We start from the raw sequence: 123,858 nt of genomic DNA on the forward strand, positions 1-123,858 counted from the left end.
TCATTCATGTTCATTTATGTACAGATGAAAAGTTCTGGGATGATGGTGAGTGCAGGTCTACTCAGCCATAGCACAGACAGATGGAAATCACCATAAATGCAGACACCTAAATGCTATTGCATTTAGGTGTGGACGAGTAAAACAGATTTACTCACGCAACGTCAAAGGTGTGCGCTGTTTTTGACGTTGCGCTTTGTGCCATGTTATTGTTTACATGAGATGAATTTCTACAATTGGCAGATACAGACAAAATACTGTTTCTGTTAATCTTACTATCTGCAGTTTTTACACACTTACATATACACATGCAGTTACTATCCCTCCATTTAGTTTTAGGGACATTGGAGAAAAAAAACATGAAGATGAACTTTTGCGACTTAGGCCGTATCATCCTTCGGAGGCCGCATTTGAAGGCCAATTATGTCACAGCCAGGCAACGAAGGCTGTCCCAATTCGAAGGCTGCTCCAAATGCATCTTTCATTTTCCCAAATTTGACTGATGCGTCGGGTATATCCTTCGTGGCCCAAGCTATCCTAGAATTCATAGCACGGTCAAGCCAATTCCAGTTTCCAACAATGTCGGCAGCTACTTAGTTTTAATATTACTCTTTCTGGGTCACAAAATAAATGTTTAAAATATTTTCAGGCGAGAATGTAGCTGTGAAAACTTCAAATATCTGCTTGGTTTATCAAGACATCACATATTTGCAAAAGTCCTCAGACATTTTTGGAGACATCTGTTAGCCACCATCAAGGCTGGACTGGGACAAAAAATCGGCCCGGGCATTTTGACTAGAGACCGGCCCACCAGGATAAAGATTGAAAATGTGACGTCATTCAGGGGTAAAACCGCAAAGGGTTCTGGGAACTTGTGGCAAGAGGTACTAGCGCACGCAGGCTTTCAATTGAACTCAGTTACACAGCGATAAAAAGAAACCCAAAAAATGGCAAGAAGCTGTTGTATTATTAACTTCAATAGCCGGTCACATGGCAGCCACGGGTAAAGAGATCGTTTTCTTTTTTTATCGGATTACGTCGTTGAAGAGAAATTTTTTAAGCCATGTTTCCGAAGTAAGAGCCGACGGATGGTCTGAATATACCAAATATAACGTCTCAGAACACTCCAGCTCACATGTTAGTCTGCTCCAAGCATTCCCACAAAGGTCAGAGTTTTGTAGTAGTTAATACGTCATTTTTCTTAACATAATTGGTGAAATAGGTTACAAGCAAGTCTGGCACTGAACAGAAATTGTTGCGCTATGCTCCTTTGTTTATTGTGCATAAATAGTGAATTGTCCTGACACAATATTGCGTTTCGCTTCTGTTATTATGGTACATTGACAAAAACATATACTTTTATTCACAGGATAAAACAGTTGTTTTGTATCACTAATTGTCCAGTGCGATTACAACATACAATATTATTGTCACTGCTACATTTCTGTAATGCTACCAGAAATTATTTCCACTACTAATTAATTACCGTTGAGCTCAAAGGTTATATTAATAAACGGTTAACGAATGTGTATTTATGACGACGATTTGTGAGACTGGTAAACTTACCTTTGTTCGTACGATGGTCTTTCGTTCTACAGACATTTCAAGGTCCTGTACCCATCCGTCGGTAAACTGTACCTGGGCTTGTTGCAGTGACCTGAAGTTACTAAACTTCATGAGTGTATGCACTCACTCCAAGAACCGTATAATTATAAATCTGAGCGTGGTGAAAGTTGGGCAGCACGCTAACGTCTTTTGTCCCTCTGTGTGCTCGTAAGGGTCTAACCCTTTCACACCTTTGATTTTTTCCTCGTATCTTTTCTTTGTCTTTTCGTCGCGTCTGTCTTTGTACGGACCGGCATTGTTCTCCTCTTGTTTTGTACATTCCTTTTTTGTGCGGCAAAGAAAAAACAAGAAGGTATTGCAACCGGAGAATGAACGTTTTGCGGTGCTGCAAATGCTTGCATTTGATGCGGTACTTGGATTGTTTTGCCACTAGTTCCCGGCATGCAACGCGCGAAAATCACGTGATTGCTAAAAAAAGGGGGAGGGTGCATCCGGCCTCCTCGGCTGTAATTGGTCCAGCCCAGAGTCGATCATGACCAATTGGCCAATCCAACACCTTTCATTATATATACCCTTCCAATCCATCGGCCCATAAAAACAAAAAATCGCCAGCGGCCCACCGGGCAAAGGCCCGGTATGCCCGATGGCCAGTCCAGCTATGGCCACCATCCTTTGGAGGCTGCCAGGTCGAAGCTGATCAGGAGGTCGAGGCCCACTAGAGCCGGCGAGAACACTGCACTCCCAGAACATCGTGCCTTGACCTCCCGGTCAGCTTCGACCTGGCAGCCTCCAAAGGAAAGGATCTCGCAAAAGTAACTCGGGATCTCGCAAAAGTTCATCTTCATTTTTTTTCTCCAGTGTCCCTTGCGGGGCTCCGTACATTACAGTTGTGAGGCTACACCAACCAAAATACTGTCTTTAGTTATACATTTGACATGCAAAGGGAAAGGGACAAATTATCAACTTGGAGTCAAACTCTTTTACATTTAGGCATTCCCTGAAAATTCATCATATTTTGAACATGTATAAGACAGAGATGGCACGATACCACTGTTTTATGTCCGATACTGATATCACAAATTTGGATATCTGCCGATACCGATATGAATCCGATAGTGTATTTTATAATGAATAAAACAGTTTTTTTTAAATATCTTGCTGCATTTTGTAGAAGTTCATACTCAGGTTTTAAAAAACAAAACACTAAAGCTATTCTGTTAAACCTTTATCCAAAAAATACACTGCACCCAAAATATTCCATAGTTCATCAATACTGATCAATCTAATAAACTTAAAACTACACCATCCTCCCTATTTTGGTATTTTCAAGAGTACTTAACAGAAACATTAAACAGCCTTACTAACAGGGTTGCAAACTCCCAGCAAAAACAACAACAACAACAACAAAACAGGGAACCACCCCCCACCCTCCGCCTCATGATGCTTAATCAATGTAACTGACTTTAATTTCATGCATGTGTAAAACAAATTCACAGAAATCAATTATTTTTCTACAATAATTAAATAGATTCAACATCTTTCTTCAACAGAATTGCAGACTGCACAGATGGTAGCTTCCCAAAGGAAAAAGTACTGTAGCTTACTAGGGTATATATTAGACTTAATAGTTACTATATACGATAATGTACTTCTAGGGCTGGGCGATATAAACGATATATGATAGAAACGATATAAATTTGGCAAACGATAGATAGCACATGTTGATGATGTCATCAAGCTGCGCCTGTTTTGGTCGAAAGCATAGCTGCGGCTACAACCATTATCATCTGCAAATTATGTCGGGTGACAGTCATAGCAAAGAGATGAAGCACTTTTGAAATATGGGGAAAGCGAAAAACTGCACTTCCTCCACTTCCGTAACGTTGATTCATTAATGTTGAATTCTCTTGCAGCTGCTCTGTTCCCATGTTGTTGCAGTATATTAATAACTAACCTCGTATTGTGGATGAATAATCTCAGTTGTTCTCCTGACTGAAGTTTGGCCCGTGTATAGCATCCTGCTATGCGATTGCATTTGTCCCTGACCACCAGAATCCCCCACGTTAACTTTCGAGTGGAAAAAAAGTTGGCGTTCATCCTCCAGCTTCACTGTGCTAATGTTATGCTAACATAGCTGTGTAGCAATCACGTAGCACAACATTATATACCAGGTAGTCCAACTTCAATAACCCTGCAAACGGCACTGCTGTTTAGTTTTCTGTCTTCATTTCATTGTAGCAGAGCTGTACATTTGAATTAGTTTCAAAAATCTCAGTCAGAACATGGTATGTCATGTTTAGGTGGAAACTAGCGAGCTAACTTCCTGTTAACTTCTAACTCCGTTAAATTTAATAAATTCTGTTTTCATGGATGCATGGATGTTAAACTTAATTGTTACACCCGATAAAGCAGCAACGCTGATGATTTTGTTAAAGATGAAAGAATTTAGACCGTTTTTAACTCTCTGTGTTCGTTTGACTTTGGGACCTGAAACGGACGGAGTTTTGGACCCAGATTACTCTGCGAAGCTCCTCACTACGGCAGCTGTAATGCTCTGGCAATCCATCAAGCAGTGCGGCTTACCAAAGTTGTACTAAAACATTTTTTAACAGATTTCTGCACGCCCAAATCGGTTCGAGGTCCTTAAGCACAACCAGAATTCATACATAAGGCACACTCTCGTTTTTTGAGAAAATTAAAGGATTTTAAGTGTGCCTTATAGTGTGGAAAATACATTATACAGAAGAAAATAATATATCGTGATATATATCGTTACCGCACGTGCTTCAAATTATACCGCGATATGGATTTTAGGCCATATCGCCCAGCCCTATGTACTTCTATACATTTTACATCAGATGAAAACTTTGGTTGTAAGATTCAGATAATTATTTATTAAAAGCTAGACATTTTAAATGATAATAAGAAAGAAAATTATTTCTTTATGCCCACCTTTCCCTGTTAATGCCCTATCGGCCCCCCTGGCTAAACTTTGCTAGACCCGCCCCTGCACAGTTACCAGCCGTCAGCTACGTAGAAAAGGTGTAGATGTAGAAAGTAATAATAAATAAATTATAACAACAGCTTATCAAGATTAAACGTGCCATTATTGTTTATCTGCTGGTTTTCTGGTGCAAAGTGGGCAATAAACAAAAAAGAGATGGGACTCACGACAGAAAAGCCGATCAGCTGATCATTGATCAGTTTCATGATTGAAATAGTAACAGGTGAGGGAGGGGGAGAGAAGAAGAGACAGTCGGTCCATATATCGGTTGGTAAGCTTAACGTGGGAAGGCTTTACAAACATTCAGAGATAAACTTACACACTTGCTTTACTTCTCTGGGATACCTTTCTCTGAGATGAAATGGTGGTTTGGTAGCAAGGCTCCAAATGCTCAACCAGACCGCCGACAGGTCTCGCACGCCACAGCCGCTCTATCACATGACGCATACTCCTCCAACGTGCTAAGGTCATAAGCTGGGTTACACTATGTTGCAAGTTTTGTGATTTGCTTTTCTGATAGTTAATGGATCGGATTACATTTTTTATTTCTCTCCAGTATTCGATCTATCTATTTTTTCTGCTGATAAAACAGGAAAGTCAAACTGTAACGTGCAGGCTAGTCAGACAGTTTTATTTTTAGATTGGAAACTGAACAGGCTTACAATGAAAGTAGAAAACTGGAAACCAGGAAGACAAAATAATGATTCAGCAATGTACAAAGCTGAGAACTAATACATTTATAACTGTTTTCTAAAGGATCATTTAATGCCATTACAGGCTAGCTAAAGTCTAGCTATCGCTTCATCATTCTAACAGCAAAAGTAAAAATCACAATGAGCCCTGGATGCTCATTAAACTTGTAACCATAGACAATAATGTGTGAATGTCTCTGAGCAGTTTGTAAATTCATCTTTTGGGTAACTGCTGTTCAGTGATTCCATAATTTAAAACAGTTTAAAACATTAACTGACTGAATCCATGAATCTGAAAACGTGTTTCTGAGTGAAAGAGACAGACATGTACAGACTATCTGTTCAACAGTCAGAGCGTTTCTCTAACAGGAGGAACCTCTTTACACTCAACTCAGCACAGAGTAACTGAGGAACCAGGAAACCAGACTGTAAATCCAGGATAAAGAGGTTCAGTGAATGTGGTGTTGAAGGTGTGGAGGTGGATCAGAGTGTCAGAGGAGACTCTGTAGAAGGACAGAGTGCCAGCAGGATAATCCACATACACTGCTACTCTGTTAGAGACAGAGGAGGAGGAGGATGGGGGGTACAGATATGTTTCTCTGTTACCGTGAACGACAGAGTAACCCTTAACATTAGAGGAGAACAGACTCCAGGACTGATCATTCCTTCCAAACACACAGTCTTTACTGTCTCCTTTTCTTCGGATTGTTCCATAGCTCACCGATATTTGAACCTCTACTTTCCACTCGACCTCCCAGTAACAGCGACCAGTCAGACCATCTCTACACAGCAGTTGAGGATACTGGTAATCAAATCTGTCTGGATGATCAGGATATGAATGAACCTCCTCAACATGTGTCACCTTCCTGTTGTTGTCAGACAATTTGAGATTTCTGTGTACTGTGTTTTTGTCGATTGTGAGTTGACAGGAATCTGATGGAGAGAACAAACACAATCCAGCTGCAGTTATTGATCCATCATCTGTTCATTGATTGACACTTTGATGATGACTCCTGACATAAGAGATGTGAATTAGTGATGTGACAGTTTGAAGATGGTTGAATGTTTTTAATGAATCACATTAAAAACACACTTACACTTCCTCAGACCTGGTCTCAACCATCGGACTCCAGCAGGCTCCACCCTGAAAGGAGGAGGGGGATCAGACCAGCAGAGTCTCTTTCAGCATGCACACATGGACATTACATTGCTCTCATACACATTGTTAAGTTTTTATTTTTTCATTTTTAAATTGCATTATTTAGTTCATTTAAATCAAACTGAGGTTCATTTTCTACGTTGGAACAGTCAAACATTTTGACACATTTAAAGAAAATGTCTCTAAAGTCCCTTCCTGTGGTTGTCATGTAAGTATCTTCAATCAGACCGTTATGTTTTTTTGCTTTTATTACTTCTCTTAAATATAACCTGGTCAAATAAGTTTAGATATTACATAAGTAATCAGATTTTCAATCTGACATTTTGGTATATTTTATTACTGATTAAATGAATCAAGTGGATTAAATTACTGTTGATTTCAACTGTTCCTGGATAGAAATACACATCGATACAGAAATGATTTAATGCCACGCTGAAGAAAGACTACTAGTTACAGCAGCAATTAGAGATATATTAGAAAAGTAAAATCAGAAAAAGGTAAATAATGGGGCTCTATGGGTGTAGGTGACTGGGCAGGACAAAGCTGGCCCTCTTTACCAGTCTACCAGTTTGTGGTTTCGAAACAGTCCCTCAGCATCTCATTGGGTTCTGTCAGGTCACACATTTTAACAATTTTGCTGAATTTCTTCAGGGTGAAATGATGTGGATTCAGGCTTTTAGAAATCCACCACATCCCCTCCGACCCGATCTACAGAGCTCACTGCTGATGGTGTTTTATTCACCTTGGGGATGTAGTCTGAAGCAAATGTTGGAAGCTGTGATCTGAAAAGCTGAGTGGGGATGAGGGGTGGCATGGGAATCGATGCATGGAGTTGCTTATTATCAAGTCAGTCTGATTGACATTTCTAGATTAAATAACTCTGTGAGTTAGTGTAATGTTCATCTGAACTGAAATTAGTCTGTGGAATTGGAAGGTTTCTTTGTAATGATGTAATTAATTCATAATTCATTAATATTAAGTTGAAATTCATGGGACCACAGGGCCCAGCCTTTGCTCCACATGTGCATCAGTGAGCCTTGGTCACTCATAACCCTGTCACTGATTTACCACTGTTCCCTGGACCACTTTTTATAGATACTGACCACTGCAGACTGGGAACTCATAATAAGAGCTGCAGGTTTGAAAATGCTCTGATCCAGTCATCCAGCCATCACAATTTGGCCATTGTCAAACTCACTCAAATCTTTAAATTTGCCCATTTTTCCTGCTTCTAAGTCAATGTTGAGGACAAGGTATTCACTTGCTCCCTAATGTATCCCACCAACTAACAGGTTAGTGTTATTCACTTTAGCTGTTAGTGGTTATGATGTTGTGCCTGATCTGTGTATAAACACAGTATGCAAAATAGACTGTTCAATGTGAGTGAAGTTAACACTTTGATTTTCTGTCATTGTTTTCTGAATTACTGTGGACACATGGCACTGTGCATCAACATGATGCACACCAGTCTTCAACTGAACAGGGCAGAATATTGACCTCAGAACCTCTGCCCTCAAAGAATAGGTATGTTGAATGACACCCTTTTAAGCAAGGGATTTCACAAGCTGGAATACTGTATTCTCCTCTGAACTATTCAACATGTTTTGAGCAGAGAGACTGTCACAGAAAGCAGAGCACAGACTTTTACAGAAGGCATCAAAGGCACAGGTGTTCATGTAACAGTGCTGTCCTTTGCCAAGCTTGACTGGCTGTTGATTATTTCCATTTTTACTTCTTTCTTTTTTTACTGGATCTGAGTGGAGCCATTCAGGACCAAGGGAGAAGTATGAAGTCAATTTCCTCTTCTTTGGTGGGACTGCAAGACCTCTCCAGTTTGTGGAGGCCTGGTGTGGATTCTGAAGCTTTACCATCCTGTCCAGCAACTTCTGCTTCTTTTCACAGCAAAGGTCACACACTGGACCTTGTTTTTTTTACTTTGGGTTTAAATAATGATTTTATTTGCTCTGAGGACATTTTTATTTCTGATCACTATGTTATTATTTTTAACTTTTCTTTTAATGAGCCTTTGTCCCCCGTTATACGGATGGTTAGCTCTCGCATCTTAAACTCCTCCTCAGCAGAGAAATTTGTGGATGCTTTTAACTTACAGCTATCTCCTCAAAATGGTATTGATTTCTCAACCAGTCTTTTTAATAATTATTGCCTTTCTATTTTAGATGAAATTTGTCCGGTTAAGACGAGGAGTGTTTCTGCCTCCAAATCTCCTCCTTGGCTAAATGACAGTATTCGTTGTCTAAAATGTGATTGTCGTAAAGCGGAGCGCAGGTGGAGGAAAACTCATCTAAATGTTCACCTCCTCTATCTTAAGGACCTTTTAGCTTCTTTTAATAATGCGATCGGAGATGCGAGGGCTGCCCATTTCTCACACTTGGTTACAAAGAGCAGAGGCAATCTTAAGGTGCTATTCAACACCATAAGTGACATTCTGTTCTGCCTGCAGCCCCTATTTTTTCTAACGAGGACTGTGAAAATTTTCTCTCTTTTCTGCTTGCAAAAATTCATAACGTGAGAATCAATTTTACACACTCAGCACCTGTTATCTCGATCTCTACCCCATCTCGGCCCATTATCTTGGATACTTTCTCTCCTGTTTCACTACCTGAGCTAGTGAAATTAGTGAATTCTGTGAAAGCATCCTCCTGTTCACTTGACATTGTACCTGCATCATTATTCAAAAATGTCTTCCAGTCTATTGGCCCATGTGTGCTGACTTTAATCAACTCTTCACTGGCATCTGGTATAGTTCCGGTTCATTTTAAAAACGCTGCTATTCTCCCACTTTTATCTTGATGAATAATGATGCAGGAAAATGCTCTGTTCTACTCATGTTGGACCTCACATCAGCTTTCGACACAGTTGACCATCACATCCTCATTGAAAGGCTGAAAAATTGGGTTGGTGAATCTGGAACTGCATTAGAGGGGTTCTCCTCTTATCTCCATCACCAATCCTTTTCTGTGGCAGTCTCCGATTTTAGGTCATCCTCTACCTCCCTTACTTATGGTGTCCCTCAAGGGTCAGTTTTGGGGCCTTTATTGTTTTTAATATAGCATATAATGGGCTCTTTTGAGGACATTTCTTATCACTGTTATGCTGATGATATTCAGTTGTACGTTTCTTTTATGCCCGAGGATTTATCTAAGCTTCAGCATCTGAATGATTGCTTAGATTTGATCAAACGTTGTGTTTAATTTAACAAAAGTGTAAAGAGCTATTGGCGTCATCTTTTCACCAAGTTCTTTGCACAGATTTTGCCATATTTCAACACTTGGAGTTGAAATGTTTCATTTTTTTTGACTGCTTCTTTTGAAGCACCAAGGACTTCCAACACTGCAGTTTTGTTTACCACTGATTTCTTTGGCATCTGTTAAGCAAAATTAAAAAATATATTATATTACTGCTTTAATTTGGTTATAACTGTAGTTCAAATAATCAAGTGAAAATAAAATTACTTACTTTGATGCACTGCATTGAAATAGTGAACTGAAGTGTTGATGATTGCTGTTGATCACGATATCTAGCTTAAAATGGCTTCTGTGCCAATTTTAAATTCCTGTTTTGTTCAGTTCAGCTGTTTATTTCATTTAATTTAACTTTTTATTTTTGTGTTGCTTTAAATAACATTATTCTATGTTGTGCACTAATTTAGAAAAACACTGCCGTTTGTTCATAAAAAGTGCTATGAATAAAAACTTTTTTTTTTAAATTCTGCAAGCTTGCATGCTCTAAAATGTACAGAAAAAATGCCTGGTGCTTGTCAGGTTCTACCACAGTTTTAATTATAAACCTTTTCTAATGATTTATTTTTGATCAAGCCAGGCTGAAGGTTTCCCCTGCGTACAGTCTTTCTGCTAGGATAAACAGGCCGTAAACCTGTCTCTATACAAAGAATACAGAAATACTGAAAATGAGTTAATAGTTAAACCTACAGAGATCAAAATGATGAATAAATGGCGCCCACCTACATAAATACCTCTTGTTATTGTTCAGTTAGACTGGTGTTTTTGTTGTAAGCAAAGGAAAGATTGTTCTCAGTGTGTTATTGTTCATGTCACATCTACATGAAACAAACAAGAGCTAAGTGAAGTACACAGAAAATGTTTCCAGCTCTTTCTCCTCTATCAGATATTCTTTCCATACCTGAGAGTGTCCAGGCTCAAGTGTAGATCCTTTAGCAGCTTCATTCCTGAGTCTCCAGGATGATTGTAGCTCAGGTCCAGCTCTCTCAGATTTGAGGGGTTGGAGCTCAGAGCTGAAGCTATAGAAGTACAGCCTTCCTCTGTGATCAGACAGCCTGAAAGACTGCAGACACACAAAAATAACAATCCATCTGTGAACACTTTATTTTAAATGTTTTTTAGTTTTTCTAAAAAACACATCCATATTCATTTTCATCCATTAAATCAATGTATCTTTATTTATAGTGACCACATGCAACAGACAACAGCTGTTTCAAGTTGTTAAATTGTGTAAGGCGTTTATTCTAGCATGGCTAAAATGTGGTTCAGTCACCTGATCCAGTCCTAACTGTAAACTATAAGTATGAAGGGCGTCTTTTTTCTGAACTTCTGGTTCCATAGAAGAGAGATCTCTATCCTAGTTATACAAATTCTAACAGCCATAAGTAAGTCTGCAGTCTTAGTGTCAAGTGCTCTATTTGAATGGATAAAGTAAGTACCGAACACAGCACCAATTTTCTAAGTAAAGTTATTTCTAAAGGTGCTATTGGCATGAAATTCTCAAAAGATATGTGTAATAACCCATCCAATCCACACTTGCAAAGAAATTAAACCATAGATGTCCTTAAATCAAGTTTTGTGTAATAAACTTAATTTAAGGACACAGGAAAAATGTTTTCTAGTGTTGAAAATTTTAGTAAGAGTTCTTCTTCTTTTTTTCTTTTTTTTCTTTTTTTTTTGTCTAAAAGCTTTTGTTGGCGGTGACAACTTCAAGATGCCTCCTGTATGGAGAAATTAGTCACATGCATCGTTCAGGTGTGGTTCTTCATCAAAAATAATCTTCAAATCTGGAAGGCTCCAATCTACGAACTCTGACCTTTAGATCTTGCTATAGATTTTCAGTTGGATTCAGTTTGGGTGATTGGCTGGGCCAATCTTTACTTTCTTTCTCTGAAAACAATTGAGAGTTTCCTTGACTGAAACATCCACACTCATTTCATTTTCATCATCCTGGTAGATGGCAACAGATTTTTATCAAGAATGTCTCGTTGCATTTTTCCAAACATCCTTCCTTCAAGTATATGAAGCATGCAAGTGCCCTGTGCTGAAAAATACCAATACACTATGATGTTCCCACATCCAAACGTCACTGCTGGTGTTTTGGGGGTGAAATACAGTGAAATACTATGGCATCCAAAGATTTTAATTTAGGTCCAATCTGAACAGACTATATTCTCCTAGTATTTCACAGGCTTGTCTAAATATTTTTCAGCAAACTTTAAATCATGGTGTTTCTTCAGTAATGGATTCTTGCACGATCAGAGTGCTAATAGGCCATGGTGGTTGAGTGAATTACTTTTCTTAGCAACAATTATACCTGCTGTTTCCAGGTCTTTCAGTATCTCCTCACAAGTGGTTCTTGGATCTTGGATAATTCTTTTCACTTGTCTGTCTGGCATTTGTGGGGAGCACCTTGTCATTGTCAGTTTCAGTTTTTTGAAATTATGTTCTTTCTACTTCTGGATTATGACGCCAACAGAGCTCACTGGAACCTTCTGTAGTTCAGAAATTCTTCCTTAGCCTATACCATCAGTATGCTTTGCAGCAATTGTGAAGGTCTTGAGAGATCTCATCAGTTATACACATAGTGATATTTTTCTTGTGTGACACCTTGGTTATGAGACACATAGGCCATCAGTTGTGACCCTGACAAATCATATTAACTTGCATTGAGTGGAAAGATTGCTTTCTAATTACCATGATGTTCCATGCCTTTTTACACCTCCTTTGCTTCATGTATTCAATACTTTTTTCCCTGTATCATTTCTCATTGTCACACATAATTAATGGCCATCTATGGTTTGATTTCTTTGTTTGTTGCTGACATCTGGTGATAATTTCATGTCAACAGCACCAAATAGAAATATATTTACTTAGAAAGTTGGTGATGTGTTAATGTTTATTTTTGCTGTTGTAAATGAGAAGAAGTTGTTGCTCTGGATATAGCAGGAAGCCACTGATGAAAAGCCAATATGGATAAAATTTGATCTCTCTCTTTCTAGTCACTCTCAGTACTCCCACTGGAAGGTTTTGCTTAAGCTAAAGACTCTTCAGGGAGCTTTTAAAGCAGTTTAACCTCAAAGCAATAAATGCTACCCATCAGCACTACTCTGAGACTTTGTTTCTAATTATAGAAACATTAAATAGAGCAATTCCAGTTATTTGTTAAATGTGCACATCAAAGAACATATCATTAAAAAAGTGTATTCAAGTTTCATGACAATGTTACCAGAAGCTGAGGTAATGCCATCTAGAATAAGTATAAATTAAAAACCAAAAATTAATACATTCTTAAACATCAAGCTAAAGGTAGTCACCCTCGTACTAAATACTCATTCAATTTCAGATTTTTATTTTTTGGTTGTAACTTCAGTAACGATTTCAAACTATTCCAAAGGCAATAAGTTCAATTCAATTCAATTTTATTTATATAGCACCAAATCACAACAAAAGTCGCCTCAAGGCGCTTATAAGTTAAACCCTTGTGAGCTAAGAAAACAATTGATGATTATTTGATTTAAAATGATATCGGAACAGGCCTTGCATTACCATAAAAGGGCTGACTGGATATATTACTTTGATTTGTAGACTGTGGCAAACTTGCGACAAAAATAAATAGGCCCAGAGAACAGTTAATATTTGATGTGTTTGTGATGTTCATTTTATATTTAAGGTAAAGGGGTTGCAATTATAGGGAACAACTCGGAGTTAGCATTAGTGTAGGATGTGTTGGCTGCAATGGATTGTGAAAGTCAAGAATAAATATACTTATAGGACTAAGGAATAAGAAGGAAACTTTGAAATGAATTAGTCTTCGTTTATTAATATGGGTTCTGCTCAGTGTTTAACTCAGTCTAATCCTCATGTGTTATCCATCCATGAAGTTTCAATACTATTAACAAGACAATCTACCTGTGTGAAAGTAAAGTTTAGGTAGCGTCTATAAATTGTGGTGACACATGGCATCGAAGAAAAACAAAGTCAAATCACTTCCATCTAATTGAGATTTGCAGGGTGTGAAGTATATCACAGTCAACATTAATTGCTGTGACATTAAATTCCCAATACTCTCATTTTGAGAAATCAACCTTTGAAAGTCCATCTATCCATTTGCGTCTGCTTATTCTTTTCAGGGTCGTGGGGGGTGGATGGAGCCTATCCCAGCTGTCTTAGGGCGAGAGGCGGGGTACACCCTGGACAGGTCACCAGTCTATGACCTGACCATAGACATAGACAACCATTTGCACTCACATTCACTCCCACATTCACACCTATGAGCAATTTTCAAATTAACCTATCCCCACAAAGTGAATGTCTATGGACTATAGGAGGAAGCTGGAGGACCCAGGGAGAACATGCAAACTCCACACAGAAAGACTTTGAAAATATATATTTTAAAATTCCAGAATATTTCATTGCAAAGAGTGAAAAGAGTAAAAAATAGAAATACACCTGGACATGTAATTCTCTGGGTTTAAACTAGCCTGGTAACTGGTGTATGTTCAAACCAGTGTCATGCATATCAGTAATTGTTACCAGTTCAAAAACAAAAGAATTTGAAGAAGAAAAACCTTTTCAGACAATATTCCAACCAAATTTAATTCAAAGTGACTAAAGAATTCTGTACAGGTAGTGGCTTATGCACTAATATGGTTCAGATTTTAAGTGGTAATCAGTGTAAAAGTCTGAAACCTGACCTGAGAGTTTCCAGTTTCCAGTATGGACTCTTGAGGCCAACAGACAAAAGCTTCACTACTGAATCCCGCAAGTTGTTGTTACTCAGGTCCAGCTCTCTCAGACTAATGGGCGGGGAACTGAGAAGTGAGGACAGAGCATCACAGCTTCTCTCTGAGAGGTCACAGCCACTAAGTCTGAAAAACAATGATAATAGTGGTTAAATTAAATCACTTAATATTGAACGTATTAAAGGAAAACAGAGTGTGTACTACAGTTGTTGGTTATTTAAAATAAATTAAATTTGCCCAGTAAAAACACAACTATGCCTATATAATTAAATCTAAACCAGTGAGGAGCTGGTAGATTTAGTCATACTTGTGTAGTACCCACTGACACAGGCACACTAGGCACAGTCTGTGTTTTGTTTTCTTTTTTTGTTGTTCTGTTTTGTTCAGGTAAGTAGAATAAACATTTTAAACAGACACAGATGAGTCCATTTTACTTACAGAGCTTTGCTGGAGGCTTTGACCACGGGCAGCAGCCTTAGAAGAGCTTCCTCTGAAGCAGAGTATTTCTTCAGGTCAAACACATTCATATCTTTTTCTGATGACAATAAGATGAAGACCAGAGCTGACCACTGAGCAGGAGACAGTTTATCTGCAGAGAGATCTCCCGATCTCAGGGACTGTTGGATCTCCTCAACTAGAGAACAATCATTCAGTTCATTTAAACAGTGGAACAGATTGATATTTTTCTCTGCAGACAGATTCTCACTGAGCTTCTTCTTGATATACTGAACTGTTCCCTGATTGGTCTGTGAGCCACTTTCTGTCTGTGTCAGCAGGCCTTGTAGGAGAGTCTGATTGGTCTGAATTGAAAGACCCATGAGGAAACGGAGGAACAAGTCCAAGTGTCCATTTGGACTCTGTAAGGCCTTGTCCACAGCAGTCTCATAGAAGTATTCATCTGTTTCACACTGATGCGATGATTTTTGTTGCTCGTCCAGCAGATTAACTCCAGAGTTAATAAATGTCAGGTGGACATGAAGAGCAGCCAGAAACTCCTGAACACTCAGATGAACAAAGCAGAACACCCTGTCCTGGTACAGTCCTCTCTCCTCTATAAAGATCTGTGTGAACACTCCTGAGTACACTGAGGCTGCTCTGATATCGATGCCACACTCTGTCAGGTCTGATTCATAGAAGATCAGGTTTCCTTTCTTCAGCTGCTCAAAAGCCAGTTTTCCCAGAGACTCAATCATCTTCCTGCTCTCTGGACTCCAGTGTGGATCTGTCTCAGATCCTCCATCATACTTGACTTTTTTCACTTTGACCTGAACCACCAGGAAGTGGATGTACATCTGAGTCAGGGTCTTGGGCAGTTGTCCTCCCTCTATGGTTTTCAGCACATCCTCCAGAACTGTAGCAGTGATCCAGCAGAAGACTGGGATGTGACACATGATGTGGACACTTCTTGATGTCTTGATGTGGGAGAATATCCTGCTGGCTTGCTGTTCATCTCTGAATCTTTTCCTGAAGTACTCCTCCTTCTGTGAGTCATTGAACCCCCTGATCTCTGTTACAATGTCAACACATTCAGGAGGGATCTGATTGGCTGCTGCAGGTCGTGTGGTTATCCAGAGGCGAGCAGAGGGAAGAAGATTCCCCCTAATGAGGTTAATCAACAGCACATCCACCGTGGTGGACTTTCTAGGGTCAGTTAGGATTGTAGCTTTGTGGAAGTCCAGAGGAAGTCGACACTCATCCAGACTATCTAAGATAAAAACAACCTGGAAGTCTTCAAAGCTGCAGATTCCTGCTTGTTTGGTTTCAGTAAAGAAGTGATGAACAAGTTCCACCAAGCTGAACTTTTCCTCTTTAAGCACATTCAGCTCTCTGAAAGTGAATGGAAATATGAGCTGGATGTCCTGGTTGGCTTTGCCTTCAGCCCAGTCAAGACTGAACTTCTGTGTTAGGACTGTTTTCCCAATGCCAGCCACTCCCTTTGTCAACACTGTCCTGACTGGTTGTTCTCTTCCAAGTGAGGCTTTAAAGATGTCTTCTTGTTTAATTGTTGTTTCTGGTCTGTCTGGTTTCCTAGATGCTGTTTCAATCTGTCTGACCTCATGTTCTTCATTGACCTCTGTAGTCTCTCCCTCTGTGATGTAGAGCTCTGTGTAGATCTGATTCAGAAGGGTTGGGTTTCCTGTTCTAGCAACCCCCTCAAACACACACTGGAACTTATTCTTCAGAGAAGATTTGAGTTCATGTCGAAAATCTGGAGCAAATATTTCTGAACACACAAAATAAATACATTTAATTATGGAATTATTATTTAGTAAATACGCTTACATTTTTCTTGCCTAAAGAATAGGTTTTTGAATCTATGTTGGTCCATTTCTTGAGACATTCCTAAATTTCCCATTTATGCAGCAGCTTAAATCTTTAAAGACATCCTCTTACTGCTCTGCAGACAGTCAGCCAGTTCCTCCTGCTTCAGTTTCCTTAGGAAGTGCAGTGTGATTTTCAAAAATGCTTCTGTGCTGTTTCTGTTCTCCTCTTTATCTTCACCCTCCAAGACCTCCTCATCCTCTTTCTGGCTCCCTAAGGATTCTGGGTAATCTGAACTTAGAATTTTCTGGATCTCCTTCAGCTCATTCTTCACAAAAGTGATGATGTTGTCCTCCAGTAGCTGGAACAGAAGATGATATGAATAATCCAGCCAGACTGAAATTGACCAAAACCTCAGACGATGGAAACATTAACAATTCAGTGGTCTATAAAGTCCAGAATGGAGTAAACAGAACAGATGTAAGAGCTGTTTTTCTGCATGTACAAACCATAAATACAGAGTCCAAATGTGTCTGATGGTGTTTGGCAGGTTGATCAATGGGAACCTTTGAACTCTTCTGGTCCACTCTATAAAGAGTCATAAAGAATTAGTTCACACTTTCCACACAGAGATAAATACAAGCTAAAGGACACAACAGATGCTTTGCTGTTTGTCTTGGTGTCAAATTGAGAATCTTCTCTCTGACATTTGAGAAGATCAGATCAGGTGACAAGTATGAAGAGTTTTGTTTTGGATTTTGTTTATTTTCATTTTTATGTTTCGGACTAGTCAGGTCTTAAATTTTAAAGCCAAATTAATAAATTTATCTGAACCCCTCTATGAAGTACATCCCATGAGATCAAGAACTTTGTGAAAATTCTTCACAGAGCTTGTCATCCATCTTCATTATTGTCCTTTTTGATAGGTTTTTGTGGCTGATGTTAACTCAGAGTTAGAAATCATGGCTGTTATGCTTGTCTTAAAGAAAGAAATAATTAATTAATCTACTTGACATTTTTATGACTTAAAAACGGGTTACCCTCCCAAAATAAACCATATATCTCACTAATTAGGAATTTCTTTAGTATCAAACAATTTGCACTATCAAAAGAGCCATAACTAATCATAATCACCAGGTGAACCTCTTTTAAAATAAAAACTATAAAAACGAAAACTTTCTAAACTAACCATTAGTACTAATTAGCTTGCAAAACAAACACTCTTCTTTAACAGGTGTTCATATAGTAGTATAACATATGATATAAATGTACTTAAAACGTGTAAATAGGTCAGCACAAATCCAGTACATAGGTACAAACATCTAGCATAATAATTCCCACTCCAACTTCATGGCCTTCCAGTGTATTTAGGTCAATTGTGTTAATACAATATGTAAAAAGTACACTCACTATAGAAACATATCCTACAAATACTCATTCTTCAATCTTTGACTGCTGTATTTATGAAAAGAAAAACTCCCAAAACACACAGCTTTACATACGAACATACAAATGTGTGTGAAAAGAGCTGAGCTGGCATTAAACATAATGTAAACATTTTAAGAAACAGCATTTAGTGACACATTACCTCTCTGCAGCAGAAGAATTTTCTTTGAAATCAATATTAAAGTTCTTTGACTCATCACTTTTTAAGGACACACAGCTGGGTTCAGGTTGATGTTTACGTTTAGTTCCTCGTTTCTTCCTGTGAATAATGATGGAGCAGTGATGTGAGTGCTGAGCTGTGACATGGAGAAGAGTCATGGACCGTTAGAGATTGTCATCTCACCTTTGAGCTGTGGTCTGGCTCTCTCTGGCTCTTTTAGAGGGAGGGACTCCCTCCTCTCTGTCCTCACACTGATCCATGCTGCTAAATACACATACACATCAGCTTACACACACTTTCTACCTTCACCTGCAGAGGAAACACAAATCATTCATGTGCACATCAACTGAAATCTTCTTTTCCATCATGTGTGCTGTCCAAATGTCAGCTGCTTCTTTTGTCCTTCCTCTCAGTGTCAGCTGAATGCAGTCAGACAGCAGTGTGAGGCAGAGGAAGCTGCCATCAGCTGCTCTACTTCTACTATCAGTCCACTAGATGGAGCCATAAAGCACACATGATGCATTCACTGACACACACTAATTCACTGTGACTGGAAGTTTGACCAATTTACAACTTAAAACACTCATAAATATTGTGTTTTACATCTGATTACCCACTGAATGACCACTGAACGACCCACTGAACTGAATTTGGTGGTGAAAAATGTTTGTTATGCTAATTTAAGAGCTGTTGAAATAGACCAGTCAACACTAAAGTAAGGGGTGGGAGGTGAACACGACAGGAGGGCTAGATGCAGGAAACTCAGTCGCTTCCTTTGGCAGATCTAAATCTCAGACTAACCAATTTCACTCTGGCTTAGTGAACAACTGTGGACAGAAGAGATACTAGATGATGGATCTTCAAATTCCTTATCACTAGAATGTTGTGCATCTGGAGAAAATGAAAAAAAGTGATGTCATAGAGCAAACTGCATTTAATTTTTGAAAGTGCTGAAGAAGAATCTCCACCCCACACATGGACTGACACACAGGTGAGCTACTTCCTGGAAGGAGTCAAGACTCCACCTGAAGCAGGACAGGAAGGAGATGCTCAGCAGGAGCAGCAGACTTTAACATCAAAAGTAAAGGTTCCTTCTTTTCTTCTTTTTCCATTTCCTCACTTTAAACATCTCTGATTTTCCTGTAAGTATCACTCTCCCAGGTGACACAGGAACATCTCTCTCCTTTCCTTCCTGTTGGCATTAGATTAAATCTGCCCTTTGATTTCCCTCCCATCAACATGTTCAGGAAGCAGGCACAGCATAACTTCACAAAACCTCATTTGATCTCATGAATAAGATCAAATCAAAGTTTTTCTGTGTCTCTACACAAACAGAAAGCATTAAAGTTCAAAGCTCCATTCTTACTGAGGATGAGCCATTTTTAAATACAGATCATGTTGGGACACAATAAGTAGCTGTGAGCCAGGAAATGACTGGAACTGAATTGGATACAGGCGTGATCAAATTTAAATTCGCGCTGCCGCCGCTTTCCACGCAGCCAGCCCCTTGAACTTTGAATTGTGGACTTTTATGCCGTCTACCTCTGGGTCAACCCACTGAAGTGTTTGGCCTGTAGGGAAAGTAACACGCCTTCTAAAGAGCACAGATAGCCACATAAGAACAGTAGAAGTCGCAGTGCGGGATAAAACATATACAAAAACCTGTAGCATGTCTCATCCCCCTGCCTTCACTTCCTGAAAAGGACTTTTGACTATGGTAATTTAAACATATTTCCAACTAGAAATATGGGGGCGGCTGTTGTAAAGATTCTTGTTTTTCTTACCATTTTTTCCCCACTCTCCTTCAGCTCACCAGATTGGCCTTGTTTCCTTTTCTCACCATTGATTGGCTCTGGACTTTGTCCCTTAATTGCACTCATCTGGCACACGTTATATAAGGACTGCACTCACTTACAGCTCACTCATTTCACTCTCACATAGGGTGGGAGCTGAGGTGAGTTTGATTTGGTCTCTTGAGTTTAAACCTTTATTCGTAAGTTAGGTTAGTGACTTGTAGTCCAACCTTGTTTTCTCATTTAGAGTTTACCAGTCCATGTGTGTCTTCCTTTAAGTTGAGTTACCACTGATTACAATTCAATCAACTGAAATATACTTCAACAGATTGATGGCTGTTTTTTTCACATTCTGACCAGTTGGTGATAACAACCTCAAACTTCCTTTGAACCTCTTCATTAGCACAATAATGAACTCTTCCATAAAACAATCTGGCCATCAAAATCAAACTGGAATCCGTCACGTGCACCAGTGTCTCATATCACATCTCCAGTTTTATAGTTTGACTATGAGCCCAGAGCTTCAGGGTCAAAGTGAAAACTGAGTCCTAATAAACATGTCATCATACTCAAACTTCACTGTTAAAGAGGACCAGACAGTTCTAGATGTGATGTAAAGTGGATGGTGAGAAACATTTCATGATGTTGAAGCTAACCTGCAGTCTTCTGATTAAGACACTCAGACAGTTATTCTGATGTGAGGAGAATACATCTCTACCTACAGACTCTACAAATATCAGCTCACAGACTTTTACAGTTTATTGTTGGAGGAACTTTGTGGTTTGATTGCCAAGACATTAAAGATGAAATAAATCTGTTCTCTACATAAACACGCTAACAAAACCTCAGAGAATCAATTAATCAAAGTTCTGTTCTGAAACTCCACTTTCACAACAAAAGCTGCAGCTGCAGATGTTACTGAGGTTTTATCAGAGACACAGCGATCAAAAATAATCCTGAATTAACATCTATGGAAGATTTCTATGAAAATAAATAAATAATGGTGGTAGAGATATAGCCTCCAGGGAAGAATAAAAATCACATTGTGGCAGTACGCAGAGTTTTTAAATGGTTTTGAAAAAATCAATTATTTATTTATTTAATGCAAATTGCTCATGATTCTATACATGCACATGTTGTGATTATTGAAACAGAAGTTTATTTAGATGAGGATAATAAATTAGTTTTCATTAACAGAACATAACAATGGCATCTTTCTAGTTTTATCATTATCCCTATTACCGCACATTATCAGCAATGAGTGAGACAGGCTATTTAATTTTACCTTTTATTTATTACTGATTTTCTGTCTATCTATCCACACCTTACATGTCACATATCGTTAGCTTCATAGCATAAGTGCCTAAGTCATTGACTTAGTCAAATGACTTAGGCAATTATGCTATGAAGCTAACGATATGTGATCGTTCACACTACCTGGTCTCCCTTACAATCTGTTGGTATTTTGTGTCTTGTTTGTAGGCACTATAGAACTGGTGTAGCTCGTATCAGTGGAACTGCAACTGATTATGTAGCTGTGAGGGACCAACTACAGCAGAACTGCAGTGAATCCCTCAAAGCCTCCATAAACCCATCCTGCAGTATCACTGTAGACTGACAAGCAGCACTCAGGGGGAACCAGCAGGGGGCGCTCACTGATTCCTGTTAAATATTATCCACGAATTATAGAGAATATTTAACAAATGAACATGAACCTTGATGCCCATAAAACAACTTGAGTATCAGTCAGACTGGAGTCCAGCATTTGAACCATCTGAACTCAAATCAGAGCTCGTTTTATAGTTTATAGTTTGATTTGTGAGCCTCTATCTAATCTAATCTGTTCAGAGTTCACAAGAAAACTGAATCTTACTAAATATCACATTACAGTCTGATCTCCTCTGTTAAAGAGGCTCAAACAGTGGCAGATGTGATATGAAATGCAGAATGAGAAACATTTAATGAAGCTGGTAAAAACCTGCAGCCACCTGAAGACACTGACACAGACTGTTTGCCTGAAGAGAAGAGAGTAAACCAAATATCTACTTGTAGATTTTGTCAAGTTTATATTCAAGGCACATTATGGTTTTGAGTCTTTATCCAATGTATCACAGTCCTCATCAGTTTTCTGCATAAACACACTAACAAAGAGCAGCAGCTGATTTGTGATGAAGACAAAACCTCAGAGACTCTAATGAATCCAAGTTTCACTTACTCAGCTTCTTCCAATGAACTTCTTCACTCTTTGGCTCTCCACTGTGTGGACCACGTCTGTTTAGAAAAACAGAAAATCCTCTGCTTCTTCTCTGTGATCTGGCTGCTGCCACATTGAACACTTTAAATCATAAAAGAGTTTTAAGATGCATCTCAGAGCTCAAAGATCAGCTGCTCTACCTTTACCTAATGTCTTTGAACTTATCAATGATTACAACAACAGCAACAACTTCCTGCTGTGACTCTGATGCTGTAAAACAAACAGACACAGCCACACCCAGCCTGCTTGCTTTATTTGAAATATGAACATTTGTACTGCAAAGGTTGAAATATTAACAAATCTGTTTACAGACTACTTCTTCCAGTTAGTACAGATACCAGCATTACTTCAGACATCTGGAAGGAATCATGTTGGATAAATATAAGTAATAAATAATGGATGAATCTGATTATTTGTGAAAGAAAAGTGTTCCTGCAAACAACAACAACAAAAAACAACAACAACAACAAAACCCTAGATACTGGGCAGTGAAATGTGCTGCCCAGTATCAGAAAGCTTTGTCTCAGTCACAGGTCACAGATCCTCCAAAAGGATGATGAACCAAAACAGGGCTAAAAACTGAAACATGATTGTGCTGAACCACAATTAGTACATTTTCAGTAAATTTTTAACTATTTCGAGATTTGTCAGTTTTAAGGCAGCATAGTGGCTCACTGTTGCCTCACAGTGTGAACATCCTGAGTTTGACTCCACCACCAGTTCAGGGCCTTTCTGTGAGGAGTTTGCATTTTTTTTCCTCCCACAGTCCAAAGACATGCAGCTAGTGGGGTTAGGTTAACTGATGATTCTAAACGCCCATAGATGTGAGTGTGAATGACTGTCTGTCTGTTTGTGTTAGTCATATGACAGACTGGCAACCTGTTATAAGTTGCTCAGAACAAAAACCATAATCTGAGCAAAAAAACAAAACATATATATATATATATATATATATATATATATATATATATATATATATATATATATATATATAATGGGCATTATGATGGTGTATATGGAACGCCAGGACTGCCATAATGAATTAATTAAATACACCATTAAATAATTAATTAAATGTGTCAATAATTAATTAAAATTGGAATTAATTAATTAAATAAATAGTTACGACACATTTAATTAATTAATTATTGACACATTTAATTAATTATTTATGTATTTCACATTTTAATTAATTATTGACACATTTAATTAATTATTGACACATTTAATTAATTATTTAATGATATATTTATTTATTTCATTTTGGCAGTCCTGACGCCTGGCTCTCGTCATGAAATAATTTTATCTGTCAGCCTCACCCATCAAACTCAGGGGGCGGGGTTAACGCTGCCCATGCAGCTTCTCTAACATTTGATTGGTTGCCGTGCAAAGTAAGTCAAAACAGGTCGATCCTAGATAATCGATTGCTTGTGTAGACTTGGGGCAGCCAGTTATCCCAGAATGCAGATCAAATCACAGGCAGCAATGGTGGTGGTGTAGTTTTAAAATACCCCGTTTTTCTGTCACCAGCTACACTTTTAACAGTGTTTTAGCCGCGAATGTCGCGCCGTATGTCTGGTCAGGTTGTCAACATAGAACATGCTTGCAAAAGTGCTCAGATGTTTTCAGAGATTTCACTAGCTCTGCTAACAATTAGCATGCAGAGTGCACCCAGGGGGTTACGTTAACCGGTTTGTTTACATATTTCACTCTCCGTGTTCCACATGTTGCATTCGCAGATTCTCATTTTCACCGAACGATCGTCTCTTTCCGCCTGGTCTTGTGTCTCTGTGCTTCTGTAACATAAAGAACGAGCTGACATTTTTCTCACGAAACCAGCGATCAGCTCAGCAGACCCTCAGTTTACCTGCATGCATCCTCCTCCTCATCTGTCAGCTGTTTAACACCTGCTGCTAATTCAAGAAACACGCCTAGTTACCTGGTGATAGTCACAGTTTAACTGGGCAGCCGGTGCTCGATATAACGCAATGTCAGCGCATTTTTCTGCACAAGATAAGTAAATATAGTGTTTTCCCCGAGCGCAGAGCTGCTGGAGCTTGTTTCCTTACAGAGCACTTTATAGGCGAGCCAGCTTTATCAGCGGCTGATGTCCAATCACCAGCACACAGCTTTGAAACCTCAGCTGAGTTTTAGCTCTCAGTGGTTAAACGCTGGACTTCATTCACTCAGGTTCTGTCTGTCGGGTCACGTTTACTTCGCTGTTTTATTTACAACTGAGCAAATCGGTTTGGCTGAGGTTAAAGTTACGTTTCATAACTGCATAGTTTCACAGACGTTTAATGGTTCACTGGCACATGTGTTAGACTGAACTATCATCTAAATATCATCTGTTTTTTAATAGTTATTCAACTGTATTCTAAGCACCAGCTGTCTGTTAGAATGTGATTTTTTCTCTCTCTCTGTTGGCAGAGGTATAAAAATGCGCAGGAAAATCTGACATGCATGGCGAACTTCACCGACGATATTTAGGGAGGAATAAACACACATCAAACATAAATGAACCATTTGCCTGTCTCCATAATTGAGAGCATTTTCTCTTCTTATGTCAACTCTCTCTCTCTCTCTCTCTCTCTCTCTCTCTCTTTTTTTTTTTTTTTTTTTTTGCTTTTTCGGTCATGTTATGTTTACCTGTCAAAGGCTTGTTACAAACTATGAAACACATTGTGCAGACTTCTGGATGTTAGAAGAAAACTAATACTGCTCATGAATGAGACTAAAGGCAGGAAGGTGTCCTTTAAAACTAAACATGTTAATAGGACCTCCCTATTTATATCATAGTTTATGATATAGCACGTGTATTTCAGTAATAGCCTGCTGAGGCCACTATACGTGCTGGCCTCATATCAAATGTGAAGGCAGACTGAGTCTATGTTTGACGTTTTTTATATCTAATCTTCCTTTTCAAACATTTAAACAGCAGCGAGTCTGCAGCTGAGGGAATACAAACTCAAATTGTCGGAACAGGTTTGCTGGTTTCTTGGATTCATTTGGTGATTTATTAAATGTATAACTGTTATTCTAATCTGCTGCTGAGTCTCTTACACTTTTCTTTATGCTGTATATTTTCACGTCTCTGGAATAGTTGGCAGTTAGATAGTCAGCTGGGAAACTTTGTGTTAACTCATGGAGCTGAGGATATCGTGGATATGCTGACCTCGCTGCGTGGTGTACAGAGCGAGGTCAGCATGATTAATATTCACAATAAAAATATTAGCCGAACATCATGAAGTCTGTATGTGTTTCATAGTGTCGAACAACCTTTGTACAGTTAAAGCCAGCAGTTACTACATGACGGAAACACCAACGTTATCTCTTTTATGTGTTTATACACAGGTCACGCTGATTACTGAACAAAAACCCAAAGATCAGATGTTAAACAGATTTATTTGCTCTCTCTCCTCCTTAAACATGTTTTTAATGTTAGTTATAATTCAGAATTGGCGACTGAAACACGTAGGACACATAAGAAAATCAGGAAATAAAACATCGATAAATATAACCTCAGTAAAAGAAGTCAGCGGGGGTTACTACAGCTGTGTACCGGGGCCTGCGCTTTGTCGGTGGGATTGCTTGCGAGGCGAGCGGGTCTATCCCACGCTTTGCCGTGAGACTGGGACGACATCTCCGAAATCATCGAAACACTTTTGCAAAGAGGCTGTATCTTGACAAACCGACCAGACACATGAAGATTAAACCACTACATTCTCGGCTAAAAAAATATTAAAACGGTATTTGGTAACACACAAACAGGGTTTTTCAAAGCTCAGTTCTGTTAGCTTCCACATGCCGGTTGTTGTGTGCTAGAAACAATGGCCACCAGGCCAAAGCAATGGTTTTGACTCGATCAGCGTTAACCCCGCCCCCTGAGTTTGATGGGTGAGGCTGACAGATAAAATTATTTCATGATGAGAGCCAGGCGCCAAGACTGCCAAAATGAAATAAATAAATATATCATTAAATAATTAATTAAATGTGTCAATAATTAATTAAAATGTGAAATACATAAATAATTAATTAAATATGTCAATAATTAATTAATTAAATGTGTCAATAATTAATTAAAACGTGAAATACATAAATAATTAATTAAATATGTCAATAAATAATTAATTAAATGTGTCAATAATTAATTAATTACATATATCATAACTATTTATTTAATTAATTAATTCCAATTTTAATTAATTATTGCCACATTTAATTAATTATTTAATGGTGTATTTAATTAATTCATTATGGCAGTCCTGGCGTTCCATAGGTGTAGACATGAGGAGTCAGAGAAGAGTGTAGTCGTGACAGAGCTGCTGACTTTACAAAGTAAGGTAAACCTATATTATAGGAAGTATGTGAAGAGATTAAACTGATAATGCAAGCTAAAAATAAAACACACGTATGACTGTGTGTGACAGGAAAAGTAGTGAACAGAAGTTTACAATTAAAAGTGCGGCATGTTTGAAAAAGTTTGGTCCGTGACACTGAAAAATAGCTGCATAAGTTACCATTGGGAACATACCCCTGTAAGAACCCTGACATTACCTTGATAAGATCAAATCCTGCTTCGTAGTACAGACCTCAGTAACAGGACGTGTTCCAGTTGGATTCTTATATGTTGTGAGTAGAAGGACTAAGAAGGACTGGTGTTTCCCAGTCTGCAGTCTGCCTGCAGAAAACGAACCAATGGAACAAATTGAAACTGATTATTTCACACACATATTTCAGCTCACAGCTTTAAAATTACAACATTAAACCGTTGTTACTACAGAGAAATCTATCGTAATTTTTAAAAACACTTTGATTTAATACATTTCTGAGAAAGATCAACAAAGATCCATGAAAAGGACTCCGATTTATTCACAGATTAATTATTTATCACTGGAAACATTCTTCATGTGATCATGATTCTGTTTGCCTGTAGACGTAGTTCACGTTAACATCGATCTTTTTTTAAATTTAATGTTTTAGCAACATTTTATCTGTACTTAAGAGTTTTGAATATTTCAGTGTAAAATGCTGTCAGAGCACATCCAGACTCTCTGTAGATGTTCAACAACTCCCCAAAAATATATTCAGTGATGTTTGGAAGCAGTCATGTAGGGAAAAAGCTGCCCTGATGTCCACAAACTCAGTATTTCTAGATATGTATAGATCTTACCGAGATCACCGGCTCTGTCTCTACTTTGATGACAGACTGATGACATCAGCACTCATGCTGAACACAGAATGTGGGGAACTGATGAACTGATGTCTAACTGGAATTTAAGGTCTTTAAACACAAACTTGTGCAGATTAATTGTACTCTGATATCAGCTTTAGGAATAAGGTAATGATTTACAGACAGCTGCTTCAGGCTCCCCTGGGCGTGTCAGTGAGAAAGTCAGTAACAATTGTGATTGATATGTAATCAGCTTTAAATGATTATGTTTAAATTTAATAAAGTTTAATGAACAATAAAAGTTCATAAAAACGTTTGGTCCAGTCAGTCTCTGAGTAAGACCACTCTTCTGTGGGTGTAAACAGTGAACAAAAGCCTACTTCCTGTTAGAAGAGAGTCAGAGGTTTGTGACGCAGTATTTGTATTTCGAGGTTTATGTCGAATTTTTGTTACATCTATATTAAACAATAATTTACACAGACCTGTCCCTCTATCCTCTGAGTTAAGCTGCTGACCATCAACTAACTGTTTCTGCTCTCATTCCCGGACTCTGATCACACACACAGAAAATGGCGAACAGGTTACCAGTCGCTTTGTTCGTGAGTCCGTTACTGTGAACTATGCAGCAGCAGATTTGTGCTGTTTGTGCTGGAACTAAGCTGCACACAGCTGATGTTAACTTAAAAAAACAAAAACAAAACAAAAAAAACCATCACAGACTGCTTTCATTACCTTCACATGGATACTCACACCGACAAGATCATCTGCGACACAAAGTTCAGGAAAACGAAAGTGAAACTTTAATAAAAAGAAGAAGAAGAAAAAAAAACTGGGACAGGACGGGTTTGTGAGAAAGCTGGTGCTCGGAAACATAAGTTTAGAATCACTTCCTTTGTTTAGGAATAAAAATTTAAAGGTTTGTTGGAGGGTTTAAAGAAGCTGAATCATTTTGTGTGACAGTTAAAGTCAAACACTTGTTGCAGAGAGAGACTGTCTCCGCTGATCAAACAGGTCTCACTGTAATGTCTCTTTAGTCAGACTCTGTCTCTGCACATTACTGACTGAAAGCTGTCACATTCTGTAATGTGAATGCAGATATATCTTACACTACATATACTCCTGTTTTAATACTCTGCTGAAGGAATACATTTTCTATCTGCAACCTGTTGAGTCTTATCTGACAGAGAAGGAAGCAGTGCAATAAAGCTGACATCACAGTTTTTCTAATCTGCAGCAAAATAACTGCAGGCAGTGGCGGCTTTTGATACGGGCGGCACGGGCGGTTGCCCGGGGCGGCATCGTGGTGGGGGACGGCATCACGGGCATCAGCAAAAAGAAAAAAAAAAATAAAAATAAAAATTGCTCGTACTCATGCTGCCACGACGTCATGCCAGCGCATATTGGGAATGTCACAGGCACCGATCGGTTTTCTATCGGCCATTTGCTGGGAGTAAGGGCGCCCTCGTTTGCGAGGTGCGCCTGCTGCTTGCGGCACAGGGAGGAGAGGGCGGGGCGGGGGATTCTCTGGCTGGCTGGCACAGCATCTAATAACCAACTCGCAAAATAAAAACAAACCAACAAACATGAAAACACCAGATATTATAATATAGACTTATAATTTGCACCGATGTTTTTTCGAAATTCTGTACGCGAAAAGTGAGCGCGAGAGCCCTCGGTGCGCCTGCTCGCTGCTGAAGTCAAAGTAAAACTTTATTGTCATCTCCGCTACATACAGTCCAGTATATACAGACACGAGACGACGAAGCTCCAGTTACAGCAGTGCAAGTAAACAAACAATATATATAAGAAGAGTAAGAAAATAAATATGCACTTTAGGACTCGGGGTAAAGGGATCAATAACAATTAAAATTTATAATTTACAGTTTGATGATTTCTCACACACAACCTGTCGAAAGGGGAGGGGGTGCTTCCAAATAGAGCACATTTCATTCATAATGTTGTAAATCCAAGCCCATTTGTATTCATGATTTGAATCCTGGGTTGTGTGAAATCCCAGAAATACACCCTAGACAAAGTGAATCTGTGAACTAAGGTGTAGGTCTATTAGGTTATGTTGTGGTGATCCTCGATATGGGGGATTTGTGTTCATACTGGAGTGCAAAATTAAAACCAATGGAAGATGGACAAGAAAAGTTCAAAGCCATCAGGTGCTCAGTTTAGAAAAAATAGAAAAGAAGAGGAGAAACGAGCAAAAGATACAGGTAAGCAGATGTGCCATTGGATAATGGCAGGTCATGTATCCTGAAGCAATCAGAATCAGAATACTTTATTAATCCCTAAGGAAATTATGTAGGAAACAGGCTAGGGCCGCTACTGACTGCAGGCGACATGAACTGAATATTCTCAGCTGAACTGAGCTTCAGAGAAACACAACATACTGATATTCACTGTGAAAGTTTTACAAAGACAGACAAACAACATCTGAATCATAGTGTTGTGGAAGTTTTCCATTTAAATAAAGCCTGCAGATGAGCGGTGAGCGGTAGCTAACATTCTTTAATCCAAACACACAAAGAACAGAAAACCAAGCTTGTGGAGAGCCTACATGACCGCGGGGCAGACGGTCAGCAGAGTCTCACTGAGCCTAGCATGGCTCTCAGTTAAATACCTTCTCCAGGAACAAAAGGTAGTACACAGCTGTTTCACACCTTAAGATTCACACTCCTTTGCGTGAATCCTTGAAGAGTCTCTTCAAGGACTCTTCAAGGAAGAGTCCTTGAAGAGACAAAAGACTCTTCCTGTAGTCCTTCCTGTGGTCCTTCCTGTGGACAAAAAAAACATTAGCCAGCGGTGTGTCCTGCTGTAAATCATGTGATTAGATCAACCCTGATTAACCCTCTGCTGTGGAAAAAGTGATGTAGATGTTAGCGCAGCGCATCTGTATGAACACTTTCTCACAGTGACCTCTGCACTGTAAACAATACAAGGTCATTAATAACACACTGCTGGTAAATTCACAAAGACACAGAAAGTGGCATTTAAAAGGTTAAGTCAGCACGGCCCAAAAGCCCATGCAACCTGTTGCTGTCACCTTTCTGCTCCTGTAAAAAGAAACATACATACATCCACCCTTTTGTCACTCTGGGTGGAGGTGCAATCTTGCATACTGGTATCAAGTCAGCCAAAGCTTTTGTCAGTCCAGTCAGTCCCCATTTTTTATTTGCTGACAGTAGAACCTCTCGTGACGCAATGAGTTTCTACTGCCAGCAATGACGTCATTTCAAAAAAGAAAAAGAATTTAGACTGGATTACCTCGCTGAATCCTTTTTGGCAGGGACTTGTTTTCTGATTGTCCCAAATAAGTGGCTTTCTCCCGAGCCCATTTTAATTTTGGAGAAGCTCACTTGCGATTGTTCAACATGTTGTGTAGCGCTTTCGATTCCGATCTTGCAGGCCTGCTTGAAAAAGAGAAAATTGCCAAACAAAAAATCTCAGTGCACTGTTAAAAATCAAAAAAATATGAAGGCCTCTTTTTAGAAGTTGTCTAAGCGTACTCTCTTAGAATGATAGATCAAAATACAACTGGTAGGTTAAAAGTGGTACCAAAAGAAAATGCATCAGCCACGTAAATCCCCAAAACATTCATCCACCAGTCACACACCTCACACAACAGCAATATTCTATTAAATGATGAGTTTTTGCAAGGGCGTAGATTTGGTTTTGGCATTGGTGGGGACGGATGATTCAACCACTGAACTCTGCCCTGTTTCTTTTCCTTTTTGTTTTTGCTTCTTAATAAAAAGAGGAGAAATATACTTGCCTACTTATGCTATTCTACATGCTTTTAAACCATTTAAAATCACAATTCATAGTTTTATATGTGTCACGGTTTGCCGGGGCAAGCCGTGTGGAGGTGGAGAAAGGACCCAAAAGGCGGCAGCTCTGGTGCAGGTGAGTGTTTATTTACAGCAGTGGGTACAAACAGCAACGGGGTGTGAACATGAAACCGAAAACCTAAACTGGGTAAACTAACAACACAAACCAGGAATGACGGTGCAGGGAGATCCGGGGAAATACACATGAAGAGACGCAGGGAGACCGAGGGGAAACAACACAGACGAACCAGCAATTACTATGACAGAAGACACAACTTAAATACACTCAGAGAACACAGGGAGATTACATACAGGTGGGAACACAGCTGGGAGTGATTAACATGACGAGACTAGGGAGGCAAACTGAAAACACTCACATAAGACACAGACCTTCACAATAAAACAGGAACTTACACAAGAAAAGACACAAACTAAGAAACGCGGACTAGATACAGGAACACACGGGCAGAACAGAGTAAACACTAACCAGAGAAAGAACAGAACCACAATCACGAAGAGAAAACACAAAACGCTGGGTCAAAAGGACCCAGGATCATGACAATATGTGAATTATATAATGTTAAATTACTATTAAACAAATGACTGACTAAGTATTTTAGGCTTTAGTTTACTTCAGCCATATTCCATATAAATCAGGTGACATACAAAAATAAAAATAGCTTCAAATACACTCATGACAATAAAAGAATATGACTTTAAGGACTTAACAACATTACTTCAGTTATAGTACACCAACATCTCTGACACATTAGCACTAAGGGAACACTGAATGACCTGGTGGTTTTTGTCCATAAAACTACTCATGTAAGATTACCACAAAGTAAAAGATCTCTCAGCAAAATTATGCAATATTTTAGGCACTATTGCCCTCTATCAGATCAGTGAGCTGGGATCTTTTATTCTAAACATGAACTACTGTTACAGCAACAGACATGGACTACTGGTGCCCCACACAACAACTCAATGTCCACTATGTGAAGCAGCCAAACACATGCCCGCTCCTCTCGTTAGCTGAAATGAACTGCTGGCATATTGGTTTTACATCTATACTGTCCAGTCTCTCCTGGTGGACATGGCATACAGCGGCATTGTTTAATCTCATTTGAGTCATTGTTAACCTTAGCCATGTTTTTAGTCTTCTGAGAGCACTGAAGCTTCTTTCAGCCTCAGTACATGCGTTTTATCCTCAGATTAAAATTATTATTCTGTGCTTGATGTGCCTCACCTTTGGCCCTGGCTCTTCCCCTCTGACTACACTAGGACATATTGCCACCTGATAAAATAACGCATGGATTCGTGCCATATAAAAAGTGAGACATGTCAATTCAGATTCTTTGTCAAATATACACTAATGAATCAATTTACATCAGCAGCCTAACAGTTGTCATGATAATAAATACTAGTTAATCTACAGCACCAAATCATCAGTCAGTCACCTGTGACCTCGCCTCTTCACCTCTGTCCGAGCTACAACATGGCAGAGCTGCCTCTGTCACCTGATAAATAACAGTGAGACATTCCACATACATGCAGTCACACATGTGCTTCAAATACAGTCATGAACCACCAGGTCATCATCCAATTTCACCTGTGATCTTGTGTCACCATTGCTCTCTGAGCTTTGTGTTGGTTCTTCTGTCACCTGACAAATAGGACATACATGACAATAAGAATAAAATGAGTAGCTGCTTCAGTGTTTCTGTCAATTTGTGCAGATCTTGACTCATCAGTAATGTTTGTAGGCTGAGTGCATTTTTAAAACAATTTGTGCAAACTGCACTACAAGGTGGAATATTTGCACAATCATGACTACCTCATGATATTTTGTCTCAAAAATTAACCCTATGAATATGTCAGTACCATTAGGATGAAATTATTGTGTCACCAACATTTTAATGTTAGACATATAATTTTAACAGCCTCTGTAAACTAATATCCTGGCTTGCTCAAAGCTGCAGTTTTCTCTGACAGTTTCAATCAAAATTAGAAATGCTGCTCTGGGAGACTGAGATAACTAACAGTGCCGCCTGTTGTTGGGTTTGTTTTTCTTTACTCGAAGAGATCAAATTATTGGTGGGGACAATTCAATAATCGCTGGATATTGGTGGGGACATGTCCCTTCCGTCCATGCCAAATCTATGCCCTTGAGTTTTTGTTTCCCCCATGTACCCAGATGTGTGTCATGATATGACCTCCCCCACACATCAGAAGCAAGAAACTCAATAATCTATTAGTCTCCACTCATCTGACCCTCCTGCAGCATTCTGTTCACCCCTGCAATGATTCAATCATCCTTCCCCAAAAATAATAGTTCACTAGTCTATGTATCACCTTTTAACCTACTAAGTGAACCGGACAAGATGATGGTAACAGAAATGCATGGTTAAAAATACTGTTTGATCTTCATGAGCTTCATTGCATGTGTGTATGTGTTAGTAGGATTAATGCATTTTTCTGTTTGTGTAATTTTTGTGTACCTCTCCTCTTTGCGGTGCTCCAGACACTCTTCAATTCTCCACACAAGGCAGTCGTTTTTTCTTCCCAGTTTCTTAAACCCAAATTTCATTTCCCACACTAAAACAGCCTTCCTCCATGTCCTCCCCTGCTCCTTCCACTGTGGTCTCATCTCATCTCCCCCCCTTGCAGCAGTCCAACTATTCACATTTCATCTTTTAACTATTTAAATTTTCAGCTTTTCCTTTTTAAACAAATTTAAAGTGAAACAACACAAAACACTGCAAACCACAACACAATTAAATATAAATTAAAATATGAAAACAAAAAGAAGATGCACATTCTCTGTCATATGGACCTGCATGAATAAACTTTCGGAATCCTTTATCATCCGCAACTGAAAATAGTTGTGGATGATTACTATACCTTTTTAATGTGATGTTGTTGTCCCTGGCTCTCTTTCTGTCTCTTTCCCTCCCGCTCTGTTCCTGTGCTACTGCAAGTGTAACTACCGCCCCTCCCCCCTCTGCTCAGCGCAAAGCACAAGGCTTGTGTGTGGAGTGAAGCGGAAAAAAAGTGCGAGAGAGAGGCTGAGACAAAGGGGAAAAAAGACCCATGGCTCCTGTTGTCCGGCTCACTAGAATGGACTGGAGCCTCCTGCTTGAGGGGAGCAGTGTTTCATCTCATGTCCTACTGCTTTAGTCTGTGTAAACAAAATATGAGTAAAACATTACCAAGCCAGATTATATTTGGCATATTTTAAAAATAGAGTACATTACGGTGAAATCTGCTGTCAATTTGACATTTATATTTACCCTTTTAAAACACATTTTAGTTATATACATCAGACAAACTATTTGTAGAGCACTTAAATGTTTAATATTGTTTTTATAGTTGTACTGATAAGCGTTGATCACCAACAGCTTCATTAATTTTTTTTTTTTTATTAGTCCTTTATTTATCCAGGTAAAAAAAATCTCATTGAGATTAAAAATCTCATTTCCAAGAGAGACCTGGCATCATGGCAACAAAAGTCACATACCACATAGGTATATAACATTTAAAACAAATACAATATCCCATACCACCATGTGTAAAATATACAATAACAGATCAAATTAAGAGTACATTAAAAACAATCACACTGAGTAAAAGAGCTGTTCACTTAAACTCTCCCAAGGTAACCAATTCTGATCATTTCAGTTCCTTCTGCAGATTATTCCAGGAAGCAGGGGCAGCATATTTAAAAGCCTTTTTCCCCAATTCTGTTCTGATTTTTGGGACAATCAATTGTATGATTTTGTTCGAACGAAGGCTGTATTGGTTGTGGTTTTTACACATATAAACACATAAATAAGATGGAACCAGCCATCTTATTTATGTGGATGAACTGGACGGTTCCAGGGAAACTATTAGGATCACTTGCCTCTAGTGGTCACTGTAAGTAACTACAACTCTACACTTGCAAGAATTAAAGATATTTTTTATTGCAGAAAGATGGAACAAAATTTTGTTTCACTCACTGGCAAACAATGGCAAGAGATAAAAATAGTTTGTTAAAAAAAGACAAAAATGGTAACAATAAAAAGAAATACAAACGACAGGATTATGATCAATACAATACACAGCAAATGACAGTGATGTTGCCATGGTGACCACTGCCATATCTATATAGATAGTATTTCTGTTACCTCCCTTGTCTTAAACGTCAATATTGGCTGTGTTTCATTTTACTAATGAGTCCACTCTCTTCCCTGTCTTCCTCATGTTTGAGATTCTCTCAGAGAGGATTTAAGAAAGGGCTTTGATGATGGCTGGCTATAGCTCAGGAGATAGAGCAAGGCATCTAATGATCAGAATGTTGGTGGTTCAATCCCTGGCTGCTCCAGTTGGCATGCAAAATATACTTGAGCAAGATACTAACCCTCTCCATCATCCATCAGAGTATGAATGTGTGCAGAAAAGTGCTAAACAAGAATCTGTTTATTTACCATGAAAATATCAAAATAGAAAGCGATGTCAGTTATGGTGGACTGCACAGCCAGATCACATGACCAACTGAGTGGTACAAATAACAGGAAACCTTCTCTTATGGCGTTAATAATCATTTGAATTGATAACTTATGATTTGCAGACTGTTTTATATCTTTTCATTGTCATCTGTACCACAGAAAAAAATCATATTGGAAAATATAATATTTATATCTAGTTTCTAAAGGATGGTTTAATTCTCCAAATGCCACCACTGACATGTTAAAGTTGAGTTATTTCATCATTCTAAATGTACTGAAAATAAAATATCAGCATCTTTCATACATCTCATGATGTGTTTCTGACTGAAAGAGCCAAATATGTACAGACTGAGCTGTTTCTCTAACAGGGGAACGCTAACTACACAGAGTCACTGACTCAAAGTCAAATAATAGTTTATTCAAAGGAGGGCCATAAATGTCGATAATACCCTTTGCCAAACCATCCGATGGAGCCCAGAACCCAAATCCAGGATAAAGAGGTTCAGTGAATGTGGTGTTGAAGGTGTGGAGGTGGATCAGAGTGTCAGAGGAGACTCTGTAGAAGGACAGAGTGCCAGCAGGACAGTCCACATACACTGCTGCTCTGTTAGAGACAGAGGAGGAGGAGGCGGACGTTTTTATGCTTCTGTGCCAGACAGAATGAGCATCATTAGAGCATCTGAGACTCCAGGACTGATCATTTAAACCAAACACACACTCATCACTCCTTCCTTTCCTTTTGATTCCTCTGTAACTCACTGATAACCAAGCCGTTCTTCTCCACTCAACCTCCCAGTAACAGCGACCTTCAAGCTCATCTTTACACAGCAGCTGAGGATACCAGTCAAATCTGTCTGGATGATCAGGATATAATGGAATCGATAAAACACGTGTCACCTTCCTGTTGTTGTCAGACAGTTTGAGGTTTCTGTTCACTGTGTTTGTGTCGATTGTGAGTTGACAGGAATCTGATGGAGAAACAAACACAATCCAGCTGCAGTTATTGATCCATCATCTGTTCATTGATTGACACTTTGATGATGACTTTTGACATCAGAGATGTGAATGAGTGATGTGACAGTTTGAAGGTGGATAAATGTTTCCGTTTTTTTTTTATGAATCACATTAAAAACACACTTACACTTCCTCAGACCTGGTGTCAGCCATCGGACTCCAGCAGGCTCCACCCTGAAAGGAGGAGGGGGGTCAGACCAGCACAGTCTCTTTCAGCATGCACACGTGGACATTACATCGCTCTCATACAAATACTGATAGACACTGATAAAGGAAAAATCCAACTTTTGGACACATACACTTGAAGAAAATGTCTAAACTTCAAAAGAGCAAAAATGATTAGCACATTACATCATAATCTTTATTATTAAGCATGATGTCCAGAGAGCATTCAACATGTGCCACAGTCACAGTCAATTTCAACACACTGTGACATTCATTCATGCTGTCAGGGAGTGAGTACATATTAAACATAAAGACTGGGACTGGGTACAAAAAATGATTTAGTACAGGTAGAGTGCAGCAGCCAGTGCATCACATATTTTGAGCTACTGTAGCGGTCATAGAATATGATGTGATCCTCATGATCACTGCTATCTTTGCTATTGCTTTTACAAAGGTTATGCTTCAGTCAGGATGGAATAATTCATAGATTTTATTTACTAGCTCCACGTATTAGAACACAAATCTGCAATTCCATGCTTTAGTCTGTAAACAATTATAACTGTAATAAATGAGACATGATACAACATGCCATTGTGATATGACACAAACAGCAGGAATAGCCAATGAGCTTAATTTACCTAAAATTAAGTCAACATTCCTGCTTCCTGCCACTCATTCTGAGAAGAGTTCCTCTTTCATCACCCTATAAAATCATCTATTATTTTTTTGTTCAGACTCTGTCTCTGTCTTCTCTCTGTTTGTTCTAAATTGACAATATCAGTGACTCTGTGACCTGTTAATTAACAGGTATGTTGTATTTTTCTGCATGTGGATGATCACTGAGGGACCTGCTTGCTTTTCATTTTCCCATCTGTGATGTGCTGCTACTTAACCTGAATGTGAATGGCAAGAATTCATAAATAATCAGATCAATGTGCAAACAGAAGCAGTTGCAGTTAAGACAAAAGGAAGCAATTGTCACTTCACTTTTCATTTGTTTCTGTTTTTGTATTCTCTTGCTCTGTTTCACTCACTCTCATTCTCATACTTGTCGTTTTCGGATTGCTTCTGTCCTCTGGCTGACCTTTATGATGTATAGATTTATTTCATATTCTCCTAACTGTATATAACAGTATATATCCTAACAAATATTTTTACATTTGAGAGTTCAGTTGAGCACAGTATGTAATGTCAGTGATATTTCACAATATGATGTATCACAGCATCACACTAAAATAATTATAGCATATGTTTACATGTTCCTTTTGTATGTGTGTTAAAAGGCTCATCATCTTCATTTATTTATGCAAAAATATCAATAACATTTGACTGAAGTGCTGGTTGGCTGCAGGACCACCGTGCAGGCTCTTTCTGGAGCTCTCAATGGCACAGTACATATCCTGCAGTGCAGGCTGCAGGGTAACAGGTTGTTAATGCTAGACCGGCTTTACAGTCAAAAACACCCACTAGTCTGGGCCTAACACCCCAACCGGTGACCCAGTTTGCTCCACCAGCTCCATTCCATTGTTCCTTAGTATTCGCTTTCTGCTGTAATTATTATTTCTTATTATAATTGAATTTGAATTTCAACCAAAGTTAATTAACTTTGACTTTATGTAACTGTGACTGTGTCATCACAAAGTCCAGAAGATCAATTTGATATTTTAGCACAAACAAGTCTCAGATGTAAACGCTCAGAAGCAGCAAACTAGCAATGCAAAGCCTATTTTTGTAGGTGGCCAGTTAGGTTGAGTGACCTAGTAATCCATTTATATTAACAATTCTTTTTTTCTAAGCTAGGCAAACAACCCTAATTCTTCCCCTAATTCTAGTTTATGCTAGAATTAGGGGAAGAATTAGGGGCTAAACATGTCCTGGGCGTGGTCTCTACACACAGATAAAACTTAATCTAAATAAAGGTCAGAGAGTAAAGATGTAAGTTCCTTTCCACACATCAGTTAGAACAGGTTGCACCATTGTTGTTGATAGAAAATTTGCCCTTTGAGACCCCATACAGACATCTACTGTTTATGTTAGACCAGAATGGGAAAAATGTTCCTACATGTGTGATTATTCAAATTACACTAGTTTCCAGCATTAAGTAATCAGACAGGGTCAGTTTCCTCATCTATCAGACAGTGTTTGTGGTTGTAACGGCCATCTACATACCTCAGAGTGTCCAGTCTTAGCTGCTCAAGCATCTTCACTACTGCCTCTCCTGGATTATTGTAGCTCAGGTCCAGCTCTTTCAGATGGGAAGAATTGAGGCTAAAAGCTGAGACCAGAGACTTGCAACCTTCTTCTGTGATCAGGCAGCCTGACAGCCTGTAGACATGACAAATACTCTTAGAGAATAGCAACACAGCTAAATGCAAACAGAAAAATTGCAGCCAAAAATCATTAAAAAATGACATGACTGAAGCAGTAGTTAAAAATAGCCATTAGTCAATCTAAACCTTAAAATCTGCAAATGATAAAAAATTAATGAAATAAAAATTAAGACAAAAAATACATAAAGTAGGGCTGAGACTGTTTCGGGTGTCATCAGCTTTGTTGCTTTTTGGTTCTAATGAAAATATTGGGCAAGCGAGACGTCTGACCAGATTATGACAGCAAATTAAGTCTATATTATAAAAGTCTTTATATCTTATATTACCTTGTGAGGACAACAAAAACATCTGAAATAAATATGTTCAATATGTTGGACAACTTCCAACACTTTATTTATACGTTTTTCATTTTTTGATCAGATAAATCGCACAGATTAGGATGAACAATATAATACAGTAGATAATTTAAATCACAACAGAAAGCCCTGCATTGCTTAAAGATTTGAAATAGTCATCTATTGACCATTTTAAGAATGCTGACCTGAGTGTTTCCAGTTTACAACACAGACTTTCTAGTCCAGAAGACAAAACTTTCACTCCAGAGTCCTTCAGGTCATTGTTACTCAGGTCAAGCTCTCTCAAACTGGAAGGCTGGGAGCTGAGAAGTGAAGACAGAGTTTCACAGCTTCTCTCTGAGAGATTACAGACACTCAATCTGTAGAGACAATAATGAGAAAAATAACAGCATGTTAAACTTTGTGGTCTGCACCTTTGAAAAAAAATATGATCTTGATAAAATATAATCTTAATTAATTAAACATGTTATTAAATAATTTATTAAATGTCATTAATTTAATTTAAAACAGTTATTAAATTATTTATTTCCAAATTAATTAATCAATGAGACATTTAATTAATAATTATATATTTAATTAATCAATTTTTGAAATATTAAATTAATTATTTAATGATGTATTTACTTAATTCATTTTAGCACTCCTGGCCCTGCTGCTTTGTTCATTAATTAATTTCATTTGTCACCCATCAAAGTCAAGGGGTGGGGTTAACACTGCCACTCCAGCTTGTGTAACATCTTATTGCTTACCGCGCACAGTAAATGAAGACAGTTTGATCTTAGACAACCAATTGCTATGGACTGGCGGTAGTGTTGACTTGGGACAACCAGGTATCTCAGAATGCATTTCAAATCACAAGCGGTAATGGTGCTGCTATAAACTGTAAATAGTGATGATGTGATGAAGCCCCATGAATGTGTCGAATCTTTCTGGCCAATTGCTTCACCAAAAGGCAGATCACACGAAGCCTTGTTTAACCGCTAATTTGGAAGTACTGACACCTGCTGGTCCTTCGATGTACAGCAGCCCTGTGATTTGATCTGATGCTCATATGTGTTAGACTGGAATTCTATGACACTGATAACTATAAATATGATAACTTTAAATTAACTAATTCGTACATTTCTTTTGTAATGAAAAATGTAAAGAGTCATATCGCCGGTAAGTTATGCCATCTGTTTAATTCACAGTAGCTTTTCCAGTAAGTATGGTAACCACAGACACTGATCCAGGCCAGACTTTGGGGAGTACCCCTCATGTCTCTTTGAAACTAAAAAAACAGTCATTCATGACAGTCAGCTGTGAAGCGAGTTCATTGATTGTCTTCTGCATCGATGAAAATGTCTCTCCTGTTTATCTCTCAATTCGCATTTATTATAGCAATTATATCATGTTTTATGTGCAGTATAGATATAGATAGTCACCAATTACCATTAATTGCTAACCTTCTAGAAGAGGTTGTGGCTAAGCAACTTATAGCAGTTCTAGACAAACACAGCCTTTTTGACAAGTTTCAGTCCAGCTTTCAGAGAGTTCACTCTACGGAAACAGCCCTTCTTAAAGTCTCTAGTGACATTTTTATGAGTAATGATGCAGGAAAATGTTCTGTTCTGCTCTGTTCTGGACCTAACATCGGCTTTTGACACAGTTAACCACACCATTTTGCTTGAAAGGCTAAAATATTGGGTTGGTATATCTGGAACTGCCTTGGAGTGGTTCTCCTCATAGTTACATAACCAATGTTTTTCTGTGACGGTCTCTTATTTCAGGTCATCCTCTACCTCCCTTACTTACGGTGTCCCTCAAGGTTTTGTTTTGGGGCCTTTATTGTTTTTAATATAGCTTCTTCCCCTCCAACGTATAATGAACCCCTCCGAGGACATTTCCTATCACTGTTATGCTGATGAGATGCAGTTATACATTTTTTAAGCCCCAAGATTTATCTAAGCTCCAGTTTCTGAATGACTTCTTAGATTCGATCAAACGTTGGATGGCTGTTAACTTCCTCAAACTTAATGAGGGGAAAACTGAAGTCCTTGTATGCGCTCCTGACAGATTTTTACCCCAGATAGTGTAAGCCCTTGGTCCTCTTTTGGTCTATGTTAAATCCTCTATCAGGAATTTAGGTGTAACTTTTGACTCGACTCTCACATTGGATGGTCATGTCAAATCTCTGGTTCGGTCTTGTTTTTATCATTTAAGAAATGTTGCTAAATTAAGATGTATTGTATCTCGCTCTGAACTGGAGATTGCTATACATACATTTATTTCTTTATGCTTGGACTACTGTAACTCACTTTTTATTGGCTTCTGACCAAAAGATGAGAACTAAAGGTGATAGAGCTTTTGCCACTGTGGCCCCTGTTGGAGTGATTTTGATAAAAGTTGTCATTGTTGTACTTAAAATTGTAAACCTTGTCCTGAACTGCATGTTCAGATATTTTTCTGTCCCTCCTCTACATGTAGGATGATGGGGAGGCAATAGCTATAGTGTTTAATTGCAGGCACATTCTATGTAAGGTTCTGGTTTGCTTATTTAGTAAGGCATGTTTACTTCCTTCCATTTATGGGCTCACCTGTGCTTGTATATGGTGGACCATTAAAGGAGTTGAGCCATATAGGGGAGATGTACGGTGGCCCTGAGAGGCCAAACGGACTGCAACTTCAGAAAGCACTTGCAAAAAGAAAAATGCTGCAAAAAGGAAAACGCTGCAAAAAGAAAGACGCTGCACTGCAACTTCGAGAAAAACGCTGCACTGCAAAAAGAAAAACGCTACAAAAAGAAAGACGCTGCACTGCAATTTCAAGAAAAACGCTGCACTGCAAAAAGAAAAATGCTGCAAAAAGAAAAACGCTGCAAAAAGAAAAGCGCTGCAAAAGCACACAAAGCACAACGGAAATAGGAAAAAAGACAACGGAAATGTTCCTGGGGAGACAATAACCCGACGGACCAGTTGCACGAACCAAAACATGCTAACCAGTGCGCTAGGACTGGGAGACACTTCAAAGAAGTGGAGGAGAGGTAAATATGTTGTAATCTCATGATTCTAATAATACTACAGATATCTGGATTATATATTCAAAGATAATTCTAACAAAGGTAATGTTTAATGTAGCCTTAGAAATGAAGCTTTTTTAAACTCGAGAACAAATACTAATAAGTCAAAGTCATTAAGGAATATTGCAGTTAATGTGTTCAGGTTTTAATTTGGCATTGTCTTCATCAGGCAATGTATTGTCCATATTGTGGAATCCAGCTAGTGGGGCAAATTGGAGTTTTTTGTGGGTCCTGTGGAACTAACATTCAAGTTTTAGCACCTTTTATAGAGAATGGTAAGCACTTCACTTTCCTAAGTTCTAGTATTTATTGCTCACCTTTTAATTGCTTCATAATGAGTTATATACACCACAGTAGCTTCAGTAGTGCGTGTTAAACTTTTTTTGGGGGGGATTATTATTGATGTGCCATTCCAAAGTACTATATTCATTTGCTTATTCTAAGGTTTTTGTATTGTTAAAGACTCTGTATGCAAAGATAAATCAGAATTCCAAAAACGAAAAGGCATGAACTGGTATGTACTAAGAACTGTATTCTGGTTTAAGCCTGCCACCGGTTCTATGGCATAATTTTAAAAACTAGTTTATGACTTAATAGGGCATATGTACACAGTGACGAAATTCTTCTAACTTCTCTAATTTTGCTCATTTTGAGTTGTCAGCATAGAGGTCTTAATGAGAGTGATAAGTCCTGAATCCTGGTCCATGTTCTTTGAGCTTTTGCTGGCCTTTATTTAAGCACACATCAAGAAGATTAAATACTTGAGTCATGTTTATTGAGACTTGTTTCAGATGTGGTATTTTTTTTAAAAACACTTATTAAGTGCATTTGTGGATTCCTGCGGTCGTAATTATCTTTTCATGTTTTCTCTTCAACCTTAGGCCCAGTCTCAGTCACAGACATCATCAATAAGTATTTCTCTGAGGGCCATACATATGAAGTGATCCTGGATTTTCTTGAAAACAAGCATAATATTTGTATGAGTCTGAGAACATTAAAGAGGAGGCTAAAAGATGCTGGAATGACTAGAAGGACAGACTTTACTCCCACTGACATTGTCATTTCCACTGTTACATAAGAACTGAGAGGCCCAGGTCAGCTTCTGGGTTACAGATCCATGTGTCAGACACTGCGACAAAAGTATAATCTGAAAGTTAAAAGAAATGATGTAATGCACATACTCTCAAGACTAGATCCATATGGTGTTAAGCGTCGCTGTAAACGCAGGTTTGTTCGAAGAGGATATTTTTCAGAAGGACCAAATCAAGTGTGGCATGTGGATGGTTATGATAAGTTGAAGCCCTTTGGTGTTGCTATTAGTGCATGTGTCGATGGATTTTCAAGGAAAGTTATGTGGCTCAGCTGTGGCAGCTCAAATAATGACCCAGGTATCATTGCAAAATATTATATGGAGTGCTTGTCACGGTTTGGTCAACTTCCAGCATGCCTTCGTACAGACTGTGGCACAGAAAATGGCACAATGGCAGCCATTCACTGTGCTTTAAGATCAGACCATGGAGATGAACTTGCAGGAGCCCACAGTCATATGTATGGTACCTCAACTACAAATCAACGGATTGAAAGTTGGTGGTCTTCGTTCAGAAAGCAAAGGTACATGGCTTTTAAAATATATTCTGAAACTAAAATTGAATGGTTCTGAAGGTGTTTCGTGGTCAGCGATATACTTTTTTTTGTGGGTGGGGTTTTATACTCAAATATTAAATTACAGTCACAAACAAAGAAAGAAAAACATAGTCACCTACACATTTTTCTCATGTGATGCACAACTGCTTCAAAATATATAATAAATGGTTTGGTATACCAGTGACATTTGTTTGTATTAAAACAACTCACTCAAAAAGAAAATCCTACTCAGACATTCCACAAAAGTCCTAAAAAGGAACTATAAAAAACAACAAACAAACTGACATTCAACATTTTAATAAATTATTATGAATCCTAGAGGCAATGGCATCAGTAAAGATTGATGTATTTAAAACTGAGTAAAATTTATTCAAATTTGTGTGCCTACGTAGTACCAAACTAACATCTAGATCAAATAGTTTACCTGTAGGGAGTCATATAAATAAAAGAACAAGAGTTTCTTCAAATTTGAGAACTGTAATATTAGTAATTTAAGAACATTGATCCAACATGACAGAAATTTGTTAGAGGAGGTCATTCGTTTCAGACATTTCTTCGACTTTGTGTGCCAAAAAAAAATACTACTGTTTTCACTAGCTTTTGGATTTCTGTGTGGTATCTAACAAGTGATAACAGCTTCAGTGTTCATGGAGAAACAAAATAGTACATTTATATGGACAGACCTGTATATTACAACTTTTCTTAAGTTCAACCGCCAAATGCAGGAATAACAGAAGGATTAATCATTTTGTTAAATTTTGTTATTTGTGTGAAGTTGCTTTTTTTTTCCTGCAGTGCATTGATGAAACACTTCAAAACATGTGAATAAGCTTTTCTTTGAACGAAATTGCGCACATTTCAATATTCTTAAGATTACGACTTTTTTTTTTAAAGAGGACAATTACATTGAATTACTTGTGTTATTAAATTTTATATGCCTTGTCATTCCACCATTAGAACTCAGTTCTGGAAGGGAGGAAAGGATCTTTTGTAAAACAATCCCTATAATTGGACAAATTAAATAACTGAAAACAAAATGTTAATTTCTAATGCTTGAAACCCCTTTGCTGGCAATGACAGTCTTGAAGTCTTGAACTCATAGATATCACCAGATGCTGGGTTTTCTCCTTTTTAATGCCCAGTGACTTTACTGCAGTGACTTTCATTTGCCGTTTGTTTGTTGGCCTTTCTTTTTTTTAATTCAAAACATTTTTATTGAGTATTTGTGGATATAGTTTATAAAGAAAAAAAGAAGACGAAAAACACAAACTGTTTACAATGAATACAAAACAGAATTTCTCATGTTGGAACATTGTTTTCCTCTCTTATTATTTACCAAACAAGCAATGAGAAAAAAGAAAAAGAACAAAAACAGAAAACAAAAAGAGAGATCCCCCCCCCCCCCCCCCCCCCCAAAAAAAAAAAAAACAAAACAAAAAAACAACAACCCCATAAGAGCCACACAGAAGTTAGCTACACCATCACTGAGCTCCACGTTCCCGTTAACACAGACAGACATCTGACCACTATGGAGAAGCAAATCCGTTAGACAGCTGGAACATCCTTAAGTTGAAGTTAAGAGAAGTTGTCCAGAAAGAGACATTTGTTGGCCTTTCTGTCTGTAGTTTAGTCTTCAACAAGTGAAATCCATGCTCATTTGGGTTAAGATCAGGTGACTGACTTGGCCTTTCAAGATACTACCACTTCTTTGCTTTGATAAACTCCTGGGTTACTTTGGCTGTTTTGGGTCATTGTCCAACTGTATTATGAAACACCACCCAATCAGTTTGACTGCATTTATGTGAGCAAACAATACATCTCTGAACACATCAGAATTTATTCAGCTGCTTCTGTCCTGTGTCACATCATCATACTTTTTTTTCTAGCCATCATTCTGGTAGACGGTGTTCTTGGTTTCATCTGTCCAAAAAACATTTTTTGTGCTGGCTTTTTTAGAGTCCAATCTAGCCTTTCTATTCTTGAGGCTTATGAGTGGCTTGCACCTTGCAGTAAATGCAGTCATTTGTTTATGGTAGCCTTGAATATCAATACGCTTACCTCGTGGAGAGTGTTTGTTTACATTGTTGGATGTTGTAAAGGGGTTTCTCTTCAACATGGAAATCATTCTGCAGTCGTCCAGCACTATTGTCTTCCCTGGACGTCCTAATATTGTAGCAATTTCTCAGATAGGCTTAAGGATGGCTTGTTTCATGGAGAGCTCCTTTGACCATATGTTTTCTGTTCACAGCAAAATCTTCCAAATGCAAGCACCACACCTCAAATCAACTCCAGGCCTTTTATCTGCTTAATTGATAATGACATAAAGAAGGAATTGCTCACACCTTCCCATGAAATAGCTTTTGAGTCTTTTAGTCCCTTTAAAGTAGCTGAAACTCCTAAATCCTTCATCCAATTTGAATATGAGTACCCTCAAATAAAAGCTGAGAGTCTACATATTATGTCCATGTTTCCATTATATAAATAATTAAATATATATATATATATATAACTAAACAGGTAAAAAAAAAGAAAAAGAAAATTTGTGTCTTATAAGTGTGTGCAAGGGGAATGCACTGCCCACTGTACTAAAATCCACTGAAGTGCAATCTGTGTGTCACATTGTCAAAGGAATGCGCATGTATGAATTTGGGAATTTAGAAAATGTATAAATGTTGCTCTACTTGATTCTGATCTGCTGCTGAATCTCTTTTATGCTGATGGAAATGTAGAGTTTGATCTGTGACACACTGAAACATTAATCTCTTATTGGGCTCTTCAGTGTCTCCAAGAACCTGGGCCTGTTGCATGAAGCCTTGTATGCATGCTGGATGTTTGTGTAAACAAGGTATAACATGTTGTCCCCTCTTGTTGCAAAGTCAATGTTCCGATGAAATTTGGGTAGAACTGATTTAAGTTTTGCATTATTAAAATCCCCAGCGACAATGAGGAAGCTGTCAGGGTGGGCTGTTTGCAGATCACTGATAATCTTGTAGAGTTCACTGCGTGCTCCACTAGCTTTAGCATTAGTGCTAGTACTAGGTGGGATGTAAACAGCAACAATGATCACCACAGTAAACTCTCTTGGGATATAAAACGCCTGCATCTGACTGCTAAGGCCTCCACAAGTTCTAAAAATTGCACAGACACAATTGGAGCATTCCTACTCCAGCTGTTATTGAAGTAAACACACAGTCCACCGCCATGTGTCTTGCCGATGATAGGGGGTCTCTGTCGGCACGGTAGCTATCTAGCCATTTAGCTGGATAGCGTGGTCTACGATGCCTCCGTGTAGCCATGTTTCAGTAAAAATAAGAACAAAGCAGTGCCTTGTTTCTTTCCTGGAGTTTATTTGTAGTCTCAAACAGTCCAGTTTGTTTTCTATGGAGCACATGTTGGAGAGTAGTGATGGAAGCGCGGTATACCGGCATGGATACCGGCTCGCTTACTGCACTTCCACTTCCTCGCTGACACCGTTTTCGATGGACTTCCAGGCGGACGCTAAGATGTGGTGGTGCCGTAGCCCGTCTGTTCAGAGCTTGCAGAATGCTGCAGCAGCGCAATTTCTCCACTTTGTCTCCATCTGGTTGAGTTTAATGGTGTTTTCCTAAATCCAAAAGTTGTTGGTGGTTATAGAAGTGTTTGACTGTAGTTCCGACGTACATTACAGCTATATAATGAACCAGGACTCAAGTAGAACTTGAGTAAAAACACGAAAATTGCACCATGATTTCGACACGGTGTGGCCGCTGCGACCTAGCACACCACCATCATGGTATTTACCGTAATACCATACCAAGAGTAAGGATATGTCAGTACAAAAACTAAATGTAGCTTTTATGTTGCAGATTTCAAGTCAAATCATAAACAACATAATCTGACCTGAGCGTTTCCAGCTTCCAGTTTGTAGTCTTCAGTCGAGAAAACAGTAGTGTCAAACCTGAGTCTTGCACGTTGTTGTTACTCAGGTCTAGATCTCTGAGCTCACAGTCTTCTAGTTGAAGAGAAGAGGACAGAGCTCCACATGCTCTCTCTGACAGGTTACAGCTATTCAGCCTAAAAAGATATATGTATAATAAGAAGAATGGAATAGCAAGAGTTTTCTGTTTGTAAACTGAATTTAAATTATAAAAACATCATGACTTACAGAGCTTTTTTAGAGGCTTTGACAACTGGCAGCAGCCTCAGAAGAGCTTCCTCTGAAGCAGAGTATTTCTTCAGGTCAAACACATCCAGATCTTTTTCTGATGACAGTAAGATGAAGACTAGAGCTGACCACTGAGCAGGCGACAGTTTATCAGTGGAGAGACTTCCTGAACTCAGGGACTGTTGGATCTCCTCCACTAGAGAACGATCATTCAGTTCATTTAGACACTGGAACAGGTTGATGTTTTTCTCTACAGACAGATTCTCACTGAGCTTGTTCTTGATGTACTGAACCGTTTCCCGATTGGTCTGTAAGCTACTTCCTGTCTGTGTCACCAGGCCTTGCAAACAAATTTTATTAGTTTTCAGACCCAAGAGAAAACGAAGGAACAAGTCCAGGTGTCCATTTGGGCTCTGTAAGGCCTTGTCCACAGAACTCTGATAGAAGTCGTTCTCTGTCTGAGAGCTTGTTTGTTGTTCTTCCAGCTGATTGACTCCGGAGTTGATGAAGGTCAGATGGACATGAAGAGCAGCCAGAAACTCCTGAACACTCAGATGGACAAAGCAGAACACCCTATTCTGGTACAGTCCTCTCTCCTCTTTAAAGATCTGTGTGAACACTCCTGAGTACACTGAGGCCGTTCTGATATCGATGCCACACTCTGTCAGGTCTGATTCATAGAAGATCAGGTTTCCTTTCTGCAGCTGGTCAAAAGCCAGTTTTCCCAGAGACTCAATCATCTTCCTGCTCTCTGGACTCCAGTGTGGATCTGTCTCAGTTCCTCCATCATATTTGATCCTCTTGACTTTGGCCTGAACCACCAGGAAGTGAATGTACATCTCAGTCAGGTTCTTGGGCAGTTGTCCTCCCTCTGTGGTTTTCAGCACATCCTCCAGAACTGTAGCAGTGATCCAGCAGAAGACTGGGATGTGACACATGATGTGGAGGCTTCGTGATGTCTTGATGTGGGAGATGATCCTGCTGGTCTGCTCCTCATCTCTGAATCTCTTCCTGAAGTACTCCTCCTTCTGTGGGTCAGTAAAGCCCCTGACCTCTGTCACCAGGTCCACACACTCAGGAGGGATCTGACTGGCTGATGCAGGACGTGTGGTTATCCAGAGGTGAGCAGATGGGAGCAGGTTCCCCTTGATGAGGTTTGTCAACAGTACATCCAATGAGGTGGACTTTCTTGTTTCAGTCAGGATTTTAGTTTTGTTGAAGTCCAAACTAAGTCGGCACTCATCCAGACCATCAAGAATGAACACAACCTGGAAGTCTTCCAGCCTGCAGATTCCTGATTCTTTAGTTTTAGTAAAGAAGTGATGAACAAGTTCCACCAAGCTGAACTTTTCCTCTTTTAGCACATTCAGCTCTCTGAAAGTGAATGGAAATATGAACTGGATTTCCTGATTGGCTTTGTCTTCAGCCCAGTCCAGAGTGAACTTCTGTGTTAAGACTGTTTTCCCAATGCCAGCCACTCCCTTTGTCAGCACCGTTCTGATTGGTTCATCTCTTCCAGGTGAAGATTTAAAGATATCTTCTTGTCTGATTGTTGTTTCTGGTCCCTTTGATTTCCTGGATACTGTTTCAATCTGTCTGATCTCATGTTCATCATTGACCTCTGCAGTCCCTCCCTCTGTGATGTAGAGTTCTGTGTAGATCTGATTCAGAAGAGTTGGGTTTCCTGCTTTAGCGATTCCCTCAAACACACACTGGAACTTCTTCTTCAGTTGGGCTTTAAGTTCACGTTTATAGAGTGGAGCAAATATTTCTGAAAATAAGTAATTCAGATAAATTAATTATTATATAATAAATATCATAGCCTTTCAGTACCCCGAAAGGATAAATGAGTGAATAGATATTGGTCCATTTCTTGAGATATTAGGAAAGATCAATATGCAATCTTTAGAGAAATTCTCTTACTGCTCTGCAGATGGTCAGCCATCTCATGCTGCTTAAGTCTCCTCAAGAAGTGTAATGTGATCTTCAGAAATGCTTCTCTGCAGCTCTTTCTTTGATCTTCATCCTCACCTTCAAACATCTCCTTATCCTCCCTCTGGCTTTTTATGGTTTCTGGGTCATCTGGACTCAGAACCTTTTTGGTTTTCTTCAGCTCATTCTTCACAAACATCATAATGTTGTCCTCCAGCCGCTGGAAAAGAAGACCATATGAGTTACCGAGCGGTCTTTCTATACAGGCGCTATGGAGAACATCCTCACACAGAACATTGCATCCTGGTATGGGAACAGCTATGTTAAGGACCAAAAAGCTATTCAGAAAGTGATCCGTACAGCAGAACGCTGCTGCAGGGCTGGCCTCCCCTCCCTACAGAACATTTACACCAGGAGATGCTGGACTAGAGCAGCTCAGATACTGAAGGACCTGTCCCATCCCAGCAATACACTGTTCCAACTTCTGCAATCATCTGAGCCCTGAGTCTCAGGCCATCCCCCCCATTCACAACGGCACAAGACACTTTAACACACCATTTAGAAAATGTACATTCTCAGATTTGAATGTAAATTTCCAGATTGTTTTATTTTATTTATATAATATATATAACTCACTCACTTATTGGATATAATGTCATCTTTGTATATATTCACTCCCAGTATATAATGTTCTCTCTCTCTTGTTTTTTTGCACAGTCGAGCGTATCATGTTACATTTCACTGCGTGTTGTACTTCTATAACTATGCAGGTGACAAATAAACAATCTTGAAATGCACTGGTTCTCATACAGCTCTTCTACACTCTGTGCTATCAGAGCACTTTATACAACATGCCACAACTTTAACACTCTGATGGTTGCATCAGAGAGAACTTTGGGTTTAGTATCTTGTCCAGTACATTTACCAGCCAAGGTTTGATCCACCAACCTTCTGATTAGTAACTGACCTGCTCCCCTCCTGAGCTACAGGCACCCCCAAATGGACTGAAATCATGGAACCAAAAATCAGATTCATATTGGACACAATGACAATCCACTGGTCTACAAAGTGCAGCATAGAGGTGACCGAAAAAAAACCACATGTAAAAGTAGTAGTACAGACCATAAACACAGAGTCCAGGTGTGTTTGACGCTGCTGTGCAGACTGACCAGTGGAGACCTCTGCTCTCTCCTTGTCCACTCTGTGGAGGAGTAGTGTATAATTAGGTCATGTTATGTCTGTCCACACACAGACGCAAGGTCCATGAAGTGATTTTTTGATGGGTTCAGTGAATACGATGACTCCCTGCAATGGTGAAGCTTTGCTAGTCCTGGTGATCTCACTGAAAATTAAAAACTCAGTTTTCAGATGTCTGTAGCTTTCCGCTCAGTTTTTTTTAGTCCCAACAGCTCTTACCATCTCGTGCATTAAGCTTTCCCTCCATGCTGAGATGCCCTGGAGCAAGGTACTCTCTTTGCACCAGTGACTGGTTTGAAGTGACAACTTTCTGACTTTTTAGCCTCCAGGGGTCCAGAGTCGACTGCGGATTGAAACTCAGACTCTGGGGAGGCCCTGGAGAGAGTTACTGTCTCTAAACGGGCCAGCTTTTGAGGAACGATTACATTATTTATGGGTTTGTCTCTCTACTTACAATGGACGAATGAAAAACAATTCCCTTCGGATAGAATTGATTTAGCTTGTCGTACTGGAGGAGCAGGTGACACAGGTCACCGGGCTAGTGGCTGCTGAAATAGAGGCTGAACTAAGGGCAACTGAAGTAAAGGTTGAAATGACAACTGTGGTGGAGTTGGAGACTGAGCTTGAGGCCGGGCGGCTAACTGAGCTTGAGGCCGGGCGGCTAACTGAGCTTGAGGCCGGGCGGCTAACTGAGCTACAGGCTGCTGTGTAGGTGACACTGGAAACTGGGTTGAAGGTAGCTGAGCAGTAGACTGAACAGGCGATAAGCAGTCATTGTCCTTTGCCGTACAGAACATAACCCCTGAGTAAACAGTCCCACAGTTCAAACCAATACTATTGTCCTGTCCACTCACCACAGCCGGCTGCTCTGAAATCCCTAGGTCCGACTGTGGTGAGGAGCGTTGACGGCGTGAGCGCCGTTTCCCTTGTGAAGGCTGTGTTGACAGGCCGGGCAGAGCATCCTCCATCAGGACAGGCAGCGAAGCATGAGTTGCAGGGTGGGTGGTAGCAACCGGGGGGTGAAGACAAAGTTCGTTCAGAACAAAATTCTGTGCGAGTGGATGAAGTGAGCTGAGCAACCAGGGGAGACCAGAAACTAAGCGCTGCAGCCGATTAGCTATGGCCTGACGGAATTCTCTCCCCTCGTGCTCCAGCCATAAGTTGATTAATTTATCCACAGAGTTAATAATATCCCCCCCGAAGCTCCTCGGTCGGGTTGAATGCTGCTGGGTCCATTGTGGCCGGTTCGTACTGTCACGGCTGCCGAGGTGAGCCGTGTGATGTTGGAGGGAGAAAGGACCCAAAATGCAGGCAGTAGATGATAATGCTAGTGATGTTTATTTACAAAGTGGCGTAGTGGCAAAACAGGCAATGAGGGATGACAAAACTAAAGAAACCGAAACTGGGAAAACTAAACAACAAACCTTAAATGATACCAAACGGGGTGAGAGGCAGAGAGACGAGGAACAGGGCACCGTGGAACACAGACAAACCGGCAACAAGCAGGAGAACACACAGGGCTAAAATACACACAGCAGTAATCAGGGGATGAGAGACAGGAGGGCAACACACCTGGGAGAAATCAGAGCCGACGGGACAGGGGAAACGTAAACTGAACACACTCACATGAGACAGGGACCTTCAGAATAAAACAGGAAACTCAGACACAGAGAACCAGACAAGGCACTGAACTAAAAAGACAGGTTCACAAACAGACAGTGTGACACCATAGACAGGCAGAACACAGAAGTGGGATCAGGGCAGGCACAGAACAGAAACCTAACAAATGGCAAATCATAACAGAATACATACTCAGAATAAACAAACGCATAAAGAAACACAAAACCCTGAGTCGGCAGGCTCAGGACCATGACACTATGTATGTATGTGGTTTTATGTCACGACGGCCAATACAGGTTAAAGGACTCAGGTGCAGACACCACTCTGAAGCTCGGAGGATGAGCAAAAAGCAAGATTTTATTTCAGCAAGCGAAGGTGACACAAGGGAAAATAGTTAAAGGCAAAAACACTAAACAAGAACAAAAGGCGAGAGGAATAAATCTAACCTCAGGAGTTACTCAAACTAAAAACTAACATGATGCTACAAACTCAGGGGACTAAGAAAGTGAGATTAAACACACTCTATGGCAGGTAAGAAACTTAGTCACTCTTGGTGGCGCTGTCACTTGGTGTTCGCTCTCTCTGCGGTAGAGTATCACTTCCAGTTCCTGCTCAAACACAGTGATGTTTTTGAGTAGCTTATCTGCTTAGCAATTTAATTAAAAACTTTAAATACATTCTTTTTCATAGTATAATCTTCATGTGTTTCATCCGAAGCACACTTTCTGTGTACTCACTACCTAATTTATAGCCAAAGTTTTCACTCACTGTGTCTGTACTGTTTTGCTAGCTTAGCTCGTAGCCGACTCGCTACCACCATGGCTACTTCACCTGTCCCTTCTGCACTTTCCTGCTTATTGTGTCAGATGTTTAGTTACTCCTCGGCCTCCTTTAGCAGTAATGATACTTGTAACAAATGTAGCATATTTGCAGCTCTGGAGGCCAGGATTACTGAATTGGAGACTCGGCTTCGCACCTTTCATTCACCTGTAGCTACCCAGGCCCCTGTAGCTGGTGCAGCCGAAGATAGCGTAGGCCCCGCTAGCTGTTCCCCGGCAGACCCTAAGCAGCTGGGGAAAGAGGGCGGCTGGGTGACGGTGAGGAGGAAGCATAGTCCTAAACAGAAGCCCCAGGTACACCACCAATCTGTTCATGTGTCTAACGGTTTTTCCCCACTCGGCGACACACCTGCCGGGGGTCAAACTCTGGTAATTGGTGATTCTGTTCTCAGACATGTGAAGCTAGAGACACCGGGAACCATATTCAGTTGTCTTCCTGGGGCCATAGCAGGCGACACTGAGGGAAATTTAAAACTGCTGGCTAAGGGTAAACGTAAATTCAGTGAAATCATAATTCATGTCGGCAGTAATGACACCCGGTTACGCCAATCGGCGGTCACTAAAATCAATATTGAATCAGTGTGTAACTTTGCCAAAACAACGTCGGACTCTGTCGTTTTCTCTGGTCCCCTCCCAAATCAGACCAGGAGTGACATGTTTAGCCGCATGTTCTCCTTAAATTGCTGGCTGTCTGAGTGGTGTCCCAGAAATGATGTGGGCTTCAAAGATAATTGGCAAACCTTCTGGAGGAAACCTGGTCTTGTTAGGAGAGACGGCATCCATCCCACTTTGGATGGAGCAGCTCTCATTTCCAGAAATATGGACAAGTTTATTAAACCCCCCAAAATATGACTATCCAGAGTTGGGACCAGGAGTCTTACACGCCTCTCTGCAGCTTCTCTCCTCCTGGTACCCCCCCCCCCCCCCCCCCCAAAAAAAAACAAAAACAAAAAAAACAAAACAAAAAAAAAACCCATCTCCATCTCCATTATGTCAGCTCCCAAACAGACAAAAGATAAACTAAAAACCAGCAATAAACAACTTAAACATAAAAAATCACAAAGAAAGATCTATACAGTATCCACATCTGAACCAAAGAGTAAAACAGTGAAATGTGGATTATTAAATATTAGGTCTCTCAACTCCAAGTCTCTGTTAGTACATGACTTAATAATTGATCAACAAATCGACTTACTCTGCCTTACAGAAACCTGGTTGCAGCAGGATGATTATGTTAGTTCAAATGAATCAACACCCCCGAGTCATTCTAACTACTAGAAATCTCGAAGCACAGGCCGAGGGGGCGGTGTGGCAGCAATTTTTCACACCAGCCTATTAATCAACGAAAAACCAAGACAGACTTTTAATTCATTTGAAAGCCTGATGCTTAGCCTTGTCCACCCCAGCTGTAAAACTCAGAAACCAGTCTTACTTGTTATCATCTATCATCCACCTGGGCCTTACACAGAGTTTCTCTCTGATTTCTCAGACTTTTTATCTGATTTAATGCTCAGCTCAGATAAAATAATTATTGTGGGTGATTTTAACATCCATGTAGATGCTAAAAATGACAGCCTCAACACAGCATTTAATCTGTTATTAGACTAAACTGGCTTCTCTCAAACTGTAAAAGAACCCACCCACCACTTTAATCACACTCTAGATCTTGTTTTAACATATGGCATAGAAACTGAACATTTAACAGTGTTTCCTGAAAACCCTCTCCTGTCTGATCATTTTCTGATAACATTTACATTTACAATAATTGATTACACAGCAGTGAAGAGTAGACTCTATCACAGTAGATGTCTTCCTGAAAGCGCTGTAAGTAAGTTTAAGAATATAATCCACCCACTGTTATCATCTTCAATTCCCTGTACCAACACAGAGCAGAGCAGCTATCTGAACGCTACTCCAACAGAGGTCGATCATCTTGTTAATAATTTTACCTCTTCACTACGTACGACTCTGGATACTGTAGTTCCTGTGAAAACTAAGGTCTCAAATCAGAAGTACCTGACTCCGTGGTATAATTCTCAAACACGTACCCTAAAGCAGATAACTCGTATGCTGGAGAGGAAATGGCGTGTCACAAATTTAGAGGATCATCATTTAGAATGGAGAAATAGTTTGTTGCTTTATAAGAAAGCCCTCTGCAAAGCCAGAACGTCTTATTATTCATCACTGATTGAAGAAAATAAGAACAACCCCAGGTTTCTCTTCAGCACTGTAGCCAGGCTGACAAAAAGTCAGAGCACTGTTGAGCCAACAATCCCTTTAACGTTAACTAGTAATGACTTCATGAACTTCTTCACAAATAAAATTTTTATTATTAGAGAATAAATTACCAATAATCATCCCACAGATGTAATATTATTTACAGCTACTTTTAGTACCATTGATGTTAAGTTTGACTCTTTTTCTCCAATTGATCTTTCTGAGTTAACTTCAATAATTACTTCCTCCAAACCATCAACGTGTCTTTTAGACCCCATTCCTACAAAACTGCTCAAAGAAGTCCCGCCATTAATTAATGCTTCAATCTTAAATATGATCAACCTATCTCTAATAATCGGCTATGTACCACAGGCCTTCAAGCTGGCTGTAGTTAAACCTTTACTTAAAAAGCCATCCCTAGACCCAACTTTCTTAGCTGATTATAGGCCAATCTCCAACCTTCCTTTCATATCAAAAATCCTTGAAAGAGTAGTTGTCAAACAGCTAACTGATCATCTGCAGAGAAATGGCTTATTTGAAGAGTTTCAGTCAGGTTTCAGAGCTCATCACAGCACAGAAACAGCTTTAGTGAAGGTTACAAATGATCTTCTTATGGCCTCTGACAGTGGACTCATCTCTGTGCTAGTCCTGCTAGACCTTAGTGCAGCGTTCAATACTGTTGACCATAATATCCTATTAGAGCGATTAGAACATGCTGTAGGTACTGCACTGCAGTGGTTTGTATCATATCTATCTAATAGACTCCAATTTGTGCATGTAAATGGAGCGTCCTCTTCACACACTAAGGTCAATTATGGAGTTCCACAGGGTTCAGTGCTAGGACCAATTCTGTTTACATTATACATGCTTCACTTAGGCAGTATCATTGGAAGACATAGTATCCATTTTCACTGCTATGCAGATGACACCCAGCTCTATCTGTCCATGAAGCCAGGTAACACACACCAATTAGTTAAACAGCAGGAATGTCTAAAAGACATAAAGACCTGGATGGCCGCAGACTTTCTGCTTCTTAATTCAGATAAAACTGAGATTATTTTACTCGGCCCTGAAAATCTTAGAAATATGGTATCTAACCAGATTCTTACTCTGGATGGCATTACCTTGGCCCCCAGTAACACTGTGAGGAACATTGGAGTTATTTTTGACCAAGACATGTCCTTCAACGCACATATTAAACAAATATGTAAGGCTGCTTTCTTCCATTTGCACAACATCTCTAAAATTAGAAATATCCTGTCTCAGAGTGACGCTGAAAAACTAGTTCATGCATTTATTACTTCCAGGCTGGACTACTGTAATTCATTACTATCAGGATGTCCTAAAAACTCGCTGAAAAGCCTTCAGCTAATCCAAAATGCTGCAGCAAGAGTACTGACAGGGACTAGAAAGAGAGAGCATATTTCTCCTGTTTTGGCTTCCCTTCATTGGCTTCCTGTTAAATCCAGAATTGAATTCAAAATCCTGCTCCTCACATACAAGGTCTTAAATAATCAGGCCCCATCTTATCTTAATGACCTTGTAGTACCATATCACCCTATTAGAGCACTTCGCTCTCGCACTGTAGGCCTACTTGTTGTTCCTAGAGTATTTAAAAGTAGAATGGGAGGCAGAGCCTTCAGTTTTCAGGCCCCTCTTCTGTGGAACCAGCTTCCAGTTTGGATTCGGGAGACAGACACTATCTCTTCCTTTTAAGATTAGGCTTAAAACTTTCCCTTTTGCTAAAACATATAGTTAGGGCTGGACCAGGTGACCCTGAATCCTCCCTTAGTTATGCTGCAATAGACGTAGGGTGCCGGGGATTCCCATGATGCATTGAGTTTTTCCTTTCCAGTCACCTTTCTCACTCAGTATGTGTTAATAGACCTCTCTGCATTGAATCATATCTGTTATTAATCTCTGTCTCTCTTCCACAGCATGTCTTTATCCTGTTTTCCTTCTCTCACCCCAACCGGTCACAGCAGATGGCCGCCCCTCCCTGAGCCTGGTTCTGCAGGAGGTTTCTTCCTGGGTAAAAGGGAGTTTTTTCTTCCCACTGTCCCCAAATTGCTTGCTCATATGGGGTCATATGATTGTTGGGTTTTTCTCTGTATCTATCATTATAGGGTATACTGTACAATATAAAGCGCCTTGAGGCGACTTTTGTTGTGATTTGGCGCTATATAAATAAAATTGAATTGAATTGAATAAATACAAAATCAGAATATTACTATGGGAGACTATGAACAAAAGCAGAACTACGAAGCACTAAACTATACTAGAGCAACTGTCATAAAACATGAAAGGATGAAACGAGTGCTTTAGCAGAGTCCAAAAGGAAAAGGTCTCTTTAGCAGGCTGGGGAAGCAGCCAGGGAACCCGACATCGGGCATTTTCTAGAACTGGCGCCGTGAGCTGCGGGGCAGAAGGAGGATTATGGAGTTACGCTCACAGAGTCACTGTAATAAGGGAGAGCAAAGTTAAAGTGAGCCCCAAGCAACAGTCCAGGGAGAAAGGGCAATTTGCAATTATCGTACTTTTGCAGGCGGAGGCGAGGCTTAGGGGTAGTAAAATCCAGGCAAGGCTAAACCAGTCAAGATTCACTCACTGGAAAACCGGGCAAGGAGGTAGTCAGGTTAGTAAACCCCGAAAACAGCACGCAGGCCAGTGGCTGTGTGAAGGGAAGGAAAAATGACGGCGTGATCCAGACATCCGTGAGACTGCAGCGAGTAGAAAGACAAGATTAGTTCCAAAAACTGCTATGAGGAGAACTACTTAACTGTGGCTTTCACTAACAAGGGCTAGCTAACGTTCTGGCGAGAAGTGTTTGTTAGTGGTGGGCGGATTGATTGAAATATCAGTTGTATCGATACTAAATTGGTATTGGATCGATACTAGCCTGGTGAGATCGATTATTTACTTTAAGTTCCGCTCTTGTTTGCAGTGCTGTGGTTTCAGCAAAGACGAAACAGCCAGGTCACCGGATTAGCCGCTCCTGTGTCAGCGCAGAGCAGGCACACTTTGCTCCCCCTCCCCCCTCTTGTGTTTAGATTTTGCACCATTACGTGACTTAGATGCACAAAGCAAACAAACAAGCAACTTGCCAGCTCAGGTTCATCAGCACACGTCACGCACAGAGAAAATACAACAGAAGAACGGCAGAGAGGAAGAGGAGCGCAATGTGGCTGCATTTTCAAGTCGAAAATGAGACAACTGCAAAATGTGGGATTTATAAAAAGCTTGCCAGGTATAGTGGAAACACTACCATTTTATATAAACATATATAAAAAAAATCTGTCCCATCTGCTCTGCCCCAACTCCTGAAACAACCTCAAGCTCGTCTGGAGGGGCTGCTTCATCCCCACCTGCAGCAAAAGGTGGGATATGGGAATAATTTCACCCTAAAGTCCTAGCATCTCAGCAGCATCGGACAACTGGTACTGATGCCCTAATTGAGATGTGCAGGTACTCTGAGGAAAGGCCAGTTCCTTGGGTATAGGATCCACTACTTTGGTGGAAAAACAATGAACAAACATTCCCATCTTTGAGCAAACTTGCCAAAAAATACCTGGCAATGGTTGCAACATCAGTGCCAGCTGAGAGGATTTTTTCAAAAGCAGGGCAGTTAGCGAGTAACAGACAAAGTGCATTACAAGCAAAAAATGTTAATATGATACTGTTCTTGAACAAAAACCTGTAGCCAAAACCTTTGTTCTGCACAGACTAACTAAAGGCTTTGGGGGTTGTTAAGTTGTTTACATATTATTTATATTTTCACCAGTTGTTGTTGTTGTTGTTTCTGAGAATTTTAATTGTAATTTTTGTATTATAGTTTCTCAACAGTACTTGCTTGTTTTGCTTTGTTTACTGGTTTGCATGCACTTTTTAATTAAGATTTTTCTAAAAAAAAATTATAATAAAGCATTTTCTATTTAATTATGAACTTTGTCCTGATTATGTCCTGTGTTTTAACTATTTAATAATAAAAAAGTAAACATTACAAAAAAAAACACTTAAGGTCATGAAAATTAATTGAGATTTAGCAATTCAATGACGCATCCACCTTATTTACTGAAAAGTATCCGTATCCGTATCGGCAATACTGGCCCGTATTTACTTGGTATCGGATCCAAAATATGCAGTATCACACTCCACTAGTGTTTGTGAGTGCTGGTCTTAAAAGCCTGTCGGCTGATTACTCACAGGTGCACAAAGCGAGAGGGGGTATGGCGACTCTCCCCAATGGTGGATTCACTGGCACGCTGGAAAACCCAGCACTCACTCGGACCATGACAGTTTTATTGTAGCAAAATTAAAATCGACTTCTCGTCTGGTCTTCATAGTTTCTGAGGGCTGTCCATAGAAGCTCTCTGTCCTTCTCCTGTAGGTCTTCTTGGCTTGTTTGATGCTTCTCCTCAGGTTGGCTGTGGTAGTGCTGTACAGAGAATTGGTCTGATCAGAGCCTGTACTTTACTCTTCATCCAAGGTTTCCAGTTAGGAAGAACCCAGATGGTTTTGGTCACTGTCACATTCATTACACAGCACTTAACAATTACACAACACCTGCTATTTGAAGATGGACCAGTCTGTGAGATTAAAACAGTCCTGTAGATGGTGGAGAGCATCATCTGGCAATGTTTTAATGACCCAGATGCTTGAAGGAGTCCGTTTCTTTAGGCAGGTGTAAGCAGGGACGAGGAGCAGATAGAGGTGATCAGATGGTCCTAGGTGGGGGAGGGGTGTCGCTTTGTAGGCCTGCTTGATGTTACTATACACATGGTCCAGTGTCTTGTCCTGAAAAACTAGTTCATACATTTATTGCTTCTGGGCTGGACTTCTGTAATTATCATCAGGATATCCTAAAAACTCCCTGAAAAGCCTACGGTTGATCCAAAATGCTGCAGCAAGAGTATTGATTAGAAAGACAGCATATTTCTTCTCTATTGCCTTCCCTTCATTGGCTCCCTGTTAAAGAAAGAATCAAATTTAAAATCCTGCTCCTCACATACAACGTCTTAAATAATCAGGCCCCATCTTATCTTAATGACCTTGTAGTACCATATGACCCTATTAGAGCACTTCACTCTCAGACTGTTGGCTTACTTGTTGTTCCTAGAGTATTTAAAAGTAGAATGGGAGGGAGAGCCTTCAGCTTTCAGGCCCCTCTTCTGTGGAACCAGCTTCCAGTTTGGATTCGGGAGACAGACATTCTCTCTTCCTTTTAAGATTAGGCTCAAAACTTTCCTTTTTGATAAAGCATATAGTTAGGGCTGGATCCGGTGACCCTGAATCTTCCCTTAGTTACATTGCAATAGCACGAGGCTGCCCTGAGTTTTCCCTTGCTGTCTTCTTTGTAGTACAGTTTCCCTATGTAGTTACTTCCTGGTGCAAAGTGGCTGTGATGATGCTGTGATAGCTTATCACTATCAGAGCTCTATGATTAAGACATGTAAGAACACCTATTTGTATTCGTTGGCACTATATCAAATACGTATGGAGATTAAGCCTATGTTTGAATTCTGTTTGAATTTTTACTATCGCTCAGGCTGTTAAGCATCACTATAGCTTCATATCTTTTTTTCTCTGCCAGCTGGAAATTTATTTGAAAAGTTAGGTGGAAAGTTTATTGCTTAGTTTCACCAAAGTAAGAAAGAATTATAATCCATAAACCTTCATAAAGACAAACATCTCCCCAGAAGATTGAGCACTGCTGAAGTGTCATTGAAGAGGAGAAAAAAATATTTGTCCATCCGGCAACACCTGAAACACCTGAATGGAAGTTCCCACCTACACTGTGTTTGATGCAAAGCACAAAGGAGACACGTGCATCTGGAGTCCTACAGACACTCAGCCTCTTCACTACAGAAACCCCTTCTACAACATCCATTCTTTACACTCTGACTGCTGTCTTTGTGGAAACATTCCAACACACACCACTTCACACATGAACATAGAAATGTGTGTGAAAAAGAGCTGAACTGATATTAAACATGATGGAGGATTTATTCACATTTATTCACAATGACATTTAGATACACATTACCTCTTGGCAGGAGAAGGACATCCTTTAAATTTTTCACCAATATCTTTTGACTGATGGCTCTTTAAAGACGCACAGCTGGGTTCAGGTCCAGGAGATTCTGGCTTCTTACTGATCCTAGAAGTAAAACAATAAATGTAAAAGTTTCATGAGACAGATGGAAAAACTGGAAATATTAAATTACTTACATGATGAACAAAATTACTCAAATCAGAAAAAAATGATGTAAAACAAAAAAAATTAAAATGAGAATACTTAATCCCCCAAAACATAAACAACCAGAAAAAAGTAAACTACTTACTCTTTGTCACATAAAAGTTCTTTTTTAAAGTCAGCACCAATATCCTTCGACAGGTCACTCTTTAAGGAAACACAGCTGGGTTCAGGTCCAGGTTCTGGATTAGTTTTAGGCTTAGGTCCAGCAGACCCTGGTACACCGTGCACCTCTGGGCTTTAAAACAACATACACATAAGTATGAGTGTGAATAATGAATAATGATGGAGCAGTGATGTGAGTGCTGAGCTGTGACATGGAGAAGAGTCATGGACAGTTAGAGATGGTCATCTCACCTCTGAGCTGTGGTCTGGCTCTCATGTTCCCCACACAGAGTGGTTTTAGAGGGAGGGACTCCCTCCTCTCCCTCACACTGATCCATGCTGCTGAATTCACATCCACATCAGCTCACACACAGTTTCTACCTTCACCTACAGAGGAAACACAAATCATTCATGTGCACATCAACTGAAATCCTCCTTTCCATCATGTGTGCTGTCCAAATATCAGCTGCTTCTTTTCTGCTTCATCTCAGTGTCAGCAGAATGCAGTCAGACAGCAGTGTGAGGCAGAGGAAGCTGCCATCAGCTGCTCTACTTCTACCATCAGTTCAATAGATGGAGCCATGAAGCACACATGATCACGGTTGGGAAGGTAACTTTTAAAATGTATTCCACTACAGATTACAGAATACATAACCCAACCTGTATTTTGTAATGTATTCCGTTACGTTACTCAATGAGAGTAACGTATTCTGAATACTTTGGATTACTTAATATATTGTCATGCTTTTTACAACTGCATGAATGTACTATTGCTGTGTGATTTATTACTATTACTGAACGTTACTCGAGATACCAATAGCAACTAGATTTTTAAATCTTAATATAAAATGAGTAACAGTAGGGTGGACATTAGGTAAGGCTGCACTTTTTGCAGCGATCTCATATAGAAAACTATTCTGCTCATATATCAAACAGATCCGCGGTTCCGAACCGTAGTAAAGGGACCTCTGGCTAATACGTCGGGTTCTGTGTCGGGCTCGTAGCCGAAAACTAGCTTTACTTTGTTGTGTGGGTCAACTTTGCTAGCGAGAGACAGAGAGAGGCGTTGAAAGGCTGCTCCAACGGAACTTATTGTTTCAGAGGAAAACACGAACACAGTGTACAGTCGAGTCTTAATAACTTATTTACAACTGGGCTCGTCGGGCACTCTTTTTGGCTGCAGTGGTTATTATTATATTTACTATATATATTATTATATATATTTCTTATATTACATGCTTCCATCTCCCGTTTCTGGTCTGTGACAACTCATACTTTTGACTCTCTTTTTTCTCCCTCCTCGCGCTCACAGACACATAATGGTATGGCAGTCCATTCTCCCTGCAGCACGGACTACACTGCTCATGAGTCTACATTCTTTATGGCTATGCCTGTAACACTCTGCCTATTGCCTTTATATTAAATAATTTTTTGAATAATAATTTTGAAAAGAATTTTCTTCACGTCATTTATACGAGCCGCAAGTAGAGGTGACATGGGCCGCAAGACTGAGACACAGGCATTAGAGCCTCTTATTGCGTGTTTTCTTAGGGTTTTCCACAGGTGTGAAATTAACAAAAATTGAGAGGGCATAGCCTAACATATAAAACAGGAAAAGACTGCCATGTAATCCATTTATCTCAACAAATATTCTGAATATCCCCCTTTTAACTGTAACAGAATACAGTTACTCATATTTTGTATTTTAAATACGTAACATGTATTCTGTTACTCCCTAAATAATGCATTCACTGACACACACTGTGACTGGAAGCTTCAACCCTGGGCCGGTTCTAGACAGGCATATATGAGGGGGCAGTGTTAGGGTTCCTGGGTCGGTGACCCAGTGTTTTGTGTTTTTGGTTATTTGATTTTGTTATTTCATTATATTCTAGCTTTGCTTTACAGGTTTTTCTTAGTTAAGGTCCTCTGGGTGGGGTTTGGTTAGAGTTTTAGTGTTTTGGTTTTCTGTCTGTATTTCTTTAGTTACTCTGTCTCCCCTATCACCTGTATCCCCTTGTCTAGTTCGCGTCTCTGTGTATCCTTAGTTCCTATATCCCCGTGTTCAGTCAGTGTTTGTGTCTGCCCTGGTCCCACGTCTCTGTTCCCTCTGTAGTGCCTGCATGTGAGTCTGTGTTATGTGTTTCCTGTTTTACTTTGAAGGTCTCTGTCTTATCTCAGTGTGTTCAGTTTATGCTTCCTTTGGTCTCGTCAGTTCTGATTTGCCCCAGCTGTGTTTCCCTCCTGTTATTCATTCCCTGATTGCTCCCTCTGTGTATTTAAGCCCTGTGTTTCTCTGTGTCCGTGTTGCGATCTACCGTTTACCTTGCTGTGTGTTCTGTCATTCCTCCAGTTTAAGGTTATTTTGAGTTTTTTCAGTTATGATATATTTTGAGTATCACATTAAAGCCATTTTGAGTTCACGGCTGTCTCCGGAGTCTGCACCTTGGGTCCTATTCCTGTCTGCACACAGCCACACCTAACAGGCAGACAGAAATAAAGGGGGCACCTAGTGGCAATGGAGGCGAGAAAGGTGTGGGGGTTGGGTGGGCTGATCTGGTCTGGATTAGGGCTACCACAAACAATTATTTTGATAGTCGAATGGTCACTGGTTATTTTTGCGATTAGTCGACTAATAAGATTATACATCCATTGGACATAAAACGTACAGCTTATTCCACCAACATGCTGGTGGAATAAGCTCTTATATAACTATCATTAGCTTAGTGTTTAAGGTATGTGCTAACTAAAATTAAGATGATAGTTTATTAAACTTTTAATGAAATTTGCAGACTCAGCCGTCTGCTCCTTGCTATCTAAAATATACAGGACATTGGAGTAAATTCTCAACCATCTCTCCCTTCTGTTTAATCAGTTTTCTGTTTGACGTTTATTCAGCTGTGTGAAAACTATAACTTTAATCTCAGGCAAACCGATTTACTCAGGAACAAATAAAACACTGAAAAAAGCCAAACAATAAAATTTTTAAGTTATCTAATTGACTTATATATCATGTTTAACCCGAGGAGCGAAAGACCACGGGGGGTTTGAAAACAATGTGCCTGGAGTTTGCTGTTCAAGCTGGCTCTAGAGAGCTTCGAACCCCTGGTCAGCTATCAAGCTGGTGGGAAACAGGCGTCTCTGAAAACATTGGAGCACTTTTGCAAATATGTGATGTCTTGATAAACCGAGCAGATATTTGAAGTGATCTGCTGCTACATTCTCTCCTAAAATATCTGAAAACTATTTTGTGACCCAGAAAGAGTAATAAGAGTAATATTAAAACTAAGTAGCTGCCGCCATTGCAGGAAACTGGAATTGGCTGAGCCGCACTGTGAATTCTGGGATAGGTTGGGCCACGAAGGATACACCAGACCCATCCTTCAAATCTGAGGAAAAGGAGGATGCATTTGTCGGCCGCATTTGTCGGAGTCTTTGAATTTGGCCAGCCTTTGTCACGTCGCTGTAATGTAATTGACTTTCAAATGCGGCCTCCGAAGGATGTGGCTACATTTGGACACAGCCACGATACTGGAGGCTGCTTCTTCTTCTTTGGCGTTTAACAGCAGCTGGCATCCTTGTACATGCATTGCTGACATCTTCTGTTTCACACTCTTAAATCCTACTACCTATTCCTGCGTCTTTCAGGATCTTAGCTTCAAACGACGCACCAAACTCAAATTAGTCGTCGACGTAATCGTGACTAGTAGACTAATCGTGGCAGCCCTACTCAGGATAACTGTTTCTGTCATGTAATTGGATTGCAATTTGTCAGGCCTCTACCCTAAGACCTGACCAACTTGGGTGTCCCACCTGAAGGCTAAGCTTCTGCGGGTCTAGCTTTTATGGTCACTAAGGCACGCAAACCCCCTGACCACGTTAAGGTGGGAATCCCTCAGGGGGAAAACAGAAAAGCGAAAACACCAAAAAATAAAATAAAATATTCTTCATCAGATTCTAACAACTAAAAACACGGCATTTACCTTAATTGGATAGCCTATATCAAATATATTCATACCAACAATAAAACTTCTCACTATTGCCAATATGAACAAAACTAAAAATGGTAGGCCCAGTTATAAAAAGAAAAGGAGAATTTGCAAAGTCTTGGAAAATAACACTGAAAAATACAAATAGAGAATAAACTAAAATATCCATCCAGATCTTTACAATCAACAACATAAGATCGAACTTAATTGGATGGCCTAATTCAAATAAATGTGCAAAATTAAATAAGACCCAGCAACACACTCACACAAAAACTGGTTCATCCAAAAGACAAAACTCCTAAACACAAACTTAACAATGTGTAGTGTATGCTGTACAGTGTAGCGAGGAATGCCCAGACCTCTACACTGAAGAGACCAAACAGGCCAAACAGGGTTAGGGTTACTTATCATCTCATTTGTGCCTTTTCCAGTGGATTATTAAGCTACTGTAGTAAATCTTGCCCATATTCAGTTTGTGGGCAATCTATTATTTTCTTTCTCAACTTCTACATTTTGATTTAAGGGGACAGGACGTTTGTATAAGGGGGCATTGACCCCTCTTACCCCAGTGTATAGCCGGCCCTGCTTAAACCCATTAATATTCAGTCAGTTCAACACGTCTGAACAACATTTTCAAATATTTCAGCGCATCCATGAAAGGTTCACAATAATTATTCTTACGCAGAGAAGTGTACACACACATATTGATTTACAGTTAATAAGAAGCATCTTCCATCCAGTAATGTTTTGTCTCCATAAGTTTCAGGATTAATTAGTTGATGAGTTACAATTGGGAATATACCCCTGTAAGAAGTGAAACCCCAGGGTTAACCCTAACCCTGACATTATATGGATAAGATCAAATCCTGTGTCATAGAACAAGCTTCAGTACGTGGATGTGGTCCAGTTGGACTCTTATATGTTGTTAGGAGAAGGACTAAGAAGGACTGGTGCTTCCCAGTCTGCAGTGTGCCTGCAGAAAATCAACCAATGGAACGAACAAATTACAGCTGATTATTTAACACACAATATTTCAGCTCACAGCTTCAGAATTAGAGCATTCAACCGTTGTTACCACAGAGAAGTCTAACATCATTTTTATAAACACACTTTGTTTTAGTAAATTTCTGAGAAAGATCCATGAAATGGACTCTGTTTATCATTTTCATTTCTAGCCAATAATTATTCACTGATTAATAAACATTCTTCATGTGATCTTTTGTTCTGTTTGCCTATAGATGTAGTTTGTGTTTTTATTGAGAGATCTTATTTTAATTTAATGGTTCAGCAACATTTTATCTGTATTTAAGAGTTTTGAATACTTTAGTGTAAAATGCTGTCAGAGCACATCTAGACTCTCTGTAGAGGCTCAACAACTCCTCAAAAATATATTCAGTGATGTTTAGAATCAGTCATATTGGGAAAAAGCTGCCCTGATGTCCACAGACTCCCTAGATAGCAAGAAGATATTGAATTGATGTTGATTTTTGACATCTTAAATTGTAACTTAACAGATGATGGTTATCTTTTTTTAGATAATACACAGTTGTCTTTTTCACATGTTTAAGTATTGATGATAATTTGCAGTGGTTTAGTTGGTTGAAGTCCTGTCGATTTTCAATCATGATTTTATTGTTGTTTCAGTATTAACCAAGGCTGAAAAATGATGTAAAATCAATGTCAGATTTCAGTGTCGATTCAAGGGAATTGCCTGATATTGATTTAACATTATTTCAATGAATGTTCGCTATCTGGATTGATGACAGACTGATGATATCAGCACTCATGTTGAAGACAGTCTGTGTGGTATAAACTGTGTCTAACTGGAGCTTCAATGTCTTTAAGCACAATCTTACAGATTAAGGACATGAGTCACAGACAGCTGTTTCAGGCTCAGCGGGGCCAGTCAGTAACAAATGTGACTGATATGTAATCACCTTTAAATGATTATGTTTAAATTTAATAAAGTTTAATAATAAAGTTTTAAAGCGTGATGTGTTTAATCCAGTTAGTCTCTGAGTAACACCACTCCTGTGGGTGTAAACAATGAAAAATAGTCCGCTTTCTGTTGGAAGAGAGCCAAAAGTTTGTGACGCAGTATTTTTATTCATTTTTTATTCTGTTTTGAATTTATGCCTTATCTATATTTAATAATAAAAATCACACCGTCCACTCTCACCCTCTATCGTCGCTTTACGTTTTCCTCCCTACCGTATGCGTGAAAATCCCACAGAGTGATTATAAAGACCCGGAGCTCTGAGTTTCTCCAGCGGCTTTCCGGTGCAGCTCAGGCCAGATTTAGCGTGTCAGTGAACGGGAGGGCAGCGGCTCCTCTCCGCTTCCTCCATAGACTAGTGGAGGCAGAAGAAGTTGCCTTCAGTCATCAGTAAGTGGATCCACAGTAACAATGATTCTGAGTCCAGTTGCTGACCATCAACTAAAAGACCTTTCACATAGGACGCGGCACTCATTCGTGTCTATTCTTTGCGCCACGCAATAACGGTTTCCCGCTGCGCGGACGTACCTTCGCGCGACCAGTAAAAACTGCTGCGCTAAGTTGAACCTCACGATGAAGGAAAACATTCTGTCCGAGTCCGGTGAACTTTTTGTCACAGATTCAACGGACCTCCAGAGCCTTTTCAATGGCTCTGCGGACCTCGGCGGGGAAACCCGAGTTGTGGAAACGACACACTCGTCACTGGTCGGGATAGTTACAAAGCTTTCTTCTTCATGAATGCGATACATTTTTCTTATTAAACACTTGAACATAATACATAAACCACAAATTCTCGTAGAGGATACTAAGTCAGTGAGGTGAAAGTCTCGAAATGACAAGGAGCAGGCGCATCTGGTACACGAAGAAGAAAAAATAAATAAATACGTACAAGCAGAGCGCGGCGGCCAGCGAAGTTTGACGCGCATGCCGCGTCCAGTGTGAAAGGGCCTTAACTTTGCTGCTGCTCTCATTCCCGGACTCTGATCTCACACACTAGCAGAAAATAGTGTGTGACACACCTCGTTGGTCCAGCTGTGAGTCCGTTACCGTGAAGTATGCAGTTTCACTTACCTTCCATTCATACCGAGACGATCATCTGCGACGCCAAGTTCAGGAAAAGGAAAAGAAAGTTAAAAAGAAAAAAAAGAAAAAAAAAGGGAAACAACAAGGGCAGGAGGGGTTTGTGGGAACGCTGGGGCTCGGGAACATAAGTAACGGATTAGTTATGATCAATTTCTGTGTTTAGGAGTATTAATGTTTTTAAGCATATAAATGTTTGTTGGAGGGTTTACAGACGCTGAATCATTTTGTGTGACAGTTAAAGTGAAATATACTCGCAGCAGAGAGAGACTGTCTCCACTGATCAAACGGGAGAGTCTCACTGTAATGTCCCTTTAGTCAGACTCTGTCTCTACATTACTCACTGAAACTTGTCACATTCACATTTAGTCATATGAATGCAGTGTGAATGTGCCTTACAGCAGAGATACACTTTTCTTTTAATACTCTGCTGAAGGAATACATTTTATAAATTCAACCTGTTGAGCCTTATCTAACACAGAAGGAAGCAGTGCAATAAAGTTACAGCTAAACAAAAGTCACATGAATTTACCTGCATTCAGCTTGTGATGCATAACGTATATGTTTTTATGTTTGATCTTAATCTGCTTGACATACCTGATAAAATAAAGATTATAAAACTGATCAGTCTGTTTGAAGGCTGTTCATCACTGCCTGTCATAAGTCAAATGAATTTCACTTTTATCTGAACTAATTTAGATGTCTGCTTGAACTGTGGAGCGGCAGATAAGGATGTGGTACACAGGCTTTTTGTAACATTTTATTGGACTTTGTATTAAAGGAAAATGAACAAATGTACACTTACATGGTCAGTCAGCCAAGAGAGAGCAAAAATATCAAATTAAGACACCATAATGGCCAGTGAGCTAGTTTATTCTAATGTTTGAGTTTTGTTGGTAGGAGGTAGCAGGCAGATGTTTCTTCCCTGCATCTTCAGCTTGTAGAATGAGTTCTGATTGTCATTGTGCTCAGGTAGGTTCCATCTGGTAACTACTGCACTCAGAAAAATAAAGGTGCCAACTGGAATTAAAAGTGGTTCTTTAGACTGATGCCATAGAAGAACCTTTTTTGGTGCCACAAAGAACCTTTCAAACAAAAGTTCTTTGAAGAACCATTTCTTTCAGTGGTTCATTGAAGAACCTTCAAAGGTGCCCCAAAGAACCATCAAGAAATGGTTCTTTGGGGCACCTTTAAAGGTTCTTCAATGAACCACTGAAAGAAATGGTTCTTCAAAGAACCATTTTTAAAAAGATCCTTCAAATGGTTCTTTAAAAGAACCATTTTAAAGAACCTTTTTTGAGTGGTTCTTTAAAGAACCATTTTAAATCTTTCAAAATAAAATGTATCATAAATTGAATTTGAGTAGGGTAAAATAAATACAAGCACATAGACATATATTAATGGTTTATTGGCACTTTGTATTACAGAAAAAGACATTTTAATGCTAAGCACAACACCACTACTAATAATAGCATATAAGTCATTTAAACAGTAATAATTAAATATCTTTACTATAAATACATATAAATATTATACTATAGATAAAACAACAATTTTTACATTAGAAATAGCAATACTTTCATAACAGACAATTAAACAACACATTTTCATCAGCATGTTTGCATTTTCAGTAAAACTATTTCAAGAACAATCTTTTTATTTAAATTATCAATGAACTGCAGCCTTAAGTTATGTAAGTTAAGTTTAATGTGAGACTCATGGTCCTTTGTTAGTCCACACTGGGATAATTTCAGTCTCTCACCTGCACTATGCTGGCAATCTATGAGATATTTAATGCATTTGCCACTCTTTGCACAGCTACTGGTACAGGTGTAGTCAGAGTTCCCAAGTTGAGAACAAATGCCTCCAAAAAGCAAAATGTCTTTTTTAGTTCACTTGGATAGGCAACATTGTAGACATGGTACAGGGAGAAGACAATACCCATCGCCAATGAAATGTCCATTTCCCCACTGTCCAGAATCCTTTTTTGTCCATCCATCTGGACATTGACCTCAGTTGAATCACTCAAGGGCTTGCCGTCACTGCTGCTGAGTACGATTGTAGGTATCGGGCTGTGTGGATCCTGAAACAGAAATTAAATTCTTGAAATGAGGAGTATAGTTTAAATAAGTATAAACAACAGCTGTCCCAATGAAAGTATAAAACTCCTGTAAAATACTGGATTTGTTCAAGACCCCCCCCCCCCCCCCCCCCCCCCCCACCATACCAAAAAATATATAAATTTACCTTATTTATGACGAAGAGATGAGAGGCATTTTCTTTGAAAATAGATGGCAGGAGAAGAACAGCTGTGTTTACCATCTGACCTGAAAAATAAAGAGAAATATGTAAGTATTTTCTGGCCAATTTTGTTAATACAAAGGTGTAAAGGCCATATGAGTGCCTTTATCAGGAGTTGAATGTCTTGCAGAACATAAGCATTAGTGCAGTAAATGTATACCTAATTAACTTTTCAGTGTAATTCAGTGTAAATGTTAAGCATTTATACAAAACCCCCAGAATGTTGTTCAGTTCTGTAAGTTGCTAGCTTTAAATAATTTGAGTCCTAAAGAACTTGCAAAGCAAGTCTAGCTGCCACTGAACATTTTTTGGGATAAACATTGTGTGAATGACTGAAAATCTTCATAGAGTATTTCCTTGACTTATTCGAATAATGGTGTAATTAATCGTTTTTTTGATGAAATCCACACCTACTCTCCTTCAAAGAACTGGTGGAACTGTATAGTAACGACTCTACATATGTAACGATGCTACATATAGCATCGAGGGTATATCAGTTAAATCTTAAAGTACATCATTGCAGAGACGAGACAGGAGAAATGTCAGTCTGTGGATATTGTAAAGCAGCGGTCCCCAACCTTTTTTGCGCCACGGACCGGTTTATGCCTGACAATATTTTCATGGACTGGCCTTTAAGGTGTCGCGGATAAATACAACAAAATAAAACTAGTACCGGTACCGAAAAAAAGAAAATTTATTCATAACACACGTGAAAAGACCCAGGAAAACCGAGTAAACGATAAAAACGATAACAAAATAACGCTGAAAACCGATAAAAACCCTGAAAAACTATACATTTCACACCTGAGCCTCAACTCTCGCGGCCCGGTACCAAACGACTCACGGACCGGTACCAGTCCGAGGCCCGGGGGTTGGGGACCGCTGTTGTAAGGGACACTGTGTTTACTAATGTGCTGTATGTGAAACCTTAAAAAGTGGTATCTGAGATAGGAGTTAAAAATGTTTTTGCTCATTATTGCCAAGTGCCCTCACCTTTTCTTTCAGTGTCTGTCTGGCTCTCATCAACAGATTTTAAGCAGAGGCTTTTAAGGTTGCTGTTTGGGGCTATTGACACAAGCTTCGCTGCCAACTTACTGAATCCTCGGATTACTTTTTTGTCCACATCAGTTTTAAGTAACATGGAAGCCTCTTCAAGAAGCTAAAATAAAGGATAAACATATACATATTAGCTTTGTACCATAATATATACCATTATATAGCAAACCAGAACAATCATTATTTCACACATCAATTATCATTAGAGAAGAAATTATAATTTTGCATTTGTTTACTTTAATTCTCAAGTACACATTGCTGTGCAAAAGGGATGTTTAGACTATTCTTCCCAAAAAACTATCATTGGCATCAGATTAGTCCAAAATTATCCTGTAGCATGAAAATAAAACCAAAGAGAAAGACATAGTCAATGTGGCAATTTCTGTTAGTGTTCTGTTAGTGTACTTTTATTACTCATGAAATCTGCTGAGTCAGTCACTTTGCCTGTCCTGTAGGTACATGATTATTAGAAGTCTGTATAAATGTGCAGCACATCAGTACATATTCGTGTTTTTGCTGTGCACTATTGTTATTGTTGTTTTTTGCTGCAGTTTTTGATAAAACACTCACCACAACAGGGATAGTGAGACATGGGAATTCTCGTAGAACCTCTTCAGTAGTATGCTGAAGAATGTAGTGTGTTCTGTACTTCTGTATTTTCCTGAGGTGCGTTTGAATGACATCCACATTTGGCCTAGTTTTTTGGCACTCTTGCTTAATCACTGATACATGTTGGTCGGTGCTCCTTTCATCCTCCCCATCGTCAAGAGGATTGATATCCTGGTTATTAAAAAGTTTAGCAAATATTGAGAGAAAAAACAAACAAACAATACTTTTAACTTTTATGTACAATTTAAAATGGCAAACAAACATTGAGCATATTTAACTTGCCTTGGTTTTTTTCAAAAGGATACAGGGCTGGATATCTGATGATCTTTTTCTTCCTGAATTTGGAACTGAGTATTTCTGTCTCATTTTTTCAATTTCCTCTACGTCTACTAGTGGTCTTCTTTCCTTTTTAAACTTGTTCCTGAGAGACTCATGCAGAGCATCCTACAAATGATAAAAATGTAACTAATTATTCATAAATAGGTGCAACTAGGTCCTCCCTTTATGCAAGACATTTACCAGAAAACTTTGAGTGACATAAAGCTGGTAGGTTTGCTGTAATCATGTCATAACCTAATTAGTTCCTATTTACAGATCTCTTCTTTAACTCTTAGGAGTTGATCGAACACATGATATAAATGTTTGGAGCACTTTAGATTGGCTAAATACACTATAAAAGGTAGATAAAGTATTAATGGCAATATGTCCTACAAGCATACTCGTCATGATCTTTCAGTCTATATGTTAATACCTCTACCTTTTAATAATAATGTATACTTTATTGATCCCCACAGGGAAATTTCTCTCTTTGCATTTAACCCATTCACTCAGTGAAGCAGTGGGCAGCCACTAATCAGGCGCCTGGGGAGCAGTGTGTAGGGACGGTACCTTGCTCAAGGGTACCTCAGGGTAGCCGTTCAGTTGATTCAAACCCCCGACCTTCCGATCATGGGATAACCACACTACCTACTGAGCTATCCCTGCCCTATTTTCAAATTTAATTTTTTAAATACAAAAACTACACTATCCTGATACAAAGGCAAACAGAGCTAATATAATGCTGAATTTCACACCATTCACTTGAGAATTCACAGAGAAATGAAACAATTAATTTAAAAGAGCAATTGATATTTTATTTATTGTTTGACCATACTGCACGACATCTGCCTCAAAAATCACAATACTAATACTTGTATTGTAGTGGCCACAAGGGAACAGATAACCTCTGAATATGTAGCAATGAAAATGTTAGCATGTTACACTCATTAGCCAATAATTGGGCAATTCAAAGACAATTTGTTGGACAATTGTATCAATGTTTGCTTTTCAGGAATACTTACATATCCAGAGCCATAACTCTCCTTCAAAAAAGGAAAACTCAGAAGGACAGTCCTCAGAAGGTCTACATACTGCACAAGAGAGGGATACCTGCAAATTTTGAATGATGAACTTAAATTCTGATGTACATACTGTATTTTAAATGGATCAAATCTTAATTATATATAGACTTACATTGTCTCATTACTCAAGTGGTCAAACAGTGCTTGAATAAGCATGTTTTTGAGTCTGTTCTTGGTGGGTGACTTTAGTGCTGCATCTTTATTGGTCAACGCAGTGAGCACAGCTGGAGGAAACTGCACTTTGCAGTTAAACATAGGTTGGAGTGCTGACACAGTATGCTTTTCTTTGTGTTGCCTTCCACTGCAAGAAGAAGTAAGAAGTATGTTTAGAGTTTGTTACAAGACATGAATATACGTGTCCTTGTGTCCTGCATCAGGAATATCCGCATATTTAAAACGTACAATAACAGCTGCTGAACTACAGAAACAGAATCATAACAGAGAGTAAGAGTGGCTGTGACATTTCAATTTGAAAGTAAATGGGTGTGTGATGCACATCAACGCTGGAGAAACAGAACAGGGCTTGCGTCAACCCCTTGCCCCCCACCCTCCAACACCATAAACCTAGGGGAGGGGAAACACTGGATTGTATGAATGTACAATTCAGTGAATCAACCAGTCAACTTAAGACTCACTCTTTCAGCTTCTCTACAGCAGACAAAAATTTCACTTGGTCTTTCACTTTTGGAAAAAGACGCTCACTCATTCTTTCAGTCATCTGCAGAAGTGTCGATCCATCGATTTCATTGTCTGTGGCACAGAAAAACAATAAGACACGATCAAAACAGAAATGAGCATGTCGAAGATAAAGAATAAAAATATTATAAAACATTACTAAAAAAACAGCTATGAGTTCATTAGTGACTATAGATGATGACAGACCTGTGGAATAGCCAAAAAGTGGTTAAAATCATTTTAACAGTGGTTGACAACTCCTAACTAAAAAGTCATGGTTTAGGATGTATCTTACCTAACTTTGGTATGGACTGCCTTAAAAGGTCGGTGGATCAGTGTAATGAAGTCTTGACCATCACATCTGTATGCGTCCAAAGCATGAAAGTCTACCTCATCCCCAGGCTTGAATATCAACAGATCATCAGTCTCTCTGATGTGGTATGATTGAAGGTGTCTTATAAACTCCAGTGTTGTGAAAAGTCTTCCAACAAGAAACCAGTTGGCCCTGATATACACAATCAGGACTATTTTCACAAACAGTGGAATTTGCTCTGCATGCACAAGTTCCAAAATGAAGAAATCTCCAACTGCATATTTTACAGAGTTTAAAATGATGCATTTACTTGTCCAGAGTTTCTCATCCACAGTAACGGCTGTCTCCAAGTTTTGCAAACAAATCTGCAAGTTCACTGGAAGTTCTTGAAGTGATAAGTTATTAACTGCTGCTTGTGTATGATCGCTCCTGATGATCCGTTCAGGCTGCCACTCCCAGCATTGACGAAGCTGATTCCTCTTTGCCAAAGTCTGACAAATATTAATATAGTTATTGGTGATTCTTGCTACTGTCTTGAAATATTGATGTCTGGCTTCAAACCTCATGCACCAATGAGAGCGGAGTGACCCATAATCAAGGATGAGCTGAGGATAATGTAGCAGAAAATGCAGCTTGGGTGTAAACACACCAGGAAACAGATTGATGAAATCTGTCAAAAAGTAAGTGATCAGTTCATGTAGATTACTAATCCAGTCAGTGCTGATGGTTGGAGCAAGAATAATCTCTCCTATTTCTCGAACCAAAAGATAAAGCTGCCAAAACTTGTTACCCTTTTCAATCCTGGAGCCTATGACGAAAGGCAGAGTCCTAAATAATGTCCATTTCTCAACAGCAGTTCCAGAGATATTTCCATCCAGTGCTACCTTCTCAGATATTAGAGCAGGTTTGGAGGTGCAGTCATTCTGTCCAAAACTAAAAGTCCTTATGCTGTCATTCACCTCTTGGATAGTAACGGTTTTGTCCTCGTGCAAGGCTTTTACAACAGACTTCAAAACAAGAGGAATGACCCCCTCAAGAAAATCATGCATTACATCAGGTGGGAATGCATTTGTGGTATCAAAATATGACAGCTTGTTGAAGGCACATGGGCCAGTTACACCATACACTGACCTACAGTGGGGGTCATCTTCAACACATTGCAGATGGTATGCATGAACAGTCTTTGTTCTAAGAACACAATCTCCCTCACTAATGATCCTAGACAGGTCCTTGTAATGACACATACAAAACCTGCATATTCTACCATTACTGAATGAGCAGCTAAAACCTGCAAGTGTGTGAGAGGTTAGGTTGTCTGCAGATATTGTGGCCAGACCACCTTTGATGCAGTACTGTCTGTCTTCAAATTTTAATCGTAATCCACGTTCTTGCAAAACCTGTAGGTCACAAATTAATGGTTCTAATATTTTCTCAAATCCATATGTTTTCACCAATCTATGTTTGACAAGTATCAACAGATGAATATGTCTTAAAACAGATCTGTCTTTTGGTGGAATATTTCCCAAAGTAAAATAAAATGCAGACACTTTATGTAGACGTTTCTTTGATCCTAATGGATTAGCAACTTCAAATTCATCACTGTACAACTGAATTCTCAAATGTGGGTTGTCTGTGTTAAAAAAATCACTTTCTTTGTAAATTTTCCCATCACTAAAATCTGTTAAGGTTTCAGGAGCACGGGATTCTGGCCTAAAAATTTGTCTTAAAATGTTAGGATCATTACATATTAATTCTAAGACTTTTAGAAGTGGCATATACTGAAAAGTGTCCTGTTTCCCAGTAAAAGGATCTATCCCCAGGATACATTCAACAGGTTCAAACAGGTTTAATTTCTCAACACAGTATCTGTCTAGTTGATATGTGTTGCTGACTGCACTGAAGCAATGTTCTACCAAACTATTGTCATCAATATAATGAAAACTTGATATATCAAAATTAAGAGTCTGCAAACATTTAGAAAATATCTCCCTATAGTTTTCAATAAAATACTTGAAAAGTGACTCTACTTCAATAAGAACAAATGTTTGAACTTTTCTATTTACAATACTTTTCTCTTGAAGATTCAAGGAAAACAATGCCAGTTGTTTTCTCACAGTCTCTGTAAAGTTCTCTACAAGTTCACTCAGAGTTCGTTCAGATGATTGGGGAAATTCAACAGTTTCCTGGATGACAGGGTCACAGTCTGGGGCAGACTCTAATCCTTGTTTCTGATATTTATGTTTCTTCCTTGTGTGATTTTTCAAAGATTTCACAGACAAAAACTTTCTGGGACAGTCTTCTAGTCTGCAGACAATGAAGAATCCACATTCACTTTCATGGTATATCTGTTGATGTTTCAGCAGTTTTTCATATGTTGGTTTTCTTGTGGAGCACTGTGGACACTGATATGGCACATCCATAGAAATGCTCACCTACAAAGACCTGTTGATAATCTGCCAATTCATTTTCCCCAAGCCAAAGAGATACTTCTCCAACAGTCCACTGCTGAGCCATGATCTGTTAAAACAAAACAAAATGCCATTACATTGTTTTATTCTGTGACATCAAAAACTTATTTATTTTTTATTCATTCATTTTCCAAGCCGCTTTATCATCATAAGGATCGGAGGGGTGCTGGAGCCTATCCCAGCTGTTTTTTTTAGGCGGGGTAGACCCTGGACAGGTTGCCAGTCCATGGCAGGGTTGTCATTCAGATATGTATGTTTGGATTGTGGGTGGAAACCCACACAGAAACAGGGAGAACATGCAAACTCCACACAAAAAGGCACCCGGTTGACCCCGGGAATTGAACAGAGTCTTTCTAGCTGTGAGGCAGCAGCGCTAACCACTATACCACTGTTTATTCTAACTTTTAAGCCTTCTTCAGATAAATATTGATTATTTTATGCTTTCGATTATCTGGTCTTGTTAGTATAATGACCTCTTTTTTGCCTAATATATGATGTTGGATAAATGAAATGTACATAAAAAAAATTTAACTATAATAAAAACGGACATTATCTTGGTAACATCAAATGACTGGAGCATAATTTGTCAACTACTCTGAAAATAAGTTATACAGTAACAGTCAAAGACAACTTCTCATGTGTCACATTTCTGTTTATTCAAAACACTTATGCATTGCTGTATTTTATACAGCTACTCCACAATTCAAAGTACAGGCTACTGAATTTCTGAGTTTCTAGACCAGACACAGAGCTCACACAACAGGCTTCAGGCGCCATTTTGGTGACTTTAACCATATTATTAATTTTAATATCTGTCTACCTGACATTAGTTTATGTACGCAGCACGCAATATAGCCACATATTTTACAGGCCAAATTAATTGGGAGCACCTTCACTTAACCCCTGGAGAGTCTTGGGTCGATTTGTGGCTCTAAGACCGATAGTGTATGCATTTTTCTAAGACCCTCCAGGGGTTAATTGTAACAGTGGTTTTGTTAGGAAAACAGTTCTTTATACCAGATACTAAACTGCGTTAACGTCAAAGGCTAACGTATCTAACTATTACTGTTAGCACAACATTAACAGCAAGCTACAATGACGAGTAACAAAAACAAAACAATAAAAAGGTTTTATGAAAATGTTTTACCTTTTCCAACAGTCCAGGAATCCAGAATCCTTTAAAGACCAGCAGGTACTGAAGACTGTTATCCACTGGCAACGTCCGAGAGAAAGTTTTCTTTCCGTTAGAAAGTTCAAGGCTCGCGCGATCTGTGTGCGCATGCGCATCCCTACAGTTGCCCCCCCTCCCCCTTTGGTTGTACTACGTGTTCTAACGTCTCTCTCTCTCCCTGTCATTTATTTGGCTTGACACATATAATAATAAATTGCGCAGTGATAAACAAGTACTCAGATCACATGTGCAATTATTATTTACTGCTGGGTGGTTTGTAAAGTTCACAGTAACTAGTATTATCATTATGATATATATATATATCATATATATATATCAGGCTTTTGGCACCCACCCCTGCCATCAGAATATTTTTAAGCAAGTGTTTCGAACTTTAATTTGAATATTCAGTATCCCACCATCTGCCCCCCCCCGCACACAAACAAAACACACAGTATAATTTAAACCCTCATTAAAGTGAATATTATTTATGCCATTTTACACCAACAAACTCAGATAGCTAAGGATGAAGAACCTTTTGTTCTTTAAAGAACCATTTGTAATAGCTGAAGAACCATCCACAAAATAAAAAGGTTCTTTGACGTATGATGGTTCTTTAAAGAACCATGAAGACATCTGAAGAACCATTTAAGAACCATAATTTTTCTGAGTGTGGGACATTTGATTCTATTACTGGACTTCTGTGCAAATCAAAATGTGTCCATAATGAACACTGTGTTCAAAATTAATGATGTCCATGAGTGCACATTGCAACAGGACATCCTAGGTCACAAGTCAATTATTTTGTGATCTCTCCCCTCTTAGACTGCTCCTCTCCTTTTTCTGTGTAATTACTGAAATCCCCTGCATTTCCCTGCTTCAACATAAATCCTCTAAGTGTGAAAATAAATATTTCCATTCTCTGTGGTTCGTGTTTGGATTCTGCAATTGAGTTCACTTGTCACTGGTTTTGGTTGTTCATGATGAGTGTACTACTAACATTTAATTTCAATTAAAATTTCTACTTTAAGTGTGTATTTTGTCGAGAACGCCAAGAATGCAATTAAACTATAGGTGTGTTTCCACCCAACACAACCTGACTAGCAGTGAGAGAGAGAGGAAGAGAGAGGAAGAGGGAGAAAGAGAGCGAGTGAGTGAGCCAGGGATGGAGAGTAGCCCATCTGGCTACACTGACATCATGTAGTTTATCTTATGAACACAAGTAATGCTTTGAAATGAGATGGGAACAGAAGAGTATAGCTTCTTTAACAATGGCAGAAATGAAAAGCAAAGATCTAAAACATGAATATCATTCAGACTTTTATTTACTGTTTCCACAGTTTTCAGTGGCTTGAACTAAATAAAGACCAAATGTTACATAAACACAAGGAGTTCATTACAGGTATGTGATATTTTCCCAACATAACTCCAAAGTTAACCGTATCTAAATATTTAACATCACAATTACCCATCAAATCAATTATATGTCACAGAAAATAAAGAAGTATATTTAATGAAGCCATCGGTGGAGCGGGAGGGTGGCTTGCTGGGCTTAAGCCTGGGTCATTTTTTCGGAAGCCTTTTGGAGTGTAATTTGTTTCATAGTTAGATGCCTGACTGACAACTGTATAAAACAAAACTTATACACACAATATTTGAAGCACATAGCGCACAGTCGTAAATTCCCCCTAATTTTGGTATGATCCGAGCTCAGGCACTAGGTGACTGAGCACAGCACTTACGCATGTGAGGGAGGGGGGAGAAGCTGCTGCCTGCGAGTTTGCTGTAGGAGAAGTGCAGCCAGGCAGACAGAGGAGAGCTTAAGTTTGACCAAGTACCAAAGCAAATCATTTGTACTTTTACAATGTAAATATGATGTTGTATCACAAAAGATTGATATCAAACTGGTTACTTGACCCATATTAAGCTACTTGCTCTTCGAGTGAACCAACAAATGGTGAAATGAAAAGCCGAACAACAACAATGCTGTTTTTTAGAGAGTCTTAGCCAGTGTTGGGTAAGTTACTTTAAAAAAGTAATTAATTACTAATTACTTAGTCAATATTGTATTTAAATACTTATCTAATTACTGTGTCAGAAAAGTAACTTAATTACTAAATAAGTAATTTAACTAAATACTTCTTAAAATAGCTATATACAATGAGTGGGCAAACAATAGAAATTAAACTCTTTAAATAATAAATAACTTTTTATAAAGACAGAGACTCTACAGTACGCAGCGGTAGCATCTCTTCCACAATTTAGCCTGCAATCATTTTTTTAAGCTCACCTTCAGACGCCTTTCGTGCTTAAGTAAAATCAACCGCGTTGTTATCCATGGATGATGAACAAGGATCACTCAGAAGTGTTCGTCTATGCTCTCGTGTCAGGCGCTTCGGTAGATTACTCGCGCTATTAACAGCGGCCGATAGTTTTTTCTCCCCAGCACATAGCTTACATATTACTGTAATATTCTTGTCTGCTTGTTTCAGAAAAGTGAAGAGACGGGAATATTTCCATTTCATAAAACAGCCACTCTCTTCAGCCAAGTCCGACATCTTCCGCTTTAGAATATGACTATGCAGCAAACTGGTGCAAAATAACGTGCAGCTGCACTACAGCGATGTTAAAGCGGCAGAGTTTACTTCTACGTTTAGAAGACAAATTATTGAAATTAAACAACGATATTCAGCGAGTTTAATTATTTTACAATGTAACGCAAGTACATTGTAAGTAACTGTAATTAAAATACCTAAAAATGAACAGTAATTAGTTACTCTGCTTTTTCAGTGGAAAAGTAATTTAATTACAGTAACGCGTTACTTAGTAACACATTACACCCAACACTGGTCTTAGCTTACATGTGTGTTTATTTCATATTTTCAGTTGTTACCCTCTATGGCTAAATAAAGCACTCTAAATCGGTTTCAGTTATGTACTGATGAACACAACAATGGCCATAAGGAGCTTCTTTCAAAGAAAAAACTCAGATAGATGTTATTTTATATATTATGCTTTGTATGCTGTTCAATATTTCTATATTTCTATGCAAAACAAGAGGAATTTCAATACACAGCATTATGTTCACAGGTGAAACCAGACATTTACATACACTTAAGGGAAAAACAAGAACTTTTTTTGCTGTTAAACATCAATTTAGAGTAAACTTGTTTTGTTTTAGATAAATAAATATTGAAGCATCTTTTGAATTAGTTAAATGTCAGAATAAAAAGAGAGGGCTGTCTATTTTTTATCACTTTCATCAACTTTAGTAGTACATATACACTAAGTTTATTGTTAATTAATAAGAGTTAATAAGAGTTTAAGAAGCTTCTGATAGGTTAGTAGAGGCCATGTGATTAAATTGGTGGCACACCTGTGGATCCATATAAGGCACCCCCAAAACACAGAGCCTGTTTCTTTGTCATGGGAAAATCAAGAGATATGAACCAAAACACCAGGAAAAGTATTGTGGACCTCCATAAGTGTGGCTCAATTTTGAATACAATTTGGTGCCATTTGCAATTACGAAATACAAACAATTTCTCTCTTTACTTTTAAATTTAACAAATATCTTTTTTTATATTTTTCAATCAAAAAAATAAACATTTAGTCTGATTTGATGTTTTACAATTTGAAAAAAAGATTCTGGTTCTGAGTAAATTGGTGGGAATTGGTGGCCTAAAGTAGTCTTGAATTCACTGTGAATTAACTATTGTAGTCCTGTTTTAATTCCAGATCTTTTTTGAACATAACTCAAAACACACTTCCTGAGGTCAGATGGCCCAGGAGTTGAGTGGGCTCAAAACTGGATTGTAGATGGCAGACAGTTGGTGTAGTAAACCTACCAATAACAACATACCAATATTCAATGTGAAGCTTTGAGTGTAAAAAAACAGGAAAAAAAACATGTGGATCCTGAAATAATTGTAGCTTCCACCTTTAAAGGGCTGAAGAGGAAGATGTTTACAAGGAATCATTTAGAATATTTACAACTGACTGATTATCTGAAACTGTGTTTCTGACTGAAAGAGACAGACATGTACAGACTGAACTATCTGTTTAACAGTCAAAGTGTTTCTCTAACAGGAGGACACTCTGTACACTCAACTCGGCACAGACACACTGAGGAACCAGGAAACCAGACTGTAAATCCAGGATAAAGATGTTCAGTGAATGTGGTGTTGAAGGTGTGGAGGTGAATCAGAGTGTCAGAGGAAACTCTGTAGAAGGACAGAGTGCCAGCAGGATGATCCACATACACTGCTACTCTGTTAGAGACAGAGGAGGAGGATTGCAGATATGTTTCTGTGTTACTGTGTAAGACAGAGTAACCCTTAACATCAGAGCAGAACAGAGACCAGGACTGATCATTCCTTCCAAAGACAAAGGCATTGCTGTCTCCGTTATTTGAAATTCTTCTGTAACTCACCGCTATATAAACCTCTCCTTTCCACTCAACCTCCCAATAACAGCAACTGGTGAGACCATCTTTACATAGAAGCTGACAATCACCATCAAATCTGCCTGGATGATCAGGATATGACTGATCCTCCTCCACACGTGTCACCCTCCTGTTGTTATCAGACAGTTTGAGTTTTCTGTGTACTGTGTTTTTGTCGATTGTGAGTTGACAGGAATCTGATGGCGAGAACAAACACAGTCCAGCTGCAATTATTGATCCATCATCTGTTCATTGATTGACACTTTGATGGTGACAGATGTGAATGAGTGATGTGACAGTTTGAAGATGGTTGAATGTGTGCTGCTTTGTTTTCATGAATCACATTAAAACACACTTACACTTCCTCAGACCTGGTCTCAACCATCGTACTCCAGCAGGCTCCAGAATGACCCTGAAAGGAGGAGGGGGGTCAGACCAGCACAGTCTCTTTCAGCATGCACACATGGACATTACATCACTCTCATACTTTTAGACACTGATAAAGGAAGAGCCAAGATTTTCAGATATACACTTTAATCCATATGTGTATTGAAGAGCATTTCCATCCATCCATCCATCTTCAACCGCTTATCCGAGGCCGGGTCGCGGGGGCAGCAGCCTAAGCAAAGAGGCCCAGACCTCCCTCTCCCCAGCCACCTCCTCCAGCTTATCCGGGGGAATACCAAGGCGTTCCCAGGCCAGCCGAGAGATATAATCTCTCCAGCGTGTCCTGGGTCTTCCCCGGGGCCTCCTCCCGGTGGGACATGCCTGGAACACCTCACCCAGGAGGCGCCCAGGGAGGCATCCTTGTCAGATGCCCGAACCACCTCAGCTGACTCCTTTCGATGTGGAGCAGCAGCGGCTCTACTCTGAGCCCCTCCCGGATGGCCGAACTTTTCACCCTATCTCTAAGGGAGAGGCCAGCCACCCTTCGGAGGAAGCTCATTTCCGCCGCTTGTATCCGCGATCTCGTTCTTTCGGCCACTACCCACAGCTCGTGGCCATAGGTGAGGGTAGGGACGTAGATCGACCGGTAAATTGAGAGCTTCGCTTTTACACTCAGCTCCCTCTTCACCACGACGGACTGGTGCAGCGTCCGCATTACAGCAGCTGCAGCCCCAATCCGTCTGTCGATCTCCGGCTCCCTTCTCCCATCACTCGCGAAGGGAGCCGGTGAAGAGCATTTCATGTAAAGATAAATTTGTATGACCCTTTAGTTCCCCGACTCATTACTTTTAGGGAGGTGCTTCAGTCAGTAGAAATAATCCACATGTGCCATTTATTAGTATCACATGTTAAAAGAAAACTCCCGCCTATAATATTTTCCACATTTACTTTTTTCTCACTGCGTGTAATGAACTTTGGCTTTCTGATATCTGCCCAAAATAAAGTTAGTGTTCAATAGTGCTCTTTTTCTGAGTTTAGGAGATAAAATCAAAAGAGGGAAACAAGAAGGACATGGAAATACAGAGCAATGGGGCCAACGTGACACCAAGCAGAGGAAGACAGAGGACATACTGTAAGTACACAGAGGATAGCGGATGGAAAACAGGGGAGAACACAGCTGGAACAACAGAACAGGTGAAACAAAAATAAACAGTCAAAATAAAACAGGAAGTATAATAACTATGAACACAAACACTAAGACACAAAGGTATGGCACTGGGAGAAACAGACGTGGAACAAGACTGACTGTGGAGAAAGAAAGGAAACACCAAACAGAGAAACAGTATTGCTCTCTTTCAAAGAAAAGAGAGCAATACCAATGCTAAATCTCTCTCTCTCTCTCTTTCTATATATATATATAGAAAGAGAGAGAGAGAGAGAGAGAGAGAGAGAGAGAGAGAGAGAGAGAGAGAGAGAGAGAGAGAGAGAGAGAGAGAGAGAGAGAGAGATTTAGCAAAGAAAAGAAAATCTTCTCTATTACACATAATCTTTGGCTACAAACAAGTCTCTCCATACCTGAGAGTTTCCTGACTCGATTTCTCAAGCAGAGTCACTCCTGCATCTCCAGGATGATTGTAGCTCAGGTTCAGCTCTTTAAGACGTGAGGAAGGGGAGCTCAGAGCTTTTGTCAGCAAAGAGCAACCTTCTTCTGTGATCATACATCCTGACAGGCTGCAGAAACATTACATACTCATAAAGAAGTGTGGTGCAGTGGACTAATAATATTAATAATAATAATAATAATAATAATAATAATAATAATAATAATAATAATAATAATAATAAAACACTGAAGGTTCTACTTTACAGAAGTAATAATAATAGATACTTTGATAAATTCCAGTAGACACATTCCCTCATAGCCTGACTCAATGCAAACCAGATTTTAAATCACCATAATTAAAACATTTTAGAACCCTGACCGGAGTGTTTCCAGTTCACAGTGTGGAGATTCCAGTCCTCGGCACAGCACTTCCACTCCTGAATCCTTCAAGTCATTGTTACTCAGGTCCAGATCTCTCAGACTAGAGGACTGGGAGCTGAGTACTGAGCAAAGAGCTTCACAGCTTATCTCTGAAAGGTTGCAGCCACTAAGTCTGGTGAGACATCAAAAGAATCTTGAGATATTTTTTTTCTTTGCTAGTGAATATATAGCAGTGTATTTAAAGCAAAACAGTTTAAAACTTACAGAGCTTTTTCAGAAGCTTTGACGATAGGCAGCAGCCTCAGAAGAGCCTGCTCTGAAGCAGAGTATTTCTTCAGGTCAAACACATCCAGGTCATCAGATGACAGTAGGATAAAAACCAGAGCTGACCATTGAGCAGGAGACAATTCATTTGTAGAGAGACTTCCTGAATTCAGGGACCTTTGGATCTCCTCCACTAGAGAACGATCATTCAGTTCATGTAAACAGTGGAACAGGTTAATCTTTTGCTCTGCAGACAGACTCTCACTGAGCTTCTTCTTGATGTAATTAATTGTTTCCTGATTTGTCTGGGGACTAATTCTTGTCTGTTTCAGTAGACCTTGTAGGAGATTCTGATTTGTCTGCACTGAAAGACCCAGGAGGAAATGCAGAAATAAATCCAGGTGTCCTTTTGTGCTTTGCAAGGCCTTGTTCACAGCGCACTGATAGAAGTGATTCTCTGTCTGGGTGTTTTTTTGTTGTTCTTCCAGCAGATTGACTCCAGAATTGATGAAGGTCAGATGGACATGAAGAGCAGCCAGAAACTCCTGAACACTCAGATGGACAAAGCAGAACACCTTGTCCTGGTACAGTCCTCTCTCCTCTTTAAAGATCTCTGTGAACACTCCTGAGTACACTGAGGCTGCTGTGATATCGATGCCACACTCTGTCAGGTCTGATTTATAGAAGACCAGGTTTCCTTTCTGCAGCTGATCAATAGCCAGTTTCCCCAGAGACTCAATCATCTTCCTGCTCTCTGGATTCCAAGGTGGATCTGTCTCAACTCCTTCGTCATACTTGACCTTCTTCACTTTGGCCTGAACCACCAGGAAGTGGATGTACATCTCAGTCAGGGTCTTGGGCAGCTCTCCTCCCTCTGTGGTTTTCAGCACATCCTCCAGAACTGTAGCGGTGATCCAGCAGAAGACTGGGATGTGGCACATGATGTGGAGGCTTCGTGATGTCTCGATGTGGGAGATTATTTTGCTAGCTAGTTTCTTATCACTGAATCTCTTCCTGAAGTACTTCTCCTTCTGTGGGTCAGTGAACCCTCTGACCTCTGTCACCATGTCAATACAATTAGCAGGGATCTGACTGGCTGCTGCAGGTCGTGTGGTTATCCAGAGGCGAGAAGAAGGAAGCAGTTTCCCCTTGATGAGGTTAATCAACAGCACATCCACTGAGGTGGACTTTTTAGGATCAGTTAGGATTCTAGTTTTGCGGAAGTCCAGAGGAAGTCGACACTCATCCAGACCATCAAAGATGAACACAACTTTAAACTCTTCAAAGCTGGAGATTCCTTCTTGTTTGGTTTCAATAAAGAAGTAATGAATAAGTTCCACCAAGCTGAACTTTTTCTCTTTCAGCACATTTAGCTCTCTGAAAGTGAATGGAAATATGAACTGGATGTCCTGGTTGGCTTTGCCTTCAGCCCAGTCCAGAGTGAACTTCTGTGTTAAGACTGTTTTCCCAATGCCAGCCACTCCTTTTGTCAGCACTGTTCTTATTGGTTCATCTCTTCCAGGTGAGGCATTAAAGATGTCTTCTTGTGTGATTGATGTTTCTGGTCTGTCTGGTTTCCTGAATGCTGTTTCAATCTGTCTGACCTCATGTTCATTGACCTCTGCAGTCCCTCCCTCTGTGATGAAGAGCTCTGTGTAGATCTGATTCAGAAGGGTTGGGTTTCCTGCTTTAGCGATCCCCTCAAACACACACTGGACCTTCTTCTTTAAAGCACATTTAAGTTTATTCCGGCATATGCTGGGAATTTCTTAAAGAACACAGAGAGGATATAGCCTTGAAATAAAAACATCAACAAGTTCTGCTTTCAGAAGTAGATATATAATATGAGATCGCAAATGTAATGTTATTCTACTACCATTTTAAATATTTAGAGTAACCCTCTTACTGCTCTCCAGGTGATCAGCCAGCTCCGCTTGCTTCATCATCCTCAGGAAGTGCAGAGTGAGCTTCACAAATGCTTCTCTGCTGCTGTTCATCTGCTTTTCATTCTCAGCCTTCAACAACTCTTCATCCTCCCTATTACTCTCTAAGCATTCTGGGTAATCTGGACCCAGAATGTTCAGAATCTTCTTCAGCTCAATCTTTACAAAATTAACAATGTTTTCCTCCAGCAGCTGGAATAGAATAGAATATGAATGATTCAATCAGTGTGAAATCATGAAGTGAATCATCAGATCAATGTTGGATACACTGGACTTCAGCCAGAATGTTTCCAATACAAATATCATATTTTGGTGTCTCTCAAACTAAAAAATAATGCCTAAACAATGGGGTGTTGGTTTCATTATATACTACTCCATTCTAAGACAACAGGTTGCTAACTAAAACTATAATATAATTTGAACTGTACCACATATAAAATGCAATCAGAATTTCCCTTCATGATCACTACTCTTTCTCGTAATTTGACTTTACATCCTAGTAGTAGGAAATCTCTTAAGTAATATTTTTAAAAATCAACAAATTAAAATACCCTCAAATGTTTCCATTTCCTTTCCTTTGCTGTTGAAAAATGCTGTGACTTTCAGAAGTCACACCAGTGAAATACTAATTGTCATGGTCCTAGGTCAAGGACCCAGCGTTTTGTGATTATGATTATGATTATTATTATTTTCTCATGTTCTAGTTTCATTCTGATTTTGTATTCTGTTAAACTGCCTGGGAACTTCCTGTTTTATTTTGTAGATCCATATGTGACATCATTGTGTTCAGCTTGCGTTTCCCTGTCATCATGTGAATTAGGATCAGCTATGCTTCCCTCCTGTGTGTCATTTCCTAATTACCTTGTGTGTGTATATATAGTGGGCGTCGGTCTGTGCTCAGTGTGTGTCATGTATTTTTGGTTTGTCATTAGTTTTCCCCAGTCTAGGTTTTTGCTCATCATTTTCTGTTTATGTCACTCTGTAAATAAACAGTCACTTGCATCACAGCCTTAGACTGCATTTTGGATCCTTTTTCACAAACACCACCCGGCAGTCATGACAATACAAACCAACCTGAGTCTGGACCCAGCAGACTCAGGCTCTTTCACAGAGGAGAAAATTGCTCACACAGCTATGGGATTACTGCCGGGCAGTCATCCACGCCTCGGACACTCCAAAGAAACCCATTCAAGTCGTCTTCTTGGATGCCTTCCTGTCTTCCACTGTTTTTCCTCAGAACTTTCTGGATGTCAGGGAGCTGGTTCGCATTATTAAGGATTTAAGAGCGACCTTTAAGTTTGATCTGTTTGGCATGGATGGCCCAGGCAAAGAGGATTCTGTGGCCTTCCTAGAGACTCTTGCCACTTGGTATTCCCAGCACCAACGGGTAGCTTCGCCGTCGCTGGTCACTGCTACACCACCCAACACTTCATCCCGGAAAAGATGGTGCCCCCACCGTCATCATCACACAACTCCTCAACTCACTCCTGTGGCTTCAGTTGGGACTGCTGACCACAGACCGGCAGTGAAAAACATCACAGTGAGCAAATTGGACTCTGTGGTGTGTGTACAGGACACTGGTTGTGTTGTTTCAGCCGTGACATTAATAACTTTTCCATAAGCTTTATTGGTGCCAGTGGCAGGTTCTGGATTGTGGCTAGCTGCAGGGGAAAGGTAGAGTGGTGGGTTCAGGGTATAGTGTCATTGGAGGCTGTCTCACACACCTAACCCCATCATATAATCATGTCTCCCCTGTTTAAGATGTTGTCGGGACCTGAGAAGGGAGTTGTGTGTGCTACAGAAGCAGAGCAACTGGAAAGCGGCACTCTGGAAAACTAGATAATGAAAGATGTTTAAAGCTGCAATGCTGCTGTCGTCTAGTCCTTCGTTGTCCTACAATCTTAAGTATGGTTGTGGACAAATCCATAACCAGACGTGAAGACAAGCAATTAAAGCAACACAACTACAACTCGGAATATTCTGAGTAACTGCTGAATTTCACATTTCTCTAACTCAGACATGCTGGGCTCTAAATAAATTCATTAAATTTGTTTTGTGAACTGAGGTGGAATAACTTTCCTGCACTAATGCCAGTGCTGGACAGTATTGGGAAGTAACAGAATACAGGTACCAGCGTCACGTACAGTGGCTTGCAAAAGTATTCGGCCCCCATGAACTTTCCCACATTTTGTCACATTACAGCCACAAACATGAATCACTTTTATTGGAATTCCACGTGAAAGACCAATACAAAGTGGTGTACACGTGAGAAGTGGAACGAAAATCAATACTATTAATAACTGCAAAGTGGGGTGTGCGTAATTATTCAGCCCCTGAGTCAATACTTTGTAGAACCACCTTTTGCTGCAATTACAGCTGCCAGTCTTTTAGGGTATGTCTCTACCAGCTTTGCACATCTACAGACTGAAATTCTTGCCCATTCTTCTTTCCCATCAACTCTGACCAGCTTCCCTGTCCCCACTGAAGAGAAGCACCCCCAGAGCATGATGCTGCCACCACCATATTTGACAGTGGGGATGGTGTGTTCAGAGTGATGTGCAGTGTTAGTTTTCTGCCACACATAACGTTTTGCATTTTGGTCTCATCTGACCAGAGCACCTTCTTCCACATGTTTGCTGTGTCCCCCACATGGCTTGTGGCAAACTGCAAACGGGACTTCTTATGGTTTTCTGTTAACAATGGCTTTCTTCTTGCCACTCTTCCATAAAGGCCAACTTTTTGCAGTGCACGACTAATAGTTGTCCTATGGACAGATTCCCCCACCTGAGCTGTAGATCTCTGCAGCTCGTCCAGAGTCACCATGGGCCTCTTGGCTGCATTTCTGATCAGCGCTCTCCTTTGACAGCCTTGTCTTGGTAGGTTTACAGTTGTGCCAAACTCCTTCCATTTCTGAATGATCGCTTGAACAGTGCTCCGTGGAATTTTCAAGGATTGGGAAACCTTTTTGTAGCCTGAGCCTGCTTTAAATTTCTCAATAACTTTATCCCTGACCTGTCTGGTGTGTTCTTTGGACTTCATGGTGTTGTTGCTCCCAATATTCTCTTAGACAATCTCTGAGGCCGTCACAGAGCAGCTGTATTTGTACTGACATTAGATTACACACAGGTGCACTCTATTTAGTCATTAGCACTCATCAGGCAATGTCTATGGGCAACTGACTGCACTCAGACCAAAGGGGGCTGAATAATTACGCACACCCCACTTTGCAGTTATTTATTTGTAAAAAATGTTTGGAATCATGTATGATTTTCGTTCCACTTCTCACGTGTACACCACTTTGTGTTGGTCTTTCACATGGAATTCCAATAAAAGTGATTCATGTTTGTGGCTGTAATGTGACAAAATGTGGAAAAGTTCAAGGGGGCCGAATACTTTTGCAAGCCACTGTATTTAAAATGCAAAATATGAGTAACTGTATTCCGTTACAGTTACCATTTTAAAAGGTGGTATTCAGAATACAGTTACTTTGTCGAAATAAATGGATTACACAACGTTCTTTTCCTGTTTCATATGTTAGGCTATACCTTCTTTATTTTGTGAGTGTTACAGGCATGGCCCTAAAGAATGTAGCCTCATGGGCAGTGCAGTCCGTGCTACAGGGAGAATGGACTGCCATACCGCTTACATGTCTGTCAGCACAAGGGAGGGAGAAAAAGGAGAGTCAAAAAGTACGAGTTGTCACCGACCAGAAACAGGAGATGGAAGCATATAAATACAATAATAACGACTGCAGTCAAAAAGATGGCCTAACGAGCCCAGTTGTAAGTAAGCTATTATATGGTCTAGTTGGAATTGATATGGCAAATAACCTTCAGTAAAAGTAATAAATCACACAGCAATAGTACATTCATGTAGTTGTAAAAAGCATGATACTATATGAAGTAATCCAAAATATTCAGAATACGTTGCTCTCATTGAGTAATGTAACGGAATACATTACAAAATACATTTTGGGACATGTATTCTGTAATCTGTAGTGGAATACATTTTAAAAGTAACCTTCCCAACACTGGTGCTGGATTTTGCTAAAGTGAACAGAGACACCTTGTGTGTATAAGAACAAGGCATATAAAGTCTGCTGTGTTTTTAAAACCAATGCCAAAAGTCTTCACTGGATTTTATCATAGTGCCCTCCAATCTGGCCACCAAAGACAAAAAGTGTCTGGACTTATTTAAGTTGCTTGAAGACATTTCACCTCTCATCCAAGAAGCTCCTTCAGTTCTAGGGTCAAATGGTGAAGAGTCCCAGATTTAAGCCCTGTGGGAGAATCTCCTCAAGAGGGACAATGGACCCCCTAATTATCCTCTACCTAATCACATGAGCCAAGGTGTGAAAATGGGTGTAGTCACCATCAGCCAAAGTTTTGGGTAGGGATGGTATCGTTTAGGTTTTATCCGATACCGGTGCCAAATCGGTACTTTTGAAACGGTGCCGGTGCTTAAACGGTGCTCAAACCGGTGCTTAAAGAATGGAGAACACAAAATTGGTCCAAAAACCTCTCATGTTCAGCTGTTTTTTTGTAAAAAGATAACAATGTTAGCCTTTTCTGCAGCTATGGGGCATATATGGTATCACTCTTAGCTGGAAGCAGTGCTTAAACAATGGAAAAAAAACACAAACTTTGTCCAAAAACCTCTCATGTTTAACTGTTTTCCACTTTTTCTTTGGTCATTTTAGCCTTTTTGGCCAGGGTGAAGGGAGTATCTGCCATCAAACAAGAAGACAGCCGCATGTAGCTATGATGATGTTTGCTAGTTCACCTTACATGCATTAATGTGATAACGTGGTTAGCCTACTCAACGTGAATTACACACGAACAACATTAAGCTACTCACGCAGAGAAGAACGGCTGCTGCTGCCATCATCATCCATCATCATTTCTGCTACACTGGCAGGGCTAGGGGCCAGGACTCTCCTCTTCGTGTTTTTGGGGGATGTTGCTAACTCCGGGTCCGATAACTGGCAACCCACCCGCAGTAGATGTGCTCGGTGTGAGGTCTCACAAAAAGCTATCAAATACGGCGCATTTCTCGGCTTTTTAAAAAAACGCTATGCGTCGCCAGGTGTTTCATCAGATTTGAGGTGTTACCTCCTTTGACAGTATCACAGTATCAGCTTAAAGCACTTGTTGCAGGCTGCTGAGTTTGCATATTTTGCTGTGAAGTACAGCCAGACTTTTGACCGCTTAGCCTTGGGCATTTTTAATCTGTAGCTCTGCTCTAAAAGAACGTACGTACCTGGGCCCGCCTACTATCCTTGGAAACGTAAAATGATTGGCTAGAATCTAAAGTGTATCACAGCTCAGGAAAAAAAAAGCACCGAAATAAAGCACCGAAATAAAGCACCGAAATGTGCGCTGCTTTTCGGTCTGGTTACTACCGTTTATGTCAGAACCGGTGCCATGATGGCACCGGACACCGGTACCCATCCCTAGTTTTGGGTGAGCCCATAGTGAAACCAGCCCCACCCTACCAAGTGATTCCTGAGGTCAGATGGCCCAGGATGTGAGTGGACGTTAAGGCGTATGGGAAGAGATCTCAAAGATGGCAGACAGTTGGTGTCATATGCAACCGCCTCTGTTCGAAGATGGTTGTTCACAGTGGACAAAGATGACTTCTTCCACTCCGCTTTCAAACCATCTGTCTACTCTGTCCAAAATGTGAACACTGGAAAGAGGTCACTCTTTCGAGGGCTTCGATCTGGGACTCTCCACCATTTGACCCTAGAACTGAAAAAGCTTCTCGGATGAGAAGTGAAACATCTTCTAGCAACTTAAAGAAGTCCAGACACTTTTCTTTCCAAGCTCCTTAGACTAAGATGACCTGGATGACTGAGAACCTTCACAGGCACATCCCAACATCCCATCCACCCACCAATCTGAGCCATGGTCTGAGTAACCCTCACACCCTGTACAGACCCTAAATATGGAGTCCAGATGTGCGTGATTCTGCCGGTCAGACTGATCTCTGGCAACCTCTGAGCTTTCCTGGTCCACTCTGTGGAGGAATCATGAAGAATTAGTTTATATCAGGTCTGTTCATACAGAGTCAACCACAAGCTAAACGCTCATGAAGTGAGGTCTGAATGTGAGCAGTGAATCAGATGACTCCCTTTAGTTGTAAATTTTTACTAGTCCTGATAATGCCATTGATAATCAGCAGCTCAGTCTGCAGCTGTTTGAAAATGTTAGCTAAGCTTAGTTTTGTCCTGACAGCTTTCCATTAGTTTCAGCTAAGATAAAAGTCCTTCTCTATCTGTATGTATAACTGGTTTCACAGGTCACCTTCCAGTTATCAGAAAATGTCTATGTTTGTAGTCAATTATTGTACCATTTCTTCTAAATATGTTCTAAACATGTTATAAATGTCTTGAAGAGGCATATTTCTGTCTAATGTATATTTTCAACATACAACCTTGTCTCCTCATGATCTAATTCCCTTTTACATTTGTTTTAGCTATTACTGTCAAACCTTTTTCAAGATGGCGGCGCACACTGTTGCAGCGGCTTACAGTTCTCCGTCTCAGTACTCCTTTTTTTGTTTAGTTTGCTTAGTTTGTATGTCTTTCTTATTTTTTTCTGCACTATCGGCTCTACTTTCAAAGTTTGCTACACCCGCCAGAGCCTCATAGACATCGGTGACCAGCATCAAACATCTGTTTCACTGGACTTTCTTCACACGCATAACATCCCAGATCACATAGCTAGACCACCGGGCTCCCCGTGGATTGTTATTGGGACTAGGCGGAGGCGCAGACGGAGGGAGAGGAAGCAAAAGCGGGGTCGTAGGTCCGGCATTATGCTGAGGCTAAAAAACAAACCACACAAGCCACCTCTGCCGAGCCTCTATCTCTCCAACGCCAGATCCTTTGTGCAAAAAACGGACGACCTGGAATTACAACTAGCGGGAAATCGCTATGTTCGTGACTGCTGTGCCTTGATCATCACTGAAACCTGGCTTTACCCGGGAATACCCGATGCTAGCGTGCAGCTAGCAGGCCGCACTCTGCTCCACTGGGACAGGACAAAGGACTCCGGTAAGAGCAGGGGGGGAGGGCTCTGTATTTACGTGCATGAAAGCTGGTGCAACAACGGGACAATTATAAACAGTCACTGCTCCCCGAACCTCGAGTACATGTCGGTAAGATGCCGGCCTTTCTTTCTACCGAGAGAGCTAACAGTAGTGATCATCATGGCTGTGTACATTCCACCCGATGCCAACGTAAACACGGCGCTCTCTATCCTGCTGAACACCATTAACGAACAGCAGCGGGCCCACCCAGACGGTGTTCACATAATTGCAGGTGACTTTAATAAGGCCAACATAAAGACTGTACTCCCAAAGTTCTGTCAGCATGTCAAATGTCCCACCAGAGGAGAAAACACTCTAGATCATGTTTACTCCAACATCAAGCATGCATATAGAGCCATACCCCTCCCCCACCTCGGTCAGTCCGACCATCTCTCCCTCCTGCTCTCCCCAGCCTACACCCCCCTCAGGCGCAGTGCCAGTCCCACCACAAAGACTGTTACAACCTGGCCGGAAAATGCTCTCTCCAAACTACAGGACTGCTTCACAGAGACAGACTGGGACATATTTGAACACCAGGACCTAGAAACATTCACAGGATCAGTACTGGACTACATCAAGTTCTGTACTGTAAATGTGACAGTGGACAAAAGCATTCGGGTTTTCCCAAATCAAAAACCCTGGATGACCAGCGAGGTCCGCTCACTCCTCAAAGCCCGTGATGCTGCCTTCAGGTCAGGTGACAGAGCTCTGTACAGGGCTGCTCGAGCTGACCTGAAAAGGAGGATTAAAAAAGCCAAGTCAGACCACAAAAGGAACATCGAGTCCCACCTGTCCAGCAACAACACACGAGAGGTGTGGCAGGGAATGCAAGACATCATCAACCACAGAGGCAGTACTGCGAAAACAGAAAACCCGAGTGGACAGCTGGCAGAGGAAATAAACAGCTTCTTCGCCCGCTTTGAAACACCACAACAGCAACACTCATCTGCTTCAGCCCTGCTCCCATCCTCATCCTCACCTGGTTCCTGCACCGCTCCAATCACTGTAACAGAGCACGATGTCAGACGTGTGCTCCTAGCAGTGAACCCCAGGAAGGCGGCCGGTCCAGATGGAGTACTTGGCAAGGTACTAAGAGCATGCGCACACCAGCTCACCCTCATCTTCACCAGACTCTTCAACCTCTCACTGGATCAGGCAGCCATCCCATCCTGTCTAAAATCAGCCACAATCATCCCAGTGCCGAAGAAGTCTCCCATCTCCAGCCTGAATGATTACCGCCCTGTGGCCCTCACACCGGTAATCATGAAATGCTTTGATAGACTAGTCCTTCAGCACATCAAGGATTACCTCCCCCCAGAATTTGACCCCCTCTACATCAATGGGGAGTGTGTGGAGAGGGTCCACACTTTCCGGTTCCTTAGTGTCCTCATTTCTGCTGACATCTCCTGGACAGGAAACATCTCAGCGGTCATCAAGAAGGCCCAACAGCGGCTGCACTTCCTGAGAGTCCTCAGGAAGTACAAGCTGAACTCCAACCTGCTGCTGACCTTCTACCGCTCGTCCATTGAGAGCCTGCTAACCTACTGCATCACGGTATGGTACGGCAGCTGCACCAAAGCAGATAGAGTGAGGCTTCAGAGTGTGGTCAAGACAGCACAAAAGATCATCGGCTGCCCTCTCCCCTCCCTGATGGACATTTATTCCTCCCGCTGCCTCACCAGAGCAGCAAACATTATCAAGAACAGCTCCCACCCTGGCTTCAACATGTTCAGCCTGCTTCCCTCAGGGAAGTGCTACAGGTGCATCAACAAAAAAACCCACAGACTCAAAAACAGTTTCTTCCCCAAAGCGATAACCACCCTGAACTCACACATGCACAGATAACACAGCCCCCCACCTCCCACTTCCTCTATGGACCACCACTGTGCAATACCAATTCTATGTGCAATAACTCAACTGTATATACATAACACTATTTATTACATATTACATATGTTTTTCCCTATGTTAATACTGTCTATATGTACATAGCGCTGCAGAACTGTACCCCCCCCCCCCCCCCCCAGCATGTTTACACTGAGTAGGAGATGCTCTGTATCTCATTGTACAACTGTATAGTGACAATAAAGGCATTCTATTCTATTCTATTCTATTCTATTCTATTCTATTCTAATTTCCAGTCACCCAAGATAAATCTGAATTTATCTTGGTGAGTTTGTGGTATTTTTAAGTTTTGTACATTTTTGAAATGTTTCCTTGTTGTTTTTATTTCCTCAGGCAATCTTTAAAGTGGTTAAAAATTTCTGGGTTCAATTTATTGTCCTAGTTTATTTGTATTGTTTGTTTTAGTTTACTTTTCATTCCCTGTGTAAAGTCTGCATTTCTGTGTTCTGTATACTGTTACTTCCTGTTTTATTTTGGCAGTCTGTCTTCTTTCAGATTTAGTTGTATGTTTCTTCCCAGATGTCTCCAATATGGCCTCATCTTCTCTTACAGTGGGGCAAAAAAGTATTTAGTCAGCCACCGATTGTGCAAGTTCCCCCACCTAAAATGATGACAGACGTCAGTAATTTGCACCAGAGGTACACTTCAACTGTGAGAGACAGAATGTGAAAAAAAAATCCATGAATTCACATGGTAGGATTTGTAAAGAATTTATTCGTAAATTAGGGTGGAAAATAAGTATTTGGTCACCTCAAACAAGGAAAATCTCTGGCTCTCACAGACCTGTAACGTCTTCTGTAAGAAGCTTTTCTGTCCCCCACTCGTTACCTGTATGAATGGCACCTGTTTGAACTCATCATCTGTATAAAAGACACCTGTCCACAGCCTCAAACAGTCAGACTCCAAACTCCGCCATGGCCAAGACCAAAGAGCTTTCGAAGGACACCAGGAAAAGTATTGTAGACCTGCACCAGACTGGGAAGAGTGAATCTACAATAGGCAAGCAGCTTGGTGTGAAAAAATCAACTGTGGGAGCAATCATCAGAAAATGGAAGACATACAAGACCACTGATAATCTCCCTCGATCTGGGGCTCCACGCAAGATCTCATCCCGTGGGGTCAAAATGATCATGAGAACGGTGAGCAAAGATCCCAGAACCACACGGGGGGACCTGGTGAATGACCTGCAGAGAGCTGGGACCAAAGTAACAAAGGTCACCATCAGTAACACACTACAACGGCAGGGAATCAAATCCCGCAGTGCCAGACGTGTTCCGCTGCTGAAGCCAGTGCATGTCCAGGCCCGTCTGAAGTTTGCCAGAGAGCACATGGATGATACAGCAGAGGATTGGGAGAATGTCATGTGGTCAGATGAAACCAAAGTAGAACTTTTTGGTATAAACTCAACTCGTCGTGTTTGGAGGAAGAAGAATACTGAGTTGCATCCCAAGAACACCATACCTACTGTGAAGCATGGGGGTGGAAACATCATGCTATGGGGCTGTTTTTCTGCCAAGGGGACAGGACGACTGATCCGTGTTAAGGACAGAATGAATGGGGCCATGTATCGTGAGATTTTGAGCCAAAACCTCCTTCCATCAGTGAGAACTTTGAAGATGAAACGAGGCTGGGTCTTCCAACATGACAATGATCCAAAACACACCGCCCGGGCAACAAAGGAGTGGCTCCGTAAGAAGCATTTGAAAGTCCTGGAGTGGCCTAGCCAGTCTCCAGACCTCAACCCCATAGAAAATCTGTGGCGGGAGTTGAAAGTCCGTGTTGCTCGGCGACATCCCCAAAACATCACTGCTCTCGAGAAGATCTGCATGGAGGAATGGGCCAAAATACCAGCTACTGTGTGTGCAAACCTGGTAAAGACCTATAGTAAACGTTTGACCTCTGTTATTGCCAACAAAGGTTATGTTACAAAGTATTGAGTTGTATTTTTGTTATTGACCAAATACTTATTTTCCACCCTGATTTACGAATAAATTCTTTACAAATCCTACCATGTGGATTCATGGATTTATTTTTCACATTCTGTCTCTCACAGTTGAAGTGTACCTCTGGTGCAAATTACTGACGTCTGTCATCATTTTAGGTGGGGGAACTTGCACAATCGGTGGCTGACTAAATACTTTTTTGCCCCACTGTATGTATTTAAACCTTTAAACCCTCGTTTGTTGTGCCCCCCCCCCCCCCCCCCCCCCCATCATGCTGTGTGTTCCTTTGGTTTCTGGTTTCCCTGTGACTCAGAGTTTTTGCATTCCTGTTGCCAGCCCTGTGTTGTTTTTGTATTTTGCTTGAAAGACTTCAGCATTAAAACTGTTTTTGAAGCTGGGCAACTTACTTATGTGATCTGAGAAGAACCATCTGCAACTCAATGCAAAGACTAAATTACTGGGTGTGGACATGAGGAGGAACAGAAGAACCAATGAGAACTATTTCTATGGGGTCTGTGTGCAGTCAGTGGAACATGGCAAGTGCCATGTACAGACTGACAATAAACTGGACTTCATTAAAAAAACACAAAACACAGAAACACTCTTCAAGAAGGGCCAAAGCTTTCTCTATTTTCTGAGATTACTGAGGTCCTTTAACATTTGCTAGGTGATGCTCAGGATTTCTTATGAGTCTGTTGTGGCCAGTGCCAGTCTCTATTCTGCTGTGTGCTGGGGCTGTAGACGGAGGTTAGTGGATAGCAAAAGACAATAAACTGATCCACAAGGTCACTAATGTGGGTGTGGAGCTTGACTCTCTGGCAGGCATTTCACAAAGGATGACACAAATGGGAGTGATTGACAATCTTTCACATCCTTTCCATTTCATGTTGGAAAGCACATTCAGGAAAAGGCTCATTCCACCAGTGAATGCTACAGGAAATCATTCCTGTACGTGTCCATCAGACTTTATAACTCCTCATTATGACTTGTTTATATTGTACATAGTATTGTTGAACTTTGAAATATTAAATTGAATATTGTAGTTTGAACACCACCATCTCTGCTACAGCATTGGTTCCTTACACTTTAACTGCTGTGTTTTTGAAACAAACTCCATCGCACACCACTTTAAACATGAATATAGAAATGTGTGTGAAACAGATCTGACCTGACATTAAACATGTCAGAGACTATTCAGTCAAACTGTTTAAATAAATGAAGTCAATTTCAACATTTAGATACAGATTACCTTTCTGCAACAGAATGGTGTCCTTCCTTAAAACCTACAGGGATATACATTGACGAGTCACTTTTTAAGGACACACAGCTGGATTCAGCTCCAGAAAAATCTGGTCTGCAATGGAGCCCGACAGAAAAAGAGAAAATAAAATTTTAAATAAAAAAAGTTAACAGTTTCTTCAATTGATTAAATATAGTTTAATTTAACTGAATTACAATTTGTCCCCTGGGATATTTTTCAGTCCAATCTAAACAATGAGAAGCACTTACTCTGCATTATTTGATGCTGCTTTTTGAAAATCTAAAATATTCGCTTTTGATCCGTCACTCTTTAAGGACACACAGCTGGGTTCAGGTCCAGGTTGATTCCTGTGAATAATGATGGGGCAGTGATGTGAGTGCTAAGCTGTGACATGGAGAAGAGTCATGGACAGTTAGAGATGGTCATCTCACCTCTGAGCTTTGGTCTGGCTCTCATGTTCCCCACACAGAGTGGTTTTAGAGGGAGGGACTCCCTCCTGTCTGTCCTCACACTGATCCATGCTGCTGAATTCTCATCCACATCAGCTCACACACACTTTCTACCTTCACCTTCCAAGGAAACACAAATCATTCATGTGCACATCAACTGAAATCCTCCTTTCCATCATGTGTGCTGTCCAAATATCAGCTGCTTCTTTTCTGCAGTGTGAGGCAGAGGAAGCTGCCATCAGCGGCTCTACTTCTACTATCAGTCCACTAGATGGAGCCATGAAGCACACACGATGCATTCACTGACACACTGATTCACTCTGACTGGAAGCTTCAGCTCATTAATATTCAGTCAGGTCAACACATCTGAACATTTTCAAACATTTCAGCTGATCCATAATTCATAGAGGATCAGCAGAGTTAAAAGTGGGGAAGAACTTGGCGTTTAAGAACATTTAAGCATTCAAACATAAATATTGAACACATTAACTGAGTTTGTAAGTAGGTGAAGTAACTGTGAAATGAGGATGTACTGAAAAACGTACTTCAAGACAGCACTAGAAACATACAGAAGAAAGTTACAGAATATAACATTTTAGTAACTGTTTCAAAATAAATTACTTAATACCTCTAATATCTTGACCATAGTATGAGTTCATATTCTGACTTTCTGTTCACACTCACACACAAGATGTCAGATGGATTGTTGGTCAGCTTCCTTTGTTCACACCTTCCCAATTCCAGATTTTTCTCTGTTATTTTGAACTATGAAGCAAATTTTTTGCTGTTTCTGCAGGTAAAAAATGAAAGATTCCTTACTGTGTTACAGAGCTTCAGACTGAGGCAGTAATGTGATCCCAAGTTCAGGAAAATGAAGTGAAACTGTAAAAAGGAAAGAAAGACCCAGAAAGGAGCTGACTCAGGACTTGTCCAAAAACTGAACTGATCTGTTTTTGATTATCTGGAAATGTCTGATCAGAGTTTTATTGTTTAAAATAAATAGATAAAACTAAAAAAAACACAACTTTCCTGTTAATCAACTTAACCTCCAAAATGATCTGTTTATATTGTAATCTGACACTTTGAATTTACACTGGTGTCACTGCATATTAAAGAAAACACTGTAGTTTAATTTGAGCTGTTTCCTTAATCAAATTTTAAGAAGGAAATGTGTGCAGATACATTCGCTGACAATGTGTCATTTTGAGTGTAAGATTCAGTTCATTGTTTTCAGCCAAATCAACACATCTGGACAACATTTTCAAACATGTGAGCAGACGCATGAGTCAAAGACGATTGTGGAACATGAGGCTGCTGTGGTTGGTGTTCAGTCCCTGGATCCTCCTCTAGTCTGCACGTTAAAGTATCACTGAACAAGAGTTACAGTTTTAAATAAAGTTTTGAATCCACTGTGTCCACAGATCACTGTCTTTACACTGATGATAGATGGAAGATAATAGCACTCATTTTAAAGAGTCTGCAGGGAGCAAGCTAATCTATAAGTGGGATTTCAATGTTTTTAATCAACTGTAGATTAATGTGTTCTGATATGAGGTTTGACAACAGCTATATGAATGAGGAAATGAGTAACAGACAACTGCTTCAGGCTCACATGACAGAGGAGTCAGAGAACAAAATGAGAGTGAGGCAAAGAAAACCTTCAGCAGACCAGATATGGTATCAATAACAGATCCATGCTTTCTCTTTGTTTAATAGAACACTGGAAGATTTTTCCCTAAACCTCAGATGTAATTGCCATGGTCTGCGGTGGGTAGCTGGAATTTCCATAAGGCCCCTGAACTTACCTGGGATCTGCCCCTGGGCAGGGCCAACTCCTCCAGCTCCTGCACACCTGGAGCCTATTGCAGGCAATCAAGCCAGAGGGATTTAAGCCACACCTTGATGTTCATTCACAAAGAGACAAACTTTCTGATAGTTATTATTCAGTGTTTCTACCAGATTGTGAACATAGTCGGACAATGCAGTGTCTATGTCCCCTTCCAATAGCGGTGCCCCTCTGGAGGCTGACCATGGTGTTGGAAATGGTCTTCCTATGATTATTTCAAATGGAGATAATTTGGTTGCTGCGGATGGAGTCATAATGTATGAAATGGAAAATCTGGTTGTGATAAATGCTGATGTTTTGCTTTTGGTCTCCCTACATTAGTTCGTGCACATGTTAGACAGGTTGCTAATATGCTTTTTACTGCATGTGATGTTTTATCAATTACAAATCTTGATTTTATTGCCCCTATTACCCCTCTTTGTCCGACATGACTCACACCGTGAAAATGTCGGACAAGGACTGGCAGCAGGGAAGATGGGAGGGCAATCAAACCCTCAAGATTTTGTATAGGCCATCTCTGTCATCTAAGGTACAGTCATTATCCTCCCAATAGGTGTAATCAGATGCAGAGGCCTGCTCTTGTATAAATTTTAAATCAACATTTGTTTCTAAATAGTCTGGGAGTGTAACAAGTGGCAACTGTAGGGGCACAGATAATACTTCCTGTGGAGGTGGGAGCTGTGATGCAGCTGCAGCTTTGGCAGTCACGTCTGCTAGGGCATTACCTGCTGCTTCGTCTGTGTCAGCTGTACTGTGTCCTTTCGTTTTAACGACTGCAACGGCCGATGGTAGCTGTATAGCCTGAAAAAGTCTTTGAACAAAATCAGAATTTAGCAATTGATTTTCCGTCAGCAGATCTGAAGTATACGTGTCATACAATCATGAACGTCAGGCTCGTCTGAACCATCCTGTCGGTCAGAGGAACACAGCATACGAATAAGTAAGTGTGCTGGCGAATTGGGTGTGCTGTTTGCTTTTATAGTGAGATTTGCTGTTGAAGTCAGTGTAGCTTCATAACCTGAGCGACGTTGTGCAGTCATTTGTTGTGTAGTTATGTTTGCTAGAATGGTCGTGACCTGATGATTGGTGTGTAGAATAGTGTCATGTGAGAGTGTGAGCTTCTCGCAGTCCCTTATCATGATAGAGCAAGCTGCTACTGCCCTCAGGCAGGCCGGCATCCCCTGAACAACCACAGGCAGCACCTTTGAGTGGCGGAGGTCAGCACTCCTTTTAATGCATTGAAAGAGGCAGTCATTTCTGTGGACCACAGTATTCGAGGAGGCTTGTCTTTTTTACAACAGTCACGCTGAATGTGGTCATGAAAAGAACAGTCTGGTATCCACTGTCTGCAATAGTTCACCATGCCTAGGAAGGACAACATTTCCTTCTGTGTAGTGGGCCGAGGGACAGAGGTCACAGCTTTGACCCTGTCTGCAGTCATGGAACGTTGTCCGTGTGACAGTGTAAATCCCAAATATTGAACAGAAGTCTGACAGTACTGCATTTTCTTTGCCGATGCTTTGTGGCCAGTCTGTTGGAGGTGCTGGAGAAGCATGTGTGTAGCAGTTTGACATAGTTCCTCACTCGGAGCACAGAGTAGGAGGTCATCCAGTACAGCCCTCCGGAGGAGTGAAGCTGTCCAGGGTAGCACGGACCACCATTGAGAAAGCCGCAGAGCTGTCTATCATGCCTTGGGGCAAACGTGTCCAGGTGTACTGCTTATTTCTATGTGTGAATGCAAATATCGGCTGTGTGTCTTCATGCACAGGCACTGAGAAAAAAAAAGGCGGAACACAGGTCCACCACGGTAAAATGTGTAGCTGTGGATGGAATGGATGTTAATATGCTGGGAACGTCTGAGAGGTGGCAGAGGCATAATGACTGCATTAATTTGCCTTAAGTCTTGTATGAAACGCCATACGCCAGGTTTGTTAGGCTTTGGCACAGGATTGACAGGAGTGTTATATGGAGATACTGTGGGCTTTATTACTCCTGTAATCAATAAATCTCCTATGATGACATCTAGGGCTGCGGCTTTTTCGGCGGAAATGGGATATTGCTTGACATATACTGGCTTGTTGTGTTTCAGCTGTGCGTGATAAGGTGTACAGTCAATAAATCACTGGTGTGAGCAGTTATCATGTTGTTGAACAGTGTGAGAGAGACAAAAGTGTGGCTCCCAGTCATGCGATTACCTGGTAGTGGCGTCTGTACACGTTTTTTGGCACAGTGTGTGACATGGAGTACCGGACAAAACGATGTTGAGTTCATTCTCTGCTGAGGCGTCCAGCTGACACAGAGGCTGTTCCTTCTCCATGATGTCGGTGCATAGGGCAGAAAAAACATAAGCTGTTATCAGTGTCAGCAAACATTTCACCCTTTGTGTTAAATGAAATACACAAATTCATTTTTGCTCTGGGTGTCTGCGGCTGCTGGAAAACGGAGCTAAATTTGTTGTTGCCAGTTACCTTGACTGGAAGAGCTCTGCTGCCGCCTAGTGGCAGGAGCTTGTCCAATGTCCTATCTTTCCACAGCAACTTTCGTGGTAGTAGGGAAAAGATCTGCACTGGCCTTCAGTTTTACAAACTTAAAAAAAAAGCATCTTTACTCAGTTCATAGAGATTATTAGTAGCTGTCACTTTTAGCAACTGAGAGCATTCAGGGTGGATATTGTTCAAAAAGGTAGAAATGAAAATCTGATCATTTCCATCCTCTGGCATGCATGCCTCATTAGCCCAACAGTGCACAAAGCGTTTTATGAATACTAGGAGTTTTATTTGATGTTAAAGCATCTACAACTGGTTCCGGTCCCTTTTTCCATAATGGTAATATCCGATGTATCACGTCACGACATTCTATCATATATTTTCTACAGGGTTTTTTAAGCAGACTCCTTTTCTTATAGCACATGGTATTCAACATTTCTACTGACCTGTTTTCTGGTTTTAATCGTTCGGGATAGGGCTCCGGAAATAAATTAGAATGCATTAAACTTACAGTTCTTAAGTTGTAGACAAAATCAGTCACGTAAGCACTTCCACATGTTCGGGAGACGTACTCATGGAAGTCTTCACCGATTCGCGGACGTGGGTTACATGTAACTGGAAGTGGGAGTAGTACTGAGCCGTTATTTGCAACTTTATATTTTATATTTTATTTATTTATTTATTTTTTTTGGTTTTGCAGTTAATTTAGATTTTTTCTCGGACCTGTCTGAGGTCTTTGAATTATTCTGACCCATGTTCAGTGACTTCCAGAGGGGTTTACACGCTTGAAGGATTTATGTTAGTATTTTTGCTGTGGCATAGCTGAGGTTACTTTAATTTATTGCTAGCAATTTTATCTTTTCTTTTGTTTTTGGTGAGCAACTTCTCACTTAACAAGCAACTTCTCGCAAAACAACAGGCAACTTCCTGTGTCTCTCTGCTTTTAATTTACTTTATTCGGGGACTTAAGGAAGATTCGTCAGTGTATCCCATTTATCTGGGCCACTAAGGAAAGCTTCGTCAGCATATCCCGTTTCTTTGTGGGTCACTGAGAAAGGTATAATACAGTCTTATAAAAATGGAAAAGACACGTATTTACCTTCGTCAGCGGATCCCACTTCTGACACCAAGTTGAAAGAAATCTCCGTCCCGGGTCATCCGTGGATCGGGTTTCTTCCGAGGCGTGGGCACCTATAAGCAGAGTTTTGTCTTTACCCTATAAGATTCAAAATTATTCAAAGTAACACTCAGGTATGCCGTTCAGCAGGTTAGTTACGACGTCGGGAGTAGCTTGGGAGAACAAGGAAACACAGACTGCTTCAGGTTGCTTTCCCAAAATCAACTCAAAGGTTTATTCATCAGACAACAGTTTATATAGAGGAAAAAGGTTCGTGTGTCAGCAGATTCTCAGTTCAAACCGGTACAGACCAAATAAGGAAGCGTCTTCCTGCCCTCTGAGCAAAGAAGTATCCTTTGTATAGTTTATCAGTTCAGCTACAATTTATGATCATCCCAGCAAAATACACTCCTAGACATAGAATACAGAGTTCTTTCATTAGTGAATTCTGAAACAAGCCACCTGGCCTTTAACAAGCTCTTTTCTAGGAGATAAAGAAGGGAGGATGGGAATAAGGAAGTGATCTCTGTGGTATTTTCGACCTTGGTACCAGCCTGTGATTCTTACACATTAATTCTTGGGTCACAGAGAAAGAGAAAAACAACTAGTAAATGGGCCTTATTGAGTAACAGTTTTCCTGTATAATATCACTATAAAACAATATCCTGTAAATGCTACCATGGTATCAAAATATCACAACAAACACTTTGGTTGCTTTTTCTTTTGGTAATGTGTCTCCTTGCATGCTTCACTTGAACCTCATCCTCTCATTTGAGCCTCTCCCAGTTATGATGACAGAGAAATTTGAGGGCCAGGGAGCCAAAAGAAGAGCACAACTTAGATATAATATTCTGTAAAGCTGGACCATGTGACCAGATACATGGTATGGATAAATAGAGCACATCTTCTTATATTATAACACAAGAGGTCATCTGGACAGGTAAATGAATGATTTACAGTCACAGTTACAGTCTTTTTGTCACTGTTTTATTTGAGTCTATACCACAACAGAGTAAAACAATGTTCAGTATTGGTAACTGACTATCTGTATATCTAGGTTCTAAAGGACCATTTAATTCTCCAAATTTGACCACAGACATGTTAAAATCTAGTTATGATTTCATCACACTAACAAAAGTAAAAATAAATATCAAGATGAACCCTGACTGCTCAACAAACTTACAAAGCCAGGAAAGAAGTTTACAAAAATCATTTAGAACAGTTTAAAACATCAGCTGAATCCATAAATCTGAAAACATGTTTCAAAATGAAAGAGACCAACATGTACAGACTAAACTGTCTGTTAGGACACTATTATGCTAAACTACACATAGAGTCACTGAGGAACCAGAGGACCAGATTCCAAATCCAGGATAAAGAGGTTCAGTGAATGTGGTGTTGAAGGTGTGGAGGTGGATCAGAGTGTCAGAGGAGACTCTGTAGAAGGACAGAGTGCCAGCAGGACAGTCCAGATACACTGCTACTCTGTTAGAGACAGAGGAGGAGGAGATGGATGTTGATTTCTTATTGTGCCAGGCAGAGTAGCGGCCATCATCACAGCAGCTCAGACTCCAGGACTGATCACTCCATCCAAACAAACAGTCATCGTCTCGTCTCCTTGTGATTCCTCTGTAACTCACTGATATCTCAACTTTTCCATTCCACTCGACCTCCCAATAACAACAGCCAGTCAGACCATCTTTACACAGCAGCTGAGGCCGTTCAAATCTGTCTGGATGATCAGGATATGATTGAACTTCCTTTGCTTTTCTCACCTTCATGTTGTCAGAAAGTTTGAGTTTTCTGTGTACTGTGTTTGTGTCGATTGTGAGTTGACAGGAATCTGATGGAGAGAACAAACACAATACAGCTGCAATTATTTATCCATCATCTGTTCATTGATTGACACTTTGATGATGACTCCTGACATCAGAGATGTGAATGAGTGATGTGACAGTTTGAAGATGGTTGAATGTGTGCTGCTTTGTTTTCATGAATCACATTAAAAACACACTTACACTTCCTCAGACTTCCTAGTTTCAGCCATCGGACTCCAGCAGGCTCCACTCTGAAAGGAGGAGGGGGGTCAGACCACCACAGTCTCTTTCAGCATGCACACATGGACATTACATCGCTCTCACACACATGCTGTTAGACAATGATAAAGGAACAGTCCAATATTTTCACAAATACACTTGAAGAAAATGCTTCTGAAGTCTTGTCCAGTGGTTGTCATGATCTAGTTAGTCTGTTTTATTATAGCAGAATTCATAATTTAAATTGTGTGGATCATCATTGTAATCTCTATTTGTCAAAATGATCATTCATTAACTTAAACATCACTCAGTTATGTAGTTTAAAAAAATTTCTTTTCACAGGAGACTTCCTAATTAAAAAGACAATGAAGCTAAGGTTAAAAGGGGTTCACCGGTGCACTTGTATGCCTCCACAGGTGCGCAGAGAACCAAACCTTACAGCTACATGTAAAAAAAACCCCCAAAAAAAACAGTGTAGTCCAACAAAAAGATTGAAAGCATGCAGACAGGAGCAGCCGGGGATCAAATCACCTACTCTTCTTATCAGTAGTTGGCCTGTGCTACCTCTTGAGCTACAGTCACCTTAAGTCACAGCATATTAAAAGCTATTTCATCAATACTCCCAAATGAGTGAGAATGAAGCATGCATGTTTTTACACAATTTCAATGGAGTTTAATTTTACTAATTACTAAGCAATTAAACTAATTACTTTAGTTATTTTGTTCAGTTTTTTGGTTCTTTTTTCTTTTTCAGTGAGAGAAGTCTAGTTTGTTTGTCCATTAAAGTCAGGTCCAATATCTGAGGTGGAAATGTGAAGGACAGCAGACAGATGATCATCACTGACAGAGAATCTGTACTTGGATTTGTTAAATATCATTCCTGTGTTTGTTTGTTGACATATAAATGTAGATCCATAGAGAACCAACATCTTCTGAGCAGGTCTACCCAGCAGTGATACTAGTTGAATCAGACTGACAGTATTGAATCAGACTGCATATCAATTAGTTCAATCTGAACATCATTGGAGCCTTTCCCTATAATGCAAGTTAAGGGAAATGAAATCATGTGCATTTCATTCTAAACTGTTTTGGAATTGCTCTCATCATGGGGGGCTCAGAACACATACCAGCTCAGGGCATATTATCATGGCAGAACCTACTGAACACTGTGTTAAATTCCCCATCAGAGAATGGCTTACTGTGTTTTTGTGATTATGTTGAAAATCAAAAATCTTGTCTTAACACAGCAATCTGCTCTCCACAAACTAAACACATAACTTTACTTTTTGATTACAATACATAAAAGCTCCTGCATCACATACTCTTTCTTCTGATAAGTCGTCTGTGTTCAAATGTGTGTGATGCTATGAGACGTTCTCTTTACCTGAGATTGTCAAGTCTCAGCTGCTTCAACAGATTCATGCCTGTCTCTCCTGGATGATTGTAGCTCAGGTCCAGCTCTCTGAGACAGGAGGGATTAGACATCAGATCTGAGGCCAGAAGAGTACAACCTTCTTCTGTTATCAGACAGCCCGATAGCCTGCACATAATAATCATTACAGATACTATTAGAGAACAGCAGATAATTAGCACAAAAAAGTACAGGACAAACTACAATAATAATTCATTCTGGTTATAATACGAACCAATTTAATTTCTAGTCTGTGTTGAAATCCAAGGTTGATTCTGTTCATCGTTACATCCAGATCAACAGAATCGACCTTTTGGGATTTAGTTAGCTTGATGACTGAGCCTGAATCACGATATCTGTGTTGAAATATTTCAGTGGAAAGTGACCATTACATTCCATAAACTGTACGTTTGTATGTTATTCGCTTTTTGATCATAAACATTTAGTCCAGATTTAAAACTCAAAGTTCAAAAATCAAACGAAGGAGAAATCTTAATTTTATCAGTGGGCAAGAATTAGAGAAGAAAAAAATGGAAATGTTAAAGAAAACCCCTCAAACTTGCATAAGTAACTAACTCCGGCTTGGGTTACTTATGCAATCCAGATTTCAAAATGTTCATCAACTAAACAATTGATTATTTCTGACCTGAGTGTTTCCAATTTACAGTGTGGACTTCTTAGTCCATCCGACAAAGCTTTTACTCCAGTATCCCTCAGGTTGTTGTTGCTCAGGTCCATCTCTCTCAGACTAGAGAACTGGAGACTGAGAACTGACGACATAGTTCCACAGCTTTTCTCTGAAAGGTTACAAGTGCTCAGTCTGAAGAGACAGTAATTTAGAAGAAAAAAAAACATTTTTAAAATGTCTAATTTAAACTTTTAATTACACGTGATATATATAACATATAATCCCTACACCTGCTAAAGCCTAAAAAAGATTCTTGATACTTATTGAAGATAAACAAATTGTTAAATAAAAACAAAAAGAATTGCTAATTTAGACAATTCCAAAGTTTTCCACAAAGTACTAAATAAATGTGTAAATCTCAATATGAAACTGGAAAACTTTAAATGCTTAAGGAAATTCAGGAGTGCATGTTATTGTTTACATTCAATGAAGGTTCGAATTAGCAAACAGCTCTCACATTAAACCACAAACAATGTATCTGACCTGAGTTTCTCTAATTTACAGTGCATACTCTCCATTCCAGCTATCAAGAGATTTACGCCTGAATCCTGCAGATTGTTATTGCTCAGGTCCAGCGTTCTCAGCTCACAGCCTTCTACTTTGAGAGACAGAGAAAGAGCTTCACAGCTTCTCTCTGTCAAGTTACAGTTATTCAGCCTAAGAGAAAATACACAGAAAGCAGCAAATTCAGTCTTTATCTTCCTTGTGAATAGATCTTAAAAACTTTATGGTAACATACAGAGCTTTCTTAGATGCTTTGAGCACAGGCAGCAGCCTCAGAAGAGCATCCTCTGAAGCAGAATATTTCTTCAGATCAAGAACATCCAGATCTTTTTCTGATGTCAATAAGATGAAGACCAGAGCTGACCACTGAGCAGGAGACAGTTTCTCTGTGGAAAGACTTCCCATACTCAGGGACTGTTGGAGCTCCCCAACTAGAGCACGATCATGTAGTTCATTCAGACAGTGGAACAGGTTGATGCTTTGCTCTACAGACAGATTCTCACTGATCTTTTTCTTGATGTACTGGACTGTCTGTTGATTGGTCTCTGAGCTCATTCCTGTCTGTGTCAGTAGACCTCGTAGAAGGGCTTGATTGGACTGCAGTGAAAGACCCAGGAGGAAACGAAGGAACAAATCCAGGTGTCCATTTGGACTCTCTAAGGCCTTGTCCACAGCACTCTTGTGAAGAAATTGTCCACCACAGTTTTGGAGTTTGAGTTTATTAAATGCTTTAGACCATGCAGAGGTTTCTCCTTCTAGCAGATTGACACAGAAGTTGAAGAACGTCAGATGGACATGAAGAGCAGCCAGAAACTCCTGAATGCTCAGATGGACAAAGCAGAACACCTTGTCCTGGTACAGTCCTCTCTCCTCTTTAAAGATCTGTGTGAACACTCCTGAGTACACTGATGCTGCTCTGACATCGATGCCACACTCTGTCAGGTCTGTTTCATAGAAGATCAGGTTTCCTTTCTGCAGCTGTTCAAAAGCTAGTTTTCCTAGACACTCAACCATCTTCCTGCTCTCTGGACTCCAGTGTGGATCTGTCTCAGATCCTCCATCATACTTGACCTTCTTCACTTTGGCCTGAACCACCAGGAAGTGGATGTACAACTCAGTCAAGGTTTTGGGCATGTCTCTCTGTTCTTTTGTTTTCAGCACATCCTCCAGAACCGTAGCATTGATCCAGCAGAAGACCGGGATGTGGCACATGATGTGGAGGCTTTGTGATGTTTTGATGTGAGAGATGATCCTAGAAGCCTGCTTCTTGTCTCTGAATCTCTTCCTGAAGTACTCCTCCTTCTGTGGGTCAGTGAACCCTCTGACCTCTGTCACCATGTCAACACACTCAGGAGGGATCTGATTGGCAGCTGCAGGTCGCGTGGTTATCCAGATGTGAGCAGAGGAAAGCAGGTTCCCCCTGATGAGGTTTGTCAGCAGCACATCCACTGAGGTGGATTTTCTGGAGTCAGTTAGTATTTTAGTTTTGTGGAAGTCCAGAGGAAGTCGACATTCATCCAGACCATCAAAGATGAACAAAACCTGGAAGTCTTCAAAGCTGCAGATTCCTGCTTCTTTGGTTTCAGTAAAGAAGTGATGAACAAGTTCCACCAAGCTGAACTTTTCCTCTTTCAGCACATTCAACTCCTTGAAAGTAAATGGAAATATGAACTGGATGTCCTGGTTGGATTTTTCTTCAGCCCAGTCAAGAGTGAACTTCTGTGTTAAGACTGTTTTCCCAATGCCAGCCACTCCCTTTGTCAGCACTGTTCTGATTGGTTCATGTATTCCAGGTAAAGTTTTAAAGATGTCTTCTAGTCTGATTGTTGTGTATGGTTTGTCTGCTTTCCTGGATGTTGTTTCAATCTGTCTGACCTCATGTTCATCATTGACCTCTGCAGTCCCTCCCTCTGTCATGTAGAGCTCTGTGTAGATCTGATTCAGAAGTGTTGAGTTTCCTGCTTTAGTGATCCCCTCAAACACACACTGGAACTTTTTGTTCAAAGTAGATTTAAGTTTACATTGACAAAGTGGAGCAAACATTTCTGAAAACACAAAAATAAATACATTACATTAATTTGGTTTTCAGAAAATATCCCAAAATTTCAATTCAGTAAGTATTGAGACATTTTTCAATTTTAAATTCATGCTGCAGCTTAAATGTTTTGAGAAATCCCCTTACTGCTCTGCAGACGGTCAGCCAGCTCTTCCTGCTTTATTCTCTTCAAAAAGTGTAACACAATTGTCACAAATGCCTCTCTGCTTTTACTCCTCTGCTTTTTATTGTCATCCTTCGACATATTATCTTCTTCCATCTCTAAATAATCTGGACTCAAAATCTCGTGCATCTTCTTCAGTTCATTCTTTACAAACGTGATGATGTTGTCCTCTAACAGCTGGAACAAAATATTATAAGAACATTATGTCAATGACAAAATAGTGCTGACATCATGTCCTTCCACTGGTCTACAAAGAGCAACATGAAGATGAATGAACATAATAGATGTAAGAGTGGTTGTTATATACTGTATGTACGCACCATGAATATGGAGTCCAGCTGTTTTTGATCCTGCTGGACAAAATGACCACTAGAAACCTCTGAATTTTCCTGGTCCAGTCTGTGGAGGACTCATGAATATTAGTTCATGCACAGGGGAAAGACAATGTAAGTGACATCTGAAGAAAAAAAAACTAAGGTGTTTAGATTATATATGACTCCATGTAGTTGTAAAAGTTTGCCACTCTTGACGATCTCATTGATACTCAGCTACTCAGCTTAGCATTTTTTCAACATTGTACATCTGATAAACAGTTATGTGTTAATTCCATGAAAGATCATTGTGTAAATTCAACCTGACACTTTCTATTATGTTTGTCAAATAACTTTAGCATATGTGTGCAAATTTAATGCAGGCACTTTTTTGTTGTGAGGTTTTTTTTTATTCAGAATGTTTTCTTTCTAAACCCAACCAGCATCTGTATCAATGGATTTTCCATACACTTAATAGACTGCATCGATTTATTGTCTATCAGGGACAATAAGTAAAGTAAAGTAAAAGTAAAGTGTGCAAGTTAGTCCGCATAGGGAAATAGTTCCTCTGCATTTAACCCATTCACCCAGTGAAGCAGTGGGCAGCCCGGGGAGCAGTGTGTAGGGACGGTACCTTGCTCAGGGGTACCTCAGGGTAGCCGTTCAGTGGAGTCGAACCCCCGACCTTCCGATCATGGGGCCACCACTCTACCTGCTGAGCTATCCCTGCTATCCATGCCAACAGTATTATATTTTCACAGCAGATCCTCCTTTCATTTGATATTTCTTATTTCTTATATTCTAATAATTTCAAAAATATTCACACATTCAGAGGATTCAGTAACTGTTTGAGATTCTTTCAAAATCTCCTTTGATAGTGTTAAGATCCTTCTCTTCTACTATTGTCCTGTTTTCACTGTCAGATTGTGAACACTGGTGATGATGTAATCTTGGTATTTCCAGGTAAAATGAGTGCTTGAGTTCATTGTGTCTGAATGGATACGTACATTCTTCAACATAAAGAGCTGTTGCACAATTATCTGCCATTGTTTTCTGTAAATCTAGATTTGAAAGAATGTGAATCAACTTTAGTTTAAGGTGCAATCAGTGAGGTAAATATGATTTGGATTTAAATGGTAATTAGGTATTTCGTGGTCCTCATGATGTGACCCTCAACCATTTACACTATGCAGGACTATGGATGGTCCTACAATAAGCTGCAGACGTTTAAATATACATCTGTGTATATATTATATAATAAAGGAATTCCTTAATACCTTAGTATTTCAGTTAATTTAAGTCAAACACCAAACTGATGGCTAAAATAGCGTCAGTGTTAGTAACAGCTCACCTTTCTGTAGGAGATAATTTTTGTCCTTTAAAATACAGGGAGTGCAGAATTATTAGGCAAGTTGTATTTTTGAGGAATAATTTTATTATTGAACAACAACCATGTTCTCAATGAACCCAAAAAACTCATTAATATCAAAGCTGAATGTTTTTGGAAGTAGTTTTTAGTTTTAGCTATTTTAGGGGGATATCTGTGTGTGCAGGTCACTATTACTGTGCATAATTATTAGGCAACTTAACAAAAAACAAATATATACCCATTTCAATTATTTATTTTTACCAGTGAAACCAATATAATATCTCCACATTCACAAATATACATTTCTGACATTCAAAAACAATACAAAAACAAATCAGCGACCAATATAGCCACCTTTCTTTGCAAGGACACTCAAAAGCCTGCCATCCATGGATTCTGTCAGTGTTTTGATCTGTTCACCATCAACATTGCGTGCAGCAGCAACCACAGCCTCCCAGACACTGTTCAGAGAGGTGTACTGTTTTCCCTCCTTGTAAATCTCACATTTGATGATGGACCACAGGTTCTCAATGGGGTTCAGATCAGGTGAACAAGGAGGCCATGTCATTAGTTTTTCTTCTTTTATACCCTTTCTTGCCAGCCACGCTGTGGAGTACTTGGACGCGTGTGATGGAGCATTGTCCTGCATGAAAATCATGTTTTTCTTGAAGGATGCAGACTTTTTCCTGTACCACTGCTTGAAGAAGGTGTCTTCCAGAAACTGGCAGTAGGACTGGGAGTTGAGCTTGACTCCATCCTCAACCCGAAAAGGCCCCACAAGCTCATCTTTGATGATACCAGCCCAAACCAGTACTCCACCTCCACCTTGCTGGCATCTGATTCGGACTGGAGCTCTCTGCCCTTTACCAATCCAGCCACGGGCCCATCCATCTGGCCCATCAAGACTCACTCTCATTTCATCAGTCCATAAAACCTTAGAAAAATCAGTCTTGAGATATTTCTTGGCCCAGTCTTGACGTTTCAGCTTGTGTGTCTTGTTCAGTGGTGGTCGTCTTTCAGCATTTCTTACCTTGGCCATGTCTCTGAGTATTGCACACCTTGTGCTTTTGGGCACTCCAGTGATGTTGCAGCTCTGAAATATGGCCAAACTGGTGGCAAGTGGCATCTTGGCAGCTGCACCCTTCTAAATTTTCACATATAACACCGTTGCTTATGCAGTTACATTGGCTTCCTGTCGAATTTAGAGTCCATTTTAAGATTTTGGTTTTAACTTTTAAGGCTCTTCAACAACAAGCACCACCATATATTATTGAACTTTTACAGCCCTATGCCCCTAGTAGGTCTCTGAGGTCGAGTAGTCAGGGCCTACTTGTCACTCAGTATACGAGACTGAAAACTAGGGGTGATAGAGCTTTTGATATTGTGGCCACCAGACTGTGGAGTTCCCTTCCTCAGGACTTACGATCCGCTGTTTCATTGATTACTTTTAAAAAACAGCTAAAAACACATCTTTTTAAAATTGCTTTTTGCTAACTTTGTTTGTATCTTGTTTGTTTTTTTTTATAATCTGTTATATCTTGTAAAGCACTTTGTGATTTCTATCTAGAAATGTGCTATATAAATAAAATTTTACTTACTTACTTACTTACTTACACGCTTGACTTTTCTCAGTTCATGGGCAGTTATTTTGCGCCTTGGTTTTTCCACACGCTTCTTGCGACCCTGTTGACTATTTTGAATGAAACGCTTGATTGTTCGATGATCACGCTTCAGAAGCTTTGCAATTTTGAGACTGCTGCATCCCTCTGCAAGATATCTCACTATTTTTGACTTTTCTGAGCCTGTCAAGTCCTTCTTTTGACCCATTTTGCCAAAGGGAAGGACGTTGCCTAATAATTATGCACACCTGATATAGGGTGTTGATGTCATTAGACCACACCCCTTCTCATTACAGAGATGCACATCACCTCATATGCTTAATTGGTAGTAGGCTTTCGAGCCTATACAGCTTGGAGTAAGACAACATGCATGAAGAGGATGATGTGGACAAAATACTCATTTGCCTAATAATTCTGCACTCCCTGTAAATAAAGCAATCTTTAGACTCATCACTTTTTAAAGATACCCTGCTTGTGTCAGATCTAAGTTCTCCAGGTTTCCCATAGATCCTGTTAGACAGAAGAAAATTGTTTTTTCATTTCCAGCAAAAGAATTTGATGAAGACTTAGAATACTTTTGTCATCCATAAGAGAACCTGGTTTGCAGGCCATGCCTGAGCAGAAGGAAACTAGTGTTTGTGATTTACCACCCAAAGTAAAACAGTCATTTACACTATGCAGGACTATTGATGGTCCCACAATAAGCTGAAGAAGGTTAAATGTACAGGGTGGGCCATTTATATGGATACACCATAATAAAATGGTAATGTCACAAGAAAAACAATGGTGTGCTTGGTTTCAACGTAACTTTATTCTTTCATGAGTTATTTACAAGTTTCTCTCTGTTCACAGCCATTGACATGTCGAAGAGGTTAACACGTGAGGAGCGGATCGAAATTGTGTTGATAACTGGTGAACGCAGTAACCGAGTCATTGCAGCAGATTTCAATGCAAGACACCCTACGAGACCACCCATCTCCCATGCTACAGTTAGCAAACTGCTTGCTAAGTTTCGTGAAACTGGTTCAGTGTTGGATGGTGAAGTTAACAAACAAAACCACCGCTATTGGTCTGACACTAACCCACCTTGGATGGATCCCTCCAAGACTGTTGGAACAACAAAAGTGATGGTTTGGTGTGGTATATGGGCTACAACGGTAGTGGGTCCATTCTTCATCAATGGAAACCTCAAGGCCACTGGATATTTGAAATTGCTACATAATGATGTGTTTCCCTCTTTATGCACTGAAGCTGGCACGTTCCCTGAGTTTTTCCAGCAAGATGGTCACCACCACATTATGGGTGCCAGGTCCGAGCATTCCTAGATGAACAGTTTCCTGGAAAATGGATTTGTCGTCGTGGGCCACTTGAATGGCCCCCAAGGTCTCCCAATCTGACCCCCTTAGACTTTTATCTTTGGGGTCATCTGAAGGCAATTGTCTATGGTGTGAAGATACGAGATGTGCAGCACCTGAAACTATGGATACTGGATGCCTGTGCTGGCATTTCTCCTGCGGTGTTGCTATCAGTGTGTGAAGAGTGGGAGAAGAGGGTTGCATTGACAATCCAACACAATGGGCAGCACATTGAACACATTTTATAAGTGGTCAGAAACTTGTAAATAACTCATGAAAGAATAAAGTTACGTTGAAACCAAGCACACCATTGTTTTTCTTGTGACATTACCAATAAGTTTGATGTGTCACATGGCCCTCTTCCTATTGAAAAAACAAAAGTTGTATCCAAGATGGCCGACTTCTAAATGGCCACCATGGTCACCACCCATCTTGAGGAGTTTGCCCCCTCACATATACTAATGTGTCACAAACCGGACTTTAATATCACCAACCATTCCCATGTTATTACGGTGTATCCATATAAATGGCCCACCCTGTGGAATAAAGGTATTCCTTGCTCAGTTCCTTATTTTTTTTAAATGCTGTTTAGGGCCATGAAACAACAAAAAGCAGTTCATTTAAAACACATCATTGTTACTAACAGCTCACCTCTCTGCAGGAGATGATTTTTGTCCTTTGAAATAAATGAGGCGATTTTTTGACCCGTCACTCTTTAAAGATACACTGCTTGGTTCAGGTCTCCCATAGGTCCTGTTAGACAGAGAAGAATTTTTTTTCATTTCCAGCAACAAAAACAGATGAAGACCTCACCATCATCCCAAATACAACCCTACAAACTCCAAACAGTCACTGTAAGAACAGAGCACCACCCAGACAAACGTTCTCATCCCAAAGCATAATATGTTTAATGTGACAAATCATCGGTATGTTATGCTTTTGGCCACCCAACACATCTCTATGTTACCTGTTCAGAAAGGGATGAAGCACGAGAACTGTTTGGACTGAATCTACACATGTACATTTATTTTACTTTCTCATTATGAATCGCTTTGGAAAACACTATCTAATATGATTAAGGTTGTGGTTAATAGTAGGGATAAGGTTATGGTTAGGATTAGGATTAAGTTTAGGGTTAGGGCTGGAATACACGTCTGGAACGTGTGTTACCACCGGGAGAGTCATTCTATTGGATCCTATCCACAACCCGGCACACATCATAGGGGCGCGGAAGGTTACATTTCTGGTTCCTATGTGACACCTCAGAACATGACAAATCATCGGTATGTTACGTATCGGGAAGGGGAACGGTCTCACCCCGACGTAAACACTTTAATTTGGCCTTTACAGGACTAGCCATGTTCCTACTTTCAACAGGCACCAAAATGATAACTATCAAAAAGTTCATATTACTAACACCGCTCACCTCTCTGCAGATGATTTTTGTCCTTTAAAATAAATGAGGCGATTTTTTGACCCATCACTCTTTAAGGACAAACAGCTGGGTTCAGGTCCAGGTTGGTTCCTGTGAATAATGATGGAGCAGTGATGTGAGAGCTGAGCTGTGACATGGAGAAGAGTCATGGACAGTTAGAGATGGTCATCTCACCTCTGAGCTTTGGTCTGGCTCTCATGTTCCCCACACAGAGTGGTTTTAGAGGGAGGGACTCCCTCCTGTCTGTCCTCACACTGATCCATGCTGCTGAATTCACATCCACATCAGCTCACACACACTTTCTACCTTCACCTGCAGAGGAAACACAAAACATTCATGTGGCAGTCAGACGGCAGTGTGACGCAGAAGAAGCTGCCATCAGCTGATGTATTTCAGGATGGCTGCCAAACTGCTAGACTTACTTTTAGAAGAACTAATAAGCTTACACCTGCCACTGGCTTATTGCTGAACAGAACACATCAGTGACAAGTTTGTGTTGGCATCCTTACTACTATTAAAACACACTGATGGTGGTTAGTTAGAGGATAAGTGCTTAACTCTATTTTAGGTTATTTTGGTACTCACAATCTCTCTGTGCTTCTCCACTTGTCACACATGACATTTGAAATATTATTAGCATTAACTGAAAAAATCTATTGTGTTGACTCTGTCTTGGTGCAGATTTAGGTACAAATATTGAACTTAAGCAGTGTGACTCTGTGTTTTGAAGGAAAAGTCATGCTGCGATTTCAGTGTTTACTGCTTCTATTTTATTACATCTGGAAATAGAAGGTTAAATATAATTGATAAAGGAAGAAATGTATTTGAATTTCTGAAGCGATAACACTGAACTCAAAATTTAAACATTAACTGTGGTTACACAGGTGTGAGGGATTAACTACAATTGAATTGCTGTGAATTCCACAGATCCTCCATAAATCCATCCCAACAATGGCACTTACAGGAACCCAGCAGGAAGAACTCACCCATTCCAGTAATGCACTTTGTTCCTTCATAAAACAACAATAAAACAGCCTCAGAGTCAAACTAGAGCTTAGCAACAGCACTTCAGTTTTATAGTTTGATTATGAAACCGTTCAGGGTGCACTTCAAGAACACCTGAGTCTTAGTAAATATAACACAGTCAGGCTTTCTGTGTTTAAAATGATCTGATGAACAAATCTCTACCTGCTCATTCTGTTTGAAAGGCTCTGAGCCGAATGTTGGAGACTTCATTGTTGGGGGTTTGGAGTCTTTAGCCAGTTCAAGACCTCAGAGATTAGAGTCTTCAAATGTTCACCACATAAGCTAACAAACAAAGATAAAAGCAGCTGCTTTGTGATGGAGAGAAAAACCTGGGAGGCTCAAATAAATCAAAGTTCTACTCACTCTGCGTTTCTCCCACTAGCTTCTTCGCTATTCAGCTCTCTGGTGTCTTCACGACGTCTGTGTCAAGAAAAAAAGAAAATCCCCCAAATCATCTCTGTTATCACTCAGGCTCATTAAACTCTTCAAACAAGTCTTAAGCTGTAGCTCATAGGTTGAAAATCAGCTGATACATTGTAATATGGCTTCAATAATTAACTTGCAACAACGCTCTGACTGGAACACCCTAAACAAAGCTGAGAACAAATAAACCTCCGCTTTCCTGACAACTATTAACATTTACACATCAAATGTTGAGCAATCTGTACCTCAGTCTACTGCAAACAAAGAACGGTACAGCAGCTGGAAACGTTCCTCCTTCACCTCTACAGGAAACATTGAGGGCAAAGTTGAAACCCTCAGGCCAATCACTGATCTCGATATAGTTGTTTCTAGTATTTTGAATTCAACGTTAAATGAAAGTTTGTTTATATCTACAATTTACAAAGCATCACAGGAAGTTACGAAAGTTCAGGGAAATGTTGCTCCGGCGGACGAGGAAATGAGCTGACTGGGAGTAATGGGAAAAAAACTGAACAAACTGGATTTTAGTGACCGAGGAGTTTTTGAAAAGATGGCTTCAAATGATAAACAGATGAAAGGCACTTATGTGTTCGTGTTCACTCTCATGATTTTTCACAGTATTTTATTCTTAAGTTTCCGTCCACATTATTTCAGGTCACTTTGGGCTTTTTAGGTTTAATGTATTTTCAGATTTCTATTTTCTTCTCCTGTTTCCAATTCCCAGTCAGCCCTCAGTCTGTGCATATACTGCTCCTTCTTTGTCTTAGCATTTGCTTTGCTGCCATAGTGTCCTCTGGGTTTTCTAAATTACCTCTAAGATGTAGTTTTCACCCACTGACTTGGATTTGGCCTTTTACCACTTGACCTGAATAAAGATTTTATTTTTTGCTTTGAGTCCTGACCTGATATGATGAGTGCTTTGTTAATATATATATTTTCTGTATTATTACTGGATGTTTAATCAAACAATAGTTTAACATTTAAAATTACAAATTAGTTCGAAGAATGAGAGTTTGTTTCAAACACAATTTAATACAGTAGATAGTGAAAAAACAGGAAATGTCTGTCATTTAAACTTTTTATCTGTTACTTAATTTTTACTTAATTTCTGTTGTAAAATGAATAATGGGGGTTCTTTATTAATAGGAAAGGCTTAAAATATGTGAAAATACAGTGAAAAATTCAAAATCTATGCATTTTCAGGGCGTTCTAGTGGGCCTGACTGGAGTCTTTGTCGCGGGGACGCGGGGTACTCCTTGGACAGGTCTCCAGTCTGTTGCATGGCTAACACAGGGAGATAGACAACCATTCACATTTACATTCACACCCATAGGCAATTTAGAATCCCCAATTAACCTACACCCACTAACTGCGAGTCTTTGGGCTGTGGGAAGATAAAATACAAATTAAGTATTAAAATAAAAGCCTCTAGACTGGCAACAGCAAAATGTGCTGTAAAAACTAAAAGAAAAACTGTGAAGTTGTGATAGTCATGAATGCATTTCTTTTTAAAGTAACTGAATACCAAGGGGCATAGATTTAAAAAAATGAAGACTGAAAGACACTATATAAAAAAATAAAACAAAGTAATAACAAAATCTTACCTTCCAAATATAACTCTGTATTTGCACGTGGGGATGAAAGGGAATCATAATTTAATTTCAGGAACTGTTTCTGAATTCCATGTGCTGACTTTGAAACTGTCCCATTAATATGATTTAATTAATATTTCTTTTTTTCCTGCCTTGCAGTTTGACAGTTTTTGTCAAAGATCACTGAGCTACATTCTCACATCTACCTGCTGAACAGGAGAATGGCTGCAGTTTGCGTCTCGATGCCTGAGATTGTCCAGTTGGCAATGTGCATCTACCAGTTTTGCAGACAGGTGCTTCACTTGTGCCTCTCCAAAATGATTGTAGGTTAAGTGTAGCTTTCTCAGATGGTAGGAGTTGGAGCTTAGAGCTGAGAACAAACAGCTATTAGAGAACAGTGCTACTATAGTAAGTTTAAGTGTTAAATTCAAACCTTTATTCATTATTGTCTTTATATTTCATATTGAAATAAAATATAGTCATTTGACTGTAAGGTTGACTCTGGGGAATTGTCTCCCCCTGGTGGCCAAAAGAAGAAGCGTTTGGCATCAGTTTGCTGACCACAGTGTTTGTTTTAATTCTCTTAGTCCCAAAAATATGATGCTTGGGTTCAACGTGCAGGTTATATTAAAAGGGAAATTGCACAGATTTTATTCAGTAAAGGTCAATTTATTATTAGTGGTAGTATAAGTAGTGTAATGTTGTGTAATGTTTGGGTACAACCACAGAGTCTAAATAGTCTTCAGATGTACACTCAGTTGTATCACTGTAGCTTTTCTACCTGCCGCTGACATTATTTTCCTTTACTCTCCCAAAGGTTTTATTTTGAAATGATTTCCATACTTATTAATATAATTCATTGGACTGTGGCTAATTCACATGCCAATCCTCACTGGGGTACTATAAACATTTGCTCTTTTTGTGAACTCTGCTTCCAATTTTCTTAATTTCTTTTTATTTATAGCTCTTTACCTTTCACATTT

The 123,858-nt window shown here is 39.9% G+C and overlaps 5 protein-coding genes and 1 long non-coding RNA gene across 8 annotated transcripts; 1 reads left to right on the forward strand and 5 right to left on the reverse strand.

Annotated features, from left to right (window-relative positions):
• Nucleotides 1-5,226: 5,226 nt before the first annotated feature.
• Nucleotides 5,227-28,291, reverse strand: LOC308393298 (NLR family CARD domain-containing protein 3-like). Its single transcript, XM_080876961.1, has 12 exons — nucleotides 28,262-28,291; nucleotides 26,896-27,019; nucleotides 22,300-22,419; nucleotides 18,475-18,600; nucleotides 18,274-18,390; nucleotides 17,195-17,273; nucleotides 16,818-17,046; nucleotides 14,862-16,647; nucleotides 14,376-14,549; nucleotides 10,580-10,741; nucleotides 6,357-6,403; nucleotides 5,227-6,192 (listed from the first exon to the last, which is right to left on the reverse strand). The coding sequence occupies exons 4-12, from the start codon at nucleotides 18,549-18,551 to the stop codon at nucleotides 5,651-5,653; spliced, it is 3,213 nt and encodes a 1,070-aa protein (XP_080733087.1). The 5' UTR covers nucleotides 18,552-18,600; nucleotides 22,300-22,419; nucleotides 26,896-27,019; nucleotides 28,262-28,291; the 3' UTR covers nucleotides 5,227-5,650.
• A 7,088-nt stretch (nucleotides 28,292-35,379) lies between these two features.
• Nucleotides 35,380-69,071, reverse strand: LOC308393290 (NACHT, LRR and PYD domains-containing protein 3-like). The gene is made up of 12 exons (XM_080876944.1): nucleotides 68,909-69,071; nucleotides 62,961-63,095; nucleotides 62,692-62,841; nucleotides 62,394-62,507; nucleotides 51,600-51,678; nucleotides 50,469-50,697; nucleotides 48,546-50,316; nucleotides 48,281-48,454; nucleotides 39,885-40,058; nucleotides 39,183-39,338; nucleotides 36,976-37,022; nucleotides 35,380-36,802 (listed from the first exon to the last, which is right to left on the reverse strand). The coding sequence occupies exons 2-12, from the start codon at nucleotides 63,044-63,046 to the stop codon at nucleotides 36,210-36,212; spliced, it is 3,573 nt and encodes a 1,190-aa protein (XP_080733070.1). The 5' UTR covers nucleotides 63,047-63,095; nucleotides 68,909-69,071; the 3' UTR covers nucleotides 35,380-36,209.
• On the forward strand, nucleotides 42,090-60,503 carry LOC308393320. 3 transcript variants are annotated; one of them, XR_013970958.1, is made up of 5 exons: nucleotides 42,090-42,721; nucleotides 42,927-43,032; nucleotides 43,639-44,368; nucleotides 49,031-49,126; nucleotides 58,288-60,503. It is a non-coding gene; the product is annotated as an uncharacterized lncRNA (long non-coding RNA). The 3 variants fall into 3 exon arrangements; XR_013970959.1 differs by lacking the exon at nucleotides 58,288-60,503 and having other exon boundaries at nucleotides 42,095-42,721; nucleotides 49,031-49,159; XR_013970960.1 differs by lacking the exons at nucleotides 49,031-49,126; nucleotides 58,288-60,503 and having other exon boundaries at nucleotides 42,111-42,721; nucleotides 43,639-45,350.
• A 2,154-nt stretch (nucleotides 69,072-71,225) lies between the features above and the next one.
• LOC308393308 (sterile alpha motif domain-containing protein 3-like) lies at nucleotides 71,226-79,844 on the reverse strand. The gene is made up of 10 exons (XM_080876978.1): nucleotides 79,743-79,844; nucleotides 78,560-78,644; nucleotides 75,775-75,889; nucleotides 75,252-75,440; nucleotides 75,080-75,167; nucleotides 74,022-74,183; nucleotides 73,701-73,910; nucleotides 73,068-73,233; nucleotides 72,021-72,100; nucleotides 71,226-71,856 (listed from the first exon to the last, which is right to left on the reverse strand). Exons 2-10 carry the CDS (start codon nucleotides 78,639-78,641, stop codon nucleotides 71,554-71,556), a joined length of 1,395 nt encoding a protein of 464 aa, XP_080733104.1. The 5' UTR covers nucleotides 78,642-78,644; nucleotides 79,743-79,844; the 3' UTR covers nucleotides 71,226-71,553.
• A 3,991-nt stretch (nucleotides 79,845-83,835) lies between these two features.
• LOC308393697 (protein NLRC3-like) lies at nucleotides 83,836-89,424 on the reverse strand (the record flags this gene model as incomplete). The annotated part of the gene is made up of 7 exons (XM_080877655.1): nucleotides 83,836-84,407; nucleotides 84,570-84,622; nucleotides 86,173-86,328; nucleotides 86,580-86,753; nucleotides 86,846-88,613; nucleotides 88,752-88,980; nucleotides 89,404-89,424. The coding sequence occupies 7 exons, from the start codon at nucleotides 89,422-89,424 to the stop codon at nucleotides 83,836-83,838; spliced, it is 2,973 nt and encodes a 990-aa protein (XP_080733781.1).
• Nucleotides 89,425-108,061: 18,637 nt separating this feature from the next.
• LOC308393292 (NLR family CARD domain-containing protein 3-like) lies at nucleotides 108,062-121,280 on the reverse strand. Its single transcript, XM_080876949.1, has 12 exons — nucleotides 121,224-121,280; nucleotides 120,009-120,146; nucleotides 119,826-119,924; nucleotides 119,051-119,152; nucleotides 114,066-114,144; nucleotides 113,709-113,922; nucleotides 111,762-113,571; nucleotides 111,506-111,679; nucleotides 110,981-111,154; nucleotides 110,308-110,463; nucleotides 108,906-108,955; nucleotides 108,062-108,730 (listed from the first exon to the last, which is right to left on the reverse strand). The coding sequence occupies exons 2-12, from the start codon at nucleotides 120,095-120,097 to the stop codon at nucleotides 108,207-108,209; spliced, it is 3,471 nt and encodes a 1,156-aa protein (XP_080733075.1). The 5' UTR covers nucleotides 120,098-120,146; nucleotides 121,224-121,280; the 3' UTR covers nucleotides 108,062-108,206.
• Nucleotides 121,281-123,858: the final 2,578 nt, after the last annotated feature.

This window comes from Rhamphochromis sp. 'chilingali' (assembly GCF_963969265.1).
Source record: "Rhamphochromis sp. 'chilingali' genome assembly, chromosome: 3".
In the NCBI taxonomy this organism is placed as follows: domain Eukaryota; kingdom Metazoa; phylum Chordata; class Actinopteri; order Cichliformes; family Cichlidae; genus Rhamphochromis; species Rhamphochromis sp. 'chilingali'.

Bases quoted from the DNA above. Each gene is read 5' to 3' on its own strand.
- LOC308393298 (XM_080876961.1), bottom strand. From the start codon at position 18,551: ATGGATCAGTGTGAGGACAGAGAGGAGGGAGTCCCTCCCTCTAAAAGA. The intron at 17,047-17,194 runs GTTTGTACATGC...CTTCTGTTCCAG, and splicing joins ATTTGGACTCTGTATTTATG to CTACTGGAGGACAACATCAT. The intron at 16,648-16,817 runs GTAAGAGGATGT...TTGTGTGTTCAG, and splicing joins GGCTGACTGTCTGCAGAGCA to AAATATTTGCTCCAGATTTT.
- LOC308393290 (XM_080876944.1), bottom strand. From the start codon at position 63,046: ATGGATCAGTGTGAGGGAGAGGAGGGAGTCCCTCCCTCTAAAACCACT. The intron at 48,455-48,545 runs GTAAGTCATGAT...ATATCTTTTTAG, and splicing joins AAAGCCTCTAAAAAAGCTCT to GCTGAATAGCTGTAACCTGT. The intron at 39,339-39,884 runs GTCAGCATTCTT...TCATGTCTACAG, and splicing joins TGTAAACTGGAAACACTCAG to GCTGTCAGGCTGCCTGATCA.
- LOC308393308 (XM_080876978.1), bottom strand. From the start codon at position 78,641: ATGGCTCAGCAGTGGACTGTTGGAGAAGTATCTCTTTGGCTTGGGGAA. The intron at 74,184-75,079 runs GTAAGTATTCCT...TATCATTTGTAG, and splicing joins AGAGTTATGGCTCTGGATAT to GATGCTCTGCATGAGTCTCT. The intron at 73,911-74,021 runs GCAAGTTAAATA...TTTAATAACCAG, and splicing joins TCCTTTTGAAAAAAACCAAG to GATATCAATCCTCTTGACGA.
- LOC308393292 (XM_080876949.1), bottom strand. From the start codon at position 120,097: ATGGATCAGTGTGAGGACAGACAGGAGGGAGTCCCTCCCTCTAAAACC. The intron at 119,153-119,825 runs GTGAGCGGTGTT...TCTGTCTAACAG, and splicing joins CAAAAATCATCTGCAGAGAG to GACCTATGGGAGACCTGAAC. The intron at 110,464-110,980 runs GTCAGAAATAAT...TATTATGTGCAG, and splicing joins TGTAAATTGGAAACACTCAG to GCTATCGGGCTGTCTGATAA.